The sequence below is a fragment of the Schistocerca piceifrons genome, chromosome 3, assembly GCF_021461385.2.
Source record: "Schistocerca piceifrons isolate TAMUIC-IGC-003096 chromosome 3, iqSchPice1.1, whole genome shotgun sequence".
Lineage (NCBI taxonomy): Eukaryota > Metazoa > Arthropoda > Insecta > Orthoptera > Acrididae > Schistocerca > Schistocerca piceifrons.
The window spans coordinates 342,565,416-342,694,917 of NC_060140.1; the positions used below are offsets into that span (position 1 = coordinate 342,565,416).

A 129,502-nucleotide genomic window follows, 5' to 3' on the forward strand; every position below is an offset into this window, starting at 1 on the left:
GCAGCAACTTGAGGTGGCATGGACTCAACAAGTCGTTGGAAGTCCCTTGCAGAAATACTAAGCCATCCTGCCTCTAAATCCGTCTGTAATTATGAAAGTGTTGCTGGTGTAGGATGGTGTGTGTACACTGACCTCTCAAATTGTGTCCCATAATTGTTTGATGGGATTCATGTCAGGTAATCTGGGTGGCCAAATCATTCACTCAAATGTCCAGAATGTTCTTCAAATGAATTGCAAAAAACTTTGGCATGGTGACATGGCAACATGAAGTCAACGAGTTGCTGCAAATGGTCTCCAAGTAGCCACACAGAACCATTTCCAGTCAATAATTGGTTCAGTTGGACCAGAGGACTCCGTCCATTACATCCCACTTCGCTTTCTGTGGTTAGTTCATGCAGCATTGCTTTTCTGTTAGGACTGACAACACTATGCGTTATGGAGGCGTCAGATTGCACATAAGGCCATAGTTTTCCCATTGTCTACGGTCCAAAATGTGGTCACAAGCCCAGAAGAGACACTGCAGATGATGTGATGCTCTAAGCAAAGGCACTCGCGACTGATGTCTGCTGCCGTAGCCAATTAATGCCGAATGTCATGGCACTGTCCCAAAGTATACGTTCCTCGCACAACCCACTTCGCTTTCTGTGGTTAGTTCACGCAGCATTGCTTTTCTGTTAGGACTGACAACACTATGCAAATGGCACTGCTCTCCGTCATTACATGAAGGCCGTCTGCCACTGCACTGCTGATGAAGAGATGTAATGCCTGAAATTTGTTATTCCCAGCACACTCTTGACACTGTGGACCTCAGAATACTGAATTCCCTAAAAATTTCCAAAACTGAATGTTGCATGCGTCCAGCTCCAGCAGCCATTTTGTTACTCCCATCGTGTGGCTACAATCATGTCTGAAGCCTTTTCATTTGGTCAACCTGAGTACAAATGACAGCTCTGCAAATACACTGCTCTTTCATACCTTTTGTATGCGATAGTACACATCTGTATATGTGCATATCACAATCCCATGACTTTTGTCAATTCAGTGTACTTCAGACATTGACCGGTATAATGTAACAACAAATAAAAACTCCTGCAACAGTAAAAAGACAACAAACTAAATCAAAGGGTGCAACTATAACACAGGACAAGGAGTCCATAACCCACACACAGGACACTTCATACTGAGTAGCAAATAGCTGATTCACCTGCCAAAGTAAGAGCTATGTCCCCGATCTCTACAGTGGCCACTGCCATTAGCCAATCGTCTGACAAACTCAATGGCCTCCACCAAACTTATCAAACTGGAACATCCAATTGCTGAGCACAGATTTCAATGACTGCTTTCGGCACTGCATGCATTCTTCCCATCGATACCAGTGTTTCTAAACTGTGCAGGTGGGCACCCCCCCCCCCCCCTCCTTATAAAATATCCTACAGTACATTCTCCTCCCTCCCCCTCAACCATCACTAGTTCCGTATCCACCTGCCTCTGTCTTCTTCCCTGCTACAACTCCAGCCTAACACACACACACACACACACACACACACACACACACACACACACACACACCTGATATTCACCCAGTGCACCTGCATAGTCCTTTTCCCTTCCTGCTTCCGTTTTCCTCCTGTAAAGCCTCCCAATGTTGCACCTAACAGCCCACCATCCTGTCCTTGCCACATTCCTGAACACTTCAACATGCAGCTCTAGAGCATCTTTCTTACCCCACCTCTAATCTGGTATCCCTCCTCCTCCCTGCCTCATTCTTCTGCTGTACCCCGCCACCCATCACACCAGCCTAGATCACTATTCACCACAGTGAGACCATAACACTACGATACGAGGGTGGTCATTGGATGTTGTTGACTTGTTTACTTATGAATGTGTGTGTGTATGTGTGTTTGTTTCTTTGACACTAAAAATAAACATGTACAATTGCTTTGTGATCAAAAATGTATTTATTAAGACATTTTATCATTACATACAAACTGCTTAAAATCGTAACAGGTAGGATTCAGATATGTCAATGACTACATCAAAAAAAATTTTTTTTTGTTCTGGATACGCATATCAGATTACAAACTTTCAGAAGTCTATCAATGCAAGAAATGAGATTAATTGCTTTGAGTTATAGTATGCACTGCTAAGCACTTTTGATGGATGATAATTTATTTTTGATAAAAGGTCCACTCACTGCAACAAATGATGCGGTCAAATTAGGTTGCTACTTTAGATTTACATATAAGCCTCCAAATATTCAACTTTTTCCCTGCAACTGAATTTTTGGAGATTCATACACCAGTGAGAGTATCATGTCATCACACTAAATTACCTGAACAATTCCAAGACAATAATACACATTCACTAGACATTCAACCATTCGTTTTGCAAAGAAAAGGTTTCAGTCGAAGGTGGCATAATTACATGGCCATAGTTAGTTATAAAATTTTCAAACAGCTCCTTCTGCAAATACATATAATTACCCACACAACTTTCCTTACTTTGTTGCAATTAACAGCCATGAAAAATACATGACAACATCAACATGACAGATCTATACAGCATCAGTCATTCTGCGATACAGTGAAGCATGAAACCAAACAGACTACTTCGTTTCTTAGCATTTACAGTTCACCTTCTCTCTCATTTTCAGCTAAAGCAAGAGGAAGGCATATATTATGAAAAAACAGTATTCACTAGACAAAGAAATTATTAGTCAGTCAGTTCTGCATGTCTACTTACTGTTTTATTTATATGATACATTGTGATCTGTTTTGACAGTTACTTAGACAATGCTTACAAAATGTAAATACTTAACAAGGAATGTATACCATCTAGTAAATAAATCACAAATATGTACATGTATGTCGTAACAGCTACAGCTGTGTTAATACTGGAACAATAATTAAGCGTGAAGATCAAGTGTCCTATGGTGATGGGATTATATGAAAGCTGTGGCATATGGTAACGATGTTGTACAATATAATCAAGATACATAAAAATATGCCACTGGATTCAAATTTTATGACATTCACCAGAAATTTAATTCCCATTAGCCTTTACAAGTTATGTCCATTTGAAAGGAACATCTAAGGACTCAGGATGAGAAGCCGACATATTACTGATGATTAAAGAGATAAAATTCCAGCCTTTGACAGAACTTTGTGGAAAAGAATTTGGTCCATTCCACTGCACACACATGCAGATTTTGCACCTAAATACAGTAGAATGCTCATCTATTACTTCTCCGTGATGTTCTCAGTTGTTTCTCCAACTCAAATTGCCTAATATCAGTCCTCTGCAGGAAATCCAGTTTGTCAAGGTACCTGGAAACATAACATTTTAATTGTCAATCATAAATCAATATACTGAATGTGAAAATAAATATAATTCATGTAACTTTCATCACTGTGCAATGATGTACCCATATAAGTTCAAACCTTTGACATGATACATAAACCATCAGAAGTCAACAATGTAATGCAGAACAAAGCCAAGCAAAACAGAAAATGCAATAATATCTTAAGTGTTGAAGCCTCTTGGACTATGTGCAAGTCAATATAGAAAGGTTGATCAGTGAAATGGCAGTGAATAGCTTTCTGTTATGTTTTGAAACTGGGTTCATGTTAGTACACTTTAAAATCAGTTGATGACAATCAGGACTACAAGATTTGTAAATAAAGTAAAACACTGAAACTGAACTTTATTAGCCTGCATATGTATTCAAATTGCTACATCGTATCATCATGAACACCAATTACCAAAGGAAAGTCAACCAGAGTTTTTTTATCCTTTACAATCAAATGCTGAACTTCAGACTGAACCACACAACTACATTTTAATGGGGAATTTTTGTCTTACAATTGTTGCTTTCTACATCACTGAAGACTAAGATAATGAAAAACTAAACTAAAAACTGAAATCTTATAAATAATAGAAGTCAATGCAAATCAAATTAGAATTTGTTAGTGAGGTCTTAGCCTATGTTGTACTCACCCATCACGACCACGATTGTGCGTTTGAAGTTCTTCTTCAATACCTTCAGCTTTCTTAAAACGATCCCAATCAAGCTTGGACTTCTCAAGAGTTCCCAATTTTTGTTTCTTGTTACCTATCATGCCCAGCACTGAGGACAATCCACCTCTTGCCTTTCCTTGGCCTCTTCCAGCTGCAGGCGCGGGAGAGAGAGATGTTGAATGAGGCTTTGTAGCTGCTGTTTTTGCTTCTACAGAATCAACTGGAACCTCCTTTGTAACCCTGTACACAGTTTTTTGGGGCAATAAATTGCCAGTTCCAGCATGTCAACTTCAACAGACAATATAACAGCACCAATTATCATATATTAAGAATATAATTTATCATTTTATGCAAATATTTTAAAATCTTCAGTTGTCTTGTGTAATCTTCAAAAAGCCCAAAAACTTCCAAAACAGGAAAAGAAGTGAAATGTTGACCATTACAATAACAGTGAACCATGAACTGATGAAGTATTTCAAAACAAGTCACAAAATAAAGTACCATTAGCAGTAATCATAACAAATAATTTTGTATAACTATAAAACACATATTTAAGTTTTGAAGCTAACAACGTGTAGCATCTTTTGCTGTTTTAATTTTATTATTGATCATATTAAACACTCCCTCCTCACCCCTTCTATCCATGTCACATAGTCCTACATCGTCACTCGGTAATTATGAGACAAGATAAGCAAACAGTATCTTTTGACAGCTCAGATGCTTGGGGGGACGGCCATTAGCCATGCTTGGAAAGCTCAGTCGGCAAAGCACTTGCTTGTGAAAGGCAAAGATCTGATGTCTGAGTCCCAGTCCAACACACAGGTTTAATCTACCACAAAGTTTCACATCAAAGTATATTTAAAAGGCAATACATAGCATCACTTTACTTTATCCACTGCGTGTTTTTTCCCCTCCAAGCATCAAATAATTGTACTTTTTCTCCTTAGGGTTGACTTTGTCACTATTAGAGGTTTTTTTAAAGGAAAATGGTTTCATCTATTTGTCTTCTTGTTTGTATGTTGGCTATGTTTTTTCTTTATCTGGTATCGAAAACCAAAATAATTTTCAGTTTTCAGATTTTTAGCATCTTTGGTGTAAGAACACTTATACTAAAATATTCAAGTCTTCATACAGCCTGTGCAATGTGTGATGAAAATAGTGCAAAAAGTACCATTAGGGTTAAGCCAACAAAGCACAAAATCCACTACTACAGCATGAGTGAGTGATGCAAGAATAAATTAAAACTTCCAATACTAGCAGACCACTCTACCCCCACTACCATTTTCTTCTTGGGAATCCTCCAGGACATTCCACTCTTTCCCATTCCATCTTGTTAACCATCTGTGCTAATGCCATGGCATTCCATTCTGCCCCATTTCATCTTGTTAACCATCTGTGCTAATGCATTGTGGAACGTTTTGATATTCCATTCTGTTACGTGAATTGTGAATCAGCCTTTAATCCCCCAGGATGTTTTAAAACAATTTACACTTTGCCACAGAGTAAAAGATTCATTCTGAGGCAATTAAAAATTATTGTTCTTCAAGTAAACTAAGGGAGATTCTTCAAATTCATTGTATATGTAAGTTGTAGCATATATATCATAACATTTTATTTTTAAAATCTGAAATCTGCTTACTTTAACTTACTTTACTTCTTCTCCAGCAAACTCATACACTTTTGTTATGGTCACTTTATTCTCTCTCTCTCTATTTTCCTCTTGCTTCATAACAGTTGCTTCTCTATCAGACTTGCCATTTGGAAGAGAAGCATCATTCTTGTTTTTGGAAACTGACCCTGTATCTTTAAGGAAATCTGTAAATAAAAACAAGAACTTAACACTTTCTTGTTTATAATATCAAACACAATATAAATCTGCATGTTCTTATTTTGAAAAATAATGTACATACCAGGAGCTCCTCATCACAAATTACAACTTAACATTATTAAATGCAAATCATAATAAATATGATGCAAATATAAATGAATGACCTGTGCCACTTCGAAGAAACTTTCAGTACTTAAAAATATGAAGCATACAATTTTTGAGCTTTATATAATTGGAAAACATTAAGTTTGCAGCACCCAAAAATAACAGTAATAAAATATGTTTTTACTGATCGGAATGTAAGCTTCATTTTATTTCCAATACCAAACAAGAATTTTTGTACTGAGGAAATCAGCAATGGTTTAAACATGCAGCAGTACTGACTGGATGAGGATTTCAATTTGTTTCTGGGGCGTATACTAGTGGCAGGCATGGCAGTTATCACTGAGACAACCAGTTTTCAGTTATACTATTATATTTTTTCCACACCACCTTAACCTGATTGTTAAAAACAACTCAAAATAACCAGTTTACGAAATAACCAACATTCAGTCTTTTATTCCTATTATTGCCTGTAATAAATGTGCAAATCTAACAAACTCTGAAAAATTTTGACTCACTCAGATTCAAGACACACAAAATCAAAATATTAAATAGGCAAATAAAAGCAAACTTAGTCCATCCTCATTCACTGCTTTTCCCAAAAAGTGAAAAATGGTTGACTACTACAAAAAAACTCGCCAGTATTCTGCTACCCATTCAAATTTTTTGAAACTCTACTCAAAAATCATGGTGTAATCAGGTATCATACCACTATTCGGGCATTACAAATAGTTATGCTAAAGGGTGAAAACTAAGACTTAAGAACTCTTATTTTTTGTGTTAATTTGTCTGTTTCCGAGGTCTACAAGCAGATAAAAGCATATAATGTAAACACAGGCAGAAGATCAGCTGCTTTCTATTTTTAGTGTATACTATGAATGAATTATTGTTAAGTTTTTAATTTATTTGTGTTATCATATTTTTCCTTCCTCTTTATTATTTCACAGAAATGGCAGATAAATCCTTGATATTTTAAAGCAAACCAAGCATTGTACTTCACTGTTGTTTCACTCTGAAAAAATATTTCCCATAGTAGGGTTGTTACCATTCTGCAGTACAAGGGATGTATGGTGATGACAGCAAGAAAATACCGCACAGACCAGTTGGGGGTAAATCTCACACACAGCACATACGTGTGTACCTTAAGCCATGACACATGGCCACAGGGACATTACTGTCTCAACAACACTCTACCAGTTCCTATGCCGTGTGTTTGTTGCTCATTTCTGTCAGCACTTTTATTAAAATAGTACTGATTGATATCCCCATTTTCTACAATAGTGCAACTTTTCAAACCAATGCAAATTTTGTGAATAAAAATTACTCCTTTTTTAAAAAGTTTTATCCAAAAATAAAAAAAATAGGACTGCTGGGGCTAACTGATATTTCGGTTTTTCTTACTCGGTTATTAACACAAATAAAAAGACATCTGTTCTAAGCGAGACAAAACAAACTAAAAAATATTGGTTATTCAGAACTCAAATACTGGCATCGGTTTTAACCTATTGGTTTTTCCCATCCATAACTGATAAGCAGAATGAAATCCACAGCCAACTGCTAGAAATTTGTTGCTGTGTCATGGAAGCTGGTTTCTGTGTGGCAGTGTACTGAGAAAGTAAGAATGAAGGGTAAATTGCAGATGAGAGGGTTAAGTGGGGGGGTGAAAGTGGGGGTGGCTCCAAATACAGCACTTGTTCGACATATTCTCAGCAAGCCCACACATCTCCCTATCTCTGTTCACACAACACAAATAGTGTCTGCCACATTGGAAGCATTCACCCACCCGCTACACACACACACACACACACACACACACACACACACACACACACACAGTCAAGTCATAGTTAACAAACCTTCCAAAAGGACAACATTCTTTAATAACCAACTTCGTTCCTCACTTGCTTGCAGTTGCTTTCATACTTCGCTTCGCTTGTTTCAGTAGATACCCCACTAAATAACTAGTGTGTGCCTAAAAAATCTGAAATTCTGCATCAACAGAAATGACAAAAAGTAATGTTCAAATCTAGTGCCTCTCAATGTGAGTTCATTTTTAAAAGCACTGTACTTCATTGTTTCAGGAATTTATTGGGCCACTCAGTTGGAAAACTGATTAACCGATACGACATAATACCTACTATTGGATTATTCCATGTCAAATCAACACATGGTCTAAGCCTCACCATCTCAGACTTTCTTGAAATTTGTCACATGTGTACTGTTGGCATAGACTAGGAGACATGTCAACTCATTTCTGAGTTAAGTGAGCTGAAAAGTTCTCATAAATGGGCCCAAAAACAGCAAACAGCAGTTTTTAGAATTGTTGTAGAAATTTTCCTAACTGAGCTACATCCTGGGATGATTACCATAGCACAGCATTTTTCATGCTCCTTCCTATGGAATACAACAATATATAGGTTACCATAAAATTATTTTCAAAACAAAATTTAAAATTTTAATTAATTTTTTTTCAAAAAACACGTTTTAAAATTTTCAAATTTGCTCCTAGTATTGTTGTAAATTACAGGCCAAATTGTAAATTTGGGATGATTTCTTCATTAGTAATAGAGGGAAACATTCCACGTGGGAAAAATATATCTAAAAACAAAGATGATGTAACTTACCAAACGAAAGCACTGTGTCTATCAACATGCCAGCGCTTTCGTTTGGTAAGTTACATCATCTTAGACAATAATTCGACTATGTACTCAATTGTTGCAACAATACTTACTGTCAGAGTGAGTGTAGCCCTTCCTGAGTGTACATATTCTGAGTTGATCGTGTGTAATAATTACTTACTTGAGAACTTATTGTTTAGGCCAAATATTTAAAACTTTCGTAAAACACAATGTTATTGGAAGCCAGAAAGTAATTTACAATGAGTCATGAAAATGTAAAAATTACTGGCTAATTTTTAACTTATGATCTTCTATTTCAACATTAAGTGTGTAAAACAAATCACTTTAATATAATAGAGGGAAACATTCCATGTGGGAAAATATATCTAAAAACAAAGATGATGTGACTTACCAAACGAAAGCGCTGGCAGGTCGATAGACACACAAACAAACAAACACACAAAATTCAAGCTTTCGCAACAAACTGTTGCCTCATCAGGAAAGAGGGAAGGAGAGGGAAAGGCGAAAGGATGTGGGTTTTAAGGGAGAGGGTAAGGAGTCATTCCAATCCCGGGAGTGGAAAGACTTACCTTAGGGGGAAAAAAAGGACGGGTATACACATATACACATATGATATGTGTGGATGGATATGTGTGTGTGTGTGTGTGTGTGTGTGTGTGTGTGTGTGTGTGTGTGTGCGCGCGCGCGCGCGCGCGCGCGCGAGTGTATACCCGTCCTTGCTGAAAGGTTCAAAGTAAACCTGAGTTTAATTTCAAACGCATACCTCAATCATACAAATAAAGTTGATGGTGACTACTTCACCCTCGATATGTTGGCAAAAATCCATGTTTAAACCTGAATGTACATATAAAACATCATCCAAAATCGTGCTAAATGCATTCTCTGAAAATCATTTTGAGCAGTTAGTTCATGAGCCCATGGTAATAGTAAACAGTGGTGAAAACATACTTGATCTCTTAGTAACAAACAATTCTGAGCTAATAACGAGCATCAAAATGGATACAGGGATTGGTAAACACAGGGTTGTCATAGCGAGACTGGATATTTTAACCTCAAATCCTCCAAAAATAAACAAAAACTATACCTATTCAAAAAAGCAGATAAAAATTAACTTGACACCTTCCTGAGAGAAAATCTTCACTCTTCCAAATTAACAATGTAAGGGAAGACCAGATGTGGCTTGAATTTAGAGAAATAGTATCAATAGCAACAGATATTTATACCAAATAAATTAACAAATGACACAGCTGACCCCCGTGGTACACAGAACAGGTCACAACACTGTTGCACAAAGAATGAAAAAAGCACACCATATTCAAAGAAATGCAAAATCCCCAAGATTTGTGATCTTTTACAGAAGCCCGAAATTTAGCGCAGGTTTGAAGGCGAGATGCTTATAACAGTTTCCATAATGAAACGTTTATCTCTAAACCTGGCAGAAAATCCAAAGAGATTCTGATCGTATGTAAAGTATGTTAGCGGGAAGACACAATAAATGCCTTCTCTGCATGACAGCAGTGGAAATACTATCAACAACAGTGCAGCCAAAGCAGAATTACTGAACACGGTTTCCCGAAATTCCTTCACCGCGGAAGAGTAGGCAAATATTCTAGAATTCAAATCAAGAACAGCTGGCAACATGGATAACTTAGAAGTAGTGAAGTAACTTAAATCACTTGATAAAAGCAAGTCTTCCAATCCAGACTGTACATTGACTAGTTCCTTTCAGAGTATGCTGATACAATCGCTCCATACTTAACAGCCATATACAGGGTGTTACAAAAAGGTACGGCCAAACTTTCAGGAAACATTCCTCACACACAAATAAAGAAAAGATGTTATGTGGACATGTGTCCGGAAACGCTTAAATTCCAAGTTATAGCTCATATTACTTCCATGTTAGAGCTCATATTAGTTTCGTCAGTATGTACTGTACTTCCTTGATTCACCGCCAGTTGGCCCAATTGAAGGAAGGTAATGTTGACTTCGATGCTTGTGTTGACATGCGACTCATTGCTCTACAGTACTAGCATCAAGCACATCAGTACGTAACATCATCAGGTTAGTGTTCATCACAAATGTGGTTTTGCAGTCAGTGCAATGTTTACAAATGCGGAGTTGGCAGATGCCCATTTGATGTATGGATTAGCAAGGGGCAACAGCCATGGCGCGGTACGTTTGTATCGAGACAGATTTCCAGAACGAAGGTGTCCTGACAGGAAGATGTTCGAAGCAATTTATCGGCATCTTAGGGAGCACGGAACATTCCAGCCTATGACTCGCGACTGGGGAAGACCTAGAACGACGAGGACACCTGCAATGGACGAAGCAATTCTTCATGCAGTTGATGATAACCCTAATGTCAGCGTCAGAGAAGTTGCTGCTGTACAAGGTAACGTTGACCACGTTACTGTATGGAAAGTGCTACGGGAGAACCAGTTGTTTCCGTACCATGTACAGCGTGTGCAGGCACTATCAGCAGCTGATTGGCCTCCACGGGTACACTTCTGCGAATGGTTCATCGAACAATGTGTCAATCCTCATTTCAGTGCAAATGTTCTCTTTACGGATGAGGCTTCATTCCAACGTGATCAAACTGAAAATTTTCACAATCAACATGTGTGGGCTGATGAGAATCCGCACGCAATTGTGCAATCACGTCATCAACACAGATTTTCTGTGAACGTTTGGGCAGGTGTCTTGATTGGGCCCCATGTTCTTCCACCTACGCTCAATGGAGCACGTCATCATGATTTCAAACGGGATGCTCTACCTGTGCTGCTAGAACATGTGCCTTTACAAGTACGACACAACATGTGGTTCATGCATGATGGAGCTCCTGCACATTTCAGTTGAAGTGTTCGTACGCTTCTCATCAACAGATTCGGTGACCGATGGATTGGTAGAGGCGGACCAATTCCATGGCCTCCACGCTCTCCTGACCTCAACCCTCTTGACTTTCATTTATGGGGGCATTTGAAAGCTCTTGTCTACGCAACCCCGGTACCAAATGTAGAGACTCTTCGTGCTCGTATTGTGGACGGCTGTGAAACAATACGCCATTCTCCAGGGCTGCATCAGCGAATCAGGGATTCCATGCAACAGAGGGTGGATGCATGTATCCCCACTAACGGAGGACATTTTGAACATTTCCTGTAACAAAGTGTTTGAAGTCACACTGGTACGTTCTGTTGCTGTGTGTTTCCTTTCCACGATTAATGTGATTTGAAGAGAAGTAATAAAATGAGCGCTAACATGGAAAGTAAGCGTTTCCGGACACATGTCCACATAAAATATTTTCTTTCTTTGCATGTGAGGAATGTTTCCTGAAAGTTTGGCCGTACCTTTTTGTAACACCCTGTATAGCTGCTCGCTTGACAAAAGATCTGTATCCAAACATTGGGAAGTTGCACAAATCACACCAATATTCAATAAAAGTAGTAGGAGTAATCCACTAAATTACAGGCCCTTATCATCAACGATTATATGCAGCAGGATTCTGGAGCATATTTTGTGGTCAAACATTATGAATTACCACGACGAATACAGTCTATTGACACACAGTCAACATGGATTTAGGAAACATTGTTCTTATGAAACAACTAGTTCTTTACACATAGGAAGTATTGAATGCTACTGACAAGGGATTTCAAACTGATTCTGTATTTTTAGATTTCCAGAAGGCTTTGACACTGTACTATTCAAGCAGCTTGTAGTGAAATTGCATGCTTATTCCAATTGTCTCCGTTATGGGACTGGATTCATGATTTCCTATCAGAGAGGTCACAGTTCATAATAACTGAAAGTCACTGAATAAAACAAACGATTTCTGGCATTCCCCATGGAAGGGTTATAGGCCCCCTTCTGTTTCTTAAAAGTAAAGTTGTCACAAGATCAAAACAAATTGCAGAATGATTTAGAAAAGATATCTGTATGTGTTCTCTGAGTCTTTCGCAGCGGCATGACTGGATAAAAATCATCTTTGTTTGAAAGCCACATCAATTCCAATGAAATTCTCAAGTTTTCGATAGCTAGCTCCACCATCGTCGTGCTGGGACTGGCACTATTTCCTGCTTATATATTTACGATTACCGCCACTGGCATCAACCAAAGAGGGCTGTAACGATGAGTGCGCAGAAAGCATGTTGAGCAGCTCATAGCAGCAAGCCCGCTGCGGGACCAAGTGACATCTGGTGGCACAATGGGCCAGCACCATGTCTGAAACTGCAGACTCCACCTCCCTGCAAGTGTTAAGCGTCCGCCATTGCTTCCTTTTGACATCCAAAGCCCACCCCCACTCCCTACTTGGTGTGTAGCCCTTGTCTCTGTTGAAATTGTTGCGGTTCGTTCTAATCTCAGCCACCTCTTTTATAACTGAGTCCCAGTATGTTGGCGCATGAGCCATGACTCTTGTGTTCTCAAAGTGTATTTTCTGTCCGTTTTCAAGACAATGCTCAACTATGGCTGAATTGTTGAGCTCCCTTTGCTTAATATGTTTCTTGTGTTTGGCGCAATGCTCCGCAACTGTGCAAACTGTCTGGCCTATGTAGATGCTGCTGCACTTGCAAGAGACACGATACACACCAAGCACACAAAGAGCTATGTCGTCTTCAACAAGGCGCAATATTCTCATATCTTGGGATCTTGGAGGCGGGTCATAACACTGGTCTCAATCCATGTCTCTGCAGTAGATGTCCTTAACTTGCTGTTCATTGCCCCACAGTATGGCAGGGAGCTGCTGGCTTGGCATCATCTGCCAATTCATAAGGTGTCCTTCCTCGGTGACACCTGAAAGCATTTGCAATTTCTCTTTTGCTGTAGACTTTCTCCCTGAACATGTGCCTCAAGTGTTGTAATTCAACCTGTAGGTGGTCATTGTCTGAAATAACTTCAGCCCCACGTACTAATGTGTTCAGGACTGCTTTCTTGTGTACAGGGTGGTGAAAACTACCTGCATTCAAATACCGATCAGTGTGCCTTGGTTTCCTGTACACTGAATGACCAAGCTGGCCTCCTGCCCACTCAACTAAAATGTCAAAGAACAGTAGCTTGCCTTCCTTCTTCATCTCAACGGTAAATTTAATGTTGGGCTGTACACCATTTATGTGCGCCACCTGTATATTTTCACCATAAGGACATATCAGGAAGGTGTCGTCGACGTACCTACAGAAGCAAGACAGATGCAACACTGCCGAGTTCAAATCCTAATCCTCAAAGTGCTCCATGTAGAAATTTGTGACTGCAGGAGACACTGGAGCCCATTGCTGTGCCTTCCGCCATTTCATAACATTCATCGCAGTAGAAGTAGTATGTTGTTTTTAGAACTTCACGGAACAACTTGACTATTCCAGGTGGAAACTGTTAGGCCAAAAAATCCAGCATGTCTTGTAGTACTGGCACTCTCGTAAAAAGTGACACCATGTCCAGACAAACCATTACATCATTTCGACCATTTTCATTTTCTTGAGCGTTTCAACAAAGGTTTGCGAGTTTACAACATGGTGTTCACATGACCCAGTTTTGGGACTAATAATCCTGCAAGATATTTTGCCACTCTTTAGATGGACGAGCTGACTGCAGTAGCAATTGGCTTAAGAACAACATGTTCCTTATGCATCTTTGGCAATCCATAATGCCTGTAAGGTCTGGCGGTGTGAGGCATTAATTTCTTCACCACTTCATTTGTAAACCAGATTCCTATAATAACTTCCCTGTCCTCTTGACTATGGTATTTGTAGGATCACAACTAAGCTGGCATGCATCGTCACATATAAATTTAGCACCTTCATATGGTAGTCTTCAGTGTTCAGAACCATGGTGGCATTTCCTTTGTCGGCTGGCAAGACAACCAAGCCCTCTTTGTCACGCAACAAGCTCAGGCCATAGCGTTCCTCCAGGCTAATATTTGATTTTGGTGGCTTAGATTTCAACAGAGGATGGCTGGCTGTAAAGTCTGACATCCTCAGATGCATCACGAGAGAGTTGCTGAATGCACTGCTATATGCCACTAATAATCTCCAAAACTGGCAGACGTCACAGGACTGGTGAAAAATTAAGGCCTTTAGTCAGCGTTGCCACAGAGCCGTCGTCCAGTTTGGTTTTGGAGAGATTAACAACTGTTCTGTAGGCCTTATAATTCTCCACTTCAGTTCTTCCACGAGTTAAGTGGTCAAACTTGTTAGACTGCTTAGACGTTGCCACGAATGGCGACAAAGTTGATGACAATAAAACAGGTTTCTGGCATTAAAATCCAGCTCATACCTTGTCTGCCATATCCGCTGTCTCACTATAGCATGACTTGTCCTCTTCAAAATTGTGTCCACTGCAGCAGTTCGGATGTGGTGCTTCACTACAGCAAATCGAGGAATTACCTCCTTGTCCTAGCAGCATCACAAAAATGCTAAAGAACTCAGCAGATGTGATTTCTTTTTGCACAGTTTTTCGAGCAATTTCACACTGCACATTATGTCATCATCATAGAGGAAAGTTATTTCCTCTGGGTCTTTCACAGCAGTGTGACGGAATAAAATCTTCTCGGTTTTCAAGCCGCATCAATTCCAATAATATTTCTGAATAGTTTTATTCCTGATGAAGATGGCAGAGCTAGCCATCGACAGCCCGAGAATTTTACTGGAGAACTTCTAACGTTCTTCATGGCAGAGAGAGAGAGAGAGAGAGAGAGAGAGAGAGAGAGAGAGAGAGAGAGAGAGAGACTGTGTGTGTGTGTGTGTGTGTGCGCGCGCTCGCATACTTCCCACTTCTCTTATACGAGTCAACTTACTTGGTGTATACAGCCAATCTTCCTCTCTGGATAGCTGGCTTCTGGAATCTCTACAAACTACTTCTTCGAAGAATGATGCAAGTTACAGGAACCTTAAAGATTCTCTCACCACTTGCGAAATAATTCGGTACTCAAAGAATACTTTTCAATAACTACTGGTATATTTGAGCTTCGTAAGAACAAAATTCACACTTCACACATAAACATTTAACTTCTCGTAAGTAACTCTTATCATCTCACATTAGAAAAGAGTTGGCTTAACAACCATGTCTCTACTGCAAACATATCGTAAAATATGTCTTGCCTCCAGCAAGTCCAAGATAAGAGTTTATTCACAATTCAGAATCTCAATTATTCTTTTGCCACTAACAATAATCACAATTACAAACAGCACAGAATAACCCAGAAGTTCCTTGGTTCCTCCGTGTGCTTTCACTACGACTTCCATGGATTGCCCGACAACACTTATCAGTGCTGTTCAAATGCCGTGTCGACCTTTTGCTCGTGACTATTTCACATCTGCACACACAGAGAGGTGACGCGCAGTAGATAGGGTTCCTTTCTCCCACTCACATCTAAAATATCGTGTGTTTGAGAAGGTGGAGGGCCGAGTGGTTCTAGAATTTATGCGGAAATTTTCGAAACACTACAAATTTTATTGGAATTGACATGGCTTGAAAACTGAGAAGATATTATCCATATCTGTATGACCCTAAATGATATAAAGTGTGAGGTCATTCACATGAGTGTTAAAAGGAATCTGTTAAACAATCAAATCTCGAGTCCGTAAATTCAACAAAATACCTAGAAATTATAATTACAAACAACTTAAATTGAAAGAAAATACAGAAAATGTAGTGGGGAAGGCACACCAAAGGCTATGTTTAATTGCCAGAACACTTTGCAAATGTAACAGGTATACTAAAGAGACTGCCTACACTACACTTGTCCATTCTCTTTTGGAGTACTGCAGTGTTGTTTGGGATCCTTACCAGATAGGATTAACAGGGTACATCATCAGGAAAGTTCAGAGATGAGCAGTACATTTTGTATTATTGCGAAATAGGGAAGAGAGTGTCACTGACATGATACACGATTTGCAGTGGACATAATTAAAACAAAGGCGTTTTTTGTTGTGGCGGAATCTTCTCACAAAATTTAAATCACCAACTTCCTCCTCCAAATGCGATAATATTTTTTTGTTGCTGACCTACATAGGGAGAAACGATCAGCATAATAAAATAAGGGAAATCAGAGCTCGCACTGCATGCTGTTCAAGATTAGAATAATAGAGAATTATTGTGAAGGTGGTTCAATGAACACTCTGCCAGGCACTGAAGTGTGATTTGCAGGGTGTCCATGTAGATGTCTATACAGACGTGGAACTAATGACAGAAAATACTAAACTGAAAATTATTACAAAAGATAAAATTCAAAATTACAAGCAATGCCCCACAAAAGTGCTTTGTAACCTATTGATTGCAACATGTGGAAATGTGCTTACTGTACTGGTGAAACTGAGATACATAAAATTTTGGCGAAAATTCAACTGAAAAGTACAATTTCATCAGTGGGTTTAAGTTGACTGTTGTAATCTAGAGACTTTGGAGAAATATTCAGAAGAGTTTATTGACTTATTCTGCAGAAAGTTGGCTCTTTGGTTCAGCACGACTTCATTGCCAAGCAGCAGGGATATTTTCTTAACTGCGCAAAAGACATCCTGAAGGAATTGGAACTTGTCATGTATGATTTTTCTGAAAATTACAGCATAGTTCTACAAGATGAAGCTCAGAGTTATCACTGGACAAACCAACTCTTTGTTATATCTTTCAAAGAAGAAGACAAAGTTGAACATCTTAGTTATGTAATTGTTTCTGATTCATCATACCACAACAGAGTTGCTGTATACACTTTTCAAAAAACTCTAACTTTTCTGAGGGCCACATTTAAAAACCTTTCAAAAAACTTATTCTACTTTTCAGATGGGCCTGCTGCCCAATACAAAATAATAAAAAAAGAACTTCTTAACCTCTTGTTTCCATGAGGAAGATTTTGAAGTGAAAGCAGAGTGGCACTTTTTTTCCACAGTACATGCCAAAGGGGTTTGTGACGGGTTGGAGGATCTGTAAAGAGATTGGCAGCTCGCGCCAGTTTGCAAAGACCCTATGGAAACCAAATACAAACCCCACTGCAACTTTTCAAATGGGCTGTAAAAAACATTATCAATGTAGACTTTGCATATTCAGCTTAAGAAGACTATGTTGAACCAGAATTTTTTTTCACAAATCACTTTGAACAAGCACTGACTACCAAAGGAACACATTCATTCCAAGAACTAGAACAATAATATTGGTCAAAAGCTTTGCTTTTAATTCAGAAGTCTGCAAAAAGAAAGAGTCAAAATCTCTTGATACACTAAAATTAGCAGACTTGTCAGGTGACACCACTGTTGTCTATCAAGCAAACTGGTGGCTCAGGTGTGCCTTATCAGCGAAATGAAGAACTCGATGAAACAAAAGTAACATTTCTTTAACAGCTGGGCCACCTACATCATTCTCATATCCACCTCATGCCAATATTCTGTGAGTCTCAGTAATGGAAGTTCTGGTGAAAATAAATCCTGCAAGTCCTTCTGGAAGAACTTAAACTTGAAAGTGATGTGTACTAAACAAATGAAGCCTTTTCAAACTTAAAATGATAAATAGACCCTGTTACTTAATAGTTAGTTTTATTCTGGAGTATCTACTTGAACCTTTATCACAACAGTGTTCATGTTTATTTATAAAAATGTCAATATTAGTAATGCTATACTAATTAACAAGAGCACACAGGTGAATTATTGGAAATAGAGCTTCAGTCTTCATTTTATTTACTAATGAAGAAATTATCACCCCAAATTTATATTTTGCCTTGTGATTTCCAACAATACTAGCTACTCAGGAATAAAATTTGGAAATTTTAAATTACATACTTTTTGGGGAAAAAATAAATTAAAATCGTGTTTTGAAAAAAATTTACTATATTAATTTACATATTATTGTATACCACAGGAAAGGTCATGAAAAATGCTGTAGCTCAATTAGAAAAGCTTCTACAGCAACTCTGAAAACTGTCATTCCCTGTTTCTGGGCCCTTTTAGGATAACTTTACAACTATGTATTTCAGAAACATGACACACTCAGTAAAATTTCCTATTTTTCTAAGTCTATACCAACAGTGCACCTGCGCCAACTTTCAATAAAATCCAAGATAGTAAGGTAGAAAGTGGTATTTTCTGAGTTGATTCGACATGGAATGACCCCATTGTGAGACTAAACTAACTACATATTTCAGCCAGGCTCTCGTATCTTAGCACTACAAAAGAGGAAAAGAAAAGAGGAAACTTGTCTACAACCCTGTCAGCTATAGTCAAACTGTGGAATGCAGTCTCCTCTTCCATCAATTTCAGTGTTCTATACGATACAGCAAGTGACCTTGTTTTATTTTTGTTGTAAATGAATCATCATATTTTCACTTCATGAATGAAATCAGAAAAGTTGACATCAGTGTCTCTACAGGTGCTACTGCTGAACCCAATAACACTTTTGCAACAGTGATACATCACCAGCAGACATTCTGTAAGAGTAAACCCTACAAAGTGACTAGTCTGGTAAACACGCTTTCCTCTCATTGCAAGCTCTATTTATTTGGTCCATATAGCAGGAGACCTTGCATTATATACATCTCCTGCCTATGGCGTCCACACATTTTGAACATGAAGGTAAGAATGTGATTAACGAAAACAATTCAGTTTAAAAATTATGGATTTTAACTGCATGCAATATGAAATACACTAATCATAAGTGGTGAAACACTTTTGTAGTGGGTGTGCCTCTCAAGGAGTTTAGAAGCAGCACAGGAAACTGTTTAAATATATTATTAACTTCACGCAAATAATTTCTGAGATTAAAGTAACTTACCAGACCACAAGGAGTCTGCCTTTTTCTTTTCTTCTTCTTCAGTCAAAACATTTTGTTCTTCCAGTGTTTCTTTGACTTCTTCTTTCTCATCATTTTCAGGAGCCAATTTCTTTCTCCTATAAATGAAGGTAAAGTAAACTGAGGTAAATGGCAGTCAAATATAAATGAAACTAATTAACATATTGAGAAAATTATAGTTATACCAGTAAAAGTGATCTGAAGAGAGAATAGAGTAGCACACAGAAGTAAATCTTTTAAGAATCCTTTCTAATCCTGCACTATATTGTGGCATTCAAGTTCTGTCTTAAGGGGAAAGAAGCTTTAAATATCACACCGAAAAAAAGTTATGTAATTATTATTATTATTTTGCAGGTACATATCTGCAGTCACGATACACTTTGAAGTACTCGGGCCACATATTGTATCATACGACACCCCACCTAATGTGCTGCATCATTTTGTTTTGGCTCCTCTAGCAGCATGCTATGATATTGTGGTACAGGAATTTAAATGTGTACTAAGACTGCAGACAGGCACCTAAAGAAAAAAAGGAATTAATTTTATTAACTTTATTTTTTGAGGTGATTTTTAAACCTTAGGACTACCTCTTGTAGTTGCATATTCATTATCATATCACTTGATCAAAGTATCAAAAAGAGATAAAAGCCACAACTGGATAAGTACTTCCATTAAAGTTTACTTTTAAAGTGGAATAAGTGTGTTAGAGTAACATACCATGAGGACAATCACTTCTGGATGCACACATTAAAATTATTCTTAAAAATCTTAAAATAAGAGACTGAAATCTGTGACATATTACTAAACTTTGAAACAAATAATAATGTAGCTTACCTCAATCTTTTAGCAGTTTTGGTTTTCAACTTTTTGGAACTTCTCTTTCGTTTTCCCTTCTCTTCTGGTTCCTCTTCACTTGCGTCCTCATTGGCTTCTTCATTTTCATCCGATTCTTCTTCTGAAGGTGGGTTGCTTTCAGCTCCTACAAATGAAAATGATTTTTGTGCAACTTGCATTCTTCTTTGGTCAAGAACTTACATTACTGACCTAAAGTCAAAATGAGAAATGATACAAGGAACGAACAGTTCTAATTACATCAACCACAAGAAGAATTCAGTTTAAATAACAGAAAGACACAATACTTCATTGCATAACAAATCTGAGCTAGCAAAGTCCTGAACATTCTTCCTGTAACTGTACATTGTTTTTAATATTCCACTTAAATAAAAGACAGACAAAATAAACAGCTTCAACACTTCTTTTAATTTTCTCCAGTTCTCATAAGGGAAACTACCTCATTTTCTTCAAAATAATTAATTTAAAAACACAAATTTACATACTTAATCAATGGCTGATAGAAGTTACACATATTTATGTAGCTGACCAAAACAATAAATGAACTATAATAAGGTCTACAGTGTACATCACTATGTAACAAGATGAACGTTACAATGTCCATATAGCAACTCAGAAGATCAGTGTAGGAGCCCTTATTTTCACTGTACCAGGTAGGCAAAGTCATGTGAAATCTTATAAGAAGTGAAGTTTTATATGGTGTTTATAAATTTTCATTAAAGGCAATCATTAACGGCTGCAGTATAACAAAAGACACAGTTGGGTCAGTGCTTGACAAGTGGTCTAGACATTCCAACATGATGAACATGTATTTTGATGAAGCTTCATGTGAACACTCACACATGTTCCCAATGAACTGATCACTAATTAAATACTTAGATAGAGATAGTCTTTTGTTTGGCCCCATGACGCTGCTTTCAACAGTGTACCCCTAAGTTTTTGGAACCTTTGAGATTACAACTTTTTGCATCCTCCTAAGTGACTTAATAAAAATATTTAATGACCATTTCTCACATGGATAATTTGAGGCAAAGTCAGAAAAGCCACTTAAAAAAAAGTGAAGTTTAGCTTTTTATACCTTCGGAAGTGTGTGTGTGTGCGCTAAACCTGAAAATTTTGCATGTGATAAATTACCAACACAGTGTCTTCAAACATAAAATTTTATTCTCTTACTGCTTTCCCATAGTTTATAAATTGAGGACACAGTTTATGTTTTCTTTATAAGACAGCCCAAAATGGGAGTCTTCAGTACACATTTGCAAAAAATTATTTTTTGCAAACTTTTTAAAATAATTTTCATTAGAAAGGCCATGTTCTAAACCACTTCCAAAACTAAATTTGGTTCTGCAATGCGAGCATGTAAGAATAATTAGTGGCAAAGTGAAAGTGCAGTGAAAATACAGTCATATTCTGCTGTAACTAAAATCTGACATTTTTTATTATATTTTACAGTTGTTTCTGGGGAAAGTAACATCAAAAATCCTGAGGAATAGGCAGTGAGCTTGAGTCAGAACAACTCGAAAAAATACAAAAAATAAAAGTGTCTTCTTGTGACTGATCATGACACATTTCAGTTGCAACTGATCATGACATATTTCAGTCAGTTTTCTTTTGTCAGAACCACAGAATCAAACTTGATATAGACTTGTCAACCCCCACCACAAAAGGCACCCACAAATACTGAAGGAACCTCATTGGCAATGGAAGCTTCATCACGATGATGCCGCAAGTTGCTAATGCTGTTATGAGTTCCTGGCACAAAAACACATATCTACGGTACCCCAAAAACCTTATAGTCTCAACCTGGCTCCGTATGACCCTTTTTTTTTTTTTTTCTTAAACTGATAGCTGAAAAGGAACTTCAAAGATGTCACTTCAACAATGAGGCCAAAGCAGTGAAAACTTAACGGTGATCCTGAAGAGTATGTCAATGAATGACTTCCAGCACATCTTCCAGGAATGACAAAGGAGGAGGGACAAGTGGATTGCATTGGGGGGAGGGGGGGGGGGGGGGGGGGGGGAGACAAAGGTACGCACGAGTGATTTTTTTTTATAATAAAGTTACATCTGGGCATTGGTGCCAGTCTTTATTAAACATCCACCAAGCAAAATTAATGCTCTAGGTCAGTACAGTTTTGGCAGTTTATTTAGATACTTTGGCACGTGTAAACAACAAATAAGTACTGCATAATTTAACACAAAAATGTCTCCCACCCAACACAGTTTCACTTAACACCACTTTACATAAAAATGACAAGGCATTTTTAGGCTACATCTTCATATGACAAAATAGTTTTTCGAATAATTTCCATGTCAAGACAGCCCATACAGGTGTGAAGTGCGCATTATTCAGAAAAAGAAAGTTTTACTTGTGAAAAAAATGGAAATTAAACACACAGTTTGATGACCTCTGAATCCTTTTGATGACCCCAGAACTCTTGCCCTGTTTTCACTATGCCAGTTGAAACTAAATTTTTGCCACAGACCAGATATTACACACATCTTTAATGTGCATATGTATGGTAACTTTGAACCTCTGAATCTCAGCAAGGGATAATGATATCAAAAAAAGGCTCCATAACAACTTATAGTAAAATTTTCAATTTTGTGCCATGTATAGAAATTACAGAATTGGCCACCCCACAATCTGTACTTTTGGTACCCACAAATCATGGATCTTGATAACGGATAAAGATTTTTAACAATGATAAAATGGCAATTCTAGATAAATGGCTAAAAATAATGCATAGCAAAAATTTGAGCCATAAAGCTATGGCTAGTCATTTAGATATTTGCAACCCATGGCAAAAAAGGCTAAAAACCAATGTTTGCACTTATTTTCCATAAAGTACAGTATCTCCGAACCATTGGATTTTAGTAACAGATAATGATATTGAGAAAAAATTCTAATTTCACCAAGATCACCATCTTAAGAAAGTGTAGTAAACATTTCAACAATATGCCACGAATAAGAATAACAAAATTCCCACAACTGGTACTTGTGGTTCCCAAGAATTGTGGTCCTTCACGGTTTTCTCAGCAACCGTCCTTGAACAAATGGTGCTTTTACATGCCACCTGAGACAAACCCTATGTCACACTTAATGCAAAAGAACACACACATTTGCTCAATTTGCCTGTTCTGTGGGAAGTGTGTAATGTTTAAATTTTGATCCCATCCAGGACGGCTACAGTATGCCCTTCCTTCCGACAGTTATACAATTGTGTGTGTTCCATTTTGGAGCACACTGATGCACGACAACTGTCGTGTATGGGCTCATTTTCTGCATTTTTATAAAAATTATCAACTTTGCCCTCAATCAGCAAACTACTGGAAAGTAGTAGGAGGATAAAATTTTATTTTCGAAGACCGGGTTAGAAACTCATCACATGCAAAGTTTCAGGTTTATTATGCACTTACTTCCAGAGATAAAAAAGCTAAACAGTACAGTTTTATTTAAGCCCCAGGTAAGACAGTGGAGAAAGTTGTACAAGTTGGCCTAGTTTTGTTACTTTCAAAACAATATTGTCAGAGATATTAGTTCTCAAAGTTGCTGAAAACTGAGGGCTGCACTGTTGAAACAAACAAATGACTACACATCTTCAAGTATTGAACTGTTGAAACACTAAATTTACTGAAGTTCACTGGGAACGTGTGTGTGTTCACACAAAATTTCGTTAAAAACCACGTTTGTCCTGTGGGAACTTTTTCTGGAAGCAGACCACTTGGCACAAAAGAGCCCAGTGACACTTCACACAATATTTATTCAAGAAGTTTCCTTAGCACATTATTGAGTTATTAACCTGAGAATCCCTGACAAGTTTTTCGATATCAAATTGGATTCAACCAATGTGATGGAGGCTACAGCTTCCTAAATTCTACAATGTCAAAATGAAAATTTCTTGGCAAGACAATAAACCTCTGTTGTCTGCATCAAAATTAAACTGATATTTAGATGTAGACTCCTATATTAATGTATTTTGTCAAATATTTTTCAGTGAATAGACATCATTCCCGAAGTCTGACTACAGAAGATTCACAAACTGGCCATCCATGGCAGTAACTATATTACCACAATGCTTTACAGTTACATATTTCTTTCGACGTGCAGTTCCAATTATGGTGAAAGGGTGGTGGTCTAACAACTTGGACTTCACACCCCCTCAGTATCCACATTGCCCAAACAATGTTTTGGTCAGAAGAAAGATGATTTCTTTTTCCTATCCATGATCTTTTCATCGTATGGAACTGACTGCCTTATTCAGTGCAGGGCCACTGGCTTCCAATCACTGCTGTTTCATTTCTGGTGCAGAATCTTGGCTCAACATCTCATCCAATGTAACAGATTGGAATGCAGGACAGAGCACTATGGATTACAGGTAAATCTTTCCTGTATTGCTTCCACTGCTGCTGATGATGACATGGATCACCTATCTGCTTTTTTTCTGTAATACATCAAGTTTTACACTGTTTCAGCCAACACCTGAGCACCCATTTTGTATGCAGATCTGGTATAAATACTGAACCACAACATTTCTTATTTACCACAAACAAAGTAGTAACTTTGCCTTCTTTCGCACAATTGCCACTTCCGCCTTTTCGGAGTACAGGAAAATACTCAATGGTGCCAACTGCAGACAAAAGAAAACTATTTTCATTTGTGAGTTTCCTTCCAGTAAAATTATATATAATCTTATGAATTATTTATGGGCACCCTGAATTTTTATTGTTGCTTCAATGGTTATTGAGTTGCAGAGACAGAGCACACACGCGCGCACACAGAAAATTACAACATAAAATATCAGTTTCTGAAGATCTCTAATTAATGTCCATCAATGGTTTCTTTTGTTTTTGGGAGGAGAACAAAACCACATGTAATAAAATATGACAAAGCAGGTGTGTGACTGCTCAAGAACAGCATCAGTCTGGATTGCCCTGTGACAGGCTACATTGTTCTGATGAAATAAGATACCTTGAGAGCCCACATAGGATCATCTTTGAGCACTTTTCTGCGATTATTTTTGAAAGTTTAGTAAGTCACACACTTGTCAGACGTTTATCATCTGCCACCCAAATGCTGAGTCTTAGTTCTCGGGTTATACGCTGTTTCGAGAAACAGTAAATATAAGACCTTAGAGATGGCAGCTAGTATAATCTGAACAACATAAGAGTTGGGTGAAATGTTGATAGCCTATCACAAGGATGGTATTATTATAAATGAAAATTTGTTTTTATTGTGTAAGTACCTGTTGCATAATTACTTCAGTCGTGTAACAACTTGGAGTGCAGAATAATTTATTCAGAAGAAGAAAGAATGCATGTATAATGAATGAGGATTCTCGTGTCTACACACTACCTCACTGTGCAAGCAGTCTGCTATGCATCCATTGCTTGGGAGTTTGTGCTGGTTTTATTGCAATGAAACAGTGACGGAAAAAGCAAATACAAAGGTGACTACGGGTAGAAAGTATCTAAACAACAGAGGTGGCAACAATGATTTATTTGCAAATTTCAGAAGATCACAGCACAATTTTAGATTTTCTGCTTGGGAAACTGCTGCGGTACAATTCGCTAACTAGTAACTGCTTTGAAGTATTTCATATGCCTTTCAAAACAAAGCATTTCAGTGCTTATTCCTGAAACTGAGAAATCCTTAAGGGAGGTTCCTAGTTTTTGTGTTATGCTCAATTAACTTTCAACACACTATTGATATTTTATTTTATAAAGTTGTTAACACAACTCGTCAGTAGAAAAAGGGAGAGAAGAAAACATAGTAGGTGAATATGGATTGGGGGGAAAAAATGAAAGAGGAAGCCGCCTTGTAGAATTTTGCACAGAGCATAACTTAATCATAGCTAACACTTGGTTCAAGAATCATAAAAGAAGGTTGTATACCTGGAAGAATCCTGGAGTTACTAAAAGGTATCAGATAGATTATATAATGGTAAGACAGATATTTAGGAACCAGGTTTTAAATTGTAAAACATTTCCAGGGGCAGATGTGGATTCTGACCACAATCTATTGGTTATGAACTGCAGATTGAAACTGAAGAAACTGCAAAAAGGTGGGAATTTAAGGAGATGGGACCTGGATAAACTGAAAGAACCAGAGGTTGTAGAGAGTTTCAGGGAGAGCATAAGGGAACAACTGACAGGAATGGGGGAAAGAAATACAGTAGAAGAAGAATGGGTAGCTCTGAGGGATGAAGTAGTGAAGGCAGCAGACAATCAAGTAGGTAAAAAGACGAGGGCTAATAGAAATCCTTGGGTAACAGAAGAAATATTGAATTTAATTGATGAAAGGAGAAAATATAAAAATGCAGTAAATGAAGCAGGCAAAAAGGAATACAAACGTCTCAAAAATGAGATCGACAGGAAGTGCAAAATCGCTAAGCAGGGTTGGCTAGAGGACAAATGTAAGGATGTAGAGGCTTATCTCACTAGGGGTAAGATAGATACTGCCTACAGGAAAATTAAAAAGACCTTTGGAGAGAAGAGAACCACTTGTATGAATATCAAGAGCTCAGATGGCAACCCAGTTCTAAGCAAAGAAGGGAAGGCAAAAAGGTGGAAGGAGTATATAGAGGGTTTATACAAGGGCGATGTACTTGAGGACAATATTATGGAAATGGAAGAGGATGTAGATGACGATGAAATGGGAGATAAGATACTGCGTGAAGAGTTTGACAGAGCACTGAAAGACCTGAGTCGAAACAAGGCCCCGGAAGTAGACAACATTCCATTAGAACTACTGATGGCCTTGGGAGAGCCAGTCATGACAAAACTCTACCATCTGGTGAGCAAGATGTATGAGACAGGCGAAATACCCTCAGACTTCAAGAAGAATATAATAATTCCAATCCCAAAGAAAGCAGGTGTTGACAGATGTGAAAATTACCGAACTATCAGTTTAATAAGTCACAGCTGCAAAATACTAACGCGAATTCTTTACAGAGGAATGGAGAAACTTGTAGAAGCGGACCTCGGGGAAGATCAGTTTGGATTCCGTAGAAATGTTGGAACACGTGAGGCAATACTGACCCTACGACTTATGTTAGAAGCTAGATTAAGGAAGGGCAAACCTACGTTTCTAGCATTTGACAATGTTGACTGGAATACTCTCTTTCAAATTCTGAAGGTGGCAGGGGTAAAATACAGGGAGCGAAAGGCTATTTACAATTTGTACAGAAACCAGATGGCAGTTATAAGAGTCGAGGGGCATGAAAGGGAAGCAGTGGTTGGGAAAGGAGTAAGACAGGGTTGTAGCCTCTCCCCAATGTTATTCAATCTGTATATTGAGCAAGCAGTAAAGGAAACAAGAGAAAAATTTGGAGTAGGTATTAAAATTCATGGAGAAGAAGTAAAAACTTTGAGGTTCGCCGATGACATTGTAATTCTGTCAGAGACAGCAAAGGACTTGGAAGAGCAGTTGAACGGAATGGACAGTGTCCTGAAAGGAGGATATAAGATGAACATCAACAAAATCAAAACGAGGATAATGGAATGTAGTCAAATTAAATCAGGCGATGCTGAGGGAATTAGATTAGGAAATGAGACACTTAAAGTTGTAAAGGAGTTTTGCTATTTGGGGAGTAAAATAACTGATGATGGTCGAAGTAGAGAGGATATAAAATGTAGACTGGCAATGGCAAGGAAATCGTTTCTGAAGAAGAGAAATTTGTTGACATCGAGTATATATTTAAGTGTCAGGAAGTCGTTTCTGAAAGTATTTGTATGGAGTGTAGCCATGTATGGAAGTGAAACATGGACAATAACTAGTTTGGACAAGAAGAGAATAGAAGCTTTCGAAATGTGGTGCTACAGAAGAATGCTGAAGATAAGGTGGGTAGATCACGTAACTAATGAGGAGGTATTGAATAGGATTGGGGAGAAGAGAAGTTTGTGGCACAACTTGACTAGAAGAAGGGATCGGTTGGTAGGACATGTTTTGAGGCATCAAGGGATCACAAATTTAGCATTGGAGGGCAGCGTGGAGGGTAAAAATTGTAGAGGGAGACCAAGAGATGAATACACTAAGCAGATTCAGAAGGATGTAGGTTGCAGTAGGTACTGGGAGATGAAGAAGCTTGCACAGGATAGAGTAGCATGGAGAGCTGCATCAAACCAGTCTCAGGACTGAAGACGACGACAACAACAACAACAACAACAACACAACTTTAACCACAAAAGATTTTATATACATTCACACCCTTGGACTCAACAAATTCAGGACTGTTACAGCCCCTAAGCTCCACTAGAACGGAAAAGAATTTTTTGCCTCAACAATGTCCATCATTCAATTTCTAGTGTTTTTTTTTTGTGGAGCTACACATACCCCATATTTTCTTTTCTAAGACATTGGTGACCTCAATTATTGTGCTACTACTTGCTGTAGCATGAATGTTTGTCCACAGTTTTCATACACACTTTTCATGAAGCTGTAGGCTTCTTGTTCTCCGTTTTCTTACTTTGAGATTTATCTAATTATTTACAATAATATGATCACAGACTTTTTATCTAATACTTGACGCTCATGGCATTACAACTCACATTTTTGTTCACGCAATCTTCATAAGTTGCTCTCCTTATGACACCTCTTTGTCTGTTGTCTATAAATTTCAGTGTGCTTTCTCTGGAGTCAACAGACATTATGGCACATCAATTGACTCAAAGCATAACCTGAACACACTACGTAACGAAACACGCATAGGCCCCCACTTGCCTATAGTGTGCTAAACAGCGCAACATATTCCCACCTAATCCAGGAAGTAATGCACAACTATGCATGACCTCCAATTTGAAGAAATTGTGCATGTGTGCTCGCACTATTGGAAACTACAGGGTGGGGCACGAAATTTGTTACCATTTGGTTTTTGAATATAAACTTTATTGTCAATACAATCTGAAAGGAACATATACTACAATGAAGAGCCATCCATGAAGATTTGTTCTAACTCAGCACATGCTCAATATGTCCACCATTTCGTTTCCTAGCTTCCTTCAACGAACACTAAAGTTAGTGATTACCTACGGCAGACGTCTTCCGTAATTTCACTGCAAGCTTGAAGAATAAGTCTTCTGAGCTCCATTAAATCACGTGGACGTTTCGGGAAAATTTTTTCCTTTAGGTACCCCCAAAAAAAGAAGTCACATGGATTGAGGTCTAGACTATTGGGGGGCCAATTTTGTCTGTCATTGAAGCGACCTGGAAACCTGAGTGAAATGACCCGCATGTCGAAATGCTCGTGTAAAAACTCCAACACAGTGTTTGCAGTATGTGGCCTTGCTCCATCTTGCATGAACCACTGCATGTTGAAGGGCAACGCAGTATAGCAAGACGCTGTGGAATGAAGCTATTGCGAAGCATGCTCAAATAACGCTCCCTGTTCACAGTTTCTTCAAAGAAAAAGGGTCTAATAAGTCCGTGACTGGAAATTGCTGCCCACGCTGTAATCCTCGGAGCAGAATGTTGTCATTCGTGAAGCACTTGTGGGTTTTCAGTGGCCCAAAAGCGAACATTTTGTTTGTTAACCACATCGTCTAAATGAAAATGCGCCTCGTCTGAAAACCAAATGATTGAGAGTTTCTTCCCTATTCTCCACCCACTGAGCAAACAGTAGTCTCTGCTGCTTGTGTTCTTCAGTGAGCTTCTGTGCACAGGTAATCTTGTGTGGGTACATATGGAGGTCACTTTTAAAAATGCATTGAACGGAGCGTCTGGGTATTCCCAGTTGCACTGCTGCCTTTCTACACGATTTCCTGGGACTTCTCTGTACAGCAACTCGTACCGCTTCAATATTCTCCGACGAACAAGCAGGCTTAGGCCGAGGTCGCTTCGCTTCCAATACTGTTCCTTCCTGTACAAATTTATCGCACAACCTGCGGATGGTCTTCTTGCAAGGGACCCATCGTGTGTTAAACAGTTGTTGAAAACGCCTCTGAGTCACAAAAAGGCTTTTCGTTTCACGAAAAAGTAACACAATTGGCGACCGTTGCTGTGTCGTTAGTCTTCCATTGTCAGCCACTGCTGCTTACTACTCTCCTAGCGGCAGTATCGTGAATTACACGTCATTTCGTAACTCATTTGTTTTTCCAAGCTCTGCTGGTACTGCTGTAGAGATCCCAGCAGGATATCTAATGTGTGTCGTAAATTGTGAAAGAAACAATTGGTAACACATTTCATGCGTCACCCTGTAAGTGCTTGTGCAAAGCTGAACAATAAAAAGACGTCAAGTGGACCCACCATCAGATCAACTAATTTATCCACAAATGATTCTCTCTCCATATTTTTCTTCTGATACTGGATGGCACATGTTCTGTCTGAAGGGGTGAGTAGGACACAGCTGTACCAACTCTTCTTTTATTACTGAAAAGTTGTCTTAATGGTATTATGTCTCCAGCGGTTTAAAAATTTTGGTACACTATATTTTGACAATTGTCGAATTCTAATATTGAGTATTCTGTTTCACCAGTGCAATAATTTTTCCGTAAGTGTCACATCAGAGCAGATTCAACAAATTTTCTGGGTTATTTGTTGGAAACACTGAAATTCTCAATGGAGATAATAAGATAACGCTGCTTATTGTTGGAAAGCATTTCAAGCTACAGCTGTGTTATAAGGGTGGTATCATTGTTGGCTAACCACATTATGGTGCTAAATGTACTTCTAATGTAGATTGTGCATACGGTGCCAACATGTGACACGCACACTACCAGAAACCAATAAGGCCAAATTTTTTGTTTGAGTTTGCTAGCAAGCCCATCATTCGCTTGAAGAAATTAGGATATGAATTAACCAAGTTGTTTTCGACAGTAGAACAGTTAACAGGAAGGCATGTCTTATTTCAGATTACGGTTCAACAAACAAACCTCGAGGTCGATGTTACCTCTTTTTTTTACTGATTTTAAAATGTGTATGTAGCAGATGTTTATTTAACAGATTGAGAGATTTACACAATTCCAAGCATTTACCTTTGAAATAGCTGGTGGCAATGCAAGCATCAAATCTATGACAAACACTGCATAAACTTGAAAATGGGTTGGTTGGTTTGGGAGATTAAAGAGACCAGACTGCTATGGTCATCGGTCCCTTTTTCCAAAAAACTAAAACCACCCAAAGAGAGTAAAAAACGAACAACAAGAAAGACGGCAGACGACACAGGACAAGAAAGACTCAAACAGAGATCAGACAAAACAAATGAAAATCACACAGTGTGAAGGTGGTTGGCCGACCATAGAGATAAAAAAGGAAAAGCCAACCACCGAGAACACATTAAAAACTCAGTTTAAAAACCGTAGGCCAAAGGCCAGAATCAACACAAAATAATAAAATAAAACAGAAACACTCAGATTAAATGATAAAAACCCCCTGCTCAAATAAAACGCAAAACTAAGCTAGCCATAGCAGGGTCATCAGTTAAAAGGGCAGTGAGCGTATCAGGCAGTGCTAACGTCTACCTGAGCACAGCTAAAAGGCGACACTTCAACAAAATGTGGACCACAGATAAAACGGAGCCACAGCGACAGAGGTGGGTCCTCACGGTGCAGAAAGTGGCCATGCATCAGCCGAGTGTGCCCTATGCGCAGCCGGCAGAGGACAACAGAATCCTGGCGGTCAACATGTTCATTGCCGGGTATCCCAACATGGCCGGGGGTCCACACAAAGACCCCAGAGCGGCCGCAATGGGCAAGAGTATGCAGGGACTCCTGGATAGCCATCACCAGACGAGAACGTGGGAAACACTGGTCGAGAGCTAGTAAACCGCTCAGGGAATCGCTACAGATAACGAAGGACTCACCTGAGCAGGAGTGGATATACGCTAGGGCTCGAAAGATGGCGACCAGCTCAGCAGTGTAAACGCTGCAGCCAGCCGGCAAGGAACGCTGTTCGAAATGGTCCCCTAGAGTTAGCGCATAACCTACACGACCAGCAACCATCGAGCCGTCAGTGTAAACAATGCCAGAGCCCTGATACGTTGAGAGGATGGGAAGAAAGCGGCGGCGGAAAGCCTCCAGAGGGACTGAGTCCTTCGGGCCCTGTGCAAATTCCAGCTGAAGGCGAGGGCGAGGCACACACCATGGGGGTGTACGCAGAGGTGCCCGGAAAGGAGGCGGAAGAGGTAAAGCCCCAAGCCCGGAGAGAAGCTCTTGGACGCAGACTGCGATCATACATCCAGCCCTGGGCCGGCGTTCTGGAAGATGGACGTGCGACTGTGGGAATAGTAGCCGATAGTTAGGATGCCCAGGAAAGCTGAAAACATGGGCAGCATAAGAAGCCAGCAAACGTTGGTGGTGTAACCGCAGTGGAGGGACACCCGCCTCCACAAGTATGCTGTCCACTGGGCTGGTCCGGAAAGCACCAGTGGCAAGGCGTATCCCGCTATGGAGGATTGGGTCCAGCACCCGCAACACAGATGGGGATGCTGAGTCATAAGACAGGCTCCCATAATCCAGACGGGACTGGATTAACGCCTGGTAGAGCCGTAGGAGAGTAGATCGGTCGGCGCCCCAGCGGGTGTGGCTCAAGCATCGCAGAGCATTTAGATGCCGCCAACACATCTGTTTAAGCCGCCGAATATGAGGCAGCCAAGTCAACCGAGCATCAAAAACCACCCCCAAAAACCTATGTGACTCCACCACTGCAAGGAGTTCGCCATCAAGATAAAGCCGTGGCTCCAGGTGGACAGTGCGTCGCCGGCAGAAATGCATAACACAGGTCTTGGCTGCCGATAACTGGAACCCATGAGCTACAGCCCAAGACTGCGCCTTACGGATAGCACCCTGTAGCTGACGTTCAGCAGCTGCAATGCCAATAGAGCTGTAGTAAAGGCAGAAGTTGTCTGCATACAATGACGCTGGGACAGACGGTCCCACCGCCGCAGCGAGCCCGTTAATGGCTATTAAAAACAGGCGGACACTTAAAACAGATCCCTGAGGCACACCGTTCTCCTGAACTCGGGAGGAACTATGGGAGGTCGCGACTTGCACGCGGAAGGTACGATACGACAGAAAATTGCGGATAAAGATCGGCAGGGGGCCTCGAAGACCCATCCATGAAGCGTAGAAAGGATGTGATGACACCATGTCGTATCATACGCCTTCCGCATGTCAAAAAAGACAGCGACCAGATGCTGACGGCGGGCAAAGGCAGTACGGATGGCCGACTCTTTTACGGAACCCACCCTGAGACGAAGCCAGAAGGCCCCGAGACTCCAGTACCCAATTCAAGTGCCGGCTCACCATCGGTTCAAGCAACTTGCAAAGAACATTGGTGAGGCTAGTGGGACGGTAGCCGTCCACCGCCAAAGGGTTCTTGCCTGGTTTCAGAATGGGGACAACAATACTTTCCCGCCATTGTGACGGAAACTCACCCTCGACCCAGAGACGGTTGTAAAGGTCGAGGACTCGTCGCTGGCAGTCCACTGAAAGGCGTTTCAGCATCTGACAGTGGATGCGATCTGGCCCAGGAGCGGTATCAGGGCAAGCGGTAGGGCACTGTGAAATTCCCACTCACTGAATGGAACATTGTACGATTCTGGATGGTGGGAGCCAGGACATGCTGCGCAACATCACCATCCGGTGAAAGGTAAAGACTGCAGACGGTAACAGCCTGTGGCATTCACACCCGAACAGCGACAGCCTCTAAATGTGTTTGTAGAGGGACAGACTCGCTGTGAAGAGAGTTAAGGACATATATGCAGCCACCAGACACCCTTTCATAAGCTGCCCGGTTCTTATAATAACCCCGATACCCACGGAGGGCGGGGGTTCGCATTGCTGGAAACCAAGTTTTCTGAAGAGCAATGCAGAAGACAGGGTGAAGGCTGATAAGTTGGCAGAGCTCAGCTAGATGGTGGAAGAAATCGCTGCAGTTCCACTGGAGGATGATATTGTCCATGGATGGGAAAGGCGTGAAGGGACTGGGGAGGCAGATTATGCCTCCTGGTCCCCTGCTGCTACTGAGTCACCACCTGTGCAACAGCTATCCATTGCGTCCTAGGGACTGGCAAGATCCAGGTCCTCAGCGGACGCCAGAATCTCCACCTCATCTTCAGACACAGAGTTGGAAGGTTGCGGTGGGACAGGTGCCACCGCAATGTCAGGATGCTTGGGAGCCTTTTTCTTGGACTGCTTTGCGCGCTGTGCCTTCGTTGGTTCTGGCTGGGAGGGCCTCACTGGGTCAGTCTCAGGGACTGAAGACGACCGTGACACCCTACGACCAGCGACCGGTGGTTGGTTGAGATACTTGCGGGTGTCCGCTTTGGCACTGGGCAAAGCCTGGGATGGGAGGGCCCCAAGGTACCCCTTCCGGGCGAGAGGAGCCGAAGAAGGCTCACGCTTCTCCGGCTGGGAAGGGAAAACAGATGTCCCCGATGGTTGGGGTGGTGTTGCTTCTGAGGTAGATGGAGCAGGAGCAACAGGGAGAGAAGTGCCCCCCACAACCAAGGGGGCCAGTGAATTCTGACAGAGCTGAGATCGAACTGTATGTGACGACACAGTAGAGGTTCGAACCGGTGTTGCAGCAGCGGCATAGATGGATGTCATTGGCACAGGATGTAGCCGCTCATATTTCCGCCTTGCCTCGGTGTAGGTCAGGCGGTCCAGGGTCTTATATTCCATTATCTTCCTATCTTTCTGGAAGATCCTACAGTCCGGTGAGCAGGAGGAATGGTGTTCTCGGCAGTTAACACAGATAGGAGGCGGGGCACATAGAGTATTGGGATGGGTAGGACGTCCACAATCTCGACACGTGATGCCGGAAGTACAGTGGGATGACATGTGCCCGAACTTCCAGCATTTAAAACACCGCATCGGAGGAGGGATATATGGCTTCACATCACAACGGTAAACCATCACCTTAACCTTTTCGGGTAAGGCATCACCCTCGAAGGCCAAGATGAAGGCACTGGTGGCTACCTGATTATCCCTCGGACCCCGATGAACGCGCCGGCCGAAGTGAACACCTCGTCATTCAAGGTTGGCGCGTAATTCATCGTCGGACTGCAGAAGAAGATCATCCCTGTGGAATATAATACCCTGGACCATGTTGAGACTCTTATGCGGCGTGATGCTAACTGAAACATCCCCCAACTTGTCACAATTGAGCAACCTTCGTGACTGGGCAGAGGATGCTGTTTTGATGAGTACTGAACCAGAGCGCATTTTGGACAAGCCCTCCACCTCTCCGAACTTGTCCTCTAAATGCTCCAAAAAAAACTGGGGCTTGGTCGACAAACGATTCCCCATCAACTTGCGTACACACGAGGTACCGTGGTGAATATTCTCCACTGCCGTCTTTAGCCATACGTTCCTCCCATGGAGTGGCCAGGGTTAGCCATACGTTCCTCCCATGGAGTGGCCAGGGAGGGAATTGATCTTGGTTCATATTTCTTGCCGTTGAGGTTAGACCTCGATCGCTTAGAGACTGCTGGTGGATGCCCACCAGCGAGAGATGATGTACCACGCTTCATTGCGGGTCATCCGCCCTGATGCCACCCACTCCTACCAGGGGCCCTCCCCACGGGTGCCACCCAGCCTCTGCAATAGCCACCTGGCAGGATGGCCATTGCCGGGAGTCCTGATGCCCCAGGGAGATGGGCATCTACTCCTTGGCATACGTGGGGAGTTAACGGTGCAGGTATCAGTAGAGCGATCCCTGTGTTGTCAGGGGGCTACAACCAACAGGGTACATGGTAGCCCCACCACAACGGACTGGCTACCGTGCTGGATGTTAGGTGACATGTGGTCCATGGTCGCCGTCAGTGCAGAAAGTGGCACTGCACAGCACAAGGTGGAAGTGCACGCAGGAATGTATCCATGCCCAAGAGATGGAGAGCGGGCAGGACTGCAATGCAACGACAAAGAAGCTGGCGAAAGGTCTGATCGCAAGATGGACACAACGCACCAAGTAAGGCGCCCATCCCCAATCGGCTCGCTCTTCGGAAAATTTTGAGAGATGGAGGTCAAACCCAACAGGGGACCATCACATAAGGCCGAAAAGTTTGAGACTCCTTTTAGTCGCCTCTTACGACAGGCAGGAATACCGCGGGACTATTCTAACCCCCGAACCCGCAGGGGGATTGAAAATGGGAATTTTTTTAAAATTGATAACACATTTTCACCGAAATATCTGTGTCCAACTTCAACAGAAAGAATATGCAACTTGCACTCAAAATTTTTAACTCATTTACAGCCGTTAATCTTAATGAATTTCACCTCAAAAAACAAAATAAACAGTGAAAATTTATAGCTTAATTTACTGAGATTATCCACATGCGATGAGATGATGTCAATGCTAAAACTTTGCTGAAAGGACAGACTGAACAGTTATCAGTAGCCAGTTACACCAAATTCTTCACATATTTTTAGTTTTGTGTTCTTTTCACAGTGGCTGAGCTGGCAGTGATGTGAAATACCAAAGAGAGACAATATATCCTTAGCCCCACAACTGATGGCATAATTGTTTTGGCTAACTATTGGATTCAAAAGAAGAGGAAATGCTAATTTATTTCTGGTGAAGGGCAAATTAGAATCTTGATAATATTAAGATTCTAGATGAATACACGTGGTCTCGACTCCCCTACATTAATGGTTACTATTTCTTCCTTTCAAGATAATGCCAATCTAACTGTTCTGGCATCAGTTTCATCTTTTCACTGGTCATCTTATGTTCCTCTTTCCTTCCCGTTTGTACTCTAAGGCCACCTCTGGAATCCTTGTTTATTCCATTCATTCCTTCTAACGGTTACTGCTCATATAATTATATAATGAAAACTAAATTTGAGCACTGTAAAGTTTTCTTGATCACAGAAACTAATTTGACAGAGAGAAATAATCTTATATATCTGACAGAGCTGGTATCCACCTATCGATGATTTTAGATATGTAGCTCACAGTAATGTTGTCCAATGAAATATCTGTACAAAAATGAACTTTATTTCTGCAACAAAATAACCACAGAAACATCTTGCTACAGAGCACGCCAAATGATATGTGGGTCATCACTGTGCAAATGATCATGGTGTTCAGATTCTGCTCATAACTGTGGCAGGCTGATCACTAGAATGACACAGTCACTCTGCAGCACACGAAAACCTCCAGCCTTAAATATGTCTGCTTGTGTCTGTATGTGTGGATGGATATGTGCGTGTGTGCGAGTGCATACCTGTCCTTTTTTCCCTCTAAGGTAAGTCTTTCCGCTCCCGGGATTGGAATGACTCCTTACCCTCTCCCTTAAAACCCACTTCCTTTCGTCTTCCCCTCTCCTTCCCTCTTTCCTGATGAGGCAACAGTTTGTTGCGAAAGCTTGAATTTTGTATTTTGTGTGTATGTTTGTGTTTGCTTGTGTGTCTATCGACCTGCCAGCGCTTTTGTTCGGTAAGTCACCTCATCTTTGTTTTTATATATAATTTTTCCCACGTGGAATGTTTCCTTCCATTATATATATATATATATATATATATATATATATATATATATATATATATATATATATATATATATATATATATATATATATATATATATATATATATATATACGAGGGCCGTTCAGAAAGTAACCTCCGGTTGATTTAAAAAAATACACCAAGTTAAATAAAAATATTTTAATATATACATCTTACAACTACATCTTTGCACTATTTTTCTACATAGTCTCCATAGTGATTGAGGCACTTATCGTATCTCTTCACAAGCTTTGAAATTCCTTCTGCATAAAAATCACCCGCTTGTGCCTGGAGCCAGCCTGTGACCTCATCTTTGAGCTCTTCGTCGTCATCAAACCGCTTGACCCGAGCCATTTCTTCAAATGCATGAAGAGGTGATAATCACTTGGCGCCAGGTCTGGGCTGTAAGGTGGATGGTTGATAACGTCCCACTTGAAGCACTCAAGAAGGGCTGTTGTTCTGCAAACAGAGTGAGGACGGGCGTTGTCGTGCAAAAAAACGATACCGGAAGTCAGCATACCACGGCGTTTGTTCTGTATAGCCCGTCGTAACTTTTTTATTGTTTCACAGTACACGTCTTGATTAATGATCATACCACGTTCCATGAATTCAACCAACAACACCCCTTTGGCATCCCAAAACACCGTTGCCATCAGTTTTCTGGCAGAAAAATCTTGCGAGGCTTTTCTTGGTTTGGTAGGCGAATTTGAATGTGCCCACATCTTTGATTGTTCTTTTGTCTCAGGGTTCACATACTTAATCCAGGTTTCGTCACCGGTCACGATTCTGTTTAACAATGGTTCTCCTTCGTCCTCATAACGTGACAGAAAGTCTAATGCAGAGGCCATTCTTTGAGTTTTGTGGTGGTCGGTAAGAATTTTGGGCACCCATCGTGCACAGAACTTACGATAACCCAATCTTGCTGTCACTATCTCGTACAAGAGAGTCTTAGAAATCTGTGGAAAACCAGTAGACAACTCCGACATTGAGAAACGTCGATTTTCACTAACTTTTGCATCAACTGCCTGAACGAGTTCGTCAGTCACCAATGATGGTCTACCACTCCTCTCTTCATCATGAACGTTTTCTCGTCCACTTTTAAATAAACGTACCCATTCACGGACAACTTCACTCATAACTCTTGGTCCGTACATGGCACAAAGCTCACGATGAATAGCTGCTGCAGAATATCCTTTGGCTGTAAAAAACCTTATGACAGCACGCACTTCACATTTGGCGGGGTTTTCTATTGCAGCACACATTTCAAACTGCCACAAAAACTAAACTAGCGCAGGTACGACGTTCACTCGACCACGGCTTGATGCCGACTGACCTGTTGAGTGCGTGAACGCACAGATGGCGTCGTTACTCCCCCCACAACCCGCACTGTCCGCACTGTGACCAATCGGAGGTTACTTTCTGAACCGCCCTCGTATATATATATATATATATATATATATATATATATATATATATATATATATATATATATATATATATATATATATATATAAAAAATAATTCCCCTGGGTTTTCCAGGGTCACACTGTGCTTAGATACTAACAAATTTTGATCGATTTTATGACAATATCTACAAATTTTGTCAACATATAGGAACATAATGGGGCCTATGTTCAGAGTTAAAAGAAAGAACACTTGAAATGAATGCGGTCTATTTTAACCATAAAATAAATGTACCTGGATCTGACAATAGGATTAAGAACAAAATGTAATTTTAACACAGAAATTACAGGAAAATTAAATAATCCAGTCGCATTAATGTGGCCATCACCTATGTTCAGTGTCAAAGTGCAATAACCACCCACAGGCAGCAGGTGGTATCACCAACAGTAGAGGAAGCACGCTGGGGGAGACTGAAAACAGTGCAGTCATTGTCGTAATGCGGAAACAGAGGAATTTAGCTGATGTCCAGAAGGGCATGATCATCGGCTTTCGGGCCAAGGCTTGAAGCTTTTATGATACAGCTAAGTTTGTAAACTGTTCACGTGCCGCCGTGGTTAAAGTACATCATGCATAGCAAACTGGCTTTATCCAAAACTGACATTGAGGCAACATTGTTGCACCAGTGGCCACAGAGATGTGCAATTGCTAAGTAACTGACTACCCAGATGAACCAATGGGCTACCAACAGTGTCTCCTCGATGACTGTTCAGCTAATGTTGCTGCATATGGGCCTCTGCAGCTGGCTACTGGTGCATGCACTTATGCTGACTGCTGTTCATTGGCAACTAATGCCGGCATTTTGCATGTTAATAGAGCAACTGGACATTCTCTGAAAGGTGACAGGTGGCCTTTAAAGATTAATTGAGTTATATGCTCGATCAGATAGATGGCTGTTGGCACATACGGTGTGAAACATCTGAAAGCAAGCACTCTGCAACAATCGTCAGAGTGGTCCAGGCTTGGGGAGTGAGTGTTACAATCTGGCAATGTTTTCATGGCATTTCCTGGGTGACCTTGTCACTCTGGAAAGCACAATGGATCAACACAAGTATGCATCTATTCTTGGGGACCATAACCAGGCTTTTGACAGGTGGTCACATTAATGTGACTGGGCAGTGTAGAATGAGGCTAGGTTGCAAAGGAAGTAAAAGATTAATAAACATTTACATTAGGAACAATCAGCTGTTGGGAGAAAACAGAAGAGCATTATCCATTTCAGTAAAAAATTATACTTTTCACAAAGAGCTCTAAGAGTAAAAGCCAAATACCATTTAAACAAAATGATTATGGAAGACACAGTAATGGACTAACATGATAAGGACACATATGTGGATATTAAGTAAAGTGACAAGCAGGTAGTCTTTAGTGATAGTACTACTACTTCAATCTCGGACACCTCGCCTCAATCCCAGCACTTTCCATGAATTTTGTTTTCGTAGCCTGTAGCACTCTTCTTCTTTTTCTCATGTACATTTGAGGACTTCTTAGCTGTCCTTTTCTCTGCTACTGTTTCACTGTACCTACCAAGTGCATTTCAGAAGCTGTGCATCAATGCTATGCCTAACTCCCTCTTCTCATGGTCAGTATTAATTGTCACTTCTAGGACTAAATGTGGACTGCTCTTTATGAAAAAAAACAAGCCAGGGGCAATTTATGCAGAATTTTGGATACCATACTCTTCATAAACATAGGCACTCATTCCATCATGCCAAGATATCTTTCTCTGATATGTCACATTGACTCAGAACTTTTTTGTTCTTACCTGATGTCTGTTTTTTGAGGTTGCAACTGATTTATGTTGTCACTTAGATCTGTTTTGTAGCTGGCCCATTTCTACACACTTTTGGTTTGACAAATTTTCTCATTAATTCTCTGGGATGAACTGGAGGAAAGTACACAGGAAAGGAGTTTTAAGAGGACATCCAACTGAAATTTAGACAGAAACAATTTTTAAACAGCCATTAATATTTGCTGAGCCTGGACTGACACCATTTTATTTTCCACCCACCAAACAGCGCAAAACTTCTGTGAGAAAACAGGCGTGCTTGTAATATTTTTCAATCCAATAAACTTTACCAACAGCTGTATACTTTGAGATATTTTATTTTATTTTTAAAACAACCAGTTTCGGCAGTTTTGCCACCTTTAGGCCCATGCATAATAAGAGTATACATGAAGTAATATAAGGGTGTACAAATCAAGTTTACAAGAAGTGACAAGTAATCATAATACTGCTTAAGCTTAAAAATGATGAAAGTATTGGCATTAAATCAAATGTATATGTACATCCAGCACAACAGACTAAAACATGTTTATGTATTTGTTAGTAGCATCAAACCAAACCTCTGTGTATATTCAGCACAATAGACTAAAATATGTGTACATATTTGTTAGTCATAAAACTATTTAACATCACCGATTTACTAGGGAACATGTAAATTCAGTAAAAAGATCAACACTAGACAGTGTACAATCAAGCACTCCGTATAAACAAAGCTCTTTTTTTTTTTTTTTTTTTTTTTTAAATTTTCTATTTATTTTTATTATGTTTTATTTACTTATTTATTTTTTGTAATTATAAAATCCTATAAAATTCTTTTAGGTGGAGAACCGCATAGTATATAGTACTCACAGCATCAAAAATAACTTGACACAAAACCCACTGGCATTCGAAATATTAAGGAAAATAGCATGCATAGCGAACACTAAGAATATTAACAATTATCTTGTGGCCTAGGTTGCACAGTAAATCAGAATAAAAGATACGATTGGTTTCCTTTATATCACTTAACAGGTCGGCATTACCACAGTGAAACAAATCAACAAGAAAGTCAAATCCTACTTAAGCAAGGCAAGCCCTCTAAGTTCACATCCGAAAACTTTATACAATTTCACTGGGAGTATAAGGCACTACCTAACAAGAACTATCTACAGATGCCAAACCATCTAAATACTAAGACATAGCAAGTTGTGTCATGATAGGGAACATGGGTATGGAAAAAAATAAAAGGTAAATGAGGTGTGAAGACCACCATATTGTTGAAGCTGAAGTCCATACAGCGAGTATCATCTATCTCCATGGACACCAAAACTCATCTCCAGTGAGAACATCATAACTTTCTCCCTTAACTGTACGGGGAGCTGACAATAGGTAACACTAGTTCACATTATAAGGTATCGTATAAGATACAAATAAACTAAAAACATGGTCACTAATAAACATATGCTGCCTACCATGGGAGTAGTTTGCTATAAAGCAGATACAAAGACTTGCAGAAAACAAGATCTACAAGTTCATATGAAGGTGACATATAGTAAGCTTCAGGCAAACAATCAGTGCATTATAGTAAGGATGAAAAATTATGTTCATTCTTAGACAACAAAATATAGGAGAACAACCGTATATTGTCTGAAAAAAAGGTGAAACACGTAAGGGCTTAAATAATATGGGAACTAATGTCGCCTATTGTGGGCTACCACCATCAGCCAATTGCTTCTTAGACCCAAACTGACACATTCCCCAATTCACTTGTGTGAATTCGGTATGTCTTGACTACGCATGAGTAAGATTGCGACCCGCTTAGTTTATCAGCATGTCAATGGTTTCCTTACTTCCCCATACAGTTTAGGGAGAATGTTATGATGTTCACACTGGAGATGAGTTTTAGTGTCCATGGAGATAAGATACATGATACTCATTTTATGGAATTCAGTTTTGACAATATGGTGGTTTTTGCACACTCATTTACCTTTTATTTTTTTCTGTACCCACATTCCCTATTGCAGCACAACTTGCTATGTCTTAGAATTTAGATGGTTTGGCATCTATAGATAGGTCATGTTAGGTAATGCCTTATACTCCCAGTGAAACTGTATTAAGTTGTCGGATGTGAACTTAGAGGACTCGCATTGCTTAAAGTAAGATTTGACTTTCTTGTTGATTTGTTTCACTGTGGTAATGCCGACCTGTTAAGTGATATAAAGGAAACCAATCGTATCTTTTATTCTGATTTACTGTGCAACATAGGCCACAAGATAATTGTGAATATTCTTAGTGTTCGCTATGCATGCTATTTTCTCTTAATATGCCAACTGCGGTTGGGTTTTGCATTAAGTTATTTTTGATGTTGTGATAACTATATGTCTTACCATCCGTGATATTATCTAAGCTATAAATATGCATACTTTTGTATTTCATAGCTTACTGTGTGACACTTTACTTTAAATGAAGATTGGTACACTTACATACTATGCGGTCCCCCATCTAAAATAATTTTATAGGATTTTATTATTATAAAAAGTAAATAAAAAAATTAAACATAGCAAAAAATTAAAAAGACAAGCTGTTTATACGGAGCTTCTGATTGTACACTATCTAGTCCTGATCTTTTTACTGAATTTCAATGTTCCCTAGTAAATCTGTGATGTTAAACAGTTTTATAACTAACAAATATGTACACATATTTTAGTCTATTGTGCTGAATATACACAGAGGTTTGGTTTGATGCTACTAACAAATACATAAACATGTTTTAGTCTGTTGTGCTGGATGTACATATACATTTGATTTAATGCCAATACTTTCATCATTTTTAAGCTTAAGTGGTATTATGATTACCTGTCACTTCTTGTAAACTTTGTTTGTACACCCTTATATTTTGTTTTAAAAATAAAATATCTTAAAGTATACAGCTGTTGGTAAAGTTTATTGAATTGAAAAGTACACACCAGCCAATCTCCCCTGGCCATAATGGACCAACAGAGATTGCTTGTAATATTGTTGAAATCAGCTTGATGTGAAGGAACATATTTAAACAAATTACATAAAGCTCTCAGAAACTGAACAAGGTGCTAATCAACACAAATACAATCTGTTTTAGTCCAAACGTAAGGAGCCATCTGGATTACCCTCGACTTTGAGCTTGCTATTCAGCTTTCTTAGGAATGCCTTATTAACATGAGGGCCAGCCAAGGCCATCTGAACCACTTGCCTTTTCAGATCTATCTCAGATTGGGATTCACTTGCCTCAAATCCTTCACCTAAATCTTTAGCAGCACCTTTTGTCAAAAACACTGAGGTAGGGTATGTGCTTGAAACCTGGCCCAATGCTCTATTCCAAAAACAAACATATCAAACTCATCACTAACACGTCACAGGCGGCAACAATCTCTTGCTGTTTGGTGAAAAAGGCTCCAGTCCAAACACAATACTACAATTACTTTTGAAGCTGCATTTTGGAGGCAATATTACTGTCTGGGAACACACCTGGAAAGATATTAACAGGCTACCAATGTCCCGAGAAGACGTATCTCACAGCAGCCAACAGACGCAAATGGATCTCTGCCTTCATCACAGCATCTCTCTGTAGTACGTAACCATTGGCCATTGTTCAGAAGTTCCTGTAATATAAGTCTGATGCGATTCGCTGGAAATAATGCCTGGTTGGTGCAACATACCACAACTGCATGATGCACTCCCTGCCTGCACTGCAGCAGGCTAAAAATGGAGACAATTAGAAATACTACCTTTCTTAATTGAAACTGGTAATTATATTTTATAGTGCACCTGCCAAATCGAGGACACCATCAGGACTGTCCTTTCCATTTTTTGAGTTGACGATCAGCTGAGTGGGTCCAGAGGTGGCTACACCTGATACAGTAGAATTGGAACCATGACCATTTGTGGAGACACCATAACCTCTCTAGCATTCTCAAGTCCAGCTTGCTTCTTTCCCTTGTATGATTAGACAAGGCCTGCTTGCCTATATTGCTGAACAAGAAGTTGGTTTTACAGAGTATGAGCCAGACAATTTTTCAGACACATTCTCTGCAATCCACCAAAATTCTGGAACCTCAGTCCAGGGAGGGATGAACACACTTCCAGTTCATCAAGTACATCCTGAGGTAACATATGCAGAAGATAGGATTGCATCTAAGCAATATAATGAATGCAGCCAAGAGTTCACAAAGAAGGAAAGCCACTAAAAAATTTTGCAACCTGTGTTTTTTCTTTATTATGAGCAACTTCCACCCCACTCCCTCGCCTATCTCTCTCCCTGGAAAAAGTAAGGCAATAAAATCGTCCTTGCACCTGTGTAATGAAAAATTATTTATGTTGACTGTTACCCACAGCAGCATCAGAAATGTTAGCCAGTGAGGATGCAAATGATGGGAAGAATAGCCTCGCTCCTCATGCACCAGGCACCTACTCCCACAGTGCCCACTTACCCTACAGCCTCCCGCAGGTTTTAGCTCAATGTTAACCAAACGAACTGCACACCAAAGTCCAATGACTGCTTGTTGGTGTTCTAATTACTCTACCACTAAAGATCTATAATCAATTTTATTCATACACATCACAATGAGATCAATAGCTGTTGGCATTTACAACAGTAATTTTTAGATATACATCCCCAGACTGTACTGCATGCAGACCTATCACGTCCTTGTATCCCTAGTTCAAAATAAATGGATTCAAATAGGCCACAAACTCCCCTAAAAGCACATGTCTTTGGGATAACACCACATTAACAAACAAGTAACTATTCCCAGTATTTGCCAGAACCACACCCCTCCAAATGCGGAGCCATGGTGCTATCTTGGTTGAAGCTGAAAGGGCGGTGCAGGATGGGGAGAAACACATTACCAAAGATTTTAACCTATATGAAACCTGAATTTTTAAGTGTTTTAATTGCATTAATCTTCACATAATCTAGCATGGCATTAAAACAAGCCCTGTTAAATATTCTTTGTTGCACAATAACTGCCATCTTTGCACAGGATGATCAAATATTTGTTTACTTGAAGTTAGTATTCATATTAAATTTAATTTCAGTTGTAATTCTTTTCTTTCATTAACAGCAGCAAAAACTGTCAGTAAGATCAACCAGAGCTGTCAAGCAATGGTCACATGAGCTTCATTAGGGCTATTTGTGCATACAGGCAGACATATCTTCAGAGGCAATGAGTTTTCATTGTGTAGCAATAATCCTTAGTCTCAAAATAATGTATGCCAAAGTTAACAACAATACACAAATGACACACACCACATGCACAAACTGAAGACACTACACATAGGAAAATACTTATGTGTAGCAAGTGACACCAATGCATGTGCCGACATCATGGAACAGTTGAACATAGATGTCTGGCGAATGACAATTTTCCTACAGCCAACACCCTATTCATATAGCAAAAAGAGTTTTAAAATGTGTATTTGCTCTGCACAGTGAAATACTGCCAAATATTTAATAGAAAATGTAATCATAATCTGTAGTTCCTCTACAAGAACTATGCAAATGGCTGTGTATGTTCTTAATAACATATTTTAGTCACCTTGGTATCTGAGGAAGAAGGTCATAAAATACTTTTAAGTTTTTGCAGGAATGTGTCAAACACTAAAAACACATTTAAACACAGATTGAAAGACTTTTTGATAGGCAACTCCTTCTACTCTTATAGATGAATATATTAACAGAGAATGTTACGCCAGCTTAAGTAAAAATGTCTAAGATTTCAGTTTTGACAGCACTTGGTCCCAACAGTCAAGATTACGCATTTTGTGTATGGTAAATTTATTAATATTATTAGAAGGAAAGTTGCTACTCACCATATAGCGGTAATGCTGAGTCTGAGATAGCCACAAAGAAAGACTCTCACAATTAAAGATTTCGGCCATTGGCCTTCATCAACAAGACACACACATAAGCCCCCCACACACAAAAGCGACTCACAAAAGTGACTGCAGTCTGAGGCAACTGAAACCACACTGCAAGCAGCAGCATCAGTGCATGATGGGAGTGGCGACTGAGTGGGGTTAAGGAGGAGGCTGGGGTGGGGAGGTGGTGGTATATTATGGCTGGCGGTGGTGGACAGTGAAATGCTGCAGTTTAGACAGAGGACAAGGGAGAGTTGGGGACGGGGAGGGGGAAGTAGTGGAAAAGGAGAGAATAGTGTACATTCCATCCTGGATTTTCCATTGTCTGATAAATTTATCAATAGTGCATAATGTTTCATTCTGACAGCGTGTTAATTCTGTAAATATTAGCTGTTCCAGTTTACCGCATTGTATTCACCTATTTAGACAATCTCCTGACAAATGATAAGGGTAGTAAGCATTGTATTCAAATGTTTTATGTTTTTAAGTTATACTTTCTGACATGTTCCATACCCAAGAGAATCATCTCATTTTTTGGGTCTATGGAACGAAAACTGAATCGAATTTAATCTATTCTACTTTTCAGCATCAATGACCCACTTTTAACACTAAAATTTTAATTACGAAAAATTATAAACACATAAGGCACAAAAAGTATGCAGGTCATTCCAAAAGGAAAGAACAACTCCCCCCTTCCCCCCCAAAAAAATCCAATTTCTGTTCAACATATTTGCTATTCACATAGGTCATAAATTTTTTTTTTCCAATTGTATTCAAATTTAATTGAACCTGTTACTGCAAGTCGCACTGTCACAGCACTCCATCATTTGATGTTCATTTGAAGCAAAGTGCCATAGTAGAGTTCCTGTTTTGTGAGAACGAGACAGTGATGAACATTCAAATGAGACTGAATAAGGTGTAGGGGTCGACAATATTGATTGATACAGTTAGTCGTTGGGAGCAAATTATCTGGTGAAACAGGCATACCAATATGCACGAACTTCCACAGAGTGACAGGTCTACATTTGCAGCTACATGCACAGTACACACGTCACCGTAAAGTGCATGGTGATTGATACCTTGTACCATTAGTAGCCAATCCCTTTCCCGCTCCTCTCACAAATGGCGCGAGGGGGGGGGGGGGGGGGGGGGGAATAAAAAAAAACTGCCTATGTGCCTTCGTAGAAGCCCTAATTTCTCTTATCTTTGTGGTCCTTCTGTAAAATATACATTGGCAGCAGCAGACTCTATCTGCATTCAACCACAAGTTCCAGTTCTCTGAATTCTCTCTCAACAGTGCACCATGAAAAGTTGTCTTGCCACAAGGGATTCCCATTTGAGTTAATGAAGCATCTCTCTAATATTTGCATGCGGACTGAACCTACTAGTAACAAATCCAGCATTACACCTTTGAACTGCTTCACTGTCTTCCTTCAAATCAATATGGTGGACATCTCACAAACTCTACCAGTATTCAAGAATGGTTCACACGAGTGTTCTGTGTGCTGCCTCCTTTGTAGATGACCTACAAAGTTCTCCCAATAAACATAAGTTGACAATTCACCTTCCCTACTATAATCAAAACACATAACAATGAACAAACTTACAGTCTCTGTGGGAGTACAAGAAGTGAGTGTATGCAGAATATTGAGAGAGTTGAAGCCATAAAAGGGTTGTGCCAGGTAGAATTCTAGAATGTCCACTAAGCAACACAAAAGACAGTGTGCAACAAAATTTTGGAACACTACAACATTTCTCTTCCTTGCAAAAATGAAAACTGTTTGGATAACTTTGAACCACAGACTGAAGGTTAATTGATCGAATGGTCTCATGAAATTTGTCATATATGAAGAAATTCAAAACTGTGCCTCCAGCAGGAAAAGTGATAGTGACCATATTTCCTCAATTCAGGAAGACTGTTGCTTGTGGACATCATGCCATAGAAATCACTATCAGCTCTGAAGTGTACGTGGCAACCCATAAAGAACTTCATGCTTGAATAAAACATGTTCAATAACAATGGCAAAACATTAATTTTTACGGTAACATCATAATGCACATTCACATACATGTGAGAAAACCTCACTGAAATTGCATAGCACAATTAGACAACACTGAAGGCTCCACCCCACAGCTTTGATCTGCCTACATGTGATTACCACCTACTTGGCAAACTGAAGTAATCCTTTCGTGGTACAAGATTGGAAGACAATGACTTACTTGTGACGACTGTGGCTCAAACATGCTATTCCCGACTTTTACCGTTCAGAAATTCAGGCCTTAGTTCCATGGTTACATAAGGCAGTTGAAAGGAACAGAGAGTAGGTGCAAAATTACACTTTTTTGGCGCATTACTTTTGGATTGAGCATCCTGCATCTACTGTTATGTTGAATGTTATTGAGCACACACTATAATGTTATTCATGTATCTAAAACTGCATGTTAATTGGGACATGATTAATAAATGCAGGTGGTGGGGAGGAAAGATAGTCATAATACCGCATTCAACCATGAAAAGCGGGCTACTAACCAAAATGAAAATAGTGACAAATCAGATACTGTGCATCAGCTTAGACAGTCTGTGAAATCAAAATGGCAGATGTGGAGTTCTCCAAGGCTCAATCTTAGGTCCACCAGTGTTCCTTGCGTTTCTGTCAAATATACAAGAAGCAGCATTAGTTCTTTTTGTGGATGACCACAGTTTTGTAATCAATCCAAGTATGCATACACCAACAGAAGAAGTGGTAAACAACATTCTTAAGAGTGTCATTAACTGGTTTTCTGTGAATAGTCTCACTCTCTATTGTGAAAAGGCACACCGTATTCATATTCACTTCTGAACATCAGGGAGGGGTACTAAACCAATGATAAAGGTAACACATGGTGAGGAAATAATAAATACGTTGGAAATTTCAAAACTTTTACTTGAATGACGAGATAAACAAATTATTCAGATAGTGAAGGGAGATGAAAATTTCATAGTCATGGGCGGGTGGAATTAGATAGTAGGAAAAGGAAGAGAAGGAAAAGTAGTAGGTGAATATGGAATGAGAGTAAGGAATGAAAGAGGAAGCCACCTGGTAGAATTTTCCACAGATCATAATTTAATCACAGCTAACACTTGGTTTAAGAATCATGAAAGAAGGCTGTATACATGGAAAGGGCCTGGAGACACTGCAAGTTTTCAGATAGATTATATAATGGTGAGACAGAGATTTAACCAGGTTTTAAATTGTAAGACAATTCCAGGGGCAGGTGTGGACTCTGACCATAATCTATTGGTTATGAACTGTAGATTAAAACTGAAGAAACTGCAAAAAGGTGGGAATTTAAGACGACGGAACCTGGATAAACTGAAAGAATCACAAGTTGTAGAGAGTTTCAGAGAAAGCATCAGGGAATGATTGACAAGAACAAGGGAAAGAAATACAGTAGAAGAAGAATGGGTAGCTTTGAGAGATGAAATAGTGAAGGCAGCAGAGGATGAAGTAGGTAAAAGGACAAGGCCTAGTAGAAATCCTTGGGCAACAGAAGAGATACTGAATTTAACTGATGGAAGGATAAAACATAAAAATGCAGTAAATGATGCAAGCAAAAAGGAATACAAACGACTCAAAAATGAGATTGGCAGGAAGTGCAAAATGGCTAAGCAGGGATGGCTAGAGGACAAATGTAAGGATGTAGAGGCATATATCACTAGGGGTCAGATAGATACTGCCTACAGGAATATTAAAAGATACCTTTGGAGAAAAAACCACTTGTATGAATATCAAGGGCTCAGACAGAAAACCAGCACTAAGTGAAGAAGGGAAAGCAGAAAGGTGGAAGGAGTATAGAGAGGGTCTATACAGGGGTGATGTACTTGAGGACAATATTGTGGAGATGGAAGAGGATGTAGATGAAAATGAAATGGGAGATACAATACTGTGTGAAGAATTTGACAGGGCACTGAAAGACCTGAGTCGAAACAAGGCCCCAGAAGTAGACAACATTCCATTAGAACCTTGGGAGAGCCAACCCTGACTTAACTCTGCCATCTGGTGAGCAAGATGTACAAGACAGGCAAAACACCCTCACATTACAAGAAGAATATAATAATTCCAATCCCAAAGAGAGCAGGTGTTGTCAGGTGTGAAAATTACTGAACTATCAGTTTAATAAGTCACAGCTGCAAAATACTAACATGAATTCTTTACAGACGAATGGAAGAACTAGTAGAAGCCGACGTCGGGGAATATGAGTTCTGACTCCATAGAAATGCTGGAACATGTGAGGCAATAATGACCCTACAATTTATCTTACAAAATATATTACGGAAAGGCAAACCTACGTTCCTGACATTTGTCGACTCAGAGAAAGGTTTTGACAATGTTCACTGGAATCTTCTCTTTCAATTTCTGAAGGTGGTAGGCGTCAAATACAGGGAGAAAAAGGCTATTTGCAATTTGTACAGAAACTAGATGGCAGTTATAAGAGTCGAGGGGCATGAAAGGGAAGCTGCGATTGGGAAGGGAGTGACACAGGTTTGTAGCCTATCCCCAATGTTATTCAATCTATATACTGAGCGAGCACTAAAGGAAACACAAGAAAAAATTGGAGTAGGAATTAAAACCCATGGAGAAGAAATAAAAACTTGAGGTTTACCAATGACATTGTAATTTTGTCAGAGACAGCAAAGGACCTGGAAGAGCAGTTGGACGGAATTGACAGTGTCTCTAAAGGAGGATATCAGATGAAAATCAACAAAAGCAAAACAAGGATAATGGAATGTATCCAAATTAAATCAGGTGATGCCGAGGGAATTAAGTTAGGAAATGAGGCACTTAAAGTAGTAAATGAGTTCTGCCATTAGGGGAGAAAAATAACTGATGATGGTCGAAGTAGAGAGGATATAAAATGTAGACTGGCAATGGCAAGGAAAGTGTTTCTGAAGAAGAGAAATTTGTCAACATCACATATAGATTAAAGTGTCAGGAAATCTTTTCTGAAAGTATTTGTATGGAGTGTAGCCATGTATGGAAGTGAAACATGGATGACAAATAGCGCTACAGAAGAATACTGAAGATTAGATGAGTAGATCACGTAACTAATGTGGAGGTACTGAACAGAACAGAGAAGAGGACTTTGTGGCACAACTTGACTAGAAGAAGAATCGCTTAGTAGGACATGTTCCGAGGCATTAAGGGATCACCAATTTAGTAGTAGAGGGCAGTGTGGAGGGTAAAAATCATAGGAGGAGACCAAGAGATGAATACACTAAGCAGATTCAGAAAAATGTCGGTTGCAGCAGGTACTTGGAGATGATGAAACTTGCACAGGATAGAGTAGCATGGAGAGCTGCATCAAACCAGTCTCTGGACTGAAGACCACAAGGACAACAACAACAACATGTCCATATTGACGAGAATTTAAACTGTAAAAAGTATGTTTGGAACTCCTAAGAAACTCAGTTCTGCCACATTTGCACTTAATCACTGCAAATCTTGGGGAGAGAAAAATCAGTATGATGACTGACAACTCTTCGTAAACCATAGAGTAATTTCTATTTCTCTAATATGTACAAGGAGGTGGGTAGGAATTACTAACTCACATCTGTACTATGGAAATATGGAAGGGTCCGATTCCACCCGTCTGCTTTGACCCATGACATCACAAATATGGCGGAAACGACCATACACTACGACTCCAATATGGCACCTATGACGTCATTATGTACACAAGACAACAAACCCGAAAATACATTGAAAAACCAACACACACATGTTCCACACAAATCCTAATGAAACTAATGGGACAAGCGTGGGAAACTGGGGGTTTTTGGGTGGGGACAAAGTAAACATAAACAAATATACACACACACACACCACCATACCAAACCACACAAAATGACGAAAAAAACCGACAACACAAAACTCCCAAAATTCCACTAAACACAATATCTTCTGGAATCGGACACTTCGCTTGACCTACATAGCTCAACAGCAGCTCCTGATCCCACAAACTGGAATCGAACACTTCCCTTGACCCATATAGCTCAACAGCAACTCCCCGATACCAAAAACACCCACAGCCACAACCACCCATTGGAATAAAAGAGTTCCCTTCACCCACATAGGTCAACAGTGACTCCCAATACAAAAAAACCCACAGATATGACCACAAATTAGAATCTAAAACTTCCCTTCAACTACATATCTACAAACCAGCACACGATACCAAATCACCAATACAAAAAACCACACAACTCAGAACCACCCCACCACACAACCAATACACTTAAAACAAGAAAAATAAAAACTTACCACAACAAAATTCCAGTGCCGTAACCTAGGTCAGCCACTACAATCTCATACAGGCACCCACCCAGCCCCCCCCTCCCCCCCCCCCCCCACACACACACACGAAAAAATACACAACCAGAAGAAAGACCCAACCCACCCCTACCTCCCCCCAAAATAAAATAACCATAAACAAAAAACAAACACAAAATAAACAAATCTCAATCACACACTACAACTGAACAAAATAGATCCTCCACAAGTAAATCACAAACAACCCCCCCCCCCACAAACACTACTAACAACTAAACACCCCCCCCCCCCCGAGCTGCAGCCACCCACCCACCCACACAAACCACCCTAACTAACCACCTTCAGCCTGTACATCTTACTAATAGCCCTTTTTTAAAAAAAGCACACACACACACACACACACACACACACACACACACACACACACACACACACACACACACACACCATGAGACTGAAGGTTAGAAGAGCGCCTCTTCCCCCTCCCAAGAACTGACTTAACGGCCCCCCAAATCCTCTCTATGGTATTCGTACAAGCCCCCGTCTCATAATTTTTAAACTCTGAACTATGGTTCACTACCAAATGACTGTATCCCCTCTCACCCAACCCCCTATAGGAAGAAAAAGCATCAGAAACTGCAGTAGAACCCGGTTCTATAAACTCCTCAATTAACCCCACTAATTCCCTCGTAAACCGACCCTCCACAACCCTAAAAACACATTCCGAACACCCCCCCCCTCCACACACAGAGACCAACCACAGACTTACCCCTCCCATACTCACTTTTACCAAACTGCGACTCATCCACCTCCACCACAACCCTAGGCCCACCCATCATAAACTCAGAACATACTTCACGACAAAACGAAAACCAGTCAAGCACATTCCTCACACTTACACCAGTCTCATGCACGCAAAAACTGTGAGAGGATTTGTAAAAAAAGTAGTAAGTCAACAACACAATCTCGCGCATTCCCAACTTTGACTTCTCGAACCAGAAACCACGTCATATAGAGCGCCATTTGGTTATCCGTATGGCACCTTACAGTCCCTGGTCCGAGACACCGGAACTTTTTTCAATGTCATGTCATGCCCACAAACAGCACACTTCACCGCCTCCGCCAACAACCCAAACAGCTGCAGAAATTTTATCAACCCCAGCGGACTCACCCCCTTCATAGTATGCAAGCACACACTATTAATTTTATCTGTCATATCCATACCTATACAAGAGCAACAACAAATTAATTTACTCAAATTAGCACGTGACCTACAGCGAACAGCACTACAATAGCTTTCACACAAAAACACTAAATCGTTAACTCACTGAAAACAATTCCTCTCCTCACACAGCCAAAACGAGAACCAGCCAGAACAAGCAGTAAGACCAAACTGACCCCAATACATCACACAACACGAAACCCCTAAACACACCACCAGAGGGCACCACCAACAGCAACATGACACCTACAAACAAGCCACACACACACCAAACTCCGTGCCGTCATGACGTCACACAACACAATAGCCTTATGTCACGCGTCAAACCTGACGGATGGGATCGGACGCTTCAGTTAACCCCTGTACTAGCCTACTTACAATATAAAAAAATAAAGAAATATAATGTTCAGCACTTAGCCATATTTACAAATTAATTTGCAATGTGAATGTGAAACGACTCATTCCGCATAACTGCGATTTATCATGCAAATGGTCCACAGAACATAAAACCAACCAACTCAACAACCTACCTAAACCTAACATCCCGTGATGTCATTCATGCAACCATATTGGGGGGGAAAAAAAAAAAAAAAAAAAAAAAAAAAAAAAAAAAAAAAAAAAAAAAAAAAAAAAAAAACAAACAAGGGAAAATCCATGGGCATAGACAATCTCCCCTTCCCCCCCCCCCCAAAGTACAACAAAAATGCAAAAAAATCATCAATTTCACACTAAAAAAAATTAAAAAATAAATAAAAAAAACAATCTAAAATATCAGTAGCTCCAATTAGCCACTACCACTAAACTGATACCAGTTAACCACAAAACAGTGATATCCACAGGAAGGGCAGAACACAAATGCTGGTACTGATAAACTTGCTTAACCTGTACTGCTAAAATAAACCCAACAATACCCACCAACCACAAAAGTCTCAAACTTAACAAGCCATTTACAATGTATGACTGATATCATCATTTGCAATAAATCTATACAGGTAAAATGAACAACACCTGCTCCCCTCCCCCTCCCCCCCATATACACACACGAGATTCACACACTTTTCTTCAGCACAAAAGTGTTAGGACACAGAGCAGAGCTCTTAATCACCTGTCCTATTCTTGTAAAAGCTAACTTCAATACGTTCAAAGTGTATGTATATTCTGAGCTATTTATTTTCACTGCATTATGATCACAAATCCTGTATCATTGTGAGATGATCACTGGATGAATAAATAAAATGGCTTAGATCATGCTCTTTCTTTAATGGCTAGAAACTACAAATGTAAATGTTCTATATATATAAAAATGGGTCGGATACATTAAAGTGAAGACAAGGCTGAAGAGACTCCATGCAAGTTCGCTCGTCTCAAAAAGACGGAACTATTGTAAATTTCTTCTTCAGAGGAAAATGAAGTTTCACAAATGGTACTAAATCATATTTAAACCACTTTGTAGTAGAAGTGGGATATTTTGTATAAGTTATTCTGCACAGAAAAGAAAATAATTTATTGTTTAAACTTTTTATGGCATTATACTTTCATTATGATATTTATAAAAACACATGTTCATCAGCATTATAAACACATTTAATACTGTGAGAAAAAAGGTATTTCTCGAGAATCGTTCTGGGTATTGTAACTGTTTACTAGTGCATACACCTTATGCATAACCCTGGAATGACCCAAACAGAGAAAGAACTGAAGAGCAAATTACTGGAGGGTAAGAGTTCATTTAAAAAAAATAAATTAAAAAAAAATATTATTATGCAGGATTTTGGAACAGGGAGAAATATTATTACCTAAGTATGCAAAGCGCACCAAGGGGATGAAGTAAGAGTGACTTGGTGGTCCCTCTTAACTTGTTTGTAGTTTATGTGCACTATATATAAGGCTAAATAGAATGAGACAAAGTATTCATTGGAGGTTCATACATCATCTAATACACACACCTTTACTGAATTTGCCCCAGCAGACTTTTTTATTCGTGAGTGTGCTAATTGTTATGTGAAAGTAAAAATCAGGGTATCCTGCACATCAATCCATCACCACAACCTTTATTTCACATTCACATCTCTTGGCTGTGTACACACACACACACACACACACACACACACACACACACACACACACACACACACTTGGCAACCAGTCTAGTGTATAATTGAAATTTTCAACAATGCAACTACTTGAGCAGTGAAAGAAACTCAGATGTTACAAGCTCCACACAGAATTCACCCACTATTGCTCACATACCTGAACAGTCTAATCGTACCCAGACAAGAGATTATCCCTTCCTTTTTTTCCTCTTTCTTTCTTTTTCTTCTGGGATGTTTAAGCTCTTGACTTATGAGGGTTTAATAGTTGCTGCTGCTACATATTCTTACAAAAATTCCTTAAAATGAAAAACATTGTATATTCAGATAATGATTGAAACTAACCTGGCAAGTAATTAGCGAAACAGATAGAAACCATCCTTGTAGAGCATATTTATCCTATACTTGTAGAACATATTGAAGTATTCCCTATTCTATGTATGTATTTTGTGCTAATTATTGTATTACCATGACAACTCCCTACATGATTTTGAGATGATCCTTGGATTGAATAAGTAAGTAAATCAAATTGCGTACTCTGATCACAAAATATCGGTTACGTGTGAGAACACTGGAGTAAGCCTTTTGGATAGATAACTAAATCCACAGACTGTGACAACATTATGCAAAATTGCGCACGTTTACTGCTAAGAAAAGTGGCATATTTAGTCAGGTACCTAAATGCAAATACAATAACTGAAAACTGAACATGAAAACATTTTGGTATTAAAATAGGCTATAAACGGTTAATTACATATTACTTGGGTTATTCCGGATTCGTCTTATATCGCACGTACAAACAATGCTTTTAATGTACTTTACAGGCCTATAAAATAAATTATATGGCAATTCACTGTATTATCACGCACGTGGCCCGAAATGACAGCAGCATTTCGTTACGATCTGATAAACGATTTTTCTTTCAAACGCTTCAGCAAATACCTACATTTTTTTGGTTGGTCGTCATACAAGCTACTCTAAGAATAAGCGACACACGCTTATCTCTTTATTCGTATAGTCTCTCGTACGCGACAAAAATTTTCTTACATGAAATGCACCACTTTCACCTCTTGATTACCGAATGCGCACATGTTCACATACCGATACAAGAAGACATACAGCCCCGTCTACAGGTACATGTTTTATGTCGATTGCGACGGGAGGAAAAACGATATAAATACATATAGACAAAAATTAAAAAAACAAATTCCTACCTGAAGGCACATAATCTTCATCACTCTCGTCACTGTCCGAAGGCAGCTCCCTTTGATCCATACCGCCTAAATACAAAAAGTGTTCTCAGTCAAACAGAAATTTCAGTTAATTAGGTATACATCTAATTATTAAACACCAACATAAACAAAGCAACACCCACAAATGTAACAATTTTCCTATACCAAACTGCAAACTCGTGTGATACAAAACGTTAGGACTACAAGCAAATTTACCTTGTACTAGGTAGGGACCGGTACAATACAGATTAGATGATGAAATAGCTCGATTTGACGGTAGATTTTTACGATTCCAGTTAACCTTAAACGAACACCGTGGCGTCCTAATACAATATACGTGGTAGTTTTTTAATACTTTTTAGGAACTTTTATGTATATTATCCGACAAACTCACTCTTTCTCTCCACTCAATACGAAAATAATGCATCTTTGAACTCAGAAGTTTCGCATACATCCTTGAGTGATTCGGTTATGCGTCTTTGGTGTCGGACCAGAGAGTTCAAACACGTTATGGTGGCGAGGAGTAAGGTATGTGAATGACATGAAATTGTGTTCGGTAGTGTTTTCTCCGTATGTAAATAGGGGACAAGAGTCATCATGATCTCCCGTTTCAAAAGGTACTGGCATTATCATTTACCGAGGGTTCTACGGCAGAGACCCGATGTCATGTTTTCCTTTGATAGTTAAACTTGCCGGACTTTTAACAACAAAACAATTTGAATAGCAGAAAGTAAATAATTCTGGAAGAATACTGTGCTCATTTTCATGCGCTGGTAGCGAGGGGGCGAGGTGGTCAAGGTCGAAAATTAATGTTCAGGAGCAACAGATTTCAGGCTTTTCCAAACTCTATTCGACCTTTATTATAATGGAACAACTAGAAATAACTTTATACGACACTTGAAGTTTAAGAGAGAGAGAATTGTTTGGATAAGCAATTCATCACTTCATAATGTCAACGGAGTCACAAATTCCAGAGGTTGATAGTGGTGCTACTATAAGTCTCGCCCAAAATGATCCACTGAACACTTTTGCTGGTAAGAGCCAAATATACCTCTACTCATTTGCTGAAGCCACTGGTAAGAAGACATAGGTAATCGTTATGCTTGTTTCCAGAAATGTGGTACCATGTGTTCCTCTGGGCACTTCTCTCTTCAGTCTTCGTCCATGCAGTTGCTGCAGCTATAGCATTTGCAACACTCAGGAAACACATTTATGGCAAGTAAGTTTGCTATCGTTTTACAAAACCCTAGAAGTCAATGCTGTTGGTGTTGTGTTGACTTATATAACTGTTGTGTATTGTTACTTGCAGAATACATGCCGTGATGTATTTTATGCACATACCCTCACAAAATAACATAACACTATGATGAAATAATATGTCATTCCCTGGAAGTGGAACATTAAGTAATTAGCGGGAACTAATGACGAATGTATTTTTATTTGGAGGAATAATGTTGGGTGAAGTGATGTTAATATAAGAGATACAAGGAAGATATTACACGGAGGAGGCAGGAGATTCAATTTTGCAATAAGAAATTGTCGAAGTATTCAGCCACTTTTAATGTAAAGCAAAGCAATCATTGGCCATGTATTAGGTTGGAAGTGTGTGACTTAATGTTTTGATGAACTTATCCTGTGTTCTAGACTCCCTAGTTCTTATTTGATAAAACTTGTTGGTAGTTGGCAAGGGCCAATATTACACCGCTGTGGTACTATATAGTTCCATTACAACTAGTAGTGAATATTTTCATCTATTGTTGGACCTTTTCTTTCAAACGTGTGAAGGAATTCTACGCTCTTCACGTGAGTTTTTACCAACTCTTCAGAGAAAGTTTGTTATTATGTGAAGCAATGAAAATAATTAATATCTTCAAATGCTACTTTTTAGAACTGGACATATTTTGTAAGTCACTTTACTGCAGTTGAGCATGATGGTAAGGCTCTTAGATGAAACTTGTAAAGATCAGTTACTTCGTAGTCTTTTCTATGCTTTTGTACTGATGCTTGGTCCGAAACAAAACATAATTACTACTGTTCATGCAAACTAAGTTGACGCTTGGTACAGTGACTGACAGGAGTGACAGTAAATGAGAAATGCATTTACCATTGTTCCCATTAGCCACTGTGCAGGGTGTCAACTTAGTTTGTGTGAACAGTCTGCTTTGACCAAGGACGTCACCAATATGGTGGGAACGATCATTCACAACTACTCCCATATCACGTCTATGACATCATTACGTAAACATAACAAACACAAAAATAAATCGAAAAACCAACAAACACGTATTTCTCCAAAAATGGGAGGGCGAGTCAAACGAAAACCTTAAATATTTTTTAAAATATTATTTATTGTGCAGAAGTGGTACAAAGCTGTATCACTTTTCAACATAATCTCCCCCACACTCAATGCAAGTCCTCCAGCACTTACAAAGTGCATAAATTCCTTTAGAAAAAAATTCTTTTGGTAGTCCGCGCAACCACTCGTGCACCGCATGGCGTACTTCTTCATCAGAACTGAACTTCTTTCCTCCCATTGCTACTTTGAGTGGTCCAAACATATAGAAATCACTTGGGGCAAGGTCTGGTGAGTATGGTGGATGAGGAAGACACTCAAAATGCAGGTCTGTGATTGTTGCAACTGTTGTACGGGCAGTGTGAGGCCTTGCATTGTCATGTTGCAAAAGACACCTGCTGATAGCAATCCATGTCGCTTTGATTTGATTGCAGGCCACAGATGATTTTTTAGGAGATCTTTGTTTGATACACTGGTGACAGAGGTCCCTCTAGGCATTTATTGTTCCAAAATGACGCCTTTTTCGTTCCAAAAGAGTGTCAGCATAGCCTACTATGCCGATGGTTCTGTTCAAAACTTCTTTGGCTTTGGTGATGAGGAATGACGCCATTCATTGCTCGCTCTCTTCATTTCCGGTTGGTGGAAGTGAACCCAGGTTTCATCCCCAGTAACAATTCGTGCAAGAAAGCCATCACCTTCTCATTCAAAGTGCCGTAGTAGTTCTTCACAAGCATCAACACGTCGTTCTCTCGTTTCAGGACTCAGCTGCCATGGCACCCATTTTGCAGACACTTTGTGAAACTGGAGCACATCATGCACAATGTGGTGTGCTGACCCATGACTAATCTGTAAACATGCTGTAATGTCATTCAGTGTCACTTGGCAGTTTTCCTTCACTATGGCTTCAACTGCTGCAATGTTCTGTGGAGTCACAACTTGTTGTGCCTGACCTGAACGAGGAGCATCTTCCACTGAAGTCACACCATTTGCGAACTTCCTGCTCCATTCGTACACTTGCTGCTGTGACAAACATGCATCACCATACTGAACCTTCATTCGTTGATGAATTTCAATAGGTTTCACACCTTCACTATGCAAAAACCGAATAACAGAACGCCATGTGACGGTATGTGTACATCTGCACTATGGTGCCACCCACAGACCATTCTGCATGCTGTTTGTAGCACGCTTACCGACTTATAGGATAACGGTGCGAAATTTCAATTTGTTATTACAAATTTAAGATTTTCATTTGACCCACCCTCATATAATGAAACTAATGGGACAAGCAAGGGAAATTTGGGGTTTTTGGGTGGGGACAAACTAAAAATTAACACATGCCACTAAACCAAACGATAAAATAAAACGATCACAACCTTCCCAAAATCAACCAAAAACAATATCCTCTGGAATCAAACACTTCCCTTGACTTATGTGTCAACAGAAACTACCGGTACCAAATCATGAAACCCAAAACTACAACCACATCCACAATCATCACTACCTCAAAAAACACAAACCAACAAAATTGGAATCAAACACTTCCCTTGACCTATGTAGGTCAACAGCAACTACCGATACCACACTATAAATCTCAAAACTTTCACCACCACCACAGTTAATAGTACCATAAAAAAAGCCGTAGAAAATCAAAATTGGAATTGAACACTTCCCTTGACCTGTTATTCTTACATCTCCACATATAGCTGTCCCTGGTCAGAGACACCGGAACTTTAGTAAGCCTCATTTCTTCACGACACACTGAACACTTCATCCAAAAATCCGAATAGTTGAAGAAATTTTATTAGAGACAATGCACTGTCCCCAATCATCGCCAACAACCGAAAACTGTTGACCTTGTCAGTCATATCCATACCTACCAAAGACATAAACAAGGCAATTTACCAAAATTCACAAATGAAAAACAGAAAAAAAATTACAATAACGTCGACATAACAAAACCAAAATTGTTAACTCACTGAAAAATATTCCGCTGAAAGCACAGTCACTACTGATACCACACTCGTGCAATAATACCACACAAATGAACCCCGTATTCCACATAACATGCTACCCATAAACACACCACCAGAGAGAACCACTGACCTCAACAATACGCCACCTATAAACACGCCACACACGCAAACTAAACCAAAAACATCACCTGACACACAACACATAAACACACCACCAGAGAGCACCACCGATCACATCAAAACGACACCTACAAACACGCCACTCTCACAAACTAAATTCCACACCGTCATGACGTCACATACAACAACAGCCTTACGTCACAGGTCAAAGCAGACGGGTGGAATCGGATGCTTCTGTTGACCCCAGAAAATAGTCAGATATATAGGTAAACGTTTTCAACAACTTATCAGAACACTACTTTCTTATGGATAATGTAGTGAAGCTTAAGACTGAATTAAAGAACTTTCAACTTGGAAACTCCTTTCGCGCGTAGAGGAGTCTCTTTCAGAACTCTTTAAATTTACTTTTGTTAGTTAATGTTTAATTAAAATTGGCACTGTAATACAGTAGTGTCATTTCATAGTGTTGCACTTAAATTAAATGTACATCTTTGACTTTTTTCCTCATCGCAGACCTGTCTCCTTGTAGCCCGTGTGACAGGTGTAATGTACAAATATACTATAAAGTGCTGGCAGAATGTAAATAATTTAGAAATAAAGGAGACCATCCAGTAGATATCAGAAGCATCGAGCCACTGTGAGACACACAAATTTTCATTTGTGTGCCTGTTCATGACTCAACACTTATGCAGTTCAGTGAGTGGTCTCCTCCACTCTTAAATTATTTCTGTAGTGTAATGTGTGTTTGACACATAGCTACTCTTGGTTGTATTGGGGGTGGTATGGCCTTGCTTTATTCTGACCTGAAAACTAATATACCCAACCAGTTATAAGGGGATCTACAGTTAACTGTATAATCAGAATCAAGGCATAACTTCTCATGTTTCATATAGTCATAGCATTGGTAGAGATGAAGAACACTAAAGTGTTAAGAAAAAACTCTTGGACCTGTCTGATGTCAAGTACCAACTATTTTTATTTGCATCTCAGTACATCAATCATATTCCATGAATCCCATGTAGGACAGTTCCAACAATAGCACCCAGCAATAGTCAACAGGTGCAAATAGCAGTCCTATAACATTTCATCAGGTCTGTGAGATGACAAAGTCAGAGAACTGTTCCTTCGCAGTAGTTGGTATTGCAGGAGATTCAGAAGTGATGCTTTTAATATCAACATAGAATGTGCTACAACATTGAAAGTAACTGGTGTTGAGTGTGCATGCTGACCCACATTTACTGTATTCTTGTTTAAGTGACTCTCCAGTAACCCAATAAACCTTGGTATAGCATGTGCGAAGAGAGGTATGATGCCAGAGCAAATAGAAATCACAGTTGTCCAGGCTCATTTGTCCATACAGTATGCTGGTGAATTTCCATGTTCAGTGTTTGAGACAATAGTGTTCCTTGTTTGTGATTTTCATAGGCCGTGTGTTCGCTTGAGCTATTGCCAATGGAGGTGATGATCCATATTACAGTGGCAAAGAGTGCTCTTTGCTTCCTTGTATGTCTCAATTTTCTGTCAGTAGATATCTGCAGGTAGCAGTAGTTGTTGTCTTTGTTTACTACTTTGGCAACTGTCTTTACCATAAAAAGAATTTATTGTCATGAATTCTACCACAGATAAATGTTTGATGCTCTTTATCCACATGTATACTCTGAAAGCCCCTGTACAGTGTGTGGTGGAAGGTTCATTCTTCAGCTGAGGATGGGTTGATCAATGCCATTGATGTTTTTGTAACATTTTTGGAATCCTTGCGAAACAGATTGGAAGGTGGGTGAGAGGTGGTCAATAGAAGTTTGCGATACCTCCTGTCAGCTTTGCACAGTAATGTAACTGTATTGTTTTGCGTGACATCATGAAGGCGAGTTGTGTTTGAAATGGATTGTGTGTGCAGAGAGCAGGTTTGAATATGCTGTGGTACTTTGTAGTGTGGGATGGTTACATTTCTAAAGTGTTTGTGACTGATGTTAGTGATTCCTTGGACTCCTTGAGTGCGGCTTGTGGGAATAATATTGGGAAAGTTTCTGGTGGTTTGTTAGTGAGTTATTTTGATGGGTAATAGATTCATTTTCAGGCTTGGAATTATTAGTGCACAATATTGTTTACGGTTGGAGATTTCATTTTATGTGCTGTTTTTTGTTAGTTATGGATATAGCTGCTGGTAAACCTTTCAGGATGTGAGGTCATGGTCCAAGAAACTCTTCCGTTCCTGATGTTTCGTCCAGGACTGTGCTCGTCATCTTCAGAGGTATTCCTCCACTGAGTCTTGCCGACTGACTGGTTGGACATCCGAGAGCGACATATATACTGTAGGAAAGGGGGCATGGTCGAAGTAACACGTGATAAGGCCGGTATTACACTATCAAATTTCTTTGTCCAATATCTTTGTCAAAGATATTTGATAGTGTAATAGGGACTTTGTCAAATGTCGTCCAATATTTGATCAAATCTAGGGCCTCGCTGTATACTTGATCAAAGAAACCGCTTGTCTTCTGTTCACTGCAATGTGACGTGTTACCACATGGAGCGCTAGCATCGCTGCAGCGTTCTGTCGTCTGTAGTGTTTTTATAACCATTGCCAGTAAATACAATTGGTGTGTGCCGACAACTACAAAATTAATAGATATGTCTGAAGCTGATGAGGCGCTTTACAACGTGAGGCACCCTGAATACAAAAATAGATTAAGAAGATTGGAGACCTAACCTGACCTAACCTAACCTAACCTAACCTAACATAACCCTCTCCTGTAGCAAGGAATCGGAGTGTTATAGTGAGCCTGTCTTCTGAAGATGTAGCAGTTCTTAAGTGAATATTGTGCTTTATGATATGAGGATACACTTCATTGAGCACATACAGAAATGTATGCTCATCCATTCTTAAGTAATTGATGTACGACTTGACGTCTTCCACTGTAAGCTCACGTAACAAGTTTTGTTGAATGCTTTTATCGTGCCGTCGTAAAACCCATGGCTTCACCCAGATTAGATTAGTTTTTCGTTCCATTGATCCGTGCTGAGGAGATACTCGTGGATGTGGAACATGTCGATTTTTTTAAGCTGAAATAACAATACTAATAGTATGAATAAATACAATACATCATTTGTTTCTATTAAAAATTTCGCCAATGGAGTAGAAGGAGTTGGCCAGTAGTAAGTCTTTCAGGCTCCTTTTAAACTGATCTTTATTTCTAACTAAATTTTTTATGTTTCCTGGCAAATTATTGAAGATAAGTGTTCCTGAGTAGTGGACCCCTTTTTGAACTAAAGTAAGTGCAGTCCTTGTGCAGATCATTTTTGTTCCTGGTATTGTATGTATGAACTGAGTTGTTTGTTGGAAAAAGAGATATATTATTTACGACAAATTTCATTAAGAAGTAAATATACTGAGAGGCAGTAGTTAGTATACCCTGTTCTTTGAAGAGGTTTCTGCAGGAGGTCCGTGAATTTACTCCACAAATAATACGTATTACACGCTTTTGGACCTTGAAAACTTTTGTTTGACTTCAAGATTTACCCCAAAATATTATCCCATATGACATTATGGAATGAAAGTATGCAAGCTTTTTCATTTTTATGTTGCCTGTCTGCTAACACTCGAATTGCAAATACAGATTTGTTAAGGCCTTTCTGCAGTTCTGTGGTGTGCTCCTCCCAACTGAATTTATTATCAAGTTGTAATCTCAGGACTTTTAAGACTGTCAACCTCGTATGTATGGTTCCATTTTTTCCCCCACTTCTTTTCCGCATGTGCACACAATGCAATTGGAGTACGTAGAACTGCTGCGGTTAATAACAAGTTGTTGTCAACCATCTTGAACTTTGACGAAAAATTTGATGAGTGTAATACCCCGTCTAGCGCTACGTCAAAGATCTTTGTCAAATATATTGGACGGAATATTGGATCACATCTTTGATCAAATCTTTGACAAAGAAATTTGATAGTGTAATACCGGCCTAAGCAGAGATAATTCTTGTCAAAGATAAAACTTAACTATCGCTTGTCATCTTGTCAAAGATAAAATTGTCTGGAGATTCTGCGGAGCTACTGTCCATATGTCGCTAAGTTTCATTGCTTCCTCTTTTCTGTTAAAATTATCCTGATGCTTATAAAAGTCAATGGCTTCTCTGCATAGTCATGGATAACAATTTGACTTTGTAGATAAAATTTCTGTTTCAGAAAACTTCACTTTGTGGTTTCCTGACTGAAGAGCATGCTCTGCTGCAGCTGATCTCTCTATTTTTCCTAGTTGGCAAAGACTTTTGTGCACTTTTAGCTGTGTATTTATGCTCCTCTTGGTAGTTCCAAGATATACTTTACCACACGTAATTTCGTATACACCACATGTCGACAGAGGAGGGCATTTATCTTACACAGATCAAAGTACTTGACTTATTTTCTTTGTTGGTCTAAAGACCGGTCTCATGTCATGTTTCTCCTAAAATCTTACCAATCTGATCCATTACTTTTTTAATAAAATGGAGAGTAACTGTATTTTTCCATCATCGTGGTTTATCCTTGTTTTTAGTCTTCTGTTCCTTTGTCATAAAATACTCTTTACCTCTTTCCCTGAGTAGCCATTTTTCTCAAAGGCTTGCTTCAAATGTTTTATTTCAGCATCCAGGTGTTCCGATGTGCATATCCGTTCAGCTCTATTGACAAGACTTTTAATGACACCTCTCTTTTGTTGTGGAGGGTGATAGGAGTTTTTATGCAAATATCTGTCGGTATGTGTTACTTTCCAAAAAACTTTATGTTCCAAAGTTATGAGACGATCTGAAGTTTGGAACATAAATTTTTTTGGAAAGTAACACTTACTGACAGATGTTTGCATAAAAACTCCAATCACCATCCACAACAAAATAGAGGTGTGATTAAAAGTCTCCTCGATAGAGCTGAACAGATATGCACATCAAAACACCTGGATGCTGAAACAAAACATTTGAAGGAAGCCTTTGAGAAAAATGGCTACTCAGGGAAAGAGGTAAAGAGAATTTTACGGCCAAGGAACAGAAGACCAAAGGACAAGGATGAACCATGACAACAGAAAAATACAGTTTCTCTCCCTTTTATTAAAAAAGTAATGGATCAGATCGGTAAGATTTTACAGAAACTTGACATCAGACTGGTCTTTAGACCAACAAAGAAAATAAGTCAAGTACTCTGATCTGTGAAAGATAAACACCTTCCTCTGTCGACATGTGGTGTATGCAAAATTCAGTGTACGTGTGGTAAAGTTTATATTGGAACTACCAAGAGGAGCGTAAATACACGGCTAAAAGAGCACAAAAGTCTTTGCCGACTAGGAAAAATAGAGAGATCTGCTGTAGTAGAGCATTCTCTTCAGTCAGGAAACCACAAAGTGAAGTTTTCTGAAACAGAAATTTTATCTACAAAGTCAAATTGTTATGCATGACTATGCAGAGAAGCCATTGACTTTTATAAGCATCAGGATAATTTTAACAGAAAAGAGGAGGCAATGAAACTTAGCGACATATTGACAGTAACTCTGCAGAATTGCTATACAATTTTATCTTTGACAAGACGACTGTCGATAGTTGACTTTTATCTTTGACAAGGATTATCTCTGCTTATTATGTGTTACTTCAACCATGCCCCCTTTCCTACAGTATATATGTCGCTCTCAGATGTCTGACCAGTCAGTCGGCAAGACTCAGCGTAGGAGTGCCTCTGAAGATGTCCAGTGCAATCCCGGATGAAACGTCAGAAATGGAAAGTTTCTTGGACCACGACCTCACATGCCGGAAGGGTTACCAGCAGCTATGTCATTCGGTCATGAATGCCTTCATTCTGTGATCAGTTATGGATATGACAGTGATGTTCTCAAGTAGGTTCCTGCAAGCTGCAATGAGGGGATGTGTTGACCATGATTAAATTCCTACGGTTACTTGGTTTAATTGCCAATTACATGTAGTGTCACATTTGAGGAGAAGGTAGGAGATTGCTGCATCTTGGGCCAGCGTAAGTGGTGTTGCCTGCAGAACAGTGTATGGCTTTAAATCCACAGGAACTTCTGGTTTGAGAATTCTGGGCTGTCCATTCGGGAGATTATGTTGATGACACATTATTTCTGTTATTGCTAGATAGACGAATTTGCATGCTGGGTTACTTTGGTTGGTAAGTATGTATGTTTATATGTTCAATCAGGTGTTTCTTGTATATCGAAAAGGTGTTAATGCAATTTTTTATGTATTTTTGTGTTGTGCCCATAGTAGTTGGTAATTATGTTGGATAGAGATTTGTAGTATCGTGGAGTTTATTTAACCTACATTGGTGCAGCTAGTTTTTCAATATTAGTTAGGTGCGTGGGTTTTGATTTTCTGATACAATGGACTTCAGTTCAGTTACGTAGGTCAGGTTATGTGTTTGGTACTATTTGGTTTTGAGGTATTGTTGGTTTTGATTGAGCTATAGAGATAAAGTGAAATTCCTGGTACCGGTTTCAGAGCTACAGTATGTGCACATTTTGTGTGTTACATACAACTTTGGACTCACAACTTTGGACTCAATGGCAATGAGAAGTGGGCTACAGAGTGGTGCACCAACTGTTGTTGTTGTAAGGCTGGGCAAAGCAGAAATGGCTAGCGAACAAAATAACACAACCAACAGGTGATTTATTTAATAACTTGTATTTCTCCAAGCTTATGAAGACTCTTTAAAAATATGGCAGCAGTAAAGAGAGTTCAGCTGTCACAGTGTTATCTAGGATAAGGCTCACTGTAGTAAAGCATGAACGATTGAGTCTTGAGATGCATTTAGGTAGGGTTTGCATAGCGAAGTGGCTCCAAGCAGGAGTGGGTTGAGGGGCTACCGCTGGTCGTCCCATATTGTGGCAGCAGAGGGCGCTCGAAGTACAGAGCTCTGAGGTGTGGCTCAGCAGACATGCACCATTGGGTCCACCAGATCCTCCGGGACTGCTACCGGTGTCAGGCGGAAACTTGCCATTCCATTACCAACTGTAGAATACCAGAGGGATGGTATCTATGTGTGATCCCACATTGTGGATTTGTGGTCTTTGAGCTGTGTAGATCACATGAAATTTCCGGTATTTCTTCTTATTCTCTCCCCCCTCCTCCTCCAGATACTAGTTTTCTTAAATGTCACTTTGTTTAAGCTTTTTTGCTTGATTTTTGCATTGATATTTGTTTTTGTATGTCTTCATTATTAGGATTGTCATATTTAGTTTTTCCCCGTCCAAAACTCCCATCCCCATGGTTGCCCCATTAGTTTCATGTTAGTTCTGCAGTTAAATGTTGTTCATATTATTTGTCTCTTTTCATGTATGAATGAATGATGTCATGGCTGCCATATTGTATAAGCTTGAAATAGGGATGTCTGCCATTTTGATGACGTCACGGGTCCAGACCAAGACCTGGTACCATGAACTTCAGTTATACCAAAGGAAGATGCTGTCTGATGTGAAGCTGTGAGGAGAGGTTGAGAGTTGCGCCTGGATAAACTGAACCAGTATGAACATTGCCTACGAAAGGCGAGGTTCCGTGGTAACGTCCCAGCACAGCGCGCAGTTTCAATCTGCCCGTAAGTTTCGACATAGATGTTGTTGCTCATTCCCTTTTTTTCAGTGTTACATTGACAATGACACTAGAGTTGTATCTGTGTTCCGCATTCTCAGGCACATCTTGGACTGTTTTGTAGCCTATTTCTCTTACAGAGATTACTGATTGTCACAGTTTTTCTGGTTACCCACTTTGAAGTGTAAGCCAACAGAATAGAGGAAAGGTCTAGACAAAAGGCGAACATATTTTGTGCAGTTTTTTAGTCTACAGGGATCAGTTTGAGCCTTTGATACTACCTGTCGGCTTTTGAGCCTTGACATCATAAGTTTGCGGATTGTTGGTTTGATTTGTTGGAGGTTGCTAGTTGCATTAGTTTATGCTGTGTTTGTAGTCTGTATAGGGTTTGTGGAGAACGGTGTGATTTGTGCTGGTGAAGGCATGTGAGGTAAGTACATGTTACCTCTAGTTTGTGCTCTAGCCTGGTTTGCTTTCTCTGTGCTTTTGTGTTGCGTAGTTTGAAATAGCTGTCAGTTAAGTTCAGTAGCTGTATGTTGTGACACGAAATGGAAGATTTACAGTCCATAGTTACTTTTCTCCAGAAGTTAAACGTGATCAGTGATTACTGCAAATGTCATATGTGTTCAGAACAAGAAGCTGACTAAATTATCTACCAGTCGTTCTTCTGACGGATATGTGTGGAGATGTCAGCGTGGTTATTTGTGGTAGTCAGTCAGCGAAGTGGTTTTGTTTGAATGATTCAGCTTAGTTTGTCAGTTGCAGTTATATTAACATATTATTTTTTATGTATGTTCTGTCAGATATGCTGTGCATGAAACAGATGTCAGTGAACATACCATGATTGATTGGTTTTCATTTTGTCATGTAGTATGTGGGAAAGGTAAGGTTTACACTGGGTTTGTTTTGTTCATGACATTGGCCTTTGCTTCTCTTTTGTGATTTTAGAAGGTTTTTGTTGTTTTAAATTGATTTTGAAGAGGGATGGCTTTTTTTAATCTCACGTAATAAGTTGACTTTTCATTTTTGTTTAATTGCTATGATAGTTTACTATCTGTATTGATATCTGTTTTTGGGCTTTCCTGTCGAGCTATATAGGTGAAGTGATGTTTTCGGTACTGCATTTTGTTAATTGCTATGTCTTTTTTCTGTTTATGTGTGTATTGGTTTTCTTTATTTTTATCAGTCTTTTGGGTTGAGCTGTATAGATCAGGTGATGTTTTAGATACCAATTGCAGTTAGTTAGCAGGTTTTATTGTGTCTGATACCAATTGTTGTATCATGCTTTTCTTGTTGCTTTTGTGTTAAGATTTTCATTTATTGTGGTTCTTATTTTAGATTTTATTTTGTGCCTACCCAAAACCCCCAATTTTCCACTGTTGCTCTGTTAGGTCCAACATTTATTGCATGACTCCATAATTGATGATTTCTTTGTTTTATCGAGGGCTTCAGTTTATCTGATACTTCGTACAAGATAGCTGCTCACTACCATATCCTCCATCACTGACCAGAGCTCTCACTTGTAAAGATATGGGAATGTCAGCAAGATTCTCCCTTGGGACAGGAGGGTTGAGGACATGTCAATAAAAGTGGCTTTCTAAGTGGCTCCTGCACTTTGCCATAGAATGACAATTAAGATACCTGTTGAATTTTTGCAGCAAGACGAAACCATTACTTGGATAAGTAGCCAGAAATAATTGTCAGTGAAATTTGCTTAGAAAGCCAACATTCTTTTATTGTATTCCAAATTACATTTTTATCCTGATCTGTTGTTCTGATTTTTGTTTTTGTAATTTTTCATTTTAAATATTGATGTCCCAATTTTACAACTCACAAGGTGAATCCAGTGAAAATCTTTTTAAGAATTATTTGTTGTGTGTGCATCACAAAACTACCATCACTGTTATTCATAACCTACAAAGTTTTTGAATTCCCTTGGAGTAGAATTCATTTAGGAGACACTGCAACTATTTGTGCACTGTATGGTGCACAACTACATTGAACAGAACTGCTGATAGCCCAATGTTTCTTTTAGTTGTGGAAACATATGTAAATAATTCTCGTAAAGATCTAGTGCATATAACAAATGGGAAAGACAAACTTCAGATATCATCAAGTAGACTGTGAAATTGGAGAAATTTCGGGATAATGTGGTGTGCTCATCCATGACTTACGTTTACAGTTCATTCAGTGTCATTACTTGCATCTACATATATGCTCTGCAAACCAATATGAGATGCCTGGTAGAGGGTACATCCAGTGGCAATAGGCAGCTTTTCCATTGTGATGTCGTCAACAGCTGTGGTGTTTCCTGGAGTTATGATGTGATGCCTGATCCAGGTGAGGACGTCAGCCATGGATACTTTAGTGTTTCAGACTTGTGACTTTATTCATACCATTGCTGAATCAAACATGCATCACCATACTGGAATAACATTCTACATTGAATTTAAATAGATTTTATGTCTTCACAATGCAGGAACCAGATAACAAAACATTGTTCATCGCCGGTGCAAGTGTCTAGTAGGGGGCAGCAGCTTGTACAATGTTCTTGTTTGGTGTTCAAGCACCTGCACGATTCTGCCACCTAGTAAACAAGTGACAGACTGATAGGAATTTGCTTACCAAGTGACAGACTACTGGTGCCGTTTTGCTTAACAAATTCCACAACAGCTGTCTTGTCCTAATTTTTGTAGTGTAAGAAGTTGTACAGAGTGGTAAATTGACAAATGGAGTATCAAATTGATGGGTGTGAGGTCTAGTTTTGGAATGGAGAGGGTGGTGAGGAGGGGAGTGGGTGGATTAATAGCTTTAAAAAATCGGGGTAATTGAGGAGAACTTAATTAGTGATTTGAGGGGAAAATTGAAATATTTCATGAAACAGCTGAAATGAAGTATCAAAGTTCATCTCTTAAAGGCCTAGCTAATTTGCACATAAAAATTTATATTGGTGTGATATTTAATTGTGGAGTACTAAGTCCAGCACATTTTGAAGACAGAAGACACTAGGAAAACAAATGAAATTTCAATAAGAACAATCTTTTTGAGCAAAACTTGAAAATAAAAAAGTTGGTCATACGTTGTGTGAAATGATTTGTCTAAAAAGAAATAAAATAGATTAGGGAAGATGTCAGATGCTTTTGAATGATGCCCAAAATCATGCACAGCAAATGAGGTGCATCAAATGTTTCTTTACTCTATTTTATTTCTTACTTTTAGACAAATCATTTCACAAAACATTTGACCATTTTGATCCTCTCTTTCTTTCACACACACACACACACACACACACACACACACACACACACACACACGTGTGGTTTTCATTTGGATCAAGCATATATTTACACTGACAATGAGATGTCCCCAGCAGTAGACAGTAGGATTGATAGTTTGAAAATGTCCATGCAGTGACGTTAATGCTCCTGGTATCACACCCTGCAGCCATTCAGCCTGGGGGGCCGTCATTTGCAAATAGCCATTGGGGAAAAGAAATTGGAGTTTCGTATGATGCTCCGGAGCTTAAAAAAAAAAAATACAGATTGCAGTTGCAGTCAAGTCTCCGAGGGAAGCACTCGACAATCCACAACATCCAGAAGCAGATGCACCCAGTATGACAATATCAGTAATTTTTGAGAGGTGCATATGGGGCCTGAAGATGGCATATTGAGTTGTTGAAAATGGTAACGAAAACAAAATAAATTAACTTCTCAATTTGCATGGCTGTTTGGTGAATTTGTGTGTTAAAGAAAAATATGGATTGTTTGCGTAGTGTAATGGTCACAGCAAGGGCCTCCTGATCAGGAGGTTAAGGGTTTGAATCTCATCAGAGGCTTTGAATTTTTTTGTAATCTTTATGAAAATGACTTAGACCTTCAGTTAATTGGAATTTCAGAAGGCTGTGTGTAGTAACTCTGCTTAAGCTGCGCTGTTATTTATAGTATTTCCATTGCTATCATGCAGAGAAGGCATTGATTGTGTGTTGTAACTACCATACTTTATTTACAAACCAATTTCTACCAAGTTTTGAGACAGGGTTTTGTTATAGAAATTATTATAAGCACCTCACATTGGAGACTGCACAAAATTTTGACCTTCTGTAAAAATCTACCAATCTTTGGGGATTTTGCGATCGTTTAAATTTGGCATGCCCCCCCCACCCCCACCCCTTTTTTTAATAAAGTGTTCAGGCGTGTTGTGTATCGTGGAGGATCAGCTCCATTGTTTGTTAATTTATTTGACATAAATTTCTCAAGTGCTGTCAATAGTATTTCTTTGAATTCAAACCACATGTGTTCTACACTTACATTGTAATGTGGGAGGAGTGGAAATTGTGTATAAGGAAGGCACCAAGCAGAATTATTATCTGCCTTTTGGAATAAATTTATTTTTTGTGGGATTTGGGAGTTACAGTATTTCAGTCTTGCTATTACAACTGTGTGTTCACTAGTCCCTGTATCCATTTTTATGCTCGTTATTTCCTCAGGATTATTCATTGCTAAGAGGTTTAGTGTGTTTTCAAAACCATTTACTATTCGAATCGGCTCATGAACTAATTGTTCAAAATAATTTTCAGAGAATGTGTTTAGCACAATTTCGGATGATGTTTTATGCATACCTCCAGATTTAAACATGTTTTTTTGCCAACATATCAAGGGTAAATTGAAGTCACCACCAGCTATATGAATCGGGCACATGTTTGAAATTAGACTCAAGTTTTCTTTGAATCATGCAGCAGTCATATTATCTGAGTTTGGAGGTCAGTAAAACAATCCAGTTATTACTTTATTCCAACTGTCAAGAATGAACTCTACCCATACTAACCCACAGGAATTATGTACTTCAATTTCAGTACAAAATAAACCACTTACTGTTTTAATGTTTTCTTTGTGGACAGTGAGAGATCATTCTAATATATAACACATATTTTAAATCACATTGTATTGTAAGAGTTCCAGATAACAACAGTTATAATAATTGTGTTATTGGTACGCCTATTACCTAATTACTTCCTGGCCATGCGCATCATTGCCTTCCCATAAAGATTACCAACTTCACACAAGGCTCGCTGGTGTTGCAGTCACAAATCTGAAGACTGGTTTGATTCAGCTTTCCACATTACCATATCCTGTGTGAGCTGTTTAATTTGTTTATATTGCAGCTTACATTCATTTCAGCTTGCTAACTGTATTCAAGGCTTGTTCTCCCTTTACACTTTTTAAACCCCCCCCCCCCCCCCCCACACACACACACAAAACTTCCATCTGTTATCAAAATAACTTTTCCTTGGTGTCTCAGAATGTGTCCTATCAACCAATCTCTTCATTTAACCAGTTTGTGCCTTGAGGCTCTTCTCTCTCTGATTTGATTCAATATCACGTCATTAGTTACTCAACTGACCCATCTAATCTTCTGCATTCTTCTGTTGCAGCACTTCTGAAAAGTTCTTTTGTTCTCATCTACTGTTCACCCTCCACATTTCTCTGTCACATAATGCCACAGTCTTTACAGACTTTCTCATTGCTTTCCATTACTGCTTATTTATTGTACAGATTGAATAACGTGGGAGATAGATTACCCTACAATCCTGTTTTCCTCCCTTCTCAGTTACTGCTTACCTTTCATGCTTTCATGTTTGACATCTGTAACTACAGGCTGTTTTTTTACAAGTTTTTGGTAACTTTTGCCATCCAATAGCTTCAGAATTTTAAGCGTTTACTCCAGCCAGCATTGCTGGTTCAGAACCTATAAAAATTGTAAGTGTACATTTGCCCTTCTTCAGTCTGTCTTCTAAGATAAGTTGAAAATACAATATTGCTTCATGTGTTCCTAAAGTTCTCAGAACTTGTCCTCAGTTCTTCCCCCAGGTTGGGTTTTACTAGTTGTTCCATCGTTTTGTCCATAATTCATGTTAGTATTTATCAAGTATGATGTATGGTACATTTATGAGGGTGTTACTGTAGGGAACTGTAGGTTATTCGTAGATTACATGTCTCGTATGTCCTGCAGACCAGATGGAACAATTTGGTCATGGTTAGTTTACCACCGATCTTTAATAATTCTGAGGGAATGTTACCAATTCTTGATGGTTTGTTTCCGCTTATGTCATTCAGTGCTCTGTCAAGTTTCTTGTGCTACGTTTTAACCGCTGCCTCATTTTTATTCACTTCCTCTTCACTTTTTATACACACATCAAAATGAGTTTTGCATCACCTCAGTTCCCAGAACTCCTGAAGATAGATGTTGACTGTGGATATTGTATCACAGACACAGTCCCTTTGACAGTTCAAAGATGTCACTAAACCCGCCCATAGATGTAAACAACCATGCATGAGCAGTGCCTATTAGATGGAGGGGGTCCGACAGCCGATCAGTTCCAATCACTCCACCAGGAAGGAGGTGCAAGGCTCATGTTGTCTGTAGTTCAACCATGCCTAGACAGTCAATACCGCAGTTCGATCACGTCTGCATTATTACTTTGTGCCAGGAAGGGTGCTCAACATGGGAAGTGTCCAGGCGACTTGAAGTGAACCAAAGCGATGCTATTTGGACATGGAGGAGATAGAGAGACAGGAGCTGTCAATGGCATGCATTGCTCAGGCCGCCCAAGGGCTACTAGTGCAGTGGATGATCTCTGCCTATGGATTATGGCTTGGAGGAACCCTGAAAGCAGTGCCACCATGTTGAATAATGCTTTTTGTGCAGCCACAGAACATCATGTTATGACTCAAACTGTGTGCAATAGGTTGCATGATGCGCAGCTTCACTCCCGACATCCATGGCGAGGTCCATCTTTGCAACCACGACATCATGCAGCACGGTACAAATGGGCCCAACAACATACCGAATGGACCACTCAGGTTTGGCATCGCATTCTCTTCACTGATGAGCAGGAAGGTAGGGGTTCCCTGCTGTTTTGGGGTGGCATTATGTGGGGCCGACGTATGCCGCTGGTGGTCATGGATGGTGCCATAACGGCTGTACAATACGTGAATGCAATCCTCCGACCGACAGTGTAACCATATTGGCAGCATATTTGCGAGGCAATCGTCTTCATGGAAGACAGTTCGCACCCCAATAGTGCACGTCTTGTGAATGACTTCCTTCAGGATAATGACACCGCTCGACTAGTGGCCAGCATGTTCTCCAGATATGAACCCTATTGAACATGTCTGGGATAGATTGAAAAGGGGTGTTTATGGATGGTGTGGCCTACCAACCACTCTGAGGGATCTACATCGAATCACTGTTGAGGAGTGGGATAATCTGGTCCAACTATGCCTTGATGAACTTGTGGATAGTATGCCACAATGAATACCGGCATGCATCAATGCAAAAGGACGTGCTACTGGGTATTAGAGGTACCGGTGTGTACAGCAATCTGGACCACAACCTCTGAAGGTCTCACTGTATGGTAATACAACATGCGATGTGTGGTTTTCATGAGCAATAAAAAGGGTGGAGATGATGCTTACGTTGATCTCGCTTCCAATTTTCTGTACAGGTTCTGGAACTCTCGGAAACCGAGGTGACGCAAAATTTTTTTTTGTGTGTGTATAATCTTAAAAGTTTCTTTGCTTTATATAGCCTTTCTATACATTCCTTCCACTTTTCATTCCTCTCACCTTTGCTTCATACATGCATGCCATCTGAGCTTTTGATGTCATACGGATTCTTTTCTTTTCTGTGAAAGTCTGTATAACTTCCCTGTAAGTGACACACACCTTGCCTCTAGTCCTGATGCTTATATAGCTGTTCTTACTTTGCAGTTCCTGTCAATCTCAGTTTTTAATGCATCTATAATGCAGTTTTTCTGTTTCATTTGCTGTGTTGCTATGTTAGTTTCCTTTTTTCAGTCAATTTGAATGTATGTTGGGCCATCAAAGTACAGGGTGTGTCAAAAAAATGTATACACACTTTGAAGCGTCATAGAAAATTTATTTCCCATTCTACAATGTTAAATTTCTGGAAATGGAAAGCTTAAAGTCCAATTGGAAAAACAAATGTACTTTGCAAATGTGATTAATTTTCAAACTGGTGGCCTTCAGCATCAATACATTTCTGAGTACGAGTCACCACTGATTCCGTACATCGTACCAAAGTGTCCAATGAGATTTCTGCGCACACCGCCTGTATGTCATTCCAAAATGTGCCCTCATACGTCCCTATGATAGTGCGGTGGGGCGCCTCTTGCAGGAAATAAAACTCATCATTACCGTATAATGCATGAATGGCAGGGAATATGGAGTCAGCAAGCATTGTTAGGTACTGTATGTTATTCCAGTAACGGTACTTTCAAAGCAGAAAGGCCCAATGAGCCCCTTGCAGACAAACCACACCACACATTTACACCAGGCAAATTTACAGCCTTTTCAACTGTAATGTGAGGATTATCTTCAGTCCAGTACCCACAATTGTGCCTATTGACAGGTCCATTGAGTTTGAATTGGGCTTCATCTGACCAAATTATGCTACCCATAAATCCCGGTTCACGTCTCACCATCTCCTGAACCCATTCACAAAATTCTAACCTTCGCCCTGGATCGTCATCACTTAGCTGTTGCGTCAGCCTTGGAATCTACACACGAAACATAACATTACTTTCTCACAGATATTTAACCTTGTAGATCAGGAAATAAATTGTCTATGACAGTTCAAAGTGTGTATACATTTTTTTTTGGCGCACCCTGTATTTGAGGTTGGCTTTATCTTTTTGCATAGCTTTTATATCCACATCCACTTCCATACTCTGCCAACCACTGTAAAGTGCATGTTAGAGGCTACTTCCTGTTGTACCACATATAATGATTTCTTCCCATTCCATGTCCAAAATGTACTTATGGGAGCAACATGTAGAGGATTGTAATACATTCTTTGTTCTCTCTTAATACTGGAACTTGAAGATATGTAAGTAGGCTATTATGGGATAATTGACATTTATCTCCCAGCATCTGCCAATTCAGTCATTTCAGCTTTTTCATAATACTCTCTCATGATTCAAACAAATGTCTTACATTCAAGCTGTCCTCCTTTGTATATATTCATTATCTTGTCGTCTCTGTTTGTTAAGGGTCCCCCTACACTTGAGCAATATTGTAGAAGCAGTCTCCTTTACAGGTTTATTCTAAGTGCAATCCCCTTTCTAAATGGATTCCATGAACCAATATCTGCCAGATACCTTACCCACAGTTGAGTCTATGTGATCATTCCAGTCCATACCCCGACCGATTATTACACCTAGGTGTTTTTATAAGTTGGATTTATTCAGTTGGTTTCTCTTTGATGGTGTGGTCAAAGAATATTACTTTCTGCATTTTGTAAAGAACACATTTTACATTTCTGGGCATTTAAAGATAACTGCCAGTCTTCACACAACTTTGATTGAATCTTATCAACATCTGAATGGATATTAGTGCAGACTCTTCAATTAATATATCATTGTAATTACTGCATCATCTGCAAAATGTTTGACATACTGTTAATGTTGTCTTCCTCTCACTAAAATGTAACGTTAACAGCTGATGTCCCAACACATTTCCAGGGACCACACATGAAGTTACATTTACGTCTGTAAATTATTCACTATACAGCATAAAATGTTACCTCCTTACTTCCAAGAAATCTGTAGCGTAGTCACAAATTTTGACCACTGCCATGTACGGTCATATTGCATTTTTGTTAGTAAAGGTTGGTACTGTAAGGATTCTGATGTTTTTTCGGATTCGAGAAACACAGCGTCCACGTTACTGCCTTGACCCATAGCTTTCAGGATGTCATGTGAGGAGAACAAGAATGAGGTTCTGCGTGACAGTTGCCTTCAGAATCTGTGCTGGTTGGCATGGAGGCAATCATCTGTTTAAGATATCTCATTACGTTTGAATTTACAACTTGTTCTTAGATTCTACAACAGCTGGATCACTTCTACTTGTCTGGTAGATGGGTTTGACATAGACTTTCTTCCAGTCATTGGTCATGTTTTTGGGTTTGAGTGATTTATGTTCGTAATGGTTAAGAGTGGGGAAAACTCAGTTGCAAATTTTGTATAGAATTTTATAGGGGGTTCCATTGGGCACTTTGACCTTGTTCAATTTTAGTTACTCTGGATTTATTCAATGCCAGTGATACTAGTACCCATATCACTCATTTTGTCAAGATACAAGAATCAAACTTTGGCAGTACTTCTGGGTCCTTCTTTCCAAAGAAAACTTTGAAAATGCTTTTGCGTAATGATCCTTAGTTTTAGTTTCTGTGTCATCCATGAGGATCTAGACACTAACTTTGGTGTCACTGATAGCCCTTTTGTATGACAGGAATTGTGACAGGTCTTTAATAATATTCTGCTATGGTATTTATTCATTGGTTCATGCATTCCATATTTGACAACCAAACACATATCATTCTCTCTCTCTCTCTCTCTCTCTCTCTCTCTCTCTCTCTCTCTCCTGTTTGTTTCACACCTATTGTGCTCCTGAAGTCTTGTGTTTTGTTTTACACCTATTGTACAACAGTCACTGTTTCTTTATAAATTTTGTTACCTAGACTGTATACCACAGAGGTTCCCCCCTGCAGAGGTTAATATTTTGGCTTCCTCATTGAGATAACACTTCTGACTCTTTATTTAGTTTACATAATATGTTAGCCTTTGCACTTCTTTTAGTTCATCCTCTGTTGCTTTCAGTACTTCCTTCAAAGCTTCCCATTGTAATTCATCCCCTTTTTCAGTCAGTTGTTGCGTCATGCTGTCTTTGAAACTCTGTGATCTCCATTTTTCATAGTATAATTTTGCTTTAGTTGAATTCCATTATTTATTTGACTTAAGATGGGGTAAAAATACAGTGTTTGAAATTATATGTCCGTAATGCTATCCAGTAGTTCCATTCCTGCCTTGTAATTGTAACTGCCTCTTCAATTTCAGTTATCTTCATTTTTAAAGTGTAGTCTAGTTTCTACTAACATTTATCCAGTATGACTAGGAAAATCTTCCAGCAGTATGACTAGGAAAATGTTACTTACATAAATTCAGCCTATTTTTAGAAGTATAGTGTTATAAACTTACTTAACGAGGTACTCAGTTATTGATTCAGTATTGATCTCTCTCCATAATGGGAAGCCTTGAGCTTGCTTTGATTTTGTTTTTTAGAAGTTTTATGTTGATTGTAATTCAACATATGACTCCTAACTGTAAGTGTGAAATTTAATTTATTGCATTGTGTGTAGCATACTAATCAACATTATTTTTCAGGTTTTTCCCAGTCTTCATCCTAATCATGGGTGTCTTAGCACCTTTGACTTCAGGTGTGGTAAGTAGTGCTGCTGTGGCATTTGTGTACGACTCCTCTAATATGCCAATGCGGGCATTATATGCATTGTTCTGGGGAGTTGGACAAACTGTTGTGGCAGCCTGCATTGGTCTCACTCGGATACTTGCAACATTATAACAGCCAACCATTAATCTCTATGTTCTTAAGCATGAAAAGCGAGCCATCTTCAACTGAAATATCAAAGCTTTAAGCTGCAACAGAGATTTATACTCAGTGTCCTTAAAATATGGTTAATTCAGAAGTTTCTGTCTCTCAGACTCTTGCTGCACTAGTAATCAGTGACAGTAAACAATGATGAAATTGCTGTTTTTTATTCAATAGTTAATGTTATGTTTCTAAAATTAATTCTGTGTTGTAATCATTTGTGTGCTTGATGATTGCTCTAGTGATTATTCTCGGTAAAAGTGATTTGTTCTCCAATGTTAAGTAAATTAATTCTAAGAATTCTACATAATTACACAATTTTAGTTCTCTCTGTGCTTTTTGATAATTCAGCCCAGTGAAATTTGACACTTCAGAGAAATACTGTATTCCTCCTCTTACTTCAAAAGTTGCTACCACAATATTTGCCTGCTGTTATAAGCTTTTAATCCACGTGTTTGAAGACCTAACATCATTATTGTGACATACTGTTCTAAACAGATACCATTTGGCATTGATTATTGTGCTGGTTGTGTAGCATTAATAATTTATCTACGTCTTACAGATGCAGTGTCTGTGATATGTGTGAAAAATTTTCTTCACTACTATTTTCTGGCAGGAGGTTTGAATAACAGAGATTGTACTTATTTTTCTGTTGTTGTCCCAGTAATGCCCGTATTATTGCAATCTGGTCAGCATAGACATTAATCTTATTTTATATGAAAAAAGCATTTGTATAAATTTTATTGTACATATAGTGTATTTTGATTTAATTAGTACAAAAGCAACATCATTGCTACGTTAAAAAAAGGTTTTGCTATGCTGACAGTTCTGTTGTTGGTGGGAACCAAATGGTAAGCTGTAGGCTCATTGTGAGTGGTTGCCATTATAGTTGATCCCGCCATTGCAGCAACCATATTTCAAAAGTTCCTCAGGAACCAGTTCACTGAATTTGAGATTATCTTCTCATCCCTAGTAGTCCTATTATTTAATTACCTAATGGATATTAAAGCACAAAATATTATATATCTTCAACTTCCTGTAATTTAATAAGATTTTCTGGAAACGCAAATGAGTCATGTACTTACTGCAGCTTCATAATGGTTGCACAGAATTTCTTGTATATAATAATGAAAATAATGTAAATATATATTGTAAGCTGTACAGATACATATTGTACAATATATTTTTATGACTAAGAACAGTGGATCATATAAATGGATCACATTATCATGAATTTTTTACTTTGTAGTCAACGAGAATATGTAAATACATTTGTGTATATATTGCAGATTATGTAAGCACATCATTGCGAGATAAAGTGGTTTAATTTTATATATGGATCAGATGAAACATGTTTGTTGTGTTTGTCATATATTATGTTAAGTTTTTACCTTCTTTCAGAGAGACTGCATTTTAGTCTGTACGTGATAGGCAGTAAATTTTCTATATATATAAAGCTATTCCTTTTAAACCCATTTTTACGGCTGATTCATTATAAGAATTCAGTTGTATATATACATTATCTCACTCAAAAAAGTTTGTAATATTGTTGTGTGTTTAATAAGTCAAAATGTGGTGATGAAGGATTGATCTCAGTCTTAAAGACTCATGTTGTTCACATGGTTTTCAAAGTATTTTAATTTTTTGAGGAAGAGTGTGTGTGTGTGTGTGGTGTGTGTGTGTGTGTGTGTGTGTGTGTGTGTGTGTGTGTGAGTGAGAGAGAGGATTTACTGCAGGCTTCACTTTGTGCAGACTGAATAATGTATTGCTGTTTGTAAATTTTATAATAGATCCAGTATTATTAATAGCTTCCTGCTGTAAAAGTCCTAAATGTTAAGCATAATTTTTGGATGGCATCCTTTGGTACCATACAAAAAGAAAACAAGTAAAAATTGTTTACCAATTTTTATAACTAAGAATGAGTCCAGCAGTTTAATATGTAGAAAATTGTTTGCACACTAGTTTTCAATATGATAAATATTGAGAATAAAATTTTGTTACAAGAATTTATAAAAATATTTTTTTGGAGCATAATTTTATTTCTGATTTCCTTTTCCCTCCTGATTCAGAGGGTATGGTGAAATAGTTTTAATTGCAAATGATTCTGAATGTGCTTGTTGCTATTCAGTACCCATTACATGTTCTACTTTTTGAGGTGTGTGTATGTGGCAGGTCAGATTTTATTTCAGTTTGGAAAAAAACTTTTTGGAAGGTGAGGGGTGAGGGTGGACCGGGGGGGGGGGGGGGGGGGGGGGGGGGGGGGGGCGGCACCTGCTGGGTGCACCCTTATTCACAGGGTGTGTGCCCTGCTCAGTGCAGGGCTCCCTTCAGGCATGTAACCTGTTTTATTGTACTGTACACTATCTACATCTATGCTCTGCAAACCACCATGAGGTACATAGCAGAGGGTACACCCCCATTGTACCATTTATTAGAGTTTCTTCCTGTTCTGTTCATATAGGGAACATGGGAAGAATGTTTGAATGCCTCTGTGCGTGCAGTAATTATTCTAATCTTATCCTCATGATCCCTATGTGAGCGATACACGGGGGCTTGTAGTATATTCCAAGAGTAATCGTTTAAAGCTGATTCTTACAACTTTGTTAGCGGACTTTCGCAGGATAATTTATATCCATCTTCAAGAGTCTTCCAGTTCAGATCCTTCAGTATCTCTGACACACTCTCCCATGTATTAAGCAAACCTGTGACCATTCGTGCTGCGCTCTGTATGCGTTCAAAATCCCCTCTTACTCCTTTCTGGTATGGGTCCCACTCACTTAAGTAATATTCTTGGTTGCATGAGTGATTTGTAAGCTATCTCATTTGCAGATTGATTGCACTTCCCCAGTATTGTCCCAATAAACTGAGTCTACCACCTGCTTTATTCATGACTGAACCTATATGATCATTCCATTTCATATCCCTACAAAGTGTTACCCCCAAGTATTTGACTAGTTGGCCAATTCCAACAGTGACTCATTGACATTAAGTTATAGGATACTACATTTTTCATTTTGTGAAATGCAAAATTTTACATTTCTGAACATTTAAAGAAAGTATAGTACTTCCTGATTTTACTATTAATATTGTCTGCACAATCATTAATATGCAACATGAACAACAGGATCCCAACACACTTCCCTGGGGCACACCCAAAATTACTTCTACATCTGACGATGGCTGTCCAAGATAACCTGCTGCATCCTCCCCACCACAAAGTTCTCAATCCAGGCACAAGTTTCATTTGATGCACCATGTGATCGAACATTTGACAGTAAGCTTACCTGTGCTACTGAGTCAAATGTTTTTCAGAAATCAAGAAATACAGCATCTGACTGACTGCCTTGATCCAAAGCTTTCAGTATGTCGTGAGAAAAGTGCAAGTTGTGTTTCACATCATCGATGTGTTTGAAATCCATGCTGATTGGCATAGAGGAGATATTTCTGTTCAAGGTACTTCATTGTGTTTGAACTCGGAATAAGTTCTAAGATTCTGCAACGAATTGATGTCAAGGATATTTGTTGGTAGTTTTGTGGATCACTTCTACCTCTACCCTTTTTGCTGACAGGTGTGACCTATGCTTTTTTCCAAGAACTGGGCACGGTTTTTGTTGGAGGGATCTGTAATAGATTATAGTTAGAAGAGGGGATGACTCAGCTGCAAATTCAGTATAGAATCTAACAGGGATTCCATTGAGACCTGGAGCTTTGTACAATTTTAACAATTTCAGCTGTTTCTCAACACCGCTGACAACAATACTTATTTCATTCGTCTTTTCTGTGGTAGAAGGATTAAACTGGGGCAATTCACCTGGTTTTCCTTTGTAAAGGAACATTTGAAAACTGAGTTAAGTATTTCAGCTTTTTCAGTTCCTGTCTCATTTGCTAGGGCCTGGACGTTAATTTTGGTGTCACTAACAGCCTTTACATTTGACCAGAAATGCTATGGTAGTCATTGAAGCGTGACACATTGCTCTCTTGACAGCCAAATGTGTTTCATTCAGCATCTGTCTCTATAGCCCTATTCTTCATTTTACACCTATTATGCAGTAATCTCTGTTTCTTTAGAAGTTTCTCTACAGTGAGTGTATACCATGAATATTCCCTCCCATTATGAACTGTTCTGCTGGGTACATAACTATTCATATTCAGTGCATGGTCAATTATTCTTTTAAACTTGAGCCAGAGTTTTTCTACATGCTCCTGCCCCCCCCCCCCCCCCCCCCCCAAGGCTCACAGTTCTTTTGTGAGTTCGTGCATGGCACACACATGGCCCCGAACTATTGCAGCCAATTCTTCCGTGGCTGCGTTTCCTTCACTCTGCTCTCCCTCCCTATCCTCGCTCCTTCCCCATTGCCCCCTCCTTCCCCTCTCTGTGTTCCGGTTTATATCCACCTAGTTTCCTGTGTAGCTTGCAATTTTTTCCTTCTCCCTTTTCTTTCATCCTTTTCAGAATTTAGGTCCCTGATTGAGGTTTGACCTCCACTTCAAAATTACCTGTCTTTAGTGTGAGCTACTTGAGGAAGAACTCCCTCCCTAGCATCTACAGTGTGGATTCCTCTCCCCCCTCCCTTCCCCGCTGTAACTCCTGCCACCCTGCTAGGTCACCAGCACGTGTAGCCAGTCCGTGCGTGGGTTGATTATGTACCCCTATGGCTGAGCCCCCGGACAACACAGGGATCACACTACTGATACCTGTTCCCTCCCCAAGTAGCCAAGGACTGGTTGCTTGTCTTGGAGCATCGGAACTCTTGGCAATGGCTGCCATGCCAGACAGCCCTTGCTGTGTGGCTGGGTGGCATCCATGGGGAGAGTGGATGGTATGCTTGGTGCATGAAGCATATCAAGCTACAAAAATCTGACCGTTCTCTAATGGCTGTCTTTTCGAATGGTGGAGGATCATTGAATGCTGCAACTTTCCATTCGCTGGCTACACCATGGGAGGAGGGCCAGGCTTTGGATGAAACATTTTCCCTGGTACCACGTCTGTACTAGGACGGATGGGGACAGATTCATCTTTTTTTTTTTTTTTTTTTTGGAAAATATCAAGGAGAAGTCTGGTGAAGTGGAGTCTCTTAGTAAGATGCAGTTGGGCTCCCTGTTGATCAAAGCTGCTTCTGCAACCCAATCCACAGCTCTTTGCGCTTGTGAACATCTTGGCAACGTTGCAGTGTCTACTACCCATCACCAGTCTCTGAATATGGCCCAAGGAGTGATTTTTCATAGGGACCTCATCCTGCAAACTGATGAGGGGCTAATCTGGAACAGCGTGGCGTTCATTTTCTTGGCGTGTGCAGGAGGGTCGGAAAGACAACTACACTGATACTGGTGCCTTCATTCTGGCCTTTGTGGGGGGATACCCTCCCAGAGAATGTCAAGATTATGTGCTACAGATGTGACATGAAGCCTTACGTCGCTCCACCTACGCGGTGCTTGCAATACGGGCTTATGTCTTCCCACTATATGGCAGACACTGTGTGGTGACTGGACACCCACTCAATGAGGGAAGCCCCTGTGTTCTACCACCTGTGTGTATCAATTTTGCTGACTGCCACTTCCCTTGCTCGCCGGATTGCCCAGCTTCCAAGAGAGAAAAGAAAATCCAAGAATACAATTCCCTGGATTACCTGTCTTATGCTGAGGCTCGCCAAAAGTATGAGGGACTCCATCCAGTGCCACTATCTTAAACTTTTGCCTCTGTTACTTCATTTCTTCTTCCTACCTCTTCCTTACCCCAGCCCCATCCCCCTCCCCATCCCCTGCAGTTCCCACAAGCTCCCATCCGGGAGCCGCTCCCCCTCCCTGGCTGAAGAAGTGCCACCCCCCCCCCCCCCCCTCTTTGGCACGTGCTGGTGATCGAGGTCACTCCCAGGACCCCTCTCCCCAGCGTCTCTCAGGCCGCAAAACTCCTACCACCACTCGGCCACAAGACACACCATTTGTGCACCCCTAGGTTGTCCACACTCTTTCGGTTCCAGATCTTGCAGATGTGTGTGCTCCCCCTGTGCCCTGCCCTTTTCCCCCTCTGAAAGAGAAGAAGAAGAAAGAAGTTCTAAGATAAGCACCCCCCCCCCCCCCCCCCCCCTTGCAAATACTCCCGGAGCTGCGATCTTGCCCCTTGCAACCTGAGTCTGACGTCTTATTTAAGGATGTCACCCCAACCTTGTTGGTGAGGACTACTGACCAAGTGACATGACCTCCTCTTGGTTTCTTTACATTTAACCTGGACTCTCGCCACATGCTCATCCAGCGGAGTTGCAGTGAAGACTATCATCACCCACCATAAATACAACACCTTGTCTTCTCCTATTCTCCCCTTGTTAATCAAGGAAGACATTTCTGTAACACATTTCGTGGTTATTGGGCATTCTGTCGGAACCGTGTCGGCTCTGGGGTAGCATCTGGTAGGGTCTGCAGTTTGGTTGACTCTGATATCATTAGTGTGTGGATCCCCCTACGTACCAATGTGGAAGCAATAGTGGTTTGAATGCAAATGACTCCAGCAATCACTGTTTGCAATGTCTACCCCTCTCCAGGTAGGCCACTTCCTTATGTTGAACTGTCTACCTTAATCCAGCAACTCCCACCCTGTTTTACCTCCTTGGGGACTTCAATGTCCACAAGCCACTGTGGGGAAGTGCCACTTCGATAGGTAGGGATCTCCTAATTGACCAACTTATTTACGGACCTCAATTTGTGTCTCCTCAATGATGGTTTCTGTACTCACTTCAGTGCTTGTCATGGTACCTTTACTGCTATCAATCTCACGATCTCCTCCCATGCCCTTGTGATTTCCCTACATTGGTCATCCCATGATGACTTCTGTGACAGTGACGATTTTCCAGTGATTCTATCTTTCTCCTGCTGCCGCCAGGCAGACAGGCCCCCACATTGGGCATTCTGCAATGCCAGTTGGCCTTTATATATGTCTGTTGTGTGATTTGACACCTCCCTCTCGAATTCATTGATGGTGTCATGCAAGGCATCTCTGCCAGTATTCTTAATGCAGCTGGCACTGCTGTCCCCCGTATCCACAGATCCCCCTCATTGTCGAACGTTACTGTGGTGGACCAAGGTTGTTGCAGTCACTGTCCAGGACTGCCGACAGATGTTGCAGTGGTTTAAGGAACACTCTTCACAGACCAACCTCCTCGCTTTTAAGCATCTCCATGCCAAGGATCATTACCTTATTAATCAGTGTAAAAAGGAATGCTAGGAGTGCTATGTTTCCTCCCTGGGAATGTATACTTCTTCATCGCAGCTTTGGTCCAAGCTCTGTAGCCTTCTGGGCCATCGACGACAGTCAGCTATCAAGGGTGTTAACCCCCAAGCTGGTCTGTGTACTAATCCATTGGTCCTCACAGAACACATTATGACACACTTTGTGACGCCATTGGCATCCTCTCTCAATCCTGGTACCATTCTCCAACAGAATGCAGAGTTGAACAGACCCCCGTCTATTTCGTCTCACACCATACTGAGCCCTATAATGAACCCTTCACTGAATAGGAATTCTTGCAGGCTCTTATCTCTTCACGAGACGTGGCCCCAGACCCAGATTCCATCCACAACCAGATCATCCAACACTTGGATGTACCCCAGAGGCATCATCTGTTCAGGATCTTCAACCGCATTTGCCTCACGGGTGCTTTCGCATCACCATGTAGAGACAGTATAGTTATTCCCGTCCTTAAGCCCGGGAAGAAACCATTGTCTCTCGGCAGCTACTGTCCAATTAGCCTGGCGGATGTACTTTGTAAACTGCTCGAGTGTGGCTTCTGGACAGGATGATCTCCAACTGACTACTCAAATTGGAAACAGCCATCCAACAGACTTTTACTCATTGCTGGCACCTTGTCGCGGTCTTCTTTGACCTACATAAGACATGGCTTGGCACCATCACATATTAATTACCCTCCATGACTGGTGCTTCCATGGTCCCCTTCAGATTTTTATCCGCGAGTTTTTTCCTCAGCAGCTCTTCTGGGTTCAAGTTGGCACTTCAAACTCAGCGCCCCTTGAATTCAGGAGTATGATATCCCACAGGGTTCTGTGTGAAGTGTCACACACTTCCACATTGCCATCAATGGGCTTGTGACTTCTGTTCGGCCTCTGGTTACCCCGGCATTATACATCGACGATTTTGCATCTGGTGCAGCTCCCACTCAGTAGCATCTGCCAAGTACTGGCTCGAAGGTGCCATCCCACAGGCCTCTGTGTGGGCCACCTCCCATGGCTTCCAGTTTTCTCCCTCCAAAATGTGGGTTATGCATTTTTGTCATTGACCCACAGCTCCTCAATGCTGTAGTACAGTCCCATTTCTTGAGTCTATTTTGATAAAAAAGCCGACATGGCTGCCCCGTACTCGCCACCTAAAGACTACATGCATGCGGAAGATTAATGCTCTCTGCCTCCCGGCCCACACATCTTGGGGTGCAGACCCTACCACTCTTCTCCATCTTTACCATGCTCTGGTCTTGTCCAGACTAGATTGTGGTAGTAAGGTTTATGGTTCAGCAGCTCCTATCACTTTGAAACTGTTTGATCCTGTATGCCATTGTGGGGTGCATCTGGCTATTGGTACTTTTCACACTAGTCCCATTGATAGTCTCCTCACAGAAGCAGGGATCCTCCCTCTACAAATGCGACAGAGCCAACTCCTGGTTTCTTACACAATTGCCATTCGCCAATTCTCTGACCATTCTGTGTACCCTGTGCTCTCTGCCAGCGAGGGATGTTTCCCTCCTGACACCTGCCCATGGGTGGGATTGCCAGTTAACATGCATCTCACTTCCCTCTGTTGGGATCTCCATCTCCATTCACTGGAATGCACCCTGTGACTTTCCTCCTATCCCCCCCCGCCGCCCGGACAGACGGTGCGTAGACCACAGATTAGGACCGATCTATTCAGGGTCCTAAGATCTGTCACCCCTATGATTTTCCGGTGTCTTGCATGTACCATCCTTGCAGAGTTCAAGGGTGCCGCCATCTTTTACAGTGGTTGTTCTAAGACAATTGATAAGGTGGGATACGCTTTCACATCTCCTACTGGCTTAGAACACCATTTATTGCTGGGATCATGTAGTGTGTTCACAGCAGAGCTTCTAGCCATTCACAGAGCCATTATTTCTCAGGCCTTCCTCCAGTGTTATAATTTGTTCCTACTCAATGAGCAGCCTGCAGGCAATCGACCGATGCTACTCTTGTCATCCTCTATAGTCTGCTGTCCATGACCTTTTCTCTGCCATTGGCCATACCATTTTCTCAGTTGTCTTTCTATGGGTCATTTGGGCATCCCAGGGAATGAACTGGCCGACCGTTTGGCTTGAGAAGCAGATACTTACCCGCCATTTACTTTCATGATCACAGATGCGGATCTACATCAAATCTCTCTTTGTTCTATACTGGAATGACATCTAGTGTGTCACTGCTTATAGTAATAAATTTCACACATGGAAGGAGTCTACTGCAGTTTGGGAATCTTCTTTCCAATCCTCTCAGGAGGAGTCCACTGTTTTATGCCATATACACATTGGTCATACCAGGCTCACCCATTGTTTCCTTCCACAAAACGACCCACTCCCACAATGTGGTTGTGGAGCCAGACTGACGGAATCCCACATATTGGTGGAATGTCCCCTTCTTTCGGTGCTTCATGCTAGGTATAGTCTTCTTGATTCCTTAAATTTAATATTAGCAGACAATTCATGGATGGTTGGACCGGTCCTCAGTTTCCTCTGTGAAAGAGGTTTTTATTTCCAGATGTAAGGTTTTACTTTATTCTTGGAGCAGGGGCAGGGTGGTTGTGGTTGGGACATCTTTTCCAGTCTTTGTGGTCTGGGACCCCCATGACCACTCCCCCATGGAAAGACCACCCCTTTTTTCCAGTTTTTTGATTTGGTCTCATCATTTATGCTTTTTACTGTGTGTGTTCCAATCTTCATTATTTTATAATTTGACTCCCCTGATGATCCATCCACTTTTAGTGGTCCCTCTTTCTTCTGTGGCTAACTTTGTAATGGAACTGATGACCTCGCCATTTGGTCCCTCCCATAACCCCTCCCAATTCATTAATCAATCAATCAATCAACATGCTCCTGCCCTGTGCTGAAAGTTTCAAGTTCGTCATCAAGATATGGCACTACTGTTTTTATTTATACAGGGTGAGTCACCTAACGTTACCGCTGGATATATTTCGTAAACCACATCAAATACTGACAAACCGACTCCACAGACCGAATGTGAGGAGAGGGGCTAGTGCAATTGTTTAATACAAACCATACAAAAATGCACGGAAGTATGTTTTTTAACACAAACCTACATTTTTTTAAATGGAACCACGTTAGTTTTGTTAGCACATCTGAACATATAAACAAATACGTAATCAGTGCCATTTGTTGCATTGTAAAATGTTAATTACATCCGGAGATATTGTAACCTAAAGCTGACACTTCAAACCTCCGACGTTCAGTTGCGTGTTGTAACAAACACAGGCCACGGTCGGCGAGCAGCATCTGCTGAGACATGTTTACGATGACGACTGTGTTTATGAGTGTGGCTGTGGTGCACTGTTGTGGTTTGGCCTAGCTGTCGCAGTGTCCACATGTAGCGCTTGCTGTTATTGTTATTCTGCATTCGTCTGCACACGCAGACCAACTGTAGTACACCGTGTCACCAGGCGTCTGTGATAGTGTAATGTTGTAGGAACTGTTCATGGTGTATTCGAACTCTGAAAAGGCGGAGATGATACTCATCTATGGCGAGTGTCGACGAAAGGCAAAGGTCCCGAGTTCGAGTCTCGGTCGGGCACACAGTTTTAATCTGCCAGGAAGTTTCATATCAGCGCACACTCCGCTGCAGAGTGAAAATCTCATTCTGGAAACATCCCCCAGGCTGTGGCTAAGCCATGTCTCCGCAATATCCTTTCTTTCAGGAGTGCTAGTTCTGCAAGGTTCGCAGGAGAGCTTCTGTAAAGTTTGGAAGGTAGGAGACGAGGTACTGGCAGAAGTAAAGCTGTGAGTACCGGGTGTGAGTCGTGCTTCGGTAGCTCAGTTGGTAGAGCACTTGCCCGCGAAAGGCAAAGGTCCCGAGTTCGAGTCTCGGTCGGGCACAAAGTTTTAATCTACCAGGAAGTTTCATATCAGCGCACACTCCGCTGCAGAGTGAAAATCTCATTCTAAAAAACTCTTGTGTGCGCCCCATACAGCCAGCTACCTAAGTAACAGCCTCTGATGTGTAGTGCACACATATTACCCATTTAGGATGGACCACAAGTCCAGGAAGTTGCAGCTTAGCTTATCACAGAAACTTCGAAGTCTCTGGTTCAGTCCTTCCCCTTGACTCAGAAGCAAAGGGCCACAGTTCTGTGGACAGTGCTGCAAATTTTGAGCTTCGTTGAAAATCCATGCGCATCGCTGGTTTTCTCAACCTTCTCTGCCAGTCCCTGAATAACCCAAGAATGATCTCGGAGCCGATGACAGGGATCATTTGTTCCAATGTGCGCCACAATCTGCAGTTGGTTGCATCCTGTTGCCTCAATGGCTGCTGGAATGACCTCTTCAACATGTACAATTTGACCCCAGGCATATACCCTGAGAGCTCCTGGTGTACTTTCCTGTCCCTTGTTGCCATTTCCCTAATGGATATAATCATTCGCTGTATGTTTAAACTGCCAACGGTTAATTGACCCCCTACCCTTTTGCGTTTCCCCAAAACAAGTGAAGCGAGTCCCATTGGCTCAGTTTCAGTGAAAGACAGCACCGCAAACTTGTTGGTGAGGGGGATTGGTACAACACCCTGAGTCCTCCCTGATCCCCATCTACCCTGCGCAGGACGACTAGATCTACCATTGACACGCCACTCGCAGTCAAGTGGATAAGTAATTACAGATTCTGTACATTCTGCAGAGGAGACAGGACCCATAGGAGAGAATAGTACTTGAGGTCCATTTAATACAGGTATCACAGGTACGCGAATCTTGAGAGGTCTTCAAATAAATCGATTCATAGCACCTGCCAATCATTTGACAGTAGTCGGGGAGATTTCCAGCTGCTTATGAACATCAACAAACTCATAGCATTCACAGTGGCATTGCAGTTCAGCTGGTGCAATGTATTACATTGCAGTGAAGAAATAACTTTAATTTAAGACCGCTGATGAACTTTTAATGTCTTGAGCCAAAAAGTTGCTGCTTCCCTATAAGAACCGAAGCAAATCCACAACACGAGATTTCTATTAAGGCAACACTAAATCCTGTAGTATCTATTACTAGATTCGTAAAAAGTTTTGATTTGAATCATTGTTGCTAACAAACTCGAAAACATAGTTAATTTACGATAAATGCAGAGAATATACAGGACTACACCTCTTTAAGGGAAAATTAGATGCAACACAATATGATAGTAAGAAAATCTGCTACAGTAACTAAAACACAAACGGCTGCTTGTAGATCCTCCAAAGGACAATGCTAGCTTCCGAAAATTCTCAGAAACGCACGTTTATTTGTGTTGATCTCCAATGAAGTTCAGGGGTGATGTGTTCTTTGGCAAAACTGTTAACCACAAACACTGATTAGCTAGGAAATAAATTACACATCCAGAACACTCGTACCGGTAACTTATGGAAATAGTTTTTTTAAGCGCCCGAAAATTCTCAAAATAATCTTTTCTCAAGTAATTGTACTATGAAATTGGAGAACGACTGTTTTGAACTACGATAGGCCTACTGTTCTCAAAGATTTTAAGAGTATAATTAAGTTTAAGCCTACAATTGACGATAATGGCAGGAGTTTATCACGGCACTCGTGAATGTTCGAAATATAACTTTATATCAAAATACAAATGGGTATTGATACAATCAATGAAAGATTACACAGCAACAACACAAAGAGTAAAATATGCAAATCTAAAAGTTTAAATTTGCACACGGACTGGTACAAGTGGTCTCACACAAAGGAAAATGCGTAAGTCGGCTTTTATATATAAATAAACTTGAGCACTGCATAGATTTTTCAGAACTGCTAAAATATGCAGCACCAACGACGCCTGTCTTCTGCCTGTTGCAGCTAACAATGAACTATGTACGTGGTGATGTATTTGCAAAGTGGTCACTTGAAAGGAGAAGCCGGCAGTAAAAAATCAACTAAGCCACTAATCTGTATATGATTCAAGAAACATATTATTGTAATAAGCATCCTGTGTGGCTATATGAAGAAACTTGTTACTTTATCTCATGCAGCTATGTCTTCAGTAAAATATGAATGATGCCCCCAACTAGTACTCATCCACTATACATCCTAATATTTGATGCCAGTGCAAGGCACAGAATACAGATTCACCACTTCTTCTTTCTGAAACATTTCTGCTTATGTAGGTAATTCACAAAGCCTCTGCCACCCTTCTCTATTATACCATCAATTAATTGTGGTTCTATCTTGTTTGTGTTTTTATGTAAATTATCTTTTCATAGTCTTCATGCGACACTACAGTAATACTATTTCTCTGTAGTATTGATGGAGCACCTTGTTACCCCTCTTAAAAATAGTGTAATAACTGCCTTTGTCATATCTCCAGAGGTCTACACTATCTTCATTATTCTATTCAGCCAATGGATTCTAGTAGGTCCTGCAGGCTTGACCGTTTCCACTGTGATGCTATCTTCTTTAGGAGATTTGTCATTTATAATACAGCTTTCTCTACCACCAACCTCTGCAGAGGTTCTCTTTCTATTTTTCATGGCCGTTTATACATTTTTTTCTATGTACATCAACGGTCCATGCTGAATTAAGGCAGGTTGGGGGGGAGGGGGGGGGGCAGGATGGGCAACATTTCATCCATTTCCGTGGGAGGACGGCCTTTGTAGTAAAATCACGTAGGCTACAGTCCAGTCACCTGACTGTCTACACATTAGCCATTTTCAGTGGGTACACGAGCTGGAACAGCCCAGTTTAGAACTTGTTATTATCTATTATCACTGTCTAAATTCTATATCAAACTTCAGCTGTCTAATAGAGCCAGTTAAAGATCTTCATTCTTAATATCTTGCGCAACTGCAAAATGGCACCAATGAAAAGTGTCCAGAATGCAAAAGAAAATAATTTCCGATACAGCAGGCATATGAGCTTATTAATGCGATCTAGATTACTGGAGAAGAACAAGATCAAGTGTTTCAAAGCTAGTGCAAAAAAAGAGAATTCAGTTGTAGCATTTCCAAAATATTTCTCGATCTGAATATTTACAGGCCAGTCAGAAAACTGGTTTTGCATTATTTCACTTAGGCAGTTGACACCTGACAGAATGCAGTATCAAAATACTCTACAATGCATTTTCAATAGCAGCATCAATGCAGGCTGTTCATGGCACAGAGTGTCAAAGTCAAGGTTTCTTCCTGGGAAAATACTGATGCTGACACTGATGGGGCAGAACTGTCGTTGTCTGTCAACATAAAAAAATTGACTTATTTTCGCTCCACATACAGATGTTATAGTAATTCATTTCATGCTTTTGAATCTTATTGGTCATTATTTACTTTGGTGTTTGTGACATTGCAGATGTTCCATGACAACTTTGATATTTTTTACATTGCCTGTTCTTCCACTAGAGGTCAGACATTTGAAAGTGAAACATTATTTAGATTTTACCATTACTCAGCAGGACTTGCACCTACACTTTGCGTAAATAAGAAGAAATAGATGTAATTTTCATTGAACAACCTTTTTGTAAGTGAAATACTCAGCTGTACTGGAGGGGAAAAGTATAATTGTTTCTGACATTATTTGCTATGCTGGAAGGCAATCATACCTGATAAGGTTAACAGGCTATGTAGTCCCTTATAAATATTTTTATGTATATTTTTCTGCTAGCAAATAAATGTCGATGTTTGGAAATGTAGTTACACTTTTCTGCAGTTTACCTTGCAGAATTGAAGAAAAACATTCCGTATGAATTTTGGTTTCGCTATTAACAAACTTTATCACCATTAGTTCCTTAATTCTGATACTATATTCTGGTTTTTGCACCATGGACAGTATCTCATAACCTCACTTTCACCATTTGTCACTGGGTAAGTAAACTGATATGTTGATGTTCCAACTAGTGTGAAAAATCCCTTTGACAGTGATGTCACCTGACATTGTTCCATTGATATCTGTACTCATACATTCCATTGTCATGCAAAAGAATAACTTGAGTTGCAACAGGAACCTTTAAACATGTGCAGTTTATGAAATCAGTATTTGTAGATAATGCAGATGCTTCTTGAATAAAGTTGACATTGTTTGCTCAGATATACTACTACTGATAAATGTTACATAAGAACAAAACAAGTGCTTCTTACTTGTAAACTGGTATTGAAATGCGCAAGAACATCTGTATCTCAATATAACGAAATACATTTTTAAATACTTCAGATATGCTTACTAGCATTTGTGTTCTCCCTTACTGTCATAGAAGCACATACTGAAAATGTGACAGTATATTATTTTCAACAGGTTATTAAATATTGTATTTTCGGCAAATACAGTAATGTACAACATGCACAAAATCTTTCTACGAGGTTTAACTTCTGATATCATTTGCAAGAACAAAATTGTGAGACACTGTATAAAACTCGGTTATGATGGAAATGATTATTCTGGTTATGTAAGCATCTTCTAATGAAGGATTTTGGTCTCCTGTTGATCTGACAATTCTTTGCTTCAGCCACTGTTATAATTCATAACATGTTTGTAATCTCAATGGGTTAAATAATGCTTGGCAGCAGTGAGTTTGGTGGCTTACGACTTTGACCTATTTATGGTTTTATCTGGGCCACCGATTCCAAAAATGCTTTCAGTTTTGCCTCATCAGCTCTAGTTTTTTAGATATAGCTTATTCATATTATACACCAGTCTAACCATACTGGTCTGCATCACTCGCATAACATTAAATACAGATAGCATTTGGATCATTCAAGAACTTCCTTTTTGCTAAGAAATTGTATCAATATACCCATTGTTATTTATTTATACATAAGCTGCATCTGGTTCATTAGTTTTCTTACAGTAGGTCACTGAATCCTCATTTCTGTTTTCTCCTCTGATGCACTGACATTGGGCATTCACACTGGATGCTCCAACAAAAGTCCATTTTCGCATTACTTTCAGTATGATCCTGTGAGAAGGATGCTAATTTTCGCATGATTTCACAATGCAGATGTTTCCATATTGCTTTAATTTCACATTAATGAAATTCTAAAATTAATAATTAGATGTCCAATTATTGTGGTTCTGAATTATTTAAATGAATGATAGATGTACACTTTACATTCAGTATTATTTTATTATAGTCCTGATTATGTTTACACAACACTTACATTACAGTATCATTGGCCATCCTACCTAATCTTATCTTCTGCACATGCTACAAAGGAGCTCCTTTTCATTAGTCATTTCTGGCCACTGAAATGAATTATATGTTAAAAAAATTCTGTGTCAGTGGATGAACAGGGAACCCAAATAGACATTAAGAGAGCATTTGTAAAGTACAGATGCATTAATTTCAGTGACTGAATCACAACTTTTTTCAGTTTGATTTAGCAGAGTGTCTTTAAAAGCAAAATACCCAGAAATAATACCAGACTATTTTAACTCTTTAAAGATAGGTAATTTTTGTCGTTTTTCACTTGCTGACGAAATGGTGGTATAGTTTGACTAAATTACATTAGGTGGACAAAATAAATCATTCAAAAGTCTAAATAACATGCTAGCATCACTTTGGGACATGTGCTTTTCAATTTTGTTTACAACTAAAATACAAACATTTAGCAAGAGGAGAGCTACTTCATGTTCTGATGAACCTCTAAATCTCTCAATAATCGTACCAACTAGTTTAGCAACATGGCCAGAAGCAATTACAATCATCCTCTCCTTCAGTTCTATTATTTTTGAAACCAGCAGATGGGAATAGAGACAGACTCTTCTAATTCCAAACAACGTCTGCAATGATCCTACAGCTTTCAAAATCAAATTTTGATTGGAATTTGCCACATGGCAAAACTGGGCAACCATTTCACCATGGGGACAGATTTTAGTGTCAATTGTTTGAAAAATGAGTGGAGGATATCTGAATTTGTATGCATGTAACAGGGGGCTTTAAACCAACATCCCCATTTATTCTAGACAGTTTCGAGTTACAATGAAATTGAAATATCTGGGAAGTTTTCCATAGGTATGAATGGAACAAGTGTTTGATTTTGTCTGAAATACAAAAACAATTCTTTGTTTTCAACACAATGGCATTAAGCTCTTTGGCACTTTCAAATTCTTTCGCAAGATATCATCAAATAAGGTGAATTTATGATCCCTGAAAATGATGTGAATAAAATGTTCTCCCATAATTCCCTCTCGTAGTTCACAACATTTTAACATATACAAGACAGAATCAAGTTATTACGTACTTTTACATTCTAATGGTTGATTTCAAAAGCCTGCAAAGCATGCAAGATTGCTTGAGAATAGACATTCTAACAAAAGCATTTCCTGTTCAGCGCTGGATCTTGAGTTTTGATGAAGACTATGAACACACAGCAGCCTGTAGAGTTGTTAGTTTAGTGACAAATTAGAGCAAAGTGTGATTTCCCTTCTAAAGAATGTGTTACGCTTGTTTGTACACTTAGGTGACAAAAGTCATGGGACACCTCTTAACATAATGTTGGACCTCTTTTTGCCAGGTGTCATGCAGAAACTCAACAAGTCGTTGGTAACTCCTTGCAGAAATATTGAACCATGCTGCCTCTGTAGCCATCCGTAATTGCAAATGTGTTGCTGGTGCAGGATTTTGTACCTGAACTGACCTCTCCATTATGTCCCATATATGTTTGGTGGGATTTATGTCAACCTATCTGGCTGGCCAGGCAACGGCCTTGCCACGGTGGATACACTGGTTCCCATTAGATCACCGAAGTTAAGCACTGTCGGGCGTGGCTGGCACTTGGATGGGTGACCATCCGGGCCGCCATGTGCTGTTGCCATTTTTTGGGGTGCACTCAGCCTCGTGATGCCAATTGGGGAGCTACTCGATCGAACAGTAGCGGCTCCAGTCAAAGAAAACCTTCATAACGACTGGGAGAGCGATGTGCTGACCACACGCCCCTCCTATCTGCATCCTCAGCCGAGGATGACACGGCGGTCGGATGGTCCCGATGGGCCACTTGTGTCCTGAAGATGGAGCGCATCTCCTGGCTGGCCAAATCATTAGCTCGAATTTTCCAAAATGTTATGACATGGCACATGGTCATCCCTTAAAATTCAGTTACTACTTGGGAACATGAAGTCCATGAATAGATGCAAATGGTCTCCAAATAGCCAAACATAACAATTTCCAGTCAACGATCGGTCCATTTGGACCGAAGGATCCAGCCCATTCCATATAAACACAGCTTCTATAGTGCCTTGTTTACAGCTTGGGTCCATGGCATTGTGGGATCTGCATCACATCCAAACCCTACCATCAGCTCTTACCAACTAAAATTGGTCTCACTTGACCAGGATACAGTTTTCCAGTCATCTAGGTTCCAACTGATAAGGTCACAAGGCACTGCAAGCGATGTCGTGCTGTTAGCTAAGGCACTCGCGTCGGTCCTTTCCTGCCATACCCCATTAACGCCAGTTATTTCAAGCAGTATTGCTTGTCTGTTACCACTAACAGCTCTGCGAAAACGCTGATGCTCTCGGTCTTTATATAAGTGAAGACTGTTGGCCACTGCATTGTATGTGGTGAGAAATAATGCCTGAAATTTGACATTCTCGGCACATTATTGACACAGTGGATTTCAGAACATTAAATTCCGTAACACTTTCCGAAATGGAATGCTCCAATTACCAAGTCTCTTAAATCCTGTCATGCAGTCATAATCACGTTGGAAACCCTTTCACATGAATCATCTGTATATGTGTGTATCACTATCCTGTAACTTTCGTCACTTTAGTGTATTTCATTTGCACAGTGTGGGGTGTATTGTTTCCTTGGTCGATTGGCTGAGGGAAAGTCTGCAGATCCTAACCAACAGAACAAAGGAAAATCGTTATCAGAAGGTGTACAAATCTTAGTTTACTATCAGTGAGGTTTTTTTGATCGTACATACCTGGTACATACGTTTGAAGCCATTTCTGGACTGCAGGGTCCTCTACCTTCTCCAGCGAGATGTTTGCTGTGAGTAGCATTATAGTTGTTTTTCACATTTAGCTTTCTTTACTTTACTTAACTAACGAGGGTTCTATTGTTGCCTATTGTTTTACTGTTGAAATGTTTAATTTATATTCTAAATGTTCTGTATTTTTAAAAACAATGTTTCGATTTAGTATATTTCTCTTCCATTCGATACAAACATTACAAAATTTATGCATCAAAGTATTACTGACCAAATCGTATAAACTTTCACACGAAAACTGTTTATCTCTGCTGTGCATCATAAGAATTTTCGGACGACCCAACCTTCGCTCCTATTCACAAACTATAACTTGGCATTTGGCGAGCAGCTGTTGCGGCGAGTGAGGAGAGTAGAGACTGTGCTGCAGGGGAAGTGGGATGTGGAGAGAAACGAACTCCGCCTCCGTACCGTAAGTATCAGTGCAGGCAACAGAAATTTATGTTTGAACTTCCACCAGCTCCTGACAGTCGGATTCATTTTCTCAAATGAAGTAGGAGGCAACTGTGCTATGCGCCAGCGACCGCAAATCACAATGAAAATAGCGCAAAAAAAACACAAATAGTGACATTGCAGCTGCGGTGCGCTACCCAGTCGGCACAGAGTATCTATAAATCAATATGGCACGTTGTTTCCCGGCTGTTGCCGACTGCTACCGATTAGAACAATGGAGGCCACGTGCCTATAATAGTTGTAGATCCAACATAGTAGTGACTATGGTCACTTTATTTATTTTACCTGAACCACGACGCCGAACTACATCAATTCTTTGTTTAGTTAGTGATGCAGCCAGTAGATGTCATTAGCGATTTCCAAAAACATTAGCACTATAGCTTGAGGAGACAAGCTGAGGTGGGATTCCCAGCCACCCTGAAAACAACATTCCAGACGTTTCGTTTCGCAAGAAGCCTGGTGTCAATGTCTGCAATATTTGTGTCGAATCATTAGAAAATGCTTGGCCATCTCTAAACTCTTTAATTCATTGGCGTTGTGCCATGAAGAGATTTCACAGAATATTAGAGGTAACAGGTATTTTTGTTTGGTTGAGGAGTATTTGTTCTGTCTCTCCTTTCCCTTCATGCATAACTTGGAACAAAATTACAGGCTCGTTATTCTCTGCAAATTTCGCTGTAATATCGCGTTTATCAGGAAATAAGTAAATTTCGCTTTAAAATAACCTTAACACTTTAATTCGTGGAAATAAAATCATAATTTTCGTATTCGTAAAGACACTGCAAAATCTCTTCAATATATCTTCTGTCACGTTTAGCGTTAATGCGAAGAAATCATGCCTCTAGCCATCGTCCATGATATCGTTCTGCCACTGAACTTATTATCCGATGAAAATGCTCACCCTTTTCCCCCTTCATATCACCAAGACAACCTGGAATCGGTCCAGATGACTGTGCACATTGTATAATTTTATGCTCATGCTAAAACGAAGTGAATAAAAAGTAGTGAGCATGATCTCCAATAGTTCTTCTAGTTATTAATAGTTATACTTTCCAAGGAAATTCTGCCATGTAGAATGACGATCACATGGCGATCTCAGTGTGTTTCATTGAGTCCTGGAAATTTCTGGTCATTTATGAGCTGGCAGATTTGTGATCCATCAAATATACCTGCTTTTATTTTCTTCATACTGGAATATACAGCCAGCACATATTCCATTTCTGTTCAAAGCCTTGATTAACGCTTCATTAATCAAAATCTTATATAGAATTGTTGCAATACAATCTTGTTGCTGTCAACCAAATGTTCTGTGATGATCCGTGTTTTCTTCAAGAATCATATTTCCTCTAAGAGGACACTATCCTCTCACTCAGTGTTGGTCTTTAGCTCTAGAGCCCCACAGACATAAAAGAATGAGTATTTGGTGTAGCCCCCCTTATCCTAGAAGAAAATTCATCATCTTGAGATCTACACAGGTAAACTATTGTTGATTGTGGCATAACATCTTCTCCAGGCTGTGGCTGTTGCAACTTGATTTTCATGCATAGTAGCTGTTTGATTGACTGGGACTGACACATATTTGTCCCCATAACGCAGAAGAACACATCTTAGGTTGTGTTTGGAGCTATCTACAAATAGTAACCACCATTCACTTGGTGTGTATCTTCTTATGCACAGTTTCATTCCTTACGGTCTTTCCGCATTGGTGCAAAAATCAAATTCGTTTTCTGTTGTGAAGAATAGCTGGACATTTGTTTCTCTTTTGTGACAAAATGTGACTTTTGTTATTTGTAACAGACAGTGTTTGTCCGCCAGACTGGAAACTAACAATTCTGATTACTTTTTTGTAAAGCTTGGATTTCTAATGAGGTCATTCAGTTCCACTCAACTGAAGTCAGTTACAGCTATGAAGAACCTGCAAAGTCACTATTATTTTGCTCAGGATAGTTTTCAAGTATTTGTCTTTCCCTGATGACCAGACATCTCCTCTGAATCTGAAACCTTTTTACAGTTACTGAAATTGATACCCTTTAAATTCAATGAACAAAAGTAACAGTTGTCGCTATGGTTTATTTCTTCTCGCCATATCATTGGTGCCCCAAATTTCAAGCACTTCCATTTCCTATTTGTCCACTGTCACATGCACTCTGTGCATGTTTTACACACATGTGAGGTGCCCAGGCCTTATATTGGTCTCCCAGTTTTACTCTGAAATAGGCCAAATAAGTTCTTTTTTCATAAACTAAAGTATGGCTTTTTGTTGCTAACTGAATGATAGTTCCCACAGATGAAAAAACACATCTGTATTATTCACACATTTTCTTCATAATGATGCCATGTCAGTGCCTATAAAAAACAGAAATAAATCTCAGAATAGGTAAAGTATGTATGAAACAATAATGTGATGAGAGCTTATATGTATATAATCAGTTAGTATTATACAAATGATCAATTTACAAATTGTGGAGTAAAACCAAAGTAGTTATAAGAGCAACATAAAATGATACCATAAATATCTCATAAACTGGAGGTGCTATAACAACATGGATGGCATTTTTGGAGTCAGCAGAACTAAAATACTCAGAATCAGTTCAAAAATTTCGGACACTATGAAAAAAAATTTTGTCCCTTGTATAACGTGTGAACAGATCTAAAAACATTAATGCCAGAAATCTAAAGGAATATCCAGGCAGTTTTATCTCATAAACCTAATTCATGTACTAAATTTGAAGGATGAGGTGGAGCAGTTATATTTGATGATCTTTAGAGGAATCATCATAGTGCAATACATGATATAAGATTAATCACACTGTTGCTAATTAATCATATTTTAAACCTAAACACACCTAATATTTGAGAAACAAAATAAATGAAAATAATATAAATCATGACCATTTATTACAGAAAGTAAATCTATACAATCCCAAAAATTCACAGTTATTACATCGGCAATAACTATTCTTAGATGGGCAACAGACGAATAGGTAGTTAAAGAGTTTAAATGAACTTGATCACAACAAATAAATTTAACACTGTAAAAAACTGGTAAATCTAAAGAGAATCAGAAATAAATAAGCTTCAAACCCAAACAATAAATAATCTTAATTACACAAAAAAAACGTCATGTCTGTTTGGCTTCAATAAATTATTCTACCAGAAACTGGTGCCTCTACATGACCCCTAGCAAACTAGATACAGAACAAAAAATCAGGAATCTTAACTTTAATTGCTAAAATATAAAATAAGAACTAATGTAAAATAATAAATAAAACACAGTGTTTTAGCAAAATTGTAAACCTTGAATAAAAATATTAATGAAGGCAAAGTAGTGATCAAAGAAGTAAATATTAAATGAGCAGCAGCTTACAACCGTTCTGTTGGTATTCTCAACCTAAAATTCAATTTAAAGTAGAAACTAACTCTCCTCAAAAAACTAGAAACATACCAAATTTAATCTAAGAAATGAGCAATACAATATAATCATGAAAATTAAAACCAGAAAAATAAAAAAAAAACGGACTGCTAAGATTTATAAAGCGACCTCTATCAGTAATAGTTAAAAAAGAAAACTCTAGAAAATTAGACTAAAAGAAAAATAATAAGTACTAAAATAATATATAATTATAAATAATAAGTACTAAAATAATATATAATTATAAATAATTATAAATAATAAGTAATAAAATAATATATAATTATATTGAGATCAACATAAGATAAACATGAATTATAGAAACAAAACTAGATAGAAACATGAAAGAGTGTATCGTGAATCAGTCATAAAAATGATTCAATAAACAGAGATCAAGAAAATTGTTACAAATAAATAATTAAAAAACAAGACAATCCAAAAAATTAAAGAAATCATTACAATAAGAATGAAATTTAGAAACTAAAATAAAAAGACATAAAGCACCTACATAAAAAGACGAAATGTCATGTGGCTAGGGCCTCCTGTCAGGTAGACCAGACGCCTGGTGCAAGTCTTTTGAGTGTACAGCACTTCGGCACCTTGCCTGTTGATGGGGATAATATGATATAGCATCCATAAAAGCAGTAAAAGGTAACTGAATAACAGGGAAAAATAGTCATACCAAATCAATATGAAAAACAATAATTAATACAAACAAAGAGAGAACAACACATTTTTTCTTAAAATAATGTTCAATATACCTTTATGTTTTAAAGAAAAAAAGTAAACATCAGCAAAATAATGCAAACAAAATTTAAGATAGTTAGAAAAAATTTAAAAATTGTTAGAAAAGCATCAATCTTGTAACATAGAAATAAGGGTAGCCGCCACTTTTAAAATGTTTGGGGTAAATAAAGCACCTTCCCTTAGACACCAAAATCACAGTTGTAGTAAACTAATACCACATTCATTAAATCAAGCTGACCTATATCGATATTACATTTTAATTTTGTCACGACCTTCCTCAATGATTTAAGATTCTGATTACCATATATTCTATTTTTAAAATTTCTTAGTGGCATATTACGTTTTTTATATTACCTAAATTGAATCAAACGAAAAAATGCAACTTAATTTTATTACTATAATTTTTAAATTAAATAATAACAATACAATCAATTATGATAATGATAATAGTATTAATAATAAGAACTATTATTTTTTTAATTATTATTATTTATGTGTTTTCTAACACTATTAGCAGTAGTTAATATTACTGATATTAATGAAGGACCTAACTGTAATGTAAGATAATCTACATCTACATGGAAACTCTGCAAATCACATTTAATAATTGCCTGGCAGATGGTTCATCAAACCACCTTCACAATTCTCTATTATTCCACCTTGGATAGCGCGCGGAAAGAATGAACACTCATATCTTTCCCTACGAGCTCAGATTTCCTTTATTTTATCGTGGTGATCGTTCCTCCCTATGTATGTCGGTGTCAACAAAATATTTTCGCATTCAGAGGAGGAAGTTGGTGTTTGAAATTTCGTGAGAAGATTCCGTTGCAACGAAAAACGCCTTTCTTTTAACGATTTCCAGCCCAAATCCTGTATCATTTCTATGACACTCTTTCCCATATTTCGCGATAATACAAAATGTGCTGCCTTTCTTTGAACTTTTTAGATGTACTCCATCAGTCGTATTTGGTAAGGATCCCACACCGTACAGCAGTATTTAAAAGAGGATGGACAAGCATAGTGTGGGCAGTCTCCTTAGAAGGTCTGTTGCGTTTTCTAAGTGTCCTGCCAATAAAACACAGTCTCTGGTTAGCCTTCCCCACAACATTTTCTATGTGTTCCTTCCAACTTAAGTTGTTCGTAATTGTAATACCTAGGTATTTAGTTGAATTTACAGCTTTTAGATTAGACTGATTTATCGTGTAACCAAAGTTTAACGAGTTCCTTTTGGAACTCATGTGGATGACCTCACACTATTCTTTATTCAGGGTCAACTGCCACTTTTCGCACAATTCAGATATGTTTTTCTAAATCGTTTTGCAGTTTGTTTTGATCTTCTGATGAATTCACTAGTCAGAAAGCATCGTCCGCGAACAACTGAAGACAGCTGCTCAGATTGTCTTCCAAATCGTTTATATAGATAAGGAGCAGGAAAGGGCCTATGACACTACCTTGGGGAACCAAACAAAACACTTCTGTTTTACTCAATGACCTTCTGTCAGTTACTGCGAACTGTGACCTCTCTGACAGGAGATCACAAATACAGTCACATAACTGAGACGATATTCCATAAGCACACAATTTCAATACGAGTCGTTTGTGTGGTACATTGTCAAATGCCGGAAATCCAGAAATATGGAATCGATCGGAAATCCCTTGTCAATAGCACTCAACACTTCATGTGAATAAAGAGCTAGTTATGTTTCACAGGAACGATGTTTGCTAAACCCATGTTGACTCTGTGTCAATAGACAGTTTTCTTCGAGGCAATTCATAATGTTTGAACACAATATAAGTTCTAAAATTCTGCTACATATCGACGTTAACGATATTGGCCTGTAATTTAGTGGATTACTCATAGTACCTGTCTTGAATATTGGTGTGACCTGTGCAACTTTCCAGTCTCTGGGTAGGGATCTTTCGTCGAGCGAACGGTTGTATATTCTGAAAGAAACCTATTTGGTATACAGTCTGGTCCAGAAGACTTGCTTTTATTAAGTGATTTGAGTTGCTTCACTACTCCGAGGATATTTACTTCTACATTACTCATGTTGGCAGCTGTTCTTGATTCGAATTCTGAAATATTTACTTCGTCGTCTTTTGTGAAGACGTTTCGGAAGACTGTTTAGTAGCTCTGCTTTGGCAGCACTGTCTTCGATAGTATCTCCATTATATTGTGCAGAGAAGGAATTGATTGTTCCTTGCCGCAAACATACTTCACATTTGACCAGAATCTCTTTGGATTTTCTGCCAGGTTTTGAGACAATGTTTCGTTGTGGAAACTGTTATAGTCATCTCGCATTGAAGTCCTTGCCAAATTTCGAGCTACTGTAAAATATCGCCAATATTGGGGATTTTGCGTCTGTTTAAATTTGGCATGTTTGTTTCGTTGTTTCTGCAACAGTGTTCTAACCTGTTTTGTGTACCAAGGAGGATCAGCTCCGTCGTTTGCTACTTTATTTGGTATAAATCTCTCAATTGCTGCTGATACTACTTCTTTCAATTGTAGCCGCATCTAGTCTACACTTATATTATTAATTTGGAACAAATGGAGGTCGTCTCTCAGGATGGCGTAAAGTGAATTTTTATCTGCTTTTTTGAATAGGTATATTTTTCACTTATTTTTCGGGGATTTGGGATTACAATATTCAATCTGGCTAAATCGGTTTTGATGCTTGTTATTAACTCAGGATTATTTGTTGCTAAGATGTGAAGTGTGTTTTCACAACCGTTCACTATTCGCATGTGCTCATGAACTAACTGCTCGAAATAATTTTCAGAGAATGCATTTAGCACAATTTTGGATGATATTTTATCCGCACCTCTGGAGTTAAACATGAATTTCGCCAACATGTCGAGGGTAAATTAATGTCACCACCAAGTATGAGTCGGGTACGTGTTTGAAATCAAACTCAAGTTTTCTGTGAACCTTTCAGCAAACGTATCATATGAATTGCAGAAACTCAAGAAACTAAACTATTAAAGCACACAGATATATATAAAATTCGCTCCTGGTTAGGAACTCGTAAATTTCACAAAAGCGGTTTACTTGTCTGTTGCTGCGTCTGTCGCCGTCAGCCACTGCTGCCTGAGTGGATTATGCTAATGATTAAATGCTCACAATTAAGACCCCCTTTATCTAAAAATGTTAATATATCACTAGTTGTTTTACCAGTACCAATTAACAATCCATTCTTATCAAATTTTAGATTGTAACTAACATTAATTTTAGTAATTCAAATTAAAACTTGGTTCTTTTTCCCTATACATACCAACTCAAATATTGAAAGAGCAGTTGGAAGTTTGGTTCACATAGTTTGAGATGTAAATAATAGTTAAATTGTCTGACCATTATTTGCATAGGGAGCTTCTATACTTTTTATCTGTATTTGTTTACAAGCAGGATGAAGAATTATTTATAAATGAATAACTGGAATAGAACTCTGTCCTAAATTATAGCAACTACACTTATAGGATATGTTTTACTTTGACATCTAATATTGTTAGAGTGGCAACAGTAATGACAAATCTATTATCAACAGTCACATATTTAGGAACAGATTTCGTTCAGTTCAACTGGGAAAGATTTTTTTCTAGACAATGTAACATGAAATCAATTTCTTACACTCCATTTTGTATTATCATTTAACACTGCAGCTATAAGTGATGTTAATTTATTCTTTTTGCAACCAGTATAATCAAATAAACCCTTAGCACTAAGTGGAGATACTGAAAAAAATCACTCCACCTTCACTTCCCATTTAGAGAGTTAATTAAATAATCATGTGTTTGTAACATTAGTATTAATTATATAAAATGATTAATTACTAGGAGAGCCAGAGAATAATGTAGCAGCAAATAATTTTGACACACCACTTTTATTCAGTGAGAACGGTACAGGTCCAAATAGGTTAGGAGTTGTTATCGATTTATTTCTGTCAATTAGAATTCTAATACTTTTACCACATTGCAATAAATACCAATTGAAATATTCAGTTTTAATCATTGTAGCTGTTGTATATTTCTTAACAAGGAAAACAACTGGTTGAAGAGCCTTATATTAAAACAGAGAAAATTCTAAGAATCATTTATCTAATCTATTTTCTAACTAGTATTCATGTAACAAATACGCATTTAATTTTTCTGTTAACATTTAAATTCTGAAAAAATTACAGTGAATTAATGAAAACAATAGAACTTTTAAACCCATAAAGGAAAAAATTAAAGACAAAGGGGAAAACTTCTTGAAACTAAATACATTAAACTTTTATAACTGACTCAAGACAAAGTGCCTTGAAATCCAGTAAAACCATGAGATATACAGAAGCAACAAGGGATAAAAAACATAAAAGATCGGAAACCACCTACTTAAAAATCGAAGACAAGACTATACTTAATAAAACAATTTAAGAATATTCTGACAAAAAACACGTGCACCATATCACACATTAAGCCATGAAACTAATCTATTTCACCCTCATCAAAATCAAGAGTAGTATGATTAGTTTCAGTGTATCAGCAAGCACAGAAAGCCACAGACAAAGGAAAGTAATCACAATAAATCAACAATTAAGTTTGTAATTCATTAAATAATATGGGTGTTGGAACTACCAATTCAAATACTTGAAGACAATAAAATCAAATCTAATGTAACATCATATGAAATAGTTTGAATAACAACCTAATGAAGAATAATTCGAATTTAATGTCCTAATATAAATTATAGCAGTGGAAATACCTAATATAGGACAACATAAAACAATAAAGAACCGCGAGATAATTGTGTATAAGTTAATTAGTGAAACTTTTCCCAGCTAGCTAAATAAATTGTCAAATTAAACACAGATGGTTAATGACGTAAATAATGTGATGTCATATGAAATTTAATCACTAGAAGTTTGTGGAATGCCAACAAACCCTACTTTATTAAGTCCCTTTTCAATATTAATATAAAATAAAGTATTTCATTCGAACAAAGTTAAAAAAGCTTCGCCAATTAAAAGACAAACAACTAAAAGATGAAAATTTGAATACAACATAGGTAAATCAAAAAGTATTGACACTATTTGTAGAACTCACATGGTCCTTCCATACTAAAGCAAACCTGTAAAACTTAGGAAAGGAATCGATTTGGTTCATGCCAGCCTGAACTGTGATCATATAAAAATTTAAAGACCAAACAGACCTAATTATTAGGCTAAATCTGCTTAGTCGATATGAGCTCTAAAAATTATTTAATTTTTATATCTAAGGTAAGTGTACCTTATGATCATAATTTGTGGATAATGATTAATAATAATTAATGTTTTAATAATGAGCAGTTTTGTTTTTCTTCAAGTCACACTAACAAAACCTTCATATCAAATATAAAACGACTATAAAAAACGACATAAAAACCAAATTTGTAAGTACAGAATATCTTCTCATTCTATAGGAATATGTAAGAGCTATGAATCAAAAGATTTGTTTTAATATTCATCAAGAGACGATTGATTTCTACAGTTATTATTAAGAAACTATTGAATATGTAACCTTTGTACAGACAAAATACCGCAGCTCCTAAAAACTTGGTCAGTGAGCAGCCCAGACTTCAAAATATTATCAAGAAGACATGTTTTTGATAAACAGGCAGAAATCAACTTTGCTTTGTTCATCATCATGAATCAAGTATAGCAGCAACTATAAAACTTATAAACATAATTTGAACATTATTACCAATGTTAGTTTTAACATCTTAACAGAAAACATAAAATTATATTAAATTCAAATTTAGAAATAAAAAACTAAAATAATGACCGAGACTCCTGTTGTACTTTTTAAGATGAGAACAGACTGGTTGAGGGTTTTTCCAAGTGAGTTAGGATAAGAAATTGGAATTTTGTCCTTGTGATCTCTTAGTAAATAACAGTGAATTTATGAATAGTTTCATTTTTTGCGAGTGTGGTGATATCTCGTGTGATGGTTTTCATATATTATTTGATTATGAATTATTACAATATGAATATACTTTAAGTTTGTCATTGCACTATTTTGAACTGTACTGTGTGCACTTGATAATTACATTTTTTTGCAGTATGATCTGTTAAAGTGAAGTGATCCTACCACATATTTTCCTTCGTTTATGAGGTACCATAACCTTGCAATACTATATCACTGCTCATCAGAGCGTGCGAGCGTAACGATGCAAAGTGACATCCAGCCATGCTACATCACCTCCACCACTGTACCATGGCAAGTGGCGCAATCATCATAAAACCCCTTTCCCCATTCCACCAGAGCATCTCTGCATGGAGTCGCCCTACCCGGTGGGCAATGGACGACAGGGTGTTTATCAACAAACCTACGTGATGTGGAGTGGCGAAGCCGTTCTGAATCCCTTGTGACGATTTTTTGTGTTGTTTAGGTATTTATCTAAAAAGCCGAGTACCCATGAGTGTGGTGATTAAATGTGATACAAAAGTCTAACGAAAATATTATTTTGGATATTGCGTAGATGTAAGGTATTTATGTATTCGTGTATTTGTTTCATGTACTGCATGGCACTGAAATAACATTTGCCCTTTCTTCCTTTTTTCTTTTTGAATCTGCCAATTACTAATGATAGTGGCTGTCAGTTTGATTACTTATTTATCTATGTGTGGCTTTGTACATTCTGTGATTGCTTCTCTTTTTGCTGTGTTATTACAATATTTCACCTATTGTTATGACGATAGCAAGTTCATTAGGTTTTATTAATGATTGTTACTGTCCAGTTTATCAGTGCTTTATTGATTGATCTCATGGATTCATTACTTCATTGACTAACTGAAAACTTGGTTACTTCATTAGCTACTGCAATGGTGTACTTTAAAGTTGATGAATTCAGTTACAAATAAACGACAGAAGAACGTTAATTTGCACAAATTTGGAAGTTTAATTAATGTATGTTGTGCTTTACAGAAACTAAGAGATTATGACTTAGTGTTTTAAATTTCTATATCGATCATTTGTGGATACAAATTGGACTGTTTTGATGATGTTAAAAATAATTTCTCTTGGTAATGTTGCAGTGTAGTGACACTCTTTGAATGTCAATAACTTCAATATTTTTTTCATTAAAGTTTTCTGCTCTTTCTTATTTACTGGGTACTTTCTTACATAATCAGTTTCATGCAGAAACTTAATGCCACCATAAATTTCCAGGGGAAATTAACTTTGAGATCGAGGTATATGTGAGGGCACATTAAGTGTTATCTTAACATCAGACAGTGCATGACGAATCCAAAAACTCTTCAGGGCCTATTTCAAACACTATTTCCGGTCATATTAGTGCTTTATGCAAGAAAAATGACACACTAAATGAAGAGGCCTATGTTATGTATCTTGAACTCACTAAATTTTTCGCTTACATTTTAATTTTCTATTTGGTGTATTTTGAGATTTTATTAATGATAGGATGGATAACTAAAAGAACTGTATTGCATAAAGACATGAGAAGAGACTGGCTAATCTTAAGAGCATTCTACCTGTAAAAAAGGGTGTTGTTAGTAGTTTTCAAAGGCCTGAACATAAATGTTTCAACAAAATTCTGAAGAAGACCGAAATAGAACAAACTGTCTTGTTGGAGAGATGGCTTAAATACAGTGTAATACCTAACACATCACACAAAAATATTGTAGAAAGTACGATTGTATATCTTAAAATATGTCTTGATAGCATCAAAATGGTCGCTCTTGGCAAATGAGGGCAACTCATATGTATGTAACTTTTGTGAGAAACAAGCAGTTGAAAACACTATCAATACACTTGTGATAAACAGTTGATTAAAAATATTGATGTCAACAAGCTAAATGAAAACAGTGGCCTTATAACAAAGTCTGACAAAGGAAATGCTGTAATCGTTGCTACTTAGAAGGAATATGTATCTAAAACATTACAATTTTTGGAAGAGAATAATTTTTCAGATGTAAATGAGGATGCAACCCCCATGATACACAAAGAAATTAGGCTTGCCATTAACAGCACTGCACATTTTCTTAAACCATTTCATAAAAAGCTGCTTATTAATACAAATCCACAGGCCCCAAATTGTGTTCCCAGTTTAAAATACGTAAAAGTCACCATCCAATATGTCTGATTGTGAACAGTATGAACAGAGCATACCATGAGTTAGCAAGGTTTCTTCAGAATAAACTAAAAAAATTATTTATTTTTCGAAATAATTATTCTGTCATCAGCAGTCAAAATCTAGTCAGTAAAATCAAAGATCTGCAGTGTGATCAAGATACTAAATTGTTTCCATTAGATATTATGAATCTTTACACTAACGTATCTGTTCAAACAACCATAGACATAGAGATTAAAATTCTTCTGGGTATTATGCCGCGTCATTGCTAAAAACTAACAACAATAATGAACTAAAACCGACGTTTCGGCCGAATTGCAACGGCCTTCCTCAGGGCGCGACTGTTTTTGCATGGGGATAGGAGGAAAACTTGCTGACCAGAAGCCAAATGCTGACAGGCGGACAGCTACCAATTATTGACGACATGGATATCCACGAATAGCCTCTTTCCTTCCATCTTCCCTTACGTCATGACTAGCCAATCATATTAGTGGGCCAATTAAAAGTTTTACAAAAGTGACATCAAACATCGATAGTGTGTAATAAATAGAAGCATCTATCCCTATGCAAAACCAGTTGTGCCCTGAGGAAGGCCGTTGCAAATTCGGCCGAAACGTCGGTTTTAGTTTACTATTGTTGTTAGTTTTTAGCAATGACGCAGCATAATACCCTGAAGAATTTTAATCACTATGACACCAGATGTGGAAGCCTACATTCTTAAACCATTGACATCCCTGAAAAATTCAACTTATTTTTAATAAAGATATTTCTAAGGAGCAAATCAAGAACGTAATTTGTTTGCTAAGAATAGTAGTAAAATACAATTCTTTTGTTTTCATTGGCAACCTATACCATCACCCTGATGGCCTGGCAATGGATAACCCTCTGGCAGGCATCCTAGCAGATGTTTTCATTGATTTGCTAGAAGATAAATTCTTCAGCAATTTTTCTGCTGCTGATCTGAGCATTTCATCATAAACTGCGTACATGGAAGAGATTTTTATCATATACAGGGTGTATCAAAAAAATCGTCTGATTTTAATATATCATAACTATTATGTCATTTGAGATATGTGCGTGAACAATATACTGTTGGAAAGAGCAAACTCTCGAGTTTCGCATAGTTCCTGCTAGGTAGCAGCAGTGTGCGTCCACTTCAGTTCTAGTAAAAATAGCGCCAGGACAACAGAAAGCGCTTTTTTTTCTAAGTTTTGCACAGTGTGGGTCAGTAGTAACTGTTCAGCGTCACTTTTGGACTAGGTATGGTGTGGATTCTCCTACAGCACGGAGTATTAGATGATGGTATTAACAATTCCGAGAAACAGGTTGTTTGTGTAAAGGCAAATGGGCGGGCCATCCCCAAGTGTCTGACACAGAAGTCAAATGCACCCAACGTAGTTTCATAAGGAATCCGCAGGAATCTATTTGCCTTGCAGCTCTACAGCTCAACATGTCCCCTATGTGCGTGTGGTGTGTGTTGAGTCAACATTTACACATGAAACTAAACAAAATTCAGCCATTGCAAGGTCTTCATGAAAGTGACAACAACAATTTGGGGAGTTCTATAATTTCATTCTTGGTAAGATGGAGGATGACAGTTCCCTTTGACACTTAGTGTTTAGTAACAAGGCAAAATTCCATTCAAATAGAAAGGTGAACCATCATAATGTGAGAATATGTGGTAGAGAACAAACACATGAAGTTTTGCAATGTGAGAGGGACTCTCCAAAATTTAATATATTTTTTGCAGTTCCACAGGAAAAGGTGTATGGCTCATTTTTCTATGCCAAGAACACTGTTAAAGGAAGCACATATATCCATATGCTTGAGAACTTTGTTTTGCCATAGTTGGAGACTGATTCAAACGACTTTGTTTACCAAAAGGATGGGGCACCACCTCACTGGCATCTCGAAGCATGAGAGTTTTTAACTCAAAGGATCACTGTATGACGGATCAGTCGCAGTGGACCAAATGATTCAACCTTATATTTCTGGTCTCCACGGTTCCAGACATGACTGTAAGTCGTTATTTTTTATGGGAGCTTATAAAAGACTCTTTTTATGTGCCTCAGTTACCAACAACAATGAATGATCTGAGACACTCCAAAACAGTAGCTGCAGAAGCTGTCACTCAAGACATGCTCGCTGCAGTGTGGTAACAATCTGAATATCACACTGACATATGCCATGTATCTCAAGGGGGGGGCATACTGATCATCTATGAAGAGGTGTGAAAAAACACTTTTGAGTTTCCTGTTCACCAAAAAACAAAATTCATTGTATATGTTTCTTAGTTTCAGAAATATAGAAATTCTAAATTGGATAATTCTTTTTGATACACCCTGTACAGTGGTTCCCGATAAGGAAGTCAGCATTTATTTGAAATTTTCAATAGTCTTCACGAAAAAATCAGCTTAAGTTGTGACACAGAAAATAACGATCGTCAGCTTAATTACTCAGACCTTAGTATTGCTATTGACAACGACAGACTTTCTTTCGGTATTTTTCAAAAAGCAACTGATAGAGATCAAATTGTGCCCGCTAGTGCAGTGCAGCATCATTCCCATAAAAAAGCTTGTTTCCATTCAGCCACTCATCGTGCAGCTTCTGTATCTTTGTCACCTGATAAGCTCAATAAAGAGATGAATATAATAAAAACAGTTGCACTATGATCTCTCGATAATTGACAAGATCTTCAAAGCTACAATGAAGCGCCAAAGAGACTGGTATAGATATGCAAGCCAGTGATCTCCGAGGCAAGCGTATTCAAATACAGAGATATGTAAACAGGCAGAATACGGCGCTGCGGTCGGCAATGCCCATATAGGACAACAATCGTCTCGGGCAGTTGAATCGGTTACTTCTGTTACAACTGCAGGTTATCAAGATTTAAGTGAGTTTGAACGTGGTGTTATAGTCGGCGCTCGAGCGATGGAAGACAGCATCTCCGAGGTACCGGTGAAGTGGGAATTTTTCCGCACATTTCACGAGTGTACCGTGAATATCAGAAATCCGGCGAAACATCAAATCTCCGACATCGCTGCGGCCGTAAAAGGATCCTGCAAGAACGGGACCAACAACGACTGAAGAGAACCATTAAAAGTGACAGAAGAGAAACCATTCCGCAAATTTCTGCAGATTTCAATGCTGGGCCATAACGATTGTAAGCGTGCCAACCATTCAATGAAACATCATCGATATAGGCTTTGGGAGCCGGAGCCGAAGGCCCACTCATGTACCCTTGATGACTGCACAACACAAAGCTTTACGCCTCGCCTGGGCCCTTCAGCACCGGCATTGGACTGTTGATGACTGGAAACATGTTACCTGGTCGGACGAGTCTCGTTTCAAATTGTATCGAGCGTATGGGCGTGTACGTGTATGGAGACAAACTCACGAATCCATGGATCCTGCATGTCAGCAGGGGACTGGTCCAGATGTTGGAGGCTCTGAAAAGTTGTGTGGCATGTACAGTTGGAATGATATAGGATCCCTAATAAGTCTAGATACGACTCTGACGGGTGACATGTACGTAAGCTTCCTGTCTGATCACCTACATCGATTCACGTCCACTGTACATTCCGACGGACTTGGGCAATTTCTGGAGGACCACACATATCCAGAATTGCTGTAGAGTGGCTTCAGGAACACTCTTCTGAGTTTAAACACTTCTGCTGGCCACCAAACTCTCCGGGCATGAATATTATTGGGCATTTATTGGATGCCTTGCAACGTGATGTTCGGAAGAGATCTCCACTTCCTTGTACTCTTACGGTTTTATGGACAGCTCTGCAGGATTTATAGTGTCAGTTCCCTCCAGCACTATTTCAGACATTAGTTGAGTCCATGCCACGTCATGTTGCGGCACTTCTGCATGCTCACGGGGTCCCTACATGATATTAGGGAGGTGTACCAGTTCCCTTCGCTCTCCAGTGTAGAACTGACGCTAAAGTGACCACATTAGGCGTAATCGTTTTCTCAATTCCATTTCTAGGCCCCTTTTCTTATAAAATTCGTCATCTTCTTATTTAAAAAATTGGATGCAAAGTTACCTTCTCCAGTGACAATTGAGACCTTCCCATCTCCTCTATATCTCTTTTGTTATGCAATCTTCCCTTCTACAATAACCTATGAAACCTTCCGTTAGGATTTCTATCTCTTGCTTAATAATAACAAATGAAATCTTTCCTTTTGAAATTAATTCTCTTTCTCAATAATAATAAGTTCAATCTTCGCATACAAATTTAAATGCTGCTTATTAAAAGTGATTTGCTGATTATTTCGACGAAACATAGAATGTTTCGTCGTCGTGGCCCCTCAGTTGTTACCTGCAATAACCCAAAACTGTTCCTTACCTGTTTTACTGTTACTGGATCACCATGTGACTGCTACATCGAACTGCGACATGAATATACTTACTCTTTTTTAGGACACTCTATTAGCTGCTGGTGGGCTGTCATAATAAGTGACTGTATTTATTAACAAAGCTGAAGTTATTCATTAATAGCAAAGCTGACGTTATTCTCTAATTAATTTGACTGAAGTTACGTAGTTCATAGTTAAACTTTTTCTTGGCAACAATAAAATTTTCCAAAGGTTTATGTTGATGGTTTTTGGGATGGATTATAATCAGTAATGCAACATTTCTGGCAAAAATTTATTCTATTCTGAAAGAAATGATTTTACAAACGTTCAAATGGGACTTACTTTTTACAATAATCATACAACTAGCATTGCGCAAACATACCTTCAGTAGTCTTGAGTTTCTCAAAAAAATAATTCAATGATATTAGTTCCTCTTATGATAATACTTAGCTGATGTCTCTGTACATCCGTTTATAATCTCTTGTAAATCATAGCTGGTGGCTGGCAGGCATACCGCTCCTCTCAATCTCTCGCTTCAGAACTGCTACCAACACACTTCACATCTTGCTTACTACTGACTTCCTACGAACGCTAAAGTGCGGTCTCTCCCGCCAACAATGCTTTCTGGTGCAGACAATCCCCGCTATCATTACAAAATGTATCACTGCGTGGTCTTTCCCGCTCTTTTCTTAAAATGTATCCATATGCGGTATCTCCCGCCCTTTTTAAAATTATATCAATGTGCGGTCTCTCCTGCCAACAATACTTTCGTGCAGACATTACCCGCTACCACAATTATTTTCAACATGATAAATATTAATTATTCCTACTTAATCCTAGTGAACGCATTATTGTGCCCAAGTTAGACATGAAGATCACACCTACTACAGTAGTACAAGTTTATATGCCAACTAGCTCTGCAGATGACGAAGAAACTGAAGAAATGTATGATGAGATAAAAGAAATTATTCAGATAGTGAAGGTAGACGAAAATTTCATAGTCGTGGGTGACTGGAATTCGGTAGTAGGAAAAGGGAGAGAGGGAAACGTAGTAGGTGAATATGAATTGGGGCTAAGAAATGAAAGAGGAAGATGCCTGATAGAATTTTGCACAGAGCACAACTTAATCCTAGCTAACACTTGGTTCAAGAATCATAAAATAAGGTTGTATATATGCAAGAAGCCTGGAGATACTGACAGGTTTCAGATAGATTATGTAATGGTAAGAGAGAGATTTAGGAACCAGGTTTTAAACTGTAAGACATTTCCAGGGGCAGATGTGGACTCTGACCACAATCTATTGGTTATGAACTGTAGATTAAAACTGAAGAAACTGGAAAAAGGTGGAAATTTAAGGAGATGGGACCTGGATAAATTGACTCAACCAGATGTTGTACAGAGTTTCAGGGTGAGCATAAGGGAACAATGAGAGGAATGGGGGAAAGAAATACAGTAGAAGAAGAATGGGTAGCTTTGAGAGATGAAGTAGTGAAGGCAGCAGAAAATCTAGTAGGTAAAAAGACGAGGGCTAGTAGTAATCCTTGGGTAACAGAAGAAATATTGAATTTAATTGATGAAAGGAGAAAATATAAAAATGCAGTAAATGAAGCAGCCAAAAAGGAATACAAGCATCTCAAAAATGAGATCGAAAGGAAGTGCAAAATGGCTAATCAGGGATTGCTAGAAGACAAATGTAAGGATTTAGAGGCTTGTCTCTCAGTTTGGATTCCGTTGAAATATAGGAACACGTGAGGCAATACTGACCCTACGACTTATCTTAGAAGCTAGATTAAGGAAAGGCAAACCTACGTTTCTAGCATTTGTAGACTTAGAGAAAGCTTTTGACAATGTTGACTGGAATACGCTCTCTCAAATTCTGAGGGTGGCAAGGGTAAAATACAGGGAGTGAGTCGAGGGGTAAGAAAGGGAAACAGTGGTTGAGAAGGGAGTGAGACAGGGTTGTAGCCTCTCCCCGATGTTATTCAATATGTATATTGAGCAAGCAGTGAAGGAAACAGAAGAAAAATTCGAAGTAGGTATTAAAATCCATGGAGAAGAAATAAAAACTTTGAGTTTCGCTGATGACATTGTAATTCTGTCAGAGACAGCAAAGGACTTGGAAGAACAGTTGAACAGAATGGATAGTGTCATGAAAGGAGGGTATAAGATGAACATCAACAAAAGCAAAACGAGGATAATGACATGTAGTCGAATTAAGTCGGTTGATGCTGAGGGAATTAGATTAGGAAGTGAGACACTTAAAGTAGTCAAGGAGTTTTGCTATTTGGGGAGCAAAATAACTGATGATGGTCGAAGTAGAGAGGATATCAAATGTAGACTGGCTGTGGCAAGGAAAGTGTTCCTGAAGAAGAGAAATTTGTTAACATCGAGTATAGATTTAAGTGTCAGGAAGTCGTTTCAGAAAGTATTTGTATGGAGCGTAGCCATGTATAGAAGTGAAACATGGAGGATAACCAGTTTGGACAAGAAGAGAATAGAAGCTTTCGAAATGTGATGCTACAGAAGAATGCTGAAGATTAGATGAGTAGATCATATAACTAATGAGGAGGTATTGAATAGGATTGAGGAGAAGAGAAGTTTGTGGCACAACTTGACTAGAAGAAGGGATCGGTTGGTAGGAAATGTTCTGAGGCATCAAGAGATCACCAATTTACTATTGGAGGGCAGTGTGGAGGGTAAAAATCGTAGAGGGAGACCAAGAGATGAATACACTAAACAGATTCAGAAGGATGTAGGTTGCAGTAGGTACTGGTAGATGAAGAAGCTTGCACAGGATAGAGTAGCACGGAGGGCTGCATCAAACCAGTCTCAGGACTGTAGACCACAACAACAACAACACTTAATCCTATTAATAAAATATAAACATCTTCCATAAATTGTGGTTTGGCAATACACAATAGAAATATACACGTATTACACAATATTTTGCATAAAAATCCAGAATGATGACCACAGAATTTGGTCGCTTCCCTTCTCCCCTTCAACCATCCTTAAACATTTTACTCACAATCTAAAATCAAGAGTTGCTCCTATACACAATTCAAGAGTGTATAAAATCACTTGTGATATGTGTCCCATTTATTATATAGAACAAACTGCAAGATCTTTTAGTGTCAGGTAAAAAGAAAATTTATTGGGAAAAAGAGGCACTAACATACATAATTCCACTTTTGCTGATCATCTGCTAACTTCGTAGCCTCCTACTGAAAATCGTTGAAGAAATTTCCGTTTTGCACAGAGAAAAGGAAGGTCATAGACTGGACGAATTCAATGACCTACAGATTTTCAAGCATATTTCTAAGATCGATGGCCTCATCCTCAATGAACAGTTACAATTGTGCAACAAAAATTTTTTCATTAGTTTAATAGATGGTTCTTATACTTCAATCGTTTCACCATCGTCTAATTTAAAAAAAATACATTTAGCTCTCTTCCCTTGTAATTTGGTTTATAATTAACTCTTGTGTTTTAATTATTCCTGTTATAATACTTTACATGGAAACATGTCACTGTCTGAACCAGGTAGTAGGCGCTACCTTGTATTTTTTTGTGGCAGCAATGTAAGCCAATGGACTGATCAGTCAGATATTATTTTTAGCTAGGCATACATGACAAGGCTGGAACATCTATTATTTTAATTTTGACTTGAGGCTAGTTGCTCGAAATTCCGACCATAGCGTTTTCGTAATGTAATTTTATGTAAGTAACCTTTGTACCTCATAAAACTGTTGTCTTAGTTAATGCATTTTTTGTCATAATTAATTTTGTTTTTTTATTATTTCATAGGATTCTTCAAGATTTCATTCCAATGAAGAGACCCATATATGTGTCAAAAACGTAGAATAGTTGTACCAAACAGTTATTTGCAACCCGTTGGCTGTAAAATTTCTATGTTTAAAACTTATACAGGGCTATTACAAATGATTGAAGCGATTTCATAAATTCACTGTAGCTCCATTCATTGACATATGGTCACGACACACTACAGATACGTAGAAAAACTCATAAAGTTTTGTTCGGCTGAAGCCGCACTTCAGGTTTCTGCCGCCATAGCGCTCGAGAGCGCAGTGAGACAAAATGGCGACAGGAGCCGAGAAAGCGTATGTCGTGCTTGAAATGCACTCACATCAGTCAGTCATAACAGTGCAACGACACTTCAAGACGAAGTTCAACAGAGATCCACCAACTGCTAACTCCATTCGGCGATGGTATGCGCAGTTTAAAGCTTCTGGGTGCCTCTGTAAGGGGAAATCAAGGGGTCGGCCTGCAGTGAGCGAAGAAACGGTTGAACGCGTGCGGGCAAGTTTCACGCGTAGCCCGCGGAAGTCGACGAATAAAGCAAACAGGGAGCTAAACGTACCACAGCCGACGGTTTGGAAAATCTTACGGAAAAGGCTAAAGCGGAAGCCTTACCGTTTACAATTGCTACAAGCCCTGACACCCGATGACAATGTCAAACGCTTTGAATTTTGGCGCGGTTGCAACAGCTCATGGAAGAGGACGCGTTCAGTGCGAAACTTGTTTTCAGTGATGAAGCAACATTTTTTCTTAATGGTGAAGTGAACAGACACAATCTGCGAATCTGGGCGGTAGAGAATCCTCACGCATTCGTGCAGCAAATTCGCAATTCACCAAAAGTTAACGTGTTTTGTGCAATCTCACGTTTTAATGTTTACGGCCCCTTTTTCTTCTGCGGAAAAAACGTTAGAGGACACGTGTATCTGGACATGCTGAAAAATTGGCTCATGCCACAACTGGAGACCGACAGCGCCGACTTCATCTTTCAATAGGATGGTGCTCCACCGCACTTCCATCATGATTTCGGCATTTCTTAAACAGGAGATTGGAAAACCGATGGATCGGTCGTGGTGGAGATCATGATCAGCAATTCATGTCATGGCCTCCACGCTCTCCCGATTTAACCCCATGCGATTTCTTTCTGTGGGGTTATGTGAAAGATTCAGTGTTTAAACCTCCTCTACCAAGAAACGTGCCAGAACTGCGAGCTCGCATCAACGATGCTTTCGAACTCATTGATGGGGACATGCTGCGCCAAGTGTGGGAGGAACTTGATTATCGGCTTGATGTCTGCAGAATCACTAAAGGGGCACATATCGAACATTTGTGAATGCCTAAAAAAACTTTTTGAGTTTTTGTATGCGTGTGCAAAGCATTGTGAAAATATCTCAAATAATAAAGTTATTGTAGAGCTGTGAAATCGCTTCAATCATTTGTAATAACCCTGTATATGGTTGCTGTGTAACATTCATGTTTGGAATAATATTCTTATATGAGCAACAGAAGAATAAGCAATTGAAGAGTTTCAACCAACTTACTGAAAACAAATCAAATGGTAACACTAATTAATCGAACTCAAGATAATGAAAAATTTTTACATTATAAACAAAAAGAGACCTTTACTACATGGAAAATACCATACCCACCAAACTTCAATGAAACAATTTCAAGAATTGTTCTATCATAAACCAGGGCCCCTATATGAGCCTTAGGGATAAATAAAATACTTAAATTTTTAAAATATCTAAATAATAAGAACAAAAAGTATAATAACGATATTAGCACAATTGCAACCATAAATAAAAGTAATGGTGAAAGCAAACTAACTATTAAACTATAAAAATTAAATAAAAACCAGCTCAGTTTGAGAACATCAACCTAAAATTAAAACTAAAGGAAGAACTAATCTAACCTCAAAAAGTTTTAAAAAATATGTAACTTAAAACCATAAAAACAAGGAATTAGAATGCTAAGTAGATAAATAAACTCAACCTATACAACCTGTAGTAGTAATCATTAAAGAATCAGTACAAAAACTCAACCAAATCACAATAAGAGAAAAACAATCAATAACAGAATAATATCTCATTATTTTCTTATCCCCCCCACCACGAACATGGACATTGTCGTTGGTGGGGAGGCTTGAGTGCCTCAGCGATACAGATAGCCATACCGTAGGTGCAACCACAATGGAGGGGCATCTGTTGAGAGGCCAGAAAAATGTTTGGTTCCTGAAGAGGGGCAGCAGCCTTTTCAGTAGTTGCAGGGGCAACAGTCTGGATGATTGACTGATCTGGCCTTGTAACACTAACCAAAACGGCCTTGCTGTGCTGGTACTGTGAACGGCTGAAAGCAAGGGGAAACTACAGCTGTAATTTTTACCGAGAGCATGCAGCTTTACTGTATGGTTAAATGATGATGGCGTCCTCTTGGGTAAAATATTCCAGAGGTAAAATAGTCCCCCATTTGGATCTCCAGGTGGGAACTACTCAGGAGGACATTGTTATCAGGGGAAAGAAAGCTGGCGTTCTACGGATCAGAGTATGGAATGTCAGATCCCTTAATCAGGCAGGTAGGTTAGAAAATTTAAAAAGGGAAATGGATAGGTTAAAGTTATATATAGTGGTAATTAGTGATGTTCGGTTGCAGGAGGAACAAGACTTCTGGTCAGGTGAATACAGGGTTATAAATATAAAATCAAATAGGGGTAATGTAGGAGTAGGTTTAATAATCAATTAAAAATAGGAATGCGGGTAAGCTACTACAGACAGCATAGTGAACATATTATTGTGGCCAAGATAGATACGAAGTCCACACCTACAACAGTAGTACAAGTTTACATGACAACTAGATCCTAGATGACAAAGAGATTGATGAAATGTATGATGAAATAAAAGAAATTATTCAGATAGTGTAGGGAGACGATATTTTAATAGTCATTGGGGACTGGAATTCGATAGTAGGGAAAGGAAGAGAAGGGAACGTAGTAGGTGAATATGGGATGGGGATAAGGAATGAAAGAGGAAGCCACCTGGTAGAATTCTTCACAGAGCGTGACTTAATCACAGCTAATACTTGGTTCAAGAATCATAAAACAAGGTTGTATACAGGAAGAAGCCTGGAGATGTTGATAGGCTTCAGATAAATTATATAATGGTAAAACAGAGATTTAGGGAGCAGGTTTTAAATTGTAAGACATTTCCAAGGGCAGTTGTGGACTCTGACCACAATCAATTGATTATGAACTGTAGATTAAAACTGAAGAAATTGCAAAAAGGTGGGAATTTAAGGAGATGGGACTTTGATAAACTGACAGAACCAGAGGTTGTAGAGAGTTTCTGGGAGAGCATTAGGGAACGATTGAATAGGGGAAAGAAATATAGTAGGAGAAGAAAAGACGAGGGCTAATAGAAATCCTTCGGTAACAGAAGCGATACTGAACGTAATAGATGAAAGGAGAAAATACAATAATGCAGTAAATGAAGCAGGCAAAAAGGAATACAAACGTATCAAAAATAAGACGACAGAAAGTGCAAAATTATTCAAATGGTTCAAATGGCTGTGAGCACTATGGGACTTAACATCTGAGGTCATCAGTCCCCTAGAGCTTAGAACTATTTAAACCTAACTAACCTAAGGACATCACACACATCCATGCCCAAGGTAGGATTCGAACCTGCGACCAAAGCTGAAGCGCCTAGAACCGCTCGACCACACCGTCCTGCTGCAAAATGGCTAAGCAGGGAGGGCTAGAGGACAAATGTAAGGATGCAGAGGCGTGTATCACTAGGGGTAAGATAAATACTGTCTACAGGAAAATTAAAGAGACCTTTGGTGAAAAGAGAACCACTTACATGAATATCAAGAGCTCAAATCGAAACCCAGTTTTAAGCAAAGAAGGGAAAGCAGAAAGGTGGAAGGAGTATATACAGGGTCTATACAAGGACGATGTTTTGAGTACAGTTTTATGGAAATGGAAGAGGAAGTAGATGAAGATGAAATGGGAGATATGATACTGCATGAAGAGTTTGACAGAGCACTGAAAGACCTAAGTCGAAACAACATTCCATTAGAACTACTGATATCCTTGGGAGAGCCAGCCCAGACTAAACTCTACCATCTGGTGAGCAAGATGTATAAGACAGGCGAAATACTCTCAGACTTCAAAAAGAATAAAAAAAAGATGTGAAAATTACCGAACTATCAGTTTAATAAGCCACAGCTGCAAAATACTGACACTAATTCTCTACAAACGAATGGAAAAACTGGTAGAAGCCGACCTAGGGGAAGATCAGTTTGGATTCCGTAGAAATGTTGTAACACATGAGGCAATACTGACACTGACTTATCTTAGAAAATAGATTAAGGAAAGGCAAACCTACGTGTCTAGCATTTGTAGACTTAGAGAAAGCTCTTGACAATGTTGACTGGAATACTCTCTTTCAAATTCTGAAGGTGGCAGGGGTAAAATTCAGGGAGTGAAAGGGTATTTGCAATTTGTACAGAAACCAGATGGCCGTTATAAGAGTCGAGGGGCATGAAAGGGAAGCTGTGGTTGGGAAGGGAGTGAGACAAAGTTGTAGCCTATCCCCAATGTTATTTAATCACTATATTGAGCAAGCAGTAAAGGAAACGAAAAATTCGGAGTAGGAATTAAAATCAAAGGAGAAGAAATAAAAACTATGATGTTCGCCGCTGACATTGTAATTCTGTCAGAGACAGCAAAGGACCTGAAAGAGCAGGTGAATGGAATGGTCAGTGTCTTGAAAGGAATATATAAATGAACATCAACAAAAGCAAAATGAGGATAATGGAATGTAGTCGAATTAAATCTGGTGATGCTGAAGGTATTAGTTTAGGAAATGAGACGCTTAAAGTAGTAAATGAGTTTTGCTAGTTGGGTAGCAAAACGACTGATGATGTTCGAAGTAGAAAGGATATAGAATGTAGACTGGCAATGGCAAGGAAAGCGTTTCTGAGGAAGAGAAATTTGTTAACATCGAGTATAAAGTAAAGTGTCAAATTGTTCAAATGGCTCTGAGCACTATGCGACTTAACTTCTGAGGTTATCAGTCGCCTAGAACTTAGAACTAATTAAACATAACTAACCTAAGGACATCACAAACATCCATGCCGGAGGCAGGATTCGAACCTGCGACCGTTGCGGTCTCTCTGCTCCAGACTGTAGTGCCTAGAACCACACAACCACTCCGGCCGGCAGTTAAGTGTCAGGAAGTCTTTCCTGAAAGTATTTGTATGGAGTATAACCATGTATGGAAGTGAAATGTGGATGATAAATAGTGTAGACAAGAAGAGAATAGAAGCTTTCGAAATGTGGTGCTACAGAAGAATGCTGAAGATGGGTAGATCACATAACTAATGAGGAGGTATTGAATAGAATTGCGGAGAAGAGTAATTTGTGGCACAAATTGACTAGGAGAAGGAATCGATTGGTAGGACATATTCTGAGGCATCGAGGGATCACCAATTTAGTATTGGAGGGCAGCACGGAGGATAAATTGTATAGGGAGACTAAGTGATGAATACACTAAACAGATTCAGAAGAATGTAGGTTGCAGTAGGTACGGGTAGATGAAGAAGCTTGCTCTGGATAATGCATCATCGAGAGCTCATCAATCCAGTCTATGGACTGAAGATCAAAACAACAACAACATTTTCATATCAGCATAAGAATAAAGACAAATTATAGAAGCCAGACTACAATGAAACATGAAAGATTTAATCAGTCATAATGAATGAATCATTAAACAGATAGCATCAAGAAAATTGTTATGAATATATAATTTAAGAAAGACGATCCAAAAAAATAGAGAAATCATCACATATGTACGAATTTTAGAAACTTAAATAGAAAGACTTAAAACACCTTCATAAACAAGAAAAAATGACCCTGTCAACTTCAGTACGAAAAACAATAATATCAAAAAGGAAGAACGCCATATTCTGATATAATGGAACATTTAATAAATGTTGAAATCTTGAAGAAAAAATGCAAAAAAGGCAAAAGAAGCTAATAAAGAAGTAAAAATGGAAAATATAAACTTCTGTTTAAATAGGTGTGTAAACTTCATGGATAGGAAAAGAACTCCTATGTTTGATTCATAAATTTGAGTTTCTAATACCTTAAATGATTAAAATAATAACAGTTAAAGCACTATCAAATGTAATAAATTTAAATTTTACTGAATTAAGTCATGCTATGTCAATAAAACTTTTATTGTTTTACCAACCTTTTTTTCTGGTTTAATAACAAGAATGAACACTGAAAGAGTTTGATATCATACAGTCTTTTTGTAACATTACTTGGTGGTATATTGGTTTCATTTGTCTATGTATGTTAAATGAATATGTAAGCTGAAATGATAATTACGCAATTCATTATAAAGAAATAACAAACAGGTTAAAAAAGTTCTATAATAATCCATCATTTATTATTACAATAAAAATAACAGCAACAATAGTAATAATTTTCGTATCTAGTGCTGTTAACAGTTAAAATTACTAATAGTAATGAAAGTTATAGCCATAAAAGAAGATAATTACACTAATGATTAGATCCTTCTGAATAAAATACCCTTTAATTAAATTTTTAATATTTCTTTAGTTCATTTTCCAACCTGGTTTACCACTGCTAACAAATATTTCACCTTGATGAAGTTTTGGATCATTACTAGGAATATGTTTAGTAATTAAAATTGTAGCTGGGTTATTTTTAGCTGTAAATTGCACTTCAAATATTGAATTAGCTTTCAGAATTGTTGTTCACATCTGTTGAGATGTCAATTATGGTTTAATTATCAAAATATTACATGCAAATTGAGTTTCTATATTTCCATTTATGTTAATTACCATGTAATATGAAGAATTTGTTTGACATATATATATACAGGGTGGTCCTTTGATAGTGACCGACCCAAATATCTCACAAAATAAACATCAAACGAAAAATGTACAAAGAACAAAACTCATCTAGCTTGAAGGGGGAAACCAGATGACCCTATGGTTGGCCCACTAGATGGCGCTGCCACTAGTCAAGCGGATATCAACTGCGTTTTTTAAAAATAGGAACCACCATTTTTACTTACATGTCCGTGTAGTACATAAAGAAATATGAATCTTTTAGTTGGACCACTTTTTTCGCTTTGTGACAGATGGCGCTGTATAGTCACAAATGTATAAGTACATGGTATCACGTAACATTCCGCCAGTGTGGACAGTATTTGCTTCGTGATACATTAGCCATATTAAAATGTACCGTTTACCAATTGTGGAAAAAATCGATATCGTGTTGATGTATGGCTGTTGTAATCAAAAAGCCCAATGGGCGTGTGCTATGTATGCTGCTCGGTATCCTGGACGACATCATCAAAGTTTCCGTACTGTTCGCCGGATTGTTACATTATTTAAGGAAGCAGGAAGTGTTCAGCCATATGTGAAATGTCAACCACGACCCGCAACAAATGATGATGCCCAAGTAGGTGTTTTAGCTGCTGTTGCGGCTAATCCACACATCAGTAGCAGACGAACTGCGCTTGAATCGGGAATCTCAAAAACGTCAGTGTTGAGAATGCTACATCAACATCGATTGCACCTGTACTAAAACATTCATATTTCCTTACGTACTACACGAATATGTAATAAAAAATGTTGGTTCCTATTTAAAAGATCGTAGTTGATATCCGTTTGACCTATGGCAGCGCCATCTAGCGGGCCAACCATACTGCCATCTGGTTTCCCCCTTCAAGCTAGACAAGTTTCGTTCTTTGTAGTTTTTTCGTTTGACGCTTATTTCTTGAGATATTTGGCCCGTCACGATCAATGGCCCGCCCTGTATATAAGTATGAGTTGCATATATGTATGTACTATGAATTATTGGAACTGTATTTCTGTTCTTAGGTATAACAACTGCGTTTATAGACTATGTTCTACCTTGTGGTGAAATACATTTTTAAGGAGCAGCAATAATTGCAAATCTATTATCACCAATCCCATGTTTAGGAACAAACTTAATTCATTGAGTCTGAGGAGTATTTGCTGTAGATCATGCAGAGTTACCAGTGAAAATGATGAGAGACCCCTGAAAGTGGAGGAAAAAGTCTTTGAAAGGGTGAAAGACATTAAATATCTTGGGGCTATGCTCAATTAAAGAAACGACATAGACCAAGAAATTACTGCATGAATACATGCAGGAAACAGGCCAAGGTTCGCTCTGAGAAAGCTGTTAAAGTCCTGGCTTCTATCGGATCCTTAAAGACCAAGATCTACAAGACAATAATACAACATGTTGTCTTATATGGAGCAGAGACTTGGACCATCACCCAAAAGATGGAAAGAAAACTCCTGATATTTGAGAATGACATCCTCAGACGAATT

At 39.0% G+C, this 129,502-nt stretch overlaps 2 protein-coding genes and 1 pseudogene across 4 annotated transcripts; 2 read left to right on the plus strand and 1 right to left on the minus strand.

The window, feature by feature from the left end:
- Positions 1-2,646: 2,646 nt before the first annotated feature.
- LOC124787953 (craniofacial development protein 1) lies at positions 2,647-58,084 on the minus strand. 3 transcript variants are annotated; one of them, XM_047254955.1, is made up of 7 exons: positions 57,762-58,084; positions 57,601-57,666; positions 20,179-20,323; positions 19,327-19,442; positions 5,667-5,832; positions 3,997-4,257; positions 2,647-3,326 (listed from the first exon to the last, which is right to left on the minus strand). In XM_047254955.1, exons 2-7 carry the CDS (start codon positions 57,659-57,661, stop codon positions 3,233-3,235), a joined length of 843 nt encoding a protein of 280 aa, XP_047110911.1. In that variant the 5' UTR covers positions 57,662-57,666; positions 57,762-58,084; the 3' UTR covers positions 2,647-3,232. The 3 variants fall into 3 exon arrangements, with proteins under 3 accessions (XP_047110911.1, XP_047110910.1, XP_047110912.1); XM_047254954.1 differs by having other exon boundaries at positions 57,835-58,082; XM_047254956.1 differs by lacking the exons at positions 57,601-57,666; positions 57,762-58,084 and adding an exon at positions 56,732-56,990.
- Positions 58,085-58,092: 8 nt separating this feature from the next.
- Positions 58,093-83,020, plus strand: LOC124787954 (transmembrane protein 170A). The gene is made up of 3 exons (XM_047254957.1): positions 58,093-58,652; positions 58,732-58,837; positions 80,804-83,020. Exons 1-3 carry the CDS (start codon positions 58,568-58,570, stop codon positions 80,997-80,999), a joined length of 387 nt encoding a protein of 128 aa, XP_047110913.1. The 5' UTR covers positions 58,093-58,567; the 3' UTR covers positions 81,000-83,020.
- A 15,894-nt stretch (positions 83,021-98,914) lies between these two features.
- Positions 98,915-99,032, plus strand: LOC124790535 (annotated as a pseudogene).
- The last annotated feature ends 30,470 nt before the right edge of the window (positions 99,033-129,502 follow it).

Bases quoted from the DNA above. Each gene is read 5' to 3' on its own strand.
- LOC124787953 (XM_047254955.1), bottom strand. From the start codon at position 57,661: ATGGATCAAAGGGAGCTGCCTTCGGACAGTGACGAGAGTGATGAAGAT. The intron at 19,443-20,178 runs GTAAGCTACATT...CTTCATTTATAG, and splicing joins AAAACTGCTAAAAGATTGAG to GAGAAAGAAATTGGCTCCTG. The intron at 3,327-3,996 runs GTGAGTACAACA...TTATGTTTCCAG, and splicing joins CACAATCGTGGTCGTGATGG to GTACCTTGACAAACTGGATT.
- LOC124787954 (XM_047254957.1), top strand. From the start codon at position 58,568: ATGTCAACGGAGTCACAAATTCCAGAGGTTGATAGTGGTGCTACTATA. The intron at 58,653-58,731 runs GTAAGAGCCAAA...GCTTGTTTCCAG, and splicing joins TCCACTGAACACTTTTGCTG to AAATGTGGTACCATGTGTTC. The intron at 58,838-80,803 runs GTAAGTTTGCTA...ATTATTTTTCAG, and splicing joins AGGAAACACATTTATGGCAA to GTTTTTCCCAGTCTTCATCC.